The sequence below is a fragment of the Haliotis cracherodii genome, unplaced genomic scaffold, assembly GCF_022045235.1.
Source record: "Haliotis cracherodii isolate W230 unplaced genomic scaffold, xgHalCrac1.p SCAF_2, whole genome shotgun sequence".
Taxonomy (NCBI): domain Eukaryota; kingdom Metazoa; phylum Mollusca; class Gastropoda; order Lepetellida; family Haliotidae; genus Haliotis; species Haliotis cracherodii.
Window position 1 is genome coordinate 62,844,343 of NW_027266275.1, and position 144,179 is coordinate 62,988,521.

General features: G+C 39.6%; 2 protein-coding genes across 2 annotated transcripts; both read left to right on the forward strand.

Moving 5' to 3' along the window:
• The first annotated feature begins 15,558 nt into the window (after nt 1-15,558).
• LOC139469391 (prolactin-releasing peptide receptor-like) lies at nt 15,559-68,528 on the forward strand. Its single transcript, XM_071251553.1, has 3 exons — nt 15,559-16,557; nt 65,029-65,250; nt 66,835-68,528. The coding sequence occupies exons 1-3, from the start codon at nt 15,760-15,762 to the stop codon at nt 67,096-67,098; spliced, it is 1,284 nt and encodes a 427-aa protein (XP_071107654.1). The 5' UTR covers nt 15,559-15,759; the 3' UTR covers nt 67,099-68,528.
• A 42,080-nt stretch (nt 68,529-110,608) lies between these two features.
• On the forward strand, nt 110,609-111,910 carry LOC139467723 (mucin-17-like). The gene has a single exon (XM_071249233.1). The coding sequence runs from the start codon at nt 110,609-110,611 to the stop codon at nt 111,908-111,910; it is 1,302 nt and encodes a 433-aa protein (XP_071105334.1).
• Nucleotides 111,911-144,179: the final 32,269 nt, after the last annotated feature.

Genomic DNA, 144,179 nt, shown 5'->3' on the forward strand with positions numbered 1-144,179 from the left:
CCATCATAATTGTGGAATATCACGTTATACCAGTTTATAGCTATAGTAAACTCAGTAATAAGTGTGGAATATCCCTTTATACTATTGTCACTTTATAGTTTACTCCGTTACGGATATGAAGTATCATGTTATGAGTTTGGAATATCACGTTTTCTTACACACCTGTGGGTGAGAAACATAATTGAGATAACTGCTATCAAACATATGTTTAAGATCGAATTCCAAGCCCGTGATTTGCTATTCTATGGTGATGACCTGAGGTCAGATTTTGAAACTACTTTCTGTCGTAAGTCATTTCTAAGTTAATCACACTGCAGTCGAATGTTCAGACGCGTCTGTGTTGAGCATTATGGTTTTAGAGTGTCATCTCCCGGATGCCACAGCGACATGTGTCCCTCCTCAACAATGCCCACTTCGAATAAAAGTCAAAACAAATTCAAATTACATCATGCACAATCATACACCTCACAGTTTTACATTCGGTAGGAAATTCCATTTTCTGTAATATCACCGACATTTTTGGCAAAGCTAAATTACTGAAAGTGACCTCTGAAAATAGGGTAAATCGTTAATTTCTCCATTTCTGATGCATTACTAAATCACCATTCACGTCGTCAATTATTTACTGTATATTTACAAACCTCAATAGCGGATATTTACTTGAAGAAAAGAATTTCAAAAATAGCATATTAGTGATCACAGTTAGCTTTCTATCTGTTTCGTGTCTTATCTAATGGAGAAAGAACATATCCGGACACTTCACTATGACACAAATAAAAGCGATAAAACCCTTTCCTATTCATCAGAAATCTCTGCCAAAAGCAAAGTCGCTTGTAAGAATCCGACTATCATGAGCATGTGTTTATGAATCACTATTAAATAGTGATGTACAAAAAAACAAGGAGTTCATGAAAAGGTGAGCGTATCCTGCAACACCGGGAAAATGAATGTTGTAACCTTGATCAAACAACTTCTAAGCAAGAGTCGTATGACGCTTTTTGATATCTTGAAAAAAGAGCACGCTTGATAGTACCTCGAAAGTTATGAAATGTAGACACCAAAGGCTGGAACTGCTAGAGTATTGCTAGACATAATTATTATAAAGGGAAAGTTGACTATGGGAAAGTTGAAGTCATCCCTCTTGTCATACAGCCTTGTAGAAAGTGTTTTGTCACTGAATCTTTACACAAAAATCTAAACATGAAACAAATGAGGCGGTCTCTCTGGTCTTCTTTATTTCTAGTTCTGGTGTGTAGATAATATAAAAGGAAGAGAAATGGTCATTTGATGGTCATTGAACGACATCAGATCATCAATGTACCTGACGCTTAAGTTCCTACACATAGAGGAAGTCCAGGATTTTACATATTGTTTTCTCAGTAAACTTCAGATGGCATTTGCTTTCATTTTTGACACATTGACCTACATCTGGGAAGATAGATATGTAACTGTATCTATGGTCACCACGTTTTGTAACAAAATCCCCACGGATCCATGAATTAAGTTTTTCCTTAAGTTTGTCATATGGGATAGTGGTGTACAAAACTGGCCAGTCAAATGTTTTGCCAGAATTGAACTAGGTTCTTATCTGAGATTGTAAAAAGTCAAGCAAATACTTTGAGTCTTAAATACTTTCTGTGAATAGTACGAAAGTCCTCCTTGATTGTTTTAAGGATTATGGTTAAGCAATATCTCCCTCTTTGTACACATTCCTTTGAGGAATGGACATGTAGCCAGGTTTAAGGTCAAGCCAAACGTTGAGAGTACTAGTCTAGTTCTGATGCATGTTTTGGGTAGAATGGGCTGTTGACATTTACTGACCTTATATATGCCATTACACCAAATCCTTTGATCAAGCAGGGGTGGTCGGGTAGCCGTATGGTTAAAGCGTTCGATTGTCACGCCGAAGACCCGGGTTCGATTCTCTACATGGGTACAATGTGTGAAACCAATTTCTGGTGCCCCCCGTTGTGATATTGCTGGCCTGGAATATTGCTGAAAGCGACGTTAACCCATACTCAATCACTTTGATCAAACAAGTAATGTAGTGATGTTCTCATTTCATGGCTGTGTTCTCTGAGGCCTTGTCAGTGGTTACAACGTTTTCATGTTGGACAGCCAGACTTTGAATGCCAGCTGCCGGGGACAGAAAGGGATTATTCCAATTCTGTTTCCTCTTTTTAAGTTTGTTCATTCTGCCAATGACAACTTCATGCACTGACTTAACCCACTCTGAAAGACATTCAACGGGTTTCCCTTCTCGTTTGGACCATTTATTGGCATATGGTTCTAAAGCATCCGTAATGATTTTAAATTCGTGATCCCAATTCGTAGGAGGCTGCTCACGATATATTGGTCCATATTCAATTAGCTGACGAAAGTTGTTAATGTTAGAGAAGTGACCCGTGATTATATGACCTTCAGGTTGGCAGAAATATGATGAGTCTTGGCATCCGCAAGTAGTAGCAAAAGTAAAGAACACACAAATTGCATCTTGAATAGGGGCATTTGAATTCAGTTTGTTCAAATTGTCTAACTCAGTGAGTTGTACACCGTTTTAGCAATATTTCTGCAATATCACAGCGGGTGACACCAGAAATGGGCGTCAAACATTGTATGCATGTGGGCACTCGAACCGCGACGAGGGAACGCTTTAACCATTTAACCTCTAGGCTTCCCCACCTTCCCTACATCTTTAGAACTCCCGAGGAGCATAATCAGGCCCACACCAGTTTACGATAAATCATTGAAGAGGAAAGAGTTATGACTACTTGCTACTGACATAAATCACATTTGAACATAGTCATTTACTTCGCTTTTGAGTATATTACATGACTTGAAAGGGTTTTGTGAAGGATTTTGTCGCTTTTGTTATTGTACAAACATTGTCACAATAGAGACAGAAATGATTTCGAAAATTGAAAGTAAAATATATATTTAGAAATATGAAATAATATCATATTACCCAAGAAGACTAATGAAAGTAAATCGTGCATGTTACAGTCCATAATCCAAGATCAAAGCATTACTGACGCACAGCGCTCCCATGCCATTTACAAGGTAAACTTTCTTGAGTCGTGTGTGCTATCCTTTGATTTAATCAGAAATATCAGAGGTGTAGTTATCACACGTTACAAAACTCACTTAATTATACACACTATCATAGAGCACACAGTCTACTCATTTGGGAAACCAATCAGCTTTTTGTAATTTTACAACCTCGTTATTTTGTATAGCCTTCTTGATCAAAGCCAATAGGCAGAGCAGTTTGTACACCATCCCCTGTTTAGCATGGGCTATAACCATTAAACATGCATAATGCTGAGACGTTTCACTCAGGGCAATCACAGAATAACATTGTGGAGGTTTAATGCTGCGCATCATTGACATTAAACTGCCTGATCACAATTTCCCACCACCCCATACATGGACGTATCATGGGTTCACACATTTATAGAGCTGGGCGCGGGCAATATCTTTTCATCTTGTGCGCCACAGACAGAAATATATTCTTCATGAGAATTTGATTTTCAACTTCTTGATATGTCGGTTGAAATTTGAATTATAAATTTCTATGGGATAGCGCGTATTACACTAATTGATGCACGGTTACCATTTGAATGCGGTATGCCTTGCGTTTCTAACCATTTCTAATACGACTGATCAATGTCTACACGTTGCACTTTAGCTCCGGTCCAGACTCACTTTTCGTGCTGTGTCAGATGTGTTATCCTGATACCCATAATGATATAATTGTAATGTTAATATCATTAGTCACACATACGTCTACAGCTGTACGTCAATGTCAGTGCACATAACAGTTCAGTGCTAGGCGAGGTTTAGTATAAGTATTGTGTAATGTGAGCAAGGTCAATTGTCAGAGAATGTGTAATGTAAGGCAAGGTTCAGTGTAAGTATTGTGTAATGTAAGGCAAGGTTCAGTGTAAGTATTGTGTAATGTGAAGCAAGGTTCAGTGTAAGTATTGTGTAATGTGAGGCAAGGTTCAGTGTGAGTATTGTGTAATGTGAGGCAAGGTTCAGTGTAAGCATTGTGTAATGTAAGGCAAGGTTCAGTGTAAGTATTGTGTAATGTAAGGCAAGGTTCAGTGAAGGTATTGTGTTATGTGAGGCAAGGTTCATTGTCAGACAATGTGTAATGTAAGGCAAGGTTCAGTGTAAGCATTGTGTTATGTGAGGCAAGGTTCAGTGTAAGTATTGTGTAATGTGAGGCAAGGTTCAGTGTAAGTATTGTGTAATGTGAGGCAAGGTTCAGTGTAAGTATTGTGTAATGTGAGCAAGGTCAATTGTCAGAGAATGTGTAATGTAAGGCAAGGTTCAGTGTAAGTATTGTGTAATCTGAGCAAGGTCAATTGTCAGAGAATGTGTAATGTGAGGCAAGGTTCAGTATAAGTATTGTGTAATGTGAGCAAGGTCAATTGTCAGAGAATGTGTAATGTAAGGCAAGGTTCAGTGTAAGTATTGTGTAATGTAAGGCAAGGTTCAGTGTAAGTATTGTGTAATGTGAGGCACGGTTCAGTGTAAGTATTGTGTAATGTGAGGCAAGGTTCAGTGTAAGTATTGTGTTATGTGAGGCAAGGTTCAGTGTAAGTATTGTGTAATGTAAAGCAAGGTTCAGTGTAAGTATTGTGTTATGTGAGGCAAGGTTCAGTGTAAGTATTGTGTAATGTGAGGCAAGGTTCAGTGTAAGTATTGTGTAATGTGAGGCAAGGTTCAGTGTAAGTATTGTGTAATGTGAGGCAAGGTTCAGTGTAAGTATTGTGTTATGTAAGGCAAGGTTCAGTGTAAGTATTGTGTAATGTAAAGCAAGGTTCAGTGTAAGTATTGTGTTATGTGAGGCAAGGTTCAGTGTAAGTATTGTGTAATGTGAGGCAAGGTTCAGTGTAAGTATTGTGTAATGTGAGGCAAGGTTCAGTGTAAGTAATGTGTAATGTGAGGCAAGGTTCATTGTCAGAGAATGTGTAATGTAAGGCAAGGTTCAGTGTAAGTATTGTGTAATGTGAGGCAAGGTTCATTGTCAGAGAATGTGTAATGTAAGGCAAGGTTCAGTGTAAGTATTGTGTTATGTGAGGCAAGGTTCAGTGTAAGCATTGTGTAATGTAAGGCAAGGTTCAGTGTAAGTATTGTGTAATGTAAGGCAAGGTTCAGTGTAAGTATTGTGTTATGTGAGGCAAGGTTCAGTGTAAGTAATGTGTAATGTAAGGCAAGGTTCAGTGTAAGTATTGTGTAATGTGAGGCAAGGTTCAGTGTAAGTATTGTGTAATGTGAGGCAAGGTTCAGTGTAAGTAATGTGTAATGTAAGGCAAGGTTCAGTGTAAGTATTGTGTAATGTGAGGCAAGGTTCAGTGTAAGTATTGTGTAATGTGAGGCAAGGTTCAGTGTAAGTATTGTGTAATGTGAGGCAAGATTCAGTGTAAGTATTGTGTAATGTAAGGCAAGGTTCAGTGTAAGTATTGTGTAATGTGAGGCAAGGTTCAGTGTAAGTATTGTGTAATGTAAGGCAAGGTTCAGTGTAAGTATTGTGTACTGTGAGGCAAGGTTCAGTGTAAGTATTGTGTAATGTAAGGCAAGGTTCATTGTCAGACAATGTGTAATGTAAGGCAAGGTTCAGTGTAAGTATTGTGTTATGTGAGGCAAGGTTCAGTGTAAGTATTGTGTTATGTGAGGCAAGGTTCAGTGTAAGCATTGTGTAATGTGAGGCAAGGTTCAGTGTAAGTATTGTGTAATGTGAGGCAAGGTTCAGTGTAAGCATTGTGTAATGTAAGGCAAGGTTCAGTGTAAGTATTGTGTTATGTGAGGCAAGGTTCATTGTAAGTATTGTGTAATGTGAGGCAAGGTTCAGTGTAAGTATTGTGTAATGTAAGGCAAGGTTCAGTGTAAGCATTGTGTTATGTGAGGCAAGGTTCAGTGTAAGTATTGTGTAATGTAAGGCAAGGTTCAGTGTAAGTATTGTGTAATGTAAGGCAAGGTTCAGTGTAAGTATTGTGTTATGTGAGGCAAGGTTCAGTGTACGTATTGTGTAATGTGAGGCAAGGTTCAGTGTAAGTATTGTGTTATGTGAGGGAAGGTTCAGTGTAAGCATTGTGTAATGTGAGGCAAGGTTCAGTGTAAGTATTGTGTAATGTAAGGCAAGGTTCAGTGTAAGCATTGTGTAATGTAAGGCAAGGTTCAGTGTAAGTATTGTGTTATGTGAGGCAAGGTTCAGTGTAAGTATTGTGTAATGTGAGGCAAGGTTCAGTGTAAGTATTGTGTAATGTGAGGCAAGGTTCAGTGTAAGCATTGTGTTATGTGAGGCAAGGTTCAGTGTAAGTATTGTGTAATGTGAGGCAAGGTTCAGTGTAAGTATTGTGTAATGTAAGGCAAGGTTCAGTGTAAGTATTGTGTTATGTGAGGCAAGGTTCAGTGTAAGTATTGTGTAATGTGAGGCAAGGTTCATTGTCAGAGAATGTGTAATGTAAGGCAAGGTTCAGTGTAAGTATTGTGTAATGTGAGGCAAGGTTCAGTGTAAGTATTGTGTAATGTGAGGCAAGATCCATTGTCAGACAATGTGTAATATAGACAAAATTCAATATTAGAACAAATTTAGTGTGAGACAAGGTTTAGTTAAAGGCAAGGTATTTAAAAAGGTGAGGTTCAATTTAAGGCAAAATTAAATGTAAAGCAAGATTTAATTATGTAAGCCGAAGTTCAGTGTAAGGCAAGATTAAATTTAAGACAAGATTTAATGTAAGGCAAATTAAAGTGTGAACCTAACTTCAATAAAAACAAGGTTTTATGTACGGCAAGGAAAAACGTAAGGCAAGGTTCAAGTAAAGGCATGGTTTAAGGTGAGGCAAGTTAGACACAATGTTATCACTCAAATTAAATTATATTTCAGTTTACATCAATGACATTATCGTCTTCAGGCTAAGGTCAGCAGGAATATATAAAGGATAAAACATTTCGTCTCTTTCATCAAACTGATGAAAAATTACACCAGGTCACTCGATGAGATGAATATTTTATGTAATCAAATAATCCAAAGATATCATAGTCGCAGTCATACATATCTTCTTCAAACATGAGTCCAGCGTCTTCCAAACAGCTTCCTATTGATCTCTTTGGCAAATAATATCTTAATATACTGTAGTACCATCTAGTTCAGGTTATGTAAAATTGCAACAATATTCCAATCATCATAAGTAAGGTAATTTGTACCTGTAATTATTGCTTCACCGTGCGAATTCCGGGTCCGAATTGGTGCCCAGCAACCTACATTCACGGAAATGATCGAGTGATCAGGCTCGATGTCAAACAAAGAAAACCTGTTTAATAGTTGATGGTCCCGTATCTAGTTTATACGCTTTATAGCAGTTTATAACTTTGTTGAAATGGGGAATAACGGTTTGGATGGGTTCGTGTCATGTCAATGGGTACTTTACAGGGAGATGTGGTCAACGCTGACGATCTATTTTTACTTTAACCATCCTTGTTGTGCATCGTCCACGTGGTAACTGTCAGTGGAACCAACATAGATATATAAATATAAATGTGATAATATAATGGATGATGTTGGTTTCACTCCATTTTGAACCATATTTCAGGTGCATTTGTGTCCGGAACGCACAACGTTAACCTGTAAACATTTTCGGTAGCAAACCCCACGAGCACAAAGTCGGTGCTGAAATACCTACAATCACAATCAAGTTATATTTTCGTGTGTCCAAAGAGGACAATAGTCAACTCAACACAGAAAACTTCTAGACTAGACAGATTCCATCCTGAAAAAGGACTGGAAAGTGCCGAAGAAGGTTAAACGTTCGCTCATGAAGACAGACTTGGGTTCTTAGTCCTCACTAACACATCAAGAGATACCTCACATGGGAGGATGAGTGGGGTAGCCTAGTTGTTGAAGCGTTCGCTCATCACGCCGAAGACCCGGGTTCGATTCCCTACATGGGTACAATATGTGAAGCCCATTTATGGTGTCCCCCGCCGTAACATTACTGGAATATTACTAAATGCGGAGTAAAACTATAATCACTCATTCACATAGGAGGTTTCAACCGCTGTGATATTGCTGTAATACTGTTTGATCCACGATAGTCTTCACTAACACATCAATAGATACCTCACATGGGAGAAGTCAACCGCAGTGATATTGCTGTAATACTGTTTGATGCGCGATAGTCCTCACTAACACATCAATAGATACCTCACATGGGAGGAGTCAACCGCCGTGATATTGCTGTAATAGTGTTTGATGCACGATAGTCTTCACTAACACATCAATAGATACCTCACATGGGAGGAGTCAACCGCCGTGATATTCCTGTAATACTGTTTGATGCGCGATAGTCTTCACTAACACATCAATAGATACCTCACATGGGAGGAGTCAACCGCCGTGATATTTCTGTAATACTGTTTGATGCGCGATAGTCTTCACTAACACATCAATAGATACCTCACATGGGAGGAGTCAACCGCCATGATATTGCTGTAATACTGTTTGATGCACGATAGTCTTCACTAACACATCAATAGATACCTCACATGGGAGGTGTCAACCGCCGTGATATTGCTGTAATACTGTTTGATGCGCGATAGTCTTCACTAACACATCAATAGATACCTCACATGGGAGGAGTCAACCGCCGTGATATTGCTGTAATACTGTTTGATGCACGATAGTCCTCACGAACACATCAATAGATACCTCACATGGGAGGAGTCAACCGCCGTGATATTGCTGTAATAGTGTTTGATGCACGATAGTCTTCACTAACACATCAATAGATACCTCACATGGGAGGAGTCAACCGCCGTGATATTTCTGTAATACTGTTTGATGCGCGATAGTCTTCACTAACACATCAATAGATACCTCACATGGGAGGTGTCAACCGCAGTGATATTGCTGTAATACTGTTTGATGCACGATAGTCTTCACTAACACATCAATAGATACCTCACATGGGAGGAGTCAACCGCCATGATATTGCTGTAATACTGTTTGATGCACGATAGTCCTCACTAACACATCAATAGATACCTAACATGGGAGGAGTCAACCGCAGTGATATTGCTGTAATACTGTTTGATGCACGATAGTCCTCACTAACACATCAATAGATACCTCATATGGGAGGTGTCAACCGCCGTGATATTGCTGTAATAGTGTTTGATGCACGATAGTCCTCACTAACACATCAATAGATACCACATATGGGAGGTGTCAATAGAATGCATCATCGTGTAGTCCATGTCGGTATTTACTTGTGTCATGTCTACTTGTGCGATGTATCGTTTGATTAACGTACATGTAAGTATAAACAGCTTAGCTGATAGTGATCACTTGAATTGGATACAGATAAGCTGTCAATCTTCTTGAAAACAAGACAGTGGGATGGTTATTTTCGTCGGCACGTCGAGCTAGAACACAAGAAGTAATTATGGAGACACGTAAAGGTTTATTCTGTTCATCAACCAATTAATGCTGCTCGCGACGTTGTATATATTCTTACCCACATGTGTTATAAGCACAGATAAAATCACAAACATTCACACAGTGTGTGGCTACCTTTTTATCGACATACAGACACATGTTTATTATAATCCATATATCTATATTTTGAATTCTGACGGTTGAACTCGCGTAATAGACTAAACAGTCAGTGAAGATGCACTTGTGCCTGGAATGGTCTGTGTAAGCGTAACAAAATACAAGGTGAGGTAAGGCTTACGTCTCATGCATGCCTCTGTGTGTGGCTGCCTGTACTAGATGGTTGCCATACTATAACACTCCAAACATTATTATGGAATGTTAACTAAATTGACAGTCCTTAATTACACACTTTGTGCTGGACCAATAACACCATGGCATAACCTCAGCTGTCTCTTAGCATAATCGACCGCCTCCGTGATCTAGTGGTAGAGCGTCCGCCCGGAGAGCGGAAGGTCCGGGGTTCGATCCCGGCCGCGTCATACCAAAAGACGTTAGAAGATGATACTTGTTGTTACCCTGTCTGGCGCTCGGGGCTAAAACAAGGACTGGTCGGCTCTGAGTCAGTATACTGTGTCTGAGTTGGGTATTCATGTTAAACTGCGGCATATGGCATCTCAGTGGGCTAGCACTATAAATTCAACATTACTCCGGACTAGTTAAGACAACGTTTGTAATTTTGGGGGCAAATCCAAGTTTCAAATGATAACTTTCTTTTGCCCGACAGTTTAGGCAGAGTTTTGCTGGTTTTACAGTGCTAGGGGTCATGGTTCACTTTAACATGTATACCCCCACAGTATACTGACTACGCCAACAATCCTTATTTTATGTCTTTATGCCAAGCGCCAGGTAGGGTAACAAAACGTACCATCTGTTAACCTCTTTTTGTACAACGCAACCAGGGGATCGAAGCACCGACATTCCACTCTATCCGCTAGATCACGGGGGCGGTTAAATTCTTAAACGAACAAAAAATGTCAGGAAAATGACTCAGCTGGAGGGAAATGGCCACGCCTCAATTTAAAGTAGTTTACTTAAAAAGTAACGATTCAAAAGTGAATATCGAAACCTGTATCAGCCATGTTTTACTTAATACATATTTGTTTTGCGACTGAGGGACCTGATAAATACAATGAGACAACAAATTGAAACCAACCCTGTCGCTTATGACCAGTAACGGAATGTTTCATAGTATGAAATTAAACCGTTCTTGTCGAAAAGAGAAGCACCAGCGCCCAATCGGTTGTAGAATGAGTGAGTGAGTTGGGTTTTAACGCCGCTTTTAACATTATTCCAGTTGTATCACAGCGTGTCAGCTCAATGTGGGAGGAAAGCAGGTCTCGGACGTTTACCACTTCGGTGAAACCCACGAGCACGGGTACGGTGCTGACAAACCTAGAAACATAATCGGGGCTAACCGGGATTCGAACCCACAATCATAGGTGTCTGGCGTGACCAAGGGACGCAACTCTGCAAAGCGAATCGCGGCGCCTTAGACGACTGGGCCACGTAGAAGTCACGAACTCTAGTAGTCAAACACTTACTTTAACATACATGCCAATGGAGATTGTTTAAGTGGCCGGTTGATCAAGACCCGTACTCTTTTTCGCGCTCACTGCTTTTCAGTGATCCATTTATATAATTACCATCGCTATTTTGCCTCTTACGCCCTATGGAGCTAGTTTCGGCAAAATCGAAACTTGACGTTTGGAATATGATGCTGAATAGGTGTTGATTTTTCTCACAATTTTTAACACATATGAATAGTTTAAGAATTGCTACATTTTATTGCGTGAAATCTCGGATGACAATAATACAAATTATGTATAATATTATACAATAGTTAATCATAACTACAGATACTGGGGCCGAGAATGATTTGTCTCTATCGTTCCCACGCATTGACACTCAAGGTTAGAAATACTTCCAAGTTCCTTGTTGCGGTGAAGTACGACTAATAAGTTTATTGAAGTCGACCTGCTGGATTACTCTGAGTGGATAAGTACATGTATATGGAATGAGATGGGTAATAGTTAGACCGACTTTCCGCGAAGGTGACCTGGCTGATTTAGTGTGTTGTGGTACTCAACTCTTCAGACAAGTGCTTAAACAGTATCGACCTCCGCGCTGTGTCTGATAACACAAGCATCTGTGATACAGACGAGGCGTTATCACTGAAGAAAAGGTTAAAATTGGTTTAATCATTTACGTTGTATATACAGGAAAGTTCATCGATCAGTTCACGTTAACAGTGTATCAGTTCATGTTTACAGTGTATCAGTCCAGGTTTACAGTGTATCAGTTCATGTTGACAGTTTATCAGTTCACGTTTACAGTGTATCAGTCCATGTTTACAGTGTATCAGTCCATGTTTACAGTGTATCAGTCCATGTTAATAGTGTTTCAAATCAATGTTTATAGTGTATCAGTCCATGTTAACAGTGTATCAGTCCATATGTACAGTGTACCAGTCCATGTTTACAGTGTACCAGTCCACGTTTACAGTGTATCAGTCCATGTTTACATTGTTTAAAATCAATGTTTGCAATGTATCAGCCCATGTTAACGGTGTTTCAAGTGTTTTCAATGTTTACAGTGTTTTCAATTACCACTGTGTAACAACGTGTGTCCTCACTAATCAGAGAGTTTAGTTTCGCTTTAATCTCCAGGAACATTCCACGACATCTGCAAAACGGAGAACAAAACTTTTTAAATACATAAAAGTTTCATACCTTAAAACTTTAATCTGTCATTCAGCGTTGTATACACATTACTTATCGACTCTGTATGATGTTATCTTGTTGAGTAATAAAACAACATAACTACATTTACAATGCTTCTAGAGACATGCATCTCATACTTTCATAAGAAAACAACTGAATTCTAGGAACCTCCTACTGATTACTTAATCTATGCCTACAAGATAATATTTCCAAGTGGCTATAAAAATAAGATAAGTAAGACATAAATATTTGAATCTCTAAGCAATAACTGTTTCTTTCTTTAACAAAACGATACATCGTATTTAATGGCTACAGATCCTTATATAATGTGTATAGAATTCCACAGAGCTGTTTCACAGCTCTGCATCACAGGATAGCAAAAAAGGGCACTGTTGTACACATTATTCGCTATTTTGAAGTAACAATCATTTACTTCGCAATATTGTCTGGGTGCATATGTTATCCCAGCTATATATGACTGGCCTGTAACTGATCGAGTCTGGATCAGCCACACCACTGGTTGATATTGTGAGCACCTTCCCACGCCGTCGGGTACGCTGTCACGCAGTTCTTCAATTCACTGCGTCGCCCTATTCTGATCCCTCTTACGACAAACAATTGGGGGTAGCGATTCTACCCCGAACTCTCCTTGTGGTATGTGCATACATCAACGCTATCATCACGATTATCGGATTCAAATGCAAAATATTGATGGATCCATATAACTGGATATCTGAAAATCAATGACACCAGGTGTACGTGAATTAGCCAAAATGTGTATATACTATTATTAAAGAGCTACACTCTTTGACGTCTTAAATGTATGCTTTTTATAAATCTTTATTTTCTATTATACCAGACGTGTGATTATTGAGACATTTAGAATGTTGAATGTTGTATATAATGCAATAACACGTATCGATGCAGCATACCGACAATGTATCATAGATTATGAAATCAAAAGATGACTGAAGCAATTAATACATCTGTAACGTTATGGAAACCCGGACACGGAAAAGGGGCCATAACTCCCTTATAACATACTCGCCGTTTTACCGGTCGAGTCCTGTCCGGTAGGGATGCTTATTACCTCATTCAGTTATACACTACATGTACACCGTCAAGATGTCAGTATCAAGGCGCGGTGTCACATGACTGGATGATGGACGTCTTAATGTGCATGTTGACTCAGTGCTCGGCTTGATTATCTCTCGTATCTGCATCCCCATCTCCAAGTTTAATGTGTGTAATACAATACCAAGGTCGGTGGTAGTCGTAGATAACAGAGAAATAAAACACCCAAGTGTTGATTAATTTATGAGAGGAGTTAAAGTATGATGTTTCGCTTGATCCTTGATGCTGTGGATGAGCGTCATTGCGGCTGTTTATTATTTGTTTTTCATATTACATATCAACACCATCAATAACATTTGTACTTAACGATTCTGTTTGAGCTTTTTTTCTGCGGATGTATTTTTATGATTTTAATTGAAACATGTGTGATAATAAGAACATCATATTTGGGATTTAATATTGCCTCTTCAAATGTGTCCTTCAATTTGCTAGATTAAGTTGTAGAAAGGATCAGAGTTTTATCGATGCTTCAGTAAGAAACTTCCGACATGCAGTTGATCTCAGATAGGAGTGTATTACATGTAAACCTGTTGTGTGAAATACAAGAGGCAATAGAAGATAAATAAAAGTTCGAGTGGTAAAAGAGGAGGTACAACAGACACACATGTATATGTTTGAGAGAGGTATACAACAGGAACACGTGTACATGTTTGAGAGAGGTGTACAACAGGAACACGTGTACATGTTTGAGAGAGGTGTACAACAGGAACACGTGTAGATGTTTGAGGGAGGTGTACAACAGGAACACGTGTAGATGTTTGAGAGAGGTGTACAACAGGAACACGTGTACATGTTTGAGAGAGGTGTACAACAGGAACACGTGTAGATGTTTGAGGGAGGTGTACAACAGGAACACGTGTAGATGTTTGAGAGAGGTGTACAACAGGAACACGTGTACATGTTTGAGAGAGGTGTACAACAGGAACACGTGTAGATGTTTGAGGGAGGTGTACAACAGGAACACGTGTAGATGTTTGAGAGAGGCGTACAACAGGAACACGTTTACATGTTTGAGACAGGTGTACAACAGACACACATATAAATGTGTGAGAGTGGTGTACAACAGACACACGTGTAGATGTGTGAGAGTGGTGTACAACAGACACACGTGTAGATGATGGAGAGGTGTACAACAGACACATGCGTATATGATGGAGAGGTGTACAACAGACACGTGTAGATGTGTGAGAGAGGTGTACAACAGACACATGCAGATGTGTGAGAGAGGTGTACAAGAGACACACGTGAGAGAGAGAGAGAGAGAGAGAGAGAGAGAGAGAGAGAGAAGGGATGATGTAGGTGTAACATGAATGTATGTTTAAGGAACGATAAATTGAGGATAAATGTTGTCGATTCCGTACACATTAAACTCGATCTGCAACTGCTCCTGTAACTTCACGCTACTTTTATAACAATCAAACCTCTGTACACTGACTCCAGACTCACCTTTCTCGTCGACCAACAAGTAAGACAAGTCGACCGTAAAGATACAAACGAATAATTGCGTGCCACATAAGTTACGCCAATTGATCTTTTCTCCGATGCTACGGAAAAGTTATACACTCACTACCGTTCACTGACCCATCTCAGTCGCCAGGTCGTCGACAATGGGACGATTCGTGCTCCGAGGAACACATTCAGTGTCGATCGTACGCTCTGGGAGTCGCCATTTCAAGGTGTGTGGACTTGACCAATGGGATAACCTGTTCGCGACCTCCGTGATGTGATTTGTGGTGAAGGGAAATGTTATGTTTGTCTCCTCTCTTTACTGTGCAACAGATGATGTGCAATATAGACGTGGCAGGGACATTGCTTTAAATAGGATCATTTGACGTCAAAATCCCAACTTTATGTGTGAGAAGTGAATTGTTCCGAGAACTGATTCAACATTTCTTTACAGAAGTTTCAATCAAGGAAACGTGTGAGTGTTTGTTCAAGGGTGACTATTCCCGACACATGGACCAGTCTGAGAAAAAAACTGCCGTTCTCCTATTCGCATGTAAACAGGTGTAGGTGATTGATATCGATTTTAAATGAGGAATGACGCACATATGAAACATGAACAATGGCTGTCTTCACGGGAGATTGTGAATACTCTTGATTGCGCGTATCGCTGATTTCTGTTGCACGTGCGCACGAGAGCGGCACGGGCCGTTAGAATCGATAGCCTCACGTTGCCAATACTTAGCAGACGACAGGAGAGGAGAGCGCACTTCATTTGGTTATCTCCCGCCGTTCAGGTTGGGGCCTTGAGAACGATCGCTTCGCAGGATTCTTTCCGACTTAGGATATTACTGTGGATTAAAGGGGGCAGCGACAGTCTCATGGGACTCCAGGAAAAGGTGTCGAGAAGGGTATGATAACTTCCTGCGCGCTTCCTTCCATCTTCACTTCGAGGACATGGGAAGTTGGGAGGGAAATTGCTCAAAGGTCCCATGTAAACCTCCGATGGCGGATACGACTTTGTCACAGTTGGACAACCACACAAACTCGTCATCAGGGAATACCTCCGCCTCCGACATTCCGTTTTTGGTTCTGTCCGAGGATTCGAAAATAGGATTAATATTTTTATACTCTTTAACAACCATTCTTGCCATCTTGGGGAATCTACTCGTTGTTCTTGTGTTTTGTAAAGGTAGACGATGTCGCACTGATATAAGGCCGTTCCTCATCAACCTTGCAGTGGCCGATCTCATCATGGCCCTTTTTTGTATGCCATTTACTTTTACATCCGTCATGCTAAAGACGTGGCTGTTCTCCAAACCCATGTGTCCAGTTGTCTTATTCATGCAACACCTGTCAGTGTCAGCAAGCGTGTTCACAAACATGGCAATAGGTATAGACAGGTTCCTCGTTGTCATGTTTCCACTCAAGTCCCGCTTGACCACTGCACGGGCAAAATATGTATTGGTGACGATATGGGTATCGTCAATAGGGCTTTCATCTGTTCAGCTGGTTGTTGGGAGGGCATATGATGTGAGAGTGGGTGATTATCATTTAATTGTTTGTGATGAAACATGGACGAGTCCCTTATCTAGAAGGATTTTCACATTGTTTGTGCTCTTTATCACATACATAATGCCTCTCTTCATCCTCTCTGTGACCTATTCAATTGTGGGGATTCTATTATGGACTCGAACTTCCCCGGGAAATGCTGATCAGGCTAGAGATCTCCAACAGTTAAGAACCAAAAGAAAGGTGAGTGTTGATTTATGTGTAATCCATATCGTGTACTTTATGTGTTTTGTAATATCATTTGATGACAGTATACTTTTTAGCATGGCAGATTGTTAATGTTTATAGCCATACAATGTCGAACCTGTTATTTTCAAAAAAAATATTTAATGCAAATAACTGCATAATGATGTCCCTAAATCATTATATCTGATATAATCATAAAATCAGTATTTTAAAAATATGCAAGTTAACTAAAATGTTTTTGAAACTACAGTATTGAAACTGTAGTATCTATCCTGCGCGTAAATACACCCATACACAGTTATCAATATACGTATGAAATATTACCTAATAATGATTAACATGAAAGAATTAAGTGACCATTTAGATTCTATCAGGTATAAAAGCCAATCATCTGAATAATTTATCAGGCCATTCATCAAACATTATTGTCTTCTGTGGTATAATGTTGGCGTTGAATTATATCAAATTATGCTCAACCGCACTTGACTTGGGTAAAACAGCAGTTTTGATAAAAAGTCACTTCTACTGCGAACATAAAATGTATCACCCATGTTGTAAGATATATATCTAGAAACCACGTTCTTGGGGAAGGGCTAATATCACGTCAACGATACCCTGGTTGGCAAGCCGGAAAACGTATAAATAAGAAGCTATATTAAACGTCATGTTTCTTTTCTCTCTCTCTGCTGTATGTAACGCTGGGGATCTTGTCTACTGCACAATATCCTCTACACGTGCTAACTTGAGTTTCTGTAGTTCGTTTCGCATAGCCGGGGTGATTATGGCTCGTATGGATGAAACTACACTTTCATGTTTCAGGAACATAGATAAAATTTACTTTCTAGGGAACATAAAAAGATATGTTTTCACGGGATAATGGAGCGAAATATGATTTCACAGGAATATGATGAAATATACTTTCACTGGGGCAATAATACACATGCTACTATGGGAACGTAAATACATCATGTTTTCAAAGAAGCATGAAAAAAATATAAAAAACATGACTTAATAGGGTCTAGGAAAAAGGCTATTTTGTCAGGAAGAACGGTAAAACCTGCATAGACAAGAACGAAAACAGATTATTTTCAAACAAATATGGTTACGGATATGTTTCCACTTGAATATGGATAAGCATGCTTTATCTGAGCAATGGAGAAACTATTCGTTATTCACAGGCAAATGCTTGGAATGCAACTTTGATAAAACATTACAAGTTGACTCAAGAGAAAGAGCAATGCATTCGACAGAGTATTACTACATGGATAGTATTACTGATATTACTGATTCGGACAGTCATTAACATGCAAAGTAACATATTCATGTGGATTACTCAGAATGATGTTTCACTTGACTATGGATAGACCACGCTTTGATTTCAACATTCGCGAGCATGATTTCACTTGAGATTATGTGTGTCCATGTAACTGTGCATGGATGCACTGACACAGTGATCTCTGACAGGGCTGTCTCGTTATGCAGCTATCTTACACATGACGTTTGACATACAGGCTGTGCTGACGTTTAGGGTATGCCGACCTACGGTTCGCCGTTGTAGGGAAACAGACACGTCCGCCTAAACAATCTCTTGATGGACAGCGTGTACTCCACTGCATGCAGTTAGTCACGGATACATGGTTATACACATGGACATGCATGTCTGGGGATGTTGGCAACTATTTGGGGGCACCTGTTGATGGCCGTCATCGGAAATAGCTCGCACACTACCATCACAAAGATACACATTGGTCGGAACAATACTGCTTGAATTCGCTTTAAAGCATGTTTATACATATTATGCACAATGCTGTATATTGGAACATTCCTGTACTATATCTCAAGATTGAGTAAGCATAAATACAAATCCAACATAACCTGCATGCAAAATTAGCTTTAAATCTCAATTTCTTCATATTTATCTCGTGCTGCAGTTGTCGGAACAATACTGCTTGAATTCGCTTTAAAGCATGTTTATACATATAATGCACAATGCTGTATATTGGAACATTCCTGTACTATATCTCAAGATTGAGTAAGCATAAATACAAATCCAACATAACCTACATGCAATATTAGCTTTCAATCTCAATTTCTTCAGGTTCAGTCTTTTTTTTAAAGGTTTCTGAATCTATAATATATCAGCTGTGTCAGCATACATCAGTTACTAGTTATCTTGATAATACTTGATACATTCTCAACCAGTTGATCAGTTGATTTGTCTCTACCTGGTAGTAAATCAGAGGTTTCTCTATGAACACACAATGCCATTTAGAAAGTGGTCAAATATAACAAATGTTATATAACAAAGAATGTGATCTAGACTACAAGTTGTCGGACTTTCATTTTTGTGGAAGCCTCGCTGGCTAAGTGGGTTAGATCGCTGACTTTGTGTGTTGGCGATTAGGTGTCACACTCTGGCAGTGAGGGTTCGAATCCCGGATTAGACTCAACCTCCCCCCCCCCCCCCACCAAAAGATAAAAAAAATTGAAAAGACAAAAAAAAAAGACCGAGAATCTCTACTTTACAAAGAAAGGGTTATCCCAAACATTTGTTTCAGAGGTTCCTCGTTTACAACGTCATACCCGTCTCAGTTTCCTATCCTTTCAGTTCTCATGTCGAGACGTTAGTGAAATACAGTCATGGTGTTGTTGAACCAAACTGACAGGTCACTTACTCAGAGGTATTACTTTAATACTGTAACTATTGCATTTTACATGTAAACTCTTTGTGCAATCGCCCATAGCTGTTATGCTGTCACGTTATGCATTTAATGTAACTGTACGTAAATTGAGCTTTCACAACAGAATCGCCTGAGGGCGATTGGTGGTTTTGTGATAATTCACCGGTCGTCAGACACCCCTTGATTGAATCATGGATCACCCACCAGTATGACACATACACGAGTCTCTAAGTCATGTACCAGACCCTCATGATGATCAATAACTACCTCCCTTTGAAGTCGACATCTGAAGCATCTACGTAATGAAACTGACCAGTAGTGATGTTTATCTACCTCATAATAAAGTAATGTTCAGAGGGGTTCAGCATTACTAATTGCCAAATTGTCTTCCCCCATTGCAAAGTACTGACAAACTAGTCCCCGACGAATAACTTGCAGACACATCCGCTGTCTTCGTGGTACCACTACTTCTAACATTCCCCTCCTTAGTGTCTGAGGCCAATACTATGTCGCATGTAACCCGCTAATCATGAGTCTACGAGTGGCGATTACGTGTCTGCATTGTGGCATTGTTGAGGGCTGTTACTTTGCTTTATACTATCATGAATATTTAATGCCTTGAGAATCTAAGTTTGGTGTCTAAAGAAAAAAATTCAGATGGTTTGCTTTTAGAATGTGTGCTAATATACATGCACGTAGAGAGATTTGAGATCTTTGGCATTCTTGATCATCTGGTCGTGGTTCGAATCCCAGATTCGCTACTTGCTACTTGCAATGCTCGGTCGTTCAACACTGTACTCTTCTCGTGAGTTAAATTGTAGTGGTAAAGACCTGCACACTTTGGATTGTTCTCTAACAAGCGGTGATATAACTGAAATAGTTTCCAAGGGCACAAGACCCACTCACTCACTCACTCACTCACTCACTCACTCACTCACTCACTCACTCACTCATAATAATAGTTCTAGAATGTCGAATGTCATATACATGTTGTTTGTTTGTTATTTGGCGGTCTGGAAATAATTGAGTCTAGACCAGACAATCCAGTGATTGACATCACAAGCATCGATCCACGCAACTGGGATACGATAACATGCATCAACCAAGTCAGCGAGCCTGACCACACGATCCCATATTTGGCATCTTACGACAAGCATGGATTGCTGAAGATCTATTCTACCCCCGATCTTCACGGGTCTCATACACACGTAAAAATGTATCTGGTTCAATTTGTGTTACATACGGATGAATGAATATATGGCCATACAAGGTCAAACAGGCAGTTTTCATAACTCATGTTAATGATGGTAGATAAAGCATGGAACAATCACTACCAAATTATTTGTATTAACTCAAATCTATCAAAGACTGTAATACTTTTCGTTTTGGTGGAATATATGTAATATATATTGATGTATATTTGGGTCCACTAGAGTCATGACCTATGATCTGTCTGACCTGTTGATATAATACATATCGCCACGATAGCCTCGGGTCCGCGACTGCCTAGGGTTGTGTGGGCGACATCTTCAGTAATCAAATTACCGCTACTAAATCGCTAATGTGTTTTTCGTATTCCAAGACCTCAATATACGCAGTAAAGGTAAAAAGGTCATATTCATGGTGGTCCATTTATTTCGTCTGATAATGACTAATGTCTTTTCCTATGAAATACCAATTTACTTTTGCTAGCAACTCGATTACGCCTTTTTCGGAATTAGGTTTACGGTTTATTAACTTTCGATTACATGAGTGAGTGAGTTGTGTTGAAGGCCGTTTTCAACATTATACCCGTGTCTTTGGAAACTTGGTGCGGGAGGAAAGCCCGAAATGATGCAGGTCTCAGACATTTATCAGTTTGGTGAAACCCTCGAGCACGGTATGGTGCTGACAATCCTAGAAACATAATCGGGGCGAACCGGGATTCGAACCAATGGATTACTTTATGTTTTAAGGATTGATAAATATTCTAAGAAAGGTAACAATATGAAAACACGAATATATCGGGTACATGTAAGCGGGCGTTTGATGGCTATTTCTGTGAAAGCTGACATTTATGAATTAATAATTTGCATAAGTGAAATTCATTTCATGGAATCTCAAAGGACATAATGGCTTTGATCCACTTTGTCTTTGGTTTTTCAAATGTCAGGACCGATGAATATTTAATTTACATACCATCTCAACATCAAATGGTTCGAGCGATATCAGAGCGGAATACAAATCAGCAAATGATATTTTGTAGTCTTTGTATTCATTTAACAATGGAGAACACTTTATTTCAAAACGGAAAGATTTATTGTTGTCCATAGGTCGATACTCGGCATGTAGTTGTCACACTTTCAGGCAGAATGAGGAGGTTGTAATTGACATAATTAATATATGCATCCTCAGATTGATTTAGCTCCCTGGATATTATGTAACCTGAGCTCTATACACATTTGGCATTCACTTTCATGCACAAATGAATCAGAATCGCAATTACTTATTCTCCGTCCCTTGTAAAGATGAATGAACAGCTGATTGCCAGTTAACTATCTACTTGTCGGTGCCAGTTGCATCTTAACTGCTCTCTATATATAGCTGCTATGAATATTTAACAGCTATTGAACTGGGGTCACGGTTTAAATGTTGCGAGGATTTAGGTCGTAATTTTGTTGGGAATCAATGAGAACTGAAATTAAACATTTAGAACGCAATAGTGTGGCTTATTTGTGTACATGCGGGTCAACGCTTTACTTTCAAAATACCCTTTCCGATTATTTTAAAAATATTTTGACAAACAGTTTTGGTTGAAATCAGGCTAATATTTTCAATGTTTCACTTTAATTTTTATAATATATAATGTTGATAAAATCGATCCATATGCACATATGCTTTAGATCTCTTATATCTTAACGGTTCATATGACAGAACAGCAGGTTTCTACATTGTCAAACATGATAACTGAAGGGGCCTGCGTTAGGATCCGGGGTAGAATAGATCTTCAGCAACCCATGCTTGCCGTAAGAGGCGACTAACGGGATCGGGTGGTCCGGCTCGCTGACTTGGTTGATGCAAGTCATCGTATCCAAGTTGTGTGAATCGATGCTCATGATGTCAATGGATTGTCTGGTCCAGACTCGATTATTTACAGGCCGCCGTCATATAGCTGGAATATTGCTGAGTGCGGCGTTAAAGAACAAACAAACGATAACTGAAGGTGAAAACAGAATTCTGATGGGGTGCATGAATTGTGATGGTATAAGGAATCGATACACGTTACATGTATATCAATTAACATCATAATTTGTGACAGCGCAAGGTACCAAATAAATTTACGACTATATGACAAGGGGCACAGTTTTGTGGCCATGATGGTCGATCTGGCAATAATGTATTCTACATGTAATTGGACAACTAGAGCATACACAAGGGAGTACCTAACTTCCTGAAAGATATTTATCGTGATGAAGGAGGTAGCAAAATACGAAACATTAACGATATCATAAATCATGGTTGTTGCACGTGTGAATAGCTACTTCTTTATCCCGTCCTTAGATATGATCATTTGGCTCTATGAATACCCCGACTCTATGATGCCTCCCGTCATCTGTGTCCGTTTTCAACCGAGCTTGAGAGTAGACGAGCAAATATTTTCTTTTCGTTTGCATTCTTTAGTAAATAGACAAAACCGTCCACTTCAATATTTTCGGTGAAGTGCAAACCGTTTTCCTACAACCAGACACATCGCTTCACGCCAAGCTTGTTCGACCGGTACATTGAAATTAGGAGCCTTAGTGGAACTGACCAATCCCATAACCCATCGATGTATTGGGCTGAAGGTTTGGTGATTCTTACAGCATAAGCAGATTAAACCCGTAATAGCAAGCTCTGTCGAACGGCTCTGTTGATGTAATTGGTCCTTGTTCTGTCGGAGTCCGTGAGAGCCGAGAGCATCAGTAGGCGCCAATCGTGTTGTCTTGTATACAAGTAACCTTATTACTTGGATGGGATAAAGTCTGTGCAGATAACCCCAGGCTGTTAGCAGTACCGCGAGGGTAAGAATCTCTTGAGCTTGTTGAAGAATATTAATTGAAAACAGAGAGAGATATGTTCAGCAAGACACGGGAGAGAGCTATAAATCTCTGATCAGATTGATATATGAAGGAAACATAGAATTAAGGGATTATATTCATATCTTGGAATCACTTTAAGCTTCCGTGCGTGACATACACGTGTGAATGTTGCATAACTTGTCCTACCCATTGCATAACGTCGTGACACATTATATGAATCATCCCCGAAATATTCCTGATCAGAACACACATTTGATTTCATCTACGAGTTCGTGGTTGACCGATGCATTCTTTCTACCATGGTATCGATGGAGAATATACATAGGAGAACAGAATAGTATGATGAATATATAACACACTAATAACACACAACAGGATGTGGTTTGAAGTAAATGTGAGAAGCGGGTACTGAATTAACAATTCTAATATAGCTGTCGATATTCTTTCGAATATATGTGGTATTCGCATTTATCAAAACTTCAAAACATTAGCGGGCACATGTGGCCCAGTCGTCTATTGCACCGCAATTCGCTGTGCAGTTTGGCACGCCGGAACCTATGATTGTGGGTTTGACTCCCAAGTTCGATTGTGTTTCTTGGTTTGTTAGCACTATACCCGTCCCCCTGAGTTTGAACAAAGTGGTAACGTCTGAGACCTGCATCACTTCGGGCTCCCCACCCCCACCCCTCCACACACACACACATTTAACTGACACATCGTGGCTAAAATACTGTTTAAAGTGTTAACCCCAACCCACTCACTCAAAACATTTTTGGTGTTCATGCTCTGAAGAAAACGAATTCAATCTGAAACCAAACAGTCAAAGAATCCCCCACTCCCGAATCGTTGTATACTATCATTGGCGAGTCAATGTGTTCTCGAAGATGTCCCCTTCTTGCTGGTAACACTTATTGAAGGTCGATGGCACTACAGTGTCGTCTTTGGCAGTCTAATGTTTTGACTTATCCCTTCTCTCAAGTAATTGAACATCATCAAAGTGTGTCTCAGGTTGACCAGTCGTCTGAGGATTCGCAATTCCTGTGCTGAGTTACGTCCCTGAGAATCTAGGATTCGAAACCACGGTGATGTGACCAGGGTTTTTTAAGTGCCCTTGTCACATCACCGTGGTTTCGAATCCCAGATTCGTTATAGTTATGATCAGTTGTTCGTAAATACCATTGTCGTTTTTCTCCAAGGTGCATGGTAGTTGTCTTGGCTTCCTCTCCCATTCATCTTCCCGAGGCAAGGGAGTAAACTGACTGTGAAAGTCCAGTTTTCCCCTTTGCCGAACAAGGCAGGAATTATGGAGTTACATTTTGGCTGGACTAACGAGTCTATGCATAGTCAAATCAAAATCGCGTACCGAAATCGAAATCCGGTTAGTAAAGTGTCGTGCAAATTTCGATCGATTGCAGGATTTGCAAAGCATGTGCACCGCTAACTCATTGTCAACAGATAATTTCCAAGTCTTTTCATGTTTCTAATCAAGGTGCTCACTTGATTTGATGCACTTCGCGATGTAAGACCCATTTTATCACAATATAGATCTTGATTATCGATCAGGAGGTCTTGACTGGGCACCGCCGTTTTGTTTGAAACAAATGCAAGTGATACGAGAGACGGAATCTGATTGGTCCATAGGAGAGGCTTAAAAGGGACATAACTCGTAATAAGCATTGGTGGCGCTACGATCGAGCCAAGGAATTCCAGCCTAGTTCGGCAAGGGTGGAAACTGGACTTTCAAAGTCAGTTAACTCCTTGCCTAGGGAAGATGTCTCCCATTAAGCTAACATACCGTGACATCAGTAACATCCTGTCCCACATAGCGCCCCCACTGACTTTACAACTGTCCTGTTTATTCAGAGACCGCTTAAGACAGAAAACTGGATCACTGAAAATCAGTGATGATACCAGGTGTTCACGAAAAGGGAACGCAATTGCTGATCACTTCAAATGCTTTCAAGATTTGCTGTTCACTCCGCCTACAGATCGCGGTAAGGAACTTTCCCAAGTATTATATCAAGACAATGCTGAGGAACAGCTAGAGTTGTATCTCTAAGACAATCTGATCATTCTGTGGTGGCGTACGCTATCACTATTTATTTACAAATTATGTCAACCACTAGTTTGCTGTTGTCCATCAAACGTCCCAGTAGACAGGCATCTTGGTAATTGATTACTCTTCGGCAACGGGGAAGTGTAGACATAGAAACTCGTGGAATTTGGCAAAACTCCACTGATTGTTTTCCTCATAAATAACGTGTGCTTGTCAATCATTTCCGGATCTACGTTTTCAACGAGGGGGATCAGCGCCACCTAGCAGAGACAAACATCTATGCGCATCCCGTTATGTTCATATGGCTTGATAGGCCAATACCGTTATCCGTTGATCATTCCAAATATAGATTTAATTCATTTGAGCTTTTAATAATCAATATTACCACTTCTAATGCGACACATGTGTCCCAGTGTTCATCAAGCTATGAACAGGGCGTGTTCACACCAGCAGGAATCAAACCCATGGCGTATTTGGATGTCCAAATTATTATAGTGAGTGAGTGAGTTTTGGTTAACGCTTTGAACAGTGTTCCAGTTATATCACGGCGTGTCAGCTTAAAGTTGGCGGAAAGCCCGAAGTGATGCGGGTCTTAAACGTTTACCACCGAGCACAAGTATGGTGCTGACAAACCTAGAAACATAATATGGGCTAACCAGGATTCAAACCCATGATCATAGGTTTCTGGCTTACCAAAGGGACGCAACTGTGTACAGCGATTTGCGACGTATCACAGCCTAATTATATAAACAAGAATGTGAATATTACAATAATATGCCTGTAACATTTCCAGTGTTAAAGTTGAGTCTGTATACATGAATGCACTGGCGCTCGTACGTATGTCGCCACTAGATACCCTGATGATGATGGATCTACTATTTACAATATGCAGTCCATTAATTAATCAGCTAATGTGTAGTAGCCACATAAGTGACAATAACTCTCCTTGGGAGGGTGGTGGTGTTGCCTAATGGTTCAAGCGTTGGTTCAATTCAGCCCATTTCTCAGGTACGTTAACGATATATTGCTTGAATAAATGAGACAATAAGTTCCACTCCTCACACCACATCTACGCTTGTCATATGGAAATACCTATTCCGCCTGTCTCTGGAGATATCGGCTTTCTGGGTGCACATATCGGAAGCCATAATATCGAGAGACTGCCATAAATGTTAATGGTCAATCTTACGCAAATTGTTTCATTAATTACTTGTTATCGATTACTCTCCCCAAGCGACCTATTTTACCGGCCAGTGTTGCGCATGTATTTAATACACATCGGGATTCGGCACTTCCGTTCGTCCAAATTTCAACTGAAACGTTGATGCTTGCAATGGACATTCGCCACGTCACAACACCCATCTATTGCCACTGTTTCATCAATATTTACAAACGTGTAATTGCCTTCTTGCTCAAATAAACCAAAGACGTCTTGCAATATTTAGAACAGATTAACCCCATTAATGAGATATAAACAAAACAGCGATATCAGGGTTCACAATGGCGTCTCAATCAATCAAGTTCAGTTCGCAGATCAGTTCAGTGTCACTACAAAACATTGCCCTGCAACATCATGCTGAATATATGTATTATATGAAGCCCAAACAATCTGGAATATAAAGGCAGGTCTAGCCAGCTCTGACAACATCAGGAAACGTGGTATTTAGAGGAAAGGAATGCGCTATATAATTCAAGATTCCATAAACTACTATATGTTAGTCTTTATGAAATCAGGGGGAACATTTCGTAATGAAACATCTATTTCTATGGCATAATTATAATTAAATACAGATTAAGAAGATGCATCACAAACCACACGAATTGTCATTTTTGAAACAAACAACAACAGTTGTTTGTATAACACTGGTCTACAAGAACAGGATGCGATATTGTTGTGCCTTTTCACATGGGTCCTGGGACCCGTTCCTCAAAGCGATCTTAGCGCTAAGGTGATCGTAAGTCCCATATTTTAACATAGGCTTACGATCATCGTAGCGCTAAGATCGCTTTGAGGAACGGGGCCCTGGTTTCCTTTGGTCAATACCGAAAAACATGCCTTTGGTATGATGGGTTTGCCCATGTTTCCAATTTCAAGCAGACTCTTTTGTTGTAAACAGTTCCAGCTGCTATCCTGCCTAGCTGGATGGGGTTTTCTAATGTGGACATTATATCATGTTGTTTTTATTGTCAACGATCTAATAGCATGGCAACTGCAATATCAATACTTCATTGACTCAACGTCAAAGGGACCAGAGATACATAAGTGACATCATCAGATCGAGACAAACTGAGAGTCGATATTATACACTCCGAGGAGCCATAAAGTTATATCGTCTTCCCAAAACGGTAAATTGAGTTAATTAAGCTGAGTGAACTATATTCCACTGTACATATATTCATCACATATCATCACATAAAACACGAGCGCCGAGTGAACGCATTACCGGTTGCGGTGAACAATCTTGTATGCCAGCAACTGTTTAATGCTGATGTGACGCCCAAAATGGCGCAGGTCTCAGGCGATTATCACGAGCACTGATATGGTGCTAACAGACCATGGCAAGGATGTTAATTGTTGTCAAGTAGATGATAGGCGCGGTTCTGTACAGCGATTTGCGACCACCCGTGTCTCGATGTTACCTTCAAATTTGAAATAATTTGTCCAACATGTATGTTCTGACCCAGGGAAGCATTAATTCCCAGTACCCAGTGTTTGTAAACAGAGTCTTTTACCATGTGTGACCTTGCTAGTCTGTCATCGTGGAACGTTGCTGATGATTTTCAGCGAAACAGAATAAGCACCCCTTCTAAAATAACTGACATACAGCATCATCCTAGAGCATGTGGATGTCCACTCCATAAACGTTCATTTTTTTTATCCCATCACTACTGTTGTCTGCACGACGAACAGTTATTGAGTGCACAACATGATGTTTTGCACGCTCGTACATGAATAAGTTGTTCTTTGTGAGTATGTTTTTGACGGATGCTAGTTTGTGGTTGCCAGTTTGCACGTACACAGTGATGTTTGTCACATGCCATCAATAGTTGTAAAAGAACAAACATCTCCAGTATTCCACGTTTCTTCTTGCAGTAAGAAACCACGCAGGGCTGACGCCATGCTGACGTCACTCATACAGTATGAGCATAGTACCACAATTGTTATGTTGGACATGGTAGAGCAGGTGAATACCTCTTTATCTACATGCTTAATTTCTTCATGACAACACGATAATAAGATGCCTTCACAGGGATTCACGGGTTGTTATCCCTTGATCTGGTAACTCAGCAGCCCAAGCTGATCCTGATTCAAATCATGATGAACTGTGATGCGGTTGTAAGAATACTGACTACACCGAAACCCTGCATCATGTCATGTGTATGGACACTTACAAGTGATGCTCACGCTGTCACCAGTCACTGACATAGCATTGTTACTGGAGGTGACTATGAAGGACATTTTGATATTGCAATAACACTTCGATAGTCAAACACACAATAGCGATAAAGGTACAGCTATTTCATTAGTATTGCTTTAAAAGCATGATAGTTACGTGTACCGTCCAACAGCGATACCTTTGCAATAGTCGATGTAATCACAAAGACTAACACATACAAAACATCCTTGGTTCATCAGTTTGCATTGAAAGCTTTTACCCTCTATTGTCTGATATACAATTGTGAATGTTTACTGAATGGATACCTGCGTCTTTTCAAGCATGGTGTATTTTGGATTGAAAGGAATTGGAAGGTACAGTAAACTACGGTTATAACGAACTCAAATGGACCACTAATTTAAGTTCATTATAACCGTAGTTCGTTATAAGCATACATACAACATCTATACAGCAGGGGGCACGGGTGGCCCAGTCGTCTAAGGCGCCGCGATTCGCTGTGCAGAGTTGCGTCCCCTGGACACGCCAGAAACCTATGATTGTGGGTTCGAATCCCATGTTTCTAGGTTTGTCAGCACCATACCCGTGCTCGTGGGTTTCACCGAAGTGGTAAACGTCTGAGACCTGCATAACTTCGGACTTTCCTCCCACATTAAGCTGACACGCCGTGATGTAACTGGAATAATGTTAAAAGCGGCGTTAAACCCAACTCACTCACTCACTCACTCTATACAGCGAATGGTAGGGACCAAAACGTAAGTTCGTAATATCCGTTAGTTCTTTATAAGCATGTTCGTTATACACGTTTTTCACTGTATATAAAAGTAAACGTAAACCGTATTTACATTTTCTGTTCATTTTGTTACGTCAATGATACCAGCGATATTCTTGCGCGGCATCGATGTTAACTATTTTCATTGTGATTGGTGTTTTGCTATCAGGCCATTGACATTTGCGATGCTGTATAACATTGATGAATCGTTGCGCCCATTTGTTGTACTGTTTCCGTGAAGAATTCAGGACTTTTCAATGTTGTGTATTTTTTATGTTACTTTGATAGATGCGCGTATGAATACACTTCGGCATAAACTGATCCAGTGTAAATGTTTCTGACCTTTTAGAGTTACCCTCGGTTAGGATTCAAGAGCTATCAATGTTCGCGGCAGTATGTTATTGTCCCATTCAAGTCTCTCAATTCGGTAATTACAGGTGCTTTAATAATACATTCTGAACATAAAGTAAGACGTGAAGTACTATACAAAACCTGTTTCCATATTTTGGTACATAACTGAAGTACCAACCGTCTATGAAAACCGTCTTGTCGTGACAGTAGACAAACATTCAGGATACATCAGCGAATAATGGATGCCAAACCAATTCAATCTTGTCCACAGTCAGAGACCCAGAGACCGATAGATGGTCAATTGGAATCACTTATCTGTGTAATGTGAGTAGTTCATCATAGCTATTAAAGCCCTATCTCGGCATCAAACTTGATAATAAACAGTCCCTAGCAGGGTTGGACCAATGTTTGATTAATAATAGAAAGAAAGTATTGATAGAGGAAATATTATTTTCAGTATTCTAAATGGATTGGGCAAAGTTAAGTGTTGTTGGTAGCCGCAAGCCTAGGTTTGATATCGTCTTATATGTCCCTAGTATCTGCATCAAAGACAACATTATGTTTTGCGCCGACGCTTAAGATAAGAATCATTCCATAACCAATTTTCTAAATGTCAAACTATTACAAAAATAATAAAATATATATTAACGAAAACTATTTCATTTTATGCATGATCAAAGCTGTTCTTTTTAAACATTTTTTTTTTCATAAAGAACTCATTTTCGGAGCAATTTTTGTGTGTACATGTTCTTTGCAATCTCTGACAATCCTTGGTGTATACCTTTAAAGTTGTTATTGTAAATGAACCCATGAGTTTAGGGGAGAACTGTATTCGTATGTTTGTGTGTGCCATGATATTGTCAGACATTTCCAACCTGAACATTAAATGAGATTTTTTATGATCATGGAAAGGGTTTTGCCGCTTTTATATACACGAATAGGACAAACATAATCCCCGTGGCGTGTTATTTTTATGACAAGTTTATGTGTTATGCTATTTTGGAATGCTTTGATCATGGTTCATGAGTGTTCACGCGTCACGACTCCTGACCTGTTACGATGTTGTTATTTTCTACCGGAATTGTTAAATACGTATACCTTTATCAGCTCGTTTTCACAATGGATGAAATGTTACCGATACATAGAAATTGCGAATTTGACTTTGCTCTTTGAAATCCAGATGTCAACATATTAGTTATTATCTTGGAGGTTATCTTAATGTTTATGATTGTAAAATTAATAAAACTTTCGACGTTTTCCTTGACGGTGTACAATTATTGTTTCTCATAAGGGATCAAGAATCAAAATGAGTGAGTGACTTTGATTTTACGCCGCTTTTAGCAATAATCCAGCAATATCACGGCTGGGGACACCAGAAATGGGCTTCACACATTGTACCCATGTCGGGATTCGAACCCGGATCTTCGTCGTGACGATCCAACGCTTTAACCACTAGGCTACCCGACCGCCTCCAATAATCAGAACGTATATGAACTGTATAATTGCCCACACCCATAATATAACTGAAATGTTGTTTACAGTGGCGATAAACTCATCTACTCTCGTTGTCTTATTTATTACCATTACAGTAAACTACGTTTATAATGAACACGCTTATAACGAACTGACGGATATAACGAATTCATTTTTTAGTCCAGGCCATTTGCTGTATATATGCTGAGCGTTTATTTATAACGAACTATGGTTATAACGAATTTAAATTAGTTCGTTGTAACAGCTGTTTACTGTATTTTATTTGTGCACAGCGTATCTTCCTTTTGTATGTCATATTATTGTCGCATTACGCAAAAACACACAGTTTTAAAAGTGGAAAGTGGAAAAGTGTCAAGTCCGATTTTCTGAAAAAGAGCATGTTATTTTAGCTACTCGTTCAAGAGCTTCTCTTTAGAATGACATATGCACGAGTCTCCTCGGTACAACATTGCTTTGTAATAAAGGGATAATATAGTATATGGCGTCTGCAACACAAAAGACAAAAGACAATAACATAACCATCGACTAATCACACGGGACATGGAAACGGGATGCCATTAACATGAAAGAAAAGACCTGAAGTGTCGAAAGCATTTTTGTAAAATGATATTGCGAATATCCAAAGTAATGATGGACTCTCCCTGTTTTGCGTGTCCCATTAAAACGATGATATCATGTAGTTATGTTTTTTAGTAATACTTTTATATAATTTGGTTAGAGTGAATGAGGATGGGTTTATGCCGCTTTTAGCAATATTCCAGCAATATCACGGCGGGGTCACCATGTAGGAAATCGAACCCGTGTCTTCGGCGTGACGGGATTTGGTAAGAACATTTTTACTTTGGTTTCTGCTTTGATTTAACACATCACCACCATACAAATGACTAGGCCGTTCTAACAAATACATGTATGAACACAGGTACGTATCTATTAGTACGTTTTTTTGTTCCCATACAGATACAGATTTCAGTCTTATTTATACATTCCCCACCAGTTACATGTTACATAAATAACAATATTTGCCATGGGGCGAGTAGCTAACGTAAGAATTGACGCAGAATAGAAGATATTGGCACTACTTGTTGTCGTTATCTATTTTATTACGTCAAGTACATTCCCAAGAAAATGCGAAACGCTCTTAAGGTCATTAAACGACATCAACTCATTTTAGAACTGGTGCTGTTTGAAGTTCATTTCAAATACGGCCCCTTAATTGCAGTCCTTGTCAAGGGAAGGACTATCATTGTTACAAACTGAACTAGAACGGCGACATCGCCCTTGAAATTAGCAAGATCTTGGATGGATGCCCTAACAGTAAGCAGTGTCCCGATGCGAGTAGTGATTGAATAATGTTCTACCTTTATTGAATATTCAATGGCACAAATGGAGCCGCAATGGCTAGATTAAGTTTCCTTAATTGTTCTGAATAGTGAAGTGGTGTGAAGATCAATAGGGATGGCATTGGTTTCTTGTAACTATACATGGAGACCTAGTGTCCACCATCACTGATATTGCTTCCAACAAGAACCGTTCCACTCGTGCGGCAGAGCTGACAGGGAGCACTGTAAAAAAAGGAAACCCGCAATCATGTTGTCCAACTTGATGCCAAGTCGCGTTGTTTTCCGTGCGTTAAGTGCTAAGAAAATTGATACAGAGGACAAAATTGGATTCAAAAGTCAAGCAGTTATCGTCGTCTAAAATATTTATCTTAACCGTCTGCTTCTCCTCTACAAGGGATGGCATCATCGACACTATCGTTTTGTGAAAGCAAAGTTTGATTACTGTTCGTATGTTCTTTTCGAAATGTTCTTTTAACATCTTCTTTTATCCTTTTTGTCTCATTGATGCTTAAATGACATCGTGTTTGATCCTACAGGATCTGACTTGATTTTCCCAGAAGGAAGACGCGGTGAATTAATCTCAATCAGTTTTGATTTCGCATTAACTGGTAATTGATCTTCAAATTGTACCAATCAGAGCCCTCGTGGGGATAATGTTTCGAAATGATGAATCAGTCAGGGGGGCCAAAGAGTACGGTTTTTAACCCCATGCAATACATCTGCGGAGCAACATTAAGTAGTTAATGTACTGGGGTAAAAAGGTAAGACGGAGAGGCTGCTTTCAACTATTCATTTAACTGATTCATCCTCTTGTCTGCGTCTGACGCGGGAGCTGGGTAATCCTAATGGTCCGTCACACTGAAGATTCCGTTTCGATTTCAAAAGGGAAAAAAACATTCCTGGTGTTGTCGATCCTTTAATTCTATTCCTTAAATGTTGCTGAAAGCGGCGTAATTATATATGATTACTACTTAGAGCCATGTGATGACTAGGAAGTTTCTCCAAACAGTAGTTTTGAACTTGCAGTGGGGTAACCACATATGTGAAATTTGCAACTCTTATGTCGACCTCATTGTCACCTTGTTTGGAGACGATTAAATTGTTATCCTTGATGTTTTGTAAGCTGATTGGTAAACTTGTGTGTTAGTATTGTAAAGGATGAAACGTGTTGAGTGTTATCAATGTCATTAATGTTACGCTCTGCCATACATAAACAAACATTAACAACAGGCACACTGCGGAAATAATTTAATTCATTTGACCAGGTGTGAACCAAACCTCAATAACTGCCGATCAGGGAGAGGACAACTATGTAGGGCCTATCGGTTAAAGCGTTCGCTAATTACGCTCATCGTGACCTGTGGGAAGACCCTCCCTGAGGTCCCTAGACGTGATTTGCCTGTTACATTGCATCGAGTTACTATTCACTCAGTAATCCGGTTTCCGAATTTGCTTCACAGTAGCCAATAGTTCGCTATATTCGAAATCGTTATAATCGATGGTGGCTGTACTTGTTGACTTCAACTATTTATCACATGTTCCCTGGAAAAGGCTACCACACTAACAGGGTGGTCAACAATAAAAAAAAAACATTCGAAAAAGATAATGTCTTACTAATGCTAACGAATAAAAGAAACACATTGTCAACCTTTTCCATAATCATAAGAAGTCTCTGCTGAAAGCAAAGTCGATTTACGATGCCGATTAAATCACGATTCATAAGAAATCATAAGAACCCTATGCTAAAAGAATAGAGTGTACGATCCCGACTTTATCACTCTGTTCATGTCATTGTCGATTCTTGGGATATGATTACAGGTACGTCTACAAGTAATTGATTGAATCAAGTCTCTCGGCACTTTCACTGTCTTCGTCTCTGACAGGTTCATACATGAATTTTTATGGTTTTTTTTGTTCGTGAGCTTCCCTCAGGACATTCCCCCGATGTTACTGCAGAGAATGAAGGCCCACAAATGCATCATCGTATGGTCGACAAATTACCCTATTTTGTTTTCCATTATGCTTGTGCTATAATGCTGACTTATCCTGACACAGGTAACATATATTTTTAATGTTCTGTATCAAGCAGCAAATCTCTTCTTATATTCCACGTGAAGATATGATCTATTTCAATGTATCGTCAAAATATGCAAATTTTGTCAACTTGTGTTTATTGCATAGCCCTAGTGTCTGGGATGGTCTGTATTTTAGACACAGTGTTACTGTCACATGTCATTGTGTATTCAGGTCGAAGACATATTAATAATAACTTATTACATAAGTTGTTATCCATAAATTGTGTCGACTTTGTAAATGATTGTCGTAAATATACGGGAGTCGGGCTAACCCTCTGTGAGTTCTCATGCATGTGGGGCGCACTATATACATTAAGTGAAAGACGAAATATGAAGCCCCAGCCTGGGTTCAGTTAAAAGAAGAATTATAGTGGCTCCTACAGCCAAGAGGCGCTATTATGGAGGTCAAAGATGGTCAGCTACTCGAACGTATATAAAAAGAGCAGCCAAAGAATTCTATCAATTTCTAAAAACCAAAACTCAAAATTAATCATATCAATTCTGCTTTTAACTAAGTGTAGTAATTTTGGCATGTAGTGATTATTGCATGTAGTTGCTATGGGAGACAAACCAATATACTATCGCCAACATCTTCAAATTACAACGGTTATATGCCCCTGCTATTGTCGTAATGAATAATTTGGTAGCCACATAGGACATGTCATGTCCAAAGCATGGAAAGTGTTCAGGTGTGACGCACATGGGACATTAAAGAGTCCGTGAACTTTCTTTGCTCCCCGAAGTGTACTAAAGTACCAGCTGACGCATCTAAATTTACTCGCCATCGCGTCACTAACAGTTGTTCATGGCACATATTGGCGAACGGCAGAATTTAGTGACGGTTACCAATATGGAAACAGAATCCATCTCGCCGGTTCAAGATGTTTAAGTGTCGCCTAATTCCAACTGAAACAAACCAGCCACATGCCGCAGTTATCGTACGGTTCTGCGAAACGATGATAAAATGTACATGCACCGTTGGCATTAATGAGTGCCGAAAGCTTTAATGTTTTTTCCTCGTACACATTCCATCACTTTGCAGCGTTCTGGACACTTGTCTTTCCGGTTCCTAATTGTAAACAAATGGAACAGAGAGTGATTTCTATTTAACCAAACAAGAACAGTAGTGTGTCCTTGCTATCATGTTTCACATATCCCCCCGACTAGTATTGCATTGCCCAATGAAAACAACGGAGTTCAACCTTTGTACATCCAACATCGGAATAAAGAGGTTACAAATGTAATAAAAGATACGGAGAGTTGATTCAATTATCCTTGCGGTGTATGCTTTGTTCTCTCGACCAGACAATTGTTTGAACAGGAAAGTAGGTATTTTGATATTTTTCATTGTCGTATATTAATTAACCTGTAACCACTGCGAGAGGTAAAACACAGATTTTACAACCTTGGTATTAGTAGTCGATGATTCAGAAATTTAAGTTCATAAAACTATAAAAGATTTTAGTTTGAAAGGTATATATTTTTCTTCTAATATTCCATTCGATTTATTTGCTTCTTAAATAATCATATCTCATCACCCAAATTAATTGATAAAAGATCAACGTAAGACGTAACGACCTTCAGTACAAGGTTATTAATAAATCAACAATTACTGAGTCGCTATATGGATACGCGCATCAGTGAACTGAGGTATGTACTTCATCGTTTCATTAGGCTTCTGATCCCGTACTCATAAAGCTATTATCTTCCATAGTTCAAGAGTTCATGAGTAGACAATGAGTACAGTATCCGTTGAAGCCCAGCTTGTGTCATAACTGGCACCAAAATCATTCTAGTGTATTTTAATCCCTTTCTGAATCACATCCGTCTTTTACTCTGCTGCATATCAAAGAAAACACGGGACTGACATTCATCCTGAATCAGAACTGAAACAAAAAAAAACACTTTATCAAAGACTTTTTACATATTATGGAAAGTTTCTTGACTATCAGAAAGTTTCTATTTGAAAATATTACAGTCTAGCAGGATCATGTTTCAGTGTTTTTATACCACCATATTTCACACGTCATCTGTAACATTTCACACACCGAAGTATTATGTTTGTTATATATTCCGATGCATCTGGGTCCAGTCCTGATAATCGATTGTTTTGCAAAATATCATACATTCTCTACCGGTGAAATGCCATACATTCACTGACGGTGAAATAGCAGATTTTTTCACTCAAATCAATTATCACATAATTCCAAGCCTCCGCAGATGGGGCAACAGATCTTCTTGTGACGTAAAATGCCACCTTAATGTATTTGCACGCAGGAGCAGTTATGCCTGTTGATTGTGTTGTGTGAAGTAGCACAAAAAAGCTGTTCAATTTGGTTATTACCCGCCCTGCAAGCTGAAGTTATCAATCAGGACATGATGAAGCACATAACAAAGTGTCGAAGGAGCAAAAAGACAAAAAGAATATCCTCGTAAATCGCTCTACTGTGGAGAGGGCACGATGACAACCAGGGATAAGAGTTTCCTCGCTCGGGACACTCCTATCCTTGTGTCTTACAAGAATGGTCCACGTCATTGTCAGGAACACTCAAAATTCAATTCCTCATGCTTTCGAATACATAAAACCCGTCCTGCTTCCTCGTGGAGATGTTTATCACGAGCGTCTGAGTAAATCCCAAGTTTCATCAATGCCTGTCTGTGTGCATTGCAAATCAGAATACACTAATTCTCAACGTTTGCTTGCGTTTTCAGACCGCTCGCACCGTTGCTTTATTCTTCAGATAAACACGCCTACTCAAACTACTTCTCGGCGTATGTTATATTGTTTCCCCACAGCTCATTGAACTACCATGTTAACCTTGCCAACTTAAAGGATACATCATGTATAACGTTTGTCGCCAGAACACGGAATCTTCATTGTTAAAACACTGTAAGCTTGCGTCAAATCAGATGTACAAATAGCTGATCCCAAAGAGAAGGGTGAGATCGACCTTTCTCTGTTGGAATCAAAAGTTTATTTTGGAATTGTTACGATACGTCACTTGATGACATTAACTACTCTTGTAAAACCATCATGACACACGTGTGATAAGTGTGCCGCAAATGCATTAACTATTGTTGTGTAATGTTATTCAGCTCTCACACTAACCATATATATTGAACTATGCAGCCATTTTTCCCTGTACGAAATGAGATACGCTGTGTCACTGTGTAAAATCGAGACTGCTACATATAATATGGAGGTACGAAGAAACGTATGACGAAAAGCAAGAGACCTGCACGATTATAGTTGTGTTCGTCAGTTAAATGGCGATAATACACGGCTACTCAATATCCTCACTGTTCATGAAAGCAGGTGAAGTAGCTCTCATATTCATTTATTAAAACTAATTGTTTGTTTTATAGTTTACCCGTGATTGGTACAGTGTCATCACCAGGTACATCTAGGTGTCTTTGAGAACCATGCAATCCTTGATGTCGGCCTGAGTGTTTAATGTGACAAAATCTGAAGAACCGTGGTGTCACGGTGGGCAAGTGACTTAGTTCAAATGTGGCTCTGTTCACCCAGAAGTGAATGGGTACCCGATATGTGAGCTGTACGTTAACACCATCCACCACCCCAAGGCAGATTGGGGTGTAGATAGACTCACCTGGGAGTTCCCCGTCCTCTTGTGAAACATGTCAAGACTTATGATGAAAACAAGGCATTCCACAGTTTTCGTAAACAAGCCAAGCATGTAGGACATAATCTGGATTTTGATTTTGTTGATGGTTCTGTACTGCTGAACGGTGCAGAAATGAGTGTCAACCAAGTGAAGTGCCATGTCATATCAGCCCAGGCTCAGTTTTGCAAGGAGAGTTTTATCTGAACGACCACTGCATCGAGTTTATGTGTTGAGAAGGTAGGAAAACCTACAGTCCTTCGCTTGGATGAGGTCGTCTGGCCTAAAAAGTGAAACAGAAGGCTTTCCGTTTGCTGCTCAGGACCAGTTACTTCCCACTCGAAACCGTCATTGTGAGATTTTGCATCAAAATGTAGATATTAAATGCAGATTATGTAATGAATCTAATGAGACTGTCCAACACATTGTTAGTGGATGCCCAGCTTTGGCACAAAGACAGTATCTTAAGCGACACGGAGTGGCCACATACTTGTGGTTTTGACACAGAGGTCCATTCATGGTACGACCCAGAATATATAGACGGCGTCATAGCAAACGATAAATAGAAACTTCTTTGGAATAGGCCCGTAAATAGCCTCAGACCTATCCAGACCAACAAACCTGATCTTGTCCTTTTTCATAAATCCAATGAAATCATTTATATCATTGAATTTTCGGTCCATTTTGACACTAATGTGATTAAGAAGATTCAGGGAAAACATGGCAAATATGCGGACCTCGCTTTTTAAATGTCACGCTTGCATCTCAAGTACCAAGTTGTCCGACTCCCCATTGTTTTCGATGCCTTAGGTTTGGTACCTCCCAATCTGTTGACTGACATTGGGAGAGTACCCGGGTTTGCTGCCAGGAATACAACCCTTCTAACGTTTTGTGTAATGCAGAAGGCTGCAGTGTTGGAGAGTCTTCACATTCTCCGAAAAGTTCACAGTGGGTTTGATTAGGCAGCGCTTCCTGAGAGAAGTCCAATTCGCTGTCTGGGTTGTGTGTAGAGGGGGGCAATTGCCCTGAGCTGGTGATGAGCCTAACCAGCCTGACTGTGCCGGGATCACCCAAACCCTCTTTGCTGCATTTTTTATTATAATCTGTAAATAATAATGATATCAGCATCCGGTACAACCGAAAGCTTATCCCAGTCATTGCAGTGACTTGGCAAGACATATTTACTGTATGGACGATATAAGGGCAATCCTAAAATACCACGTTTTTGTAGATATTTTTTCTGTCTTGAACTTAGGCTTCCGTCAGTCCTACTTCTCCTGCGTCTTACCGCAGCTGTTTCCAACAAAACACAAATGAGCTATTGATTCATGCCTGCGCTATCGAGAATCTCCGCAACTCCCCGAGTAGAAAGTCCTCATGTTGACCATGTCAACACCGTCGCGGTATGCATATTATCATGTAGACATGTTATCTTTGAAATTGTTACATTTCAAATATTCATCTTCTTCAGCATCCTGTTGACAATTGTCAACATTTATCATTTTCTCATATTAATAACAATAATGATTAATTATTCCCTAATAAACTCTATTTAGGTTAACACCATGGTTGTTTTCATAAAACGTGGAAATCCTTATTCTGTATTTAATGTGCAGGATTTCCTCTTATTACATTTATACTCTTACATAAAAGCTGGCACTTACTCTACTGGATCAGATGGTCAAGTTTGGTGAATTGGTTGACAACCTGGCAGCGTTACCCGGCGACGTGGGCCATTGCACATGTTATTTATCCCTGGATTGTCTGGTCCGCGTTCGATTGTTTTACAGGTGTATTACTTGGTGGGGAGTAAGCTAGGCAACGAACAGCGGTTTAATGAATATTGTGCTACCGGTAGAGCAGGGCATGCTTACCCTTTTCACGAACACCTGGTGTCATCACAAAGTTTCAGTGATCTATTGATATAATTTTTATCACTGCTATAATTGCCTTTTAAGCCCAATGGAATCTTGTTTCGGCGGATAATCGTGATTATTCTCTGGCGTTGACGTTTTGAATTTATTGGAATACCGATCACTTATCGAAATATTTACTGTGTAACTGTGTTGTTTAACATATCCATTTCTATGGACACCTTATGGCTTTGCACGATATGGCTGAAATATTGCCGAAGTGACTTCAAATTTCAACTCATTCAACTCAACCTTATGGCTTTGAGTTATGAATCTTTGGGCTTCTTAGAATGACATGGCATTATTTATTCGTATATAGGTAAACGCCTTCCTTCGGAATTCCAGCTCGATAGCCGACGTTATTTTAATCACTTATATCAGCAGCGTCTTCCTAATAGGGGTCGCTTCTTCAATTGACATATAATGAAGAGGGCCAAAGAGCGTAACCCTGTCACATTATTCTTCCCGATTGTGTCGAGGTCGTTTTATACTGGTCACCGCGTGACCCGGGGAATGATGATAAATACAGATCACTTGCTCTCGATAGTATTGGTACAAATGAAGCGAAAAATGTAGGCTTAACGGAGACCGTATCATTGAAAAATCAATGGTATTACGAGACCATGTCAAAGTCAATATGATTAATGCTTGCACTGGGTTGGCAGTGGAATTCCTGGCAGACACTTTAACTTCAGCTTCTCCATGACCAATGACAAATCATATAAATTGCTGCTTTAAGCTCAAAGCAAATGAATTTCCACTGGTCAGTATTTTTGAAAATGAATGTATCGTTCTCAAACATTTTTTACAATAATGCAGAGCTCGAGTATAACATTACGGACAAGATGTTTGAATAAACATTGAAAAGCGTGTAATTCTGGAGGTAGCAATAGCAAAATGAACCAATCTAATCAATATTCATAATAAAGACAACATTCAGTGCCGAAATCATAAACCAATATATTCGTGGAATGCGTGGAATTTTATGAAATAGAAGTGTGATGCATTTTGTAAAATTCATAACCAGCACACACTGCTTAACTTCGACATAAGAATGGGAGCAAAAAACAATAATCAAAACCCCTCAAAGACATTCACAAATATATACTCAACAAGGTTCCTAAACCATTTATCATTTATCGATTGCTTTTAATCGTGTCGACAGCTACTCTCTCGTTGTCATTAAGAGACAAAGTTGAACTTGTTTCATTCCAACCTTCAGAACCTACATAAATTCTACATTGTTGCATTTCCCTTTTGCATAATGACGCCAGTCAAGGAAATTCATCCTCTCTCATACATGCATCTCATTTGTACACACCTGCACAGGATAAAGTCGGAATCCTATACGAATCGCGCAGAGATTTCTTATGATTATGTATATGGTTTTGTAGCTTTGATTTATTATCATCCCAAACTGGCTTCCACGGGACGAATCGCTAAGCGATTTCTCCTGGGAGATACCGCTGCAATAAAATTGCATCGCAATCCTTTGCAGCCCATTGTGAAATCATATCAAATCATAATCAAATTACGTCACTAACCTTTGCCACTGAAGCAGGTTAGCTGTTTGTGAACCAACATAAAACACGTTTATCACGGGCTTGAATGAGTGTGCAATGTGTTGTTTCCTATAACTGACGTATGTACGATAACGTTGCTTGAAAAGAAAATGATTCCGTTCAACATGTTGCCATTCCCATCGTCCTCCTGAGGACAAGAACCAGTTATCATACCAATGCCAGCATAAAGATATGTAATTATCTAAATTTGAATAATGACACAAGTCGTAACTAGTGCATTCAACTGATGATAGTGACTGTAGATGACGTCATTCGTAAAAGGTTCCCGCGAGAAGTAGTTTTGAGGATGCACGGTTAGACATTTTCCAGATTACATGCCTCATTCGAGGGGGACCCGTGAAGATCCGGGATGGAATAGTTCGTCAGCAACCCATGCTTGCCGTAAAAGGTGACTATGCTTGTCGTAAGAGGCGACTAACGGGATCGGGTGGTCAGGCTCGCTGACTTGGTTGATGCATGTCATCGTATCCCAATTGCGTGGATCGATGTTCATGATGTCAATGACTGGATTGTCTGGTCCCGACCGCCGTCAGATGGCTAGAATATTGTTGAGTGCGGCGTTAAACAACAAACAAACAAACAAACTAAATATTCGAGCGGCGATAGAATAGGATTCAATTCGAGGACCAAAGTTTAATGCCCAACAAAGGCACGCCTTCTGAAGCCTATCCTTGTCTCCTCAATACTATTGCTGACCACATCCGTAGAGTCTTCCCGGAGGGCGGAAGGTCGCCGGTACGATCCCTGACCGCGTCATACTAAAAGACATTAACAGATTGTCTTTTTTGTTATTTTGTTACCCCGCCTGGCCATCGGCATTAAAACAAAGACAGGTCGGCTCGCAGTCAGCATACTGTGCCTAAGAAGGATATCCTCTTTAAACTGCGGCATGGTATCTCATGATCAGTAGGCTAGCACTATAAAACGGGCATTAGTTCGGACTAGTACAAGCAGCCATACACACACACGCACACGCACACGCACGCACGCACACACGTACACGTGCATGCTCGTCGCTATAGAAGGGCAATAACACTGAACGCGACGTTAAACCCCATTTCACCTCACCATGATATTGCTAGATTATCCAATATCCAACAACATATTTATGCGTAACCAGTAATATCATGACTAATATCATGTTTTGTATCGAATTCGTCTATTCAGATCACTTAAACACTTTAACGTGGTATTAAGTGTCTCCAGCACAAAAACCATATGCAAATAATATAGTTTAGGTTTCGTAAATATGTTGTTATTAACGAGGAAATGCTCCTTAAATAGCGTGCGTAAAGCTAGCAAAAATCAAATAACAATGCGATATGAAGACAACGTGGAAGATGTATACATATTGTGCATGTAGTGGTACACAAATTGAATAATCTTAATATTACCATATGTATATACTGGATTAATATCAATCAAAACAAGGCGACTGAACATGACATTGTACGTGTATAAATTATATGATTCATCCCCAGATGACGTAGAAGCTCACTGCGAACCAGTTTGCAACTATATTCACAGTCGAGTTTAACGAGGGTGATTTCCTGCCCTTGGGTTTTGGTAATAAACATTCACACATGACCCGTGACGCGGGCTCCATTTGTCATATTTCATTTAAACGGATTTTTTTTTAATCATTGTGCTTAATCGGCAAAACATCCTCAAAATGTTCGGCGAGATTGATCCCAAAGTTTGTTTTGTCTAATGGGCTATTAAAAGGCTAATGTCTGGTAAACAGGTTTTAGGTGAAGAATGATTTCAGCGTTTCTGCAAAGTAAACACTGCATGCATTCTTCCGACTAATGAAGGAAGGTATGATGGGAATCCTTCACGAGTGAAAAAACATCCACGCATTTTAAACATTTACAGTGGGGAATAATGGATCTGAGTGATCATCAGAGTTGCTCTCAGAATATTAAAACGAGCAACAAGTTGAATGTGTTCATACACTTTTACTTCATACAGTTGATTTCAGAAATTCGAGTTGCATGTTCCTCACAATACAGACAACAACGAACACAACAAAAGCAGAGTTTTCTTAATGACAATAATTCCTTACTGTTAAGCGTAAATAACCGAAAATGAATCAAAAGCCTTATTTTCTATCTTTCCAAAACCCAAAGTTCAAACACTATGTGAAGCTACAGAGGCGATAAGTAGTGAATAAAAAAACCCAAGAACGTGAATTGTCTTTTGTTTGTTTAATAAACTACATAAAATAGATAAATAACTACATGTATATTCAAGTCAACGTGAATTAATAACATGAGTGATTGTCAAGAATAACGATAACAGGATCAAGCATATTGAATTGTCCTGCTTTTAGCTCACCTGACAGAAAGACTAGTGACCATTTGTTAAGGCCTTTTTGTTCATGGTTCGTCGAAAACATTTCCTTCTTCACGAGGCTGTTCCCACCAATGACGACAGCCTATTGTGTTCAAGAGGCTCCGCTTTCCATATCCTATTCTAAATGGCCGCGAAACACCATACAAGCGATAATCTTTACCTGACGTTGTGTGTGAAGCATTTGAATAATGCACTCTTCAGTTCTCCTCATATGCTATGTGTACAAATGTTTCTGTTTGAAATGCTTTTATAATACTTGTATCACAGGTTATTTGATGACTTCTTGGGTAATCCATCTTAGACGGATATAATTACAAGGATTCAGATTGAGAATCACACACAGAGCATTTTTAAAACATTGTTCAATACGGATGGAATGCATAATATATAATCAATAATGTCTGGAGCCATGTAAGAATACCAGTGATCGAAAACGTTTAAAACACCTGTCAGTGTTGTGTTTACCCGTTACTGACACATTGTTGTTTTCTCAGGTAACAGAAAACTCTTACACTAATTCCTGCCTATCGTGTTAATTTTCCTGAAGCTCCTCATATTCTACCATGGCGGTATTTATCAGTCTTAACTAAACATTTCCCCTCAGCGTATAAAGCAGCTGTAGTAGGCTAAACGCTGATTGATACCTTGTCGAAACTACTTAAAAGATAAACTCGACAATATAGAGACACCGAGGGATGCTCAAACAGGACCAGAGGAACTTTACTGGTATCGAAAAGTGGGCTGAGATTTCCACGTTCATTTAGGATTACCATCAGCTGTCAGGACCAGGAGATGACAGCGGGAAGAGGTTGAGATGAAAATAACCCTGACAAAGTAAGCTGGGCTTGTGCCGAGGTAGTGATATGCAATGTTTCAGTAAGCAGAGTGGGTACTGGTTTCGTCACTGAGTCTGACAGCCCAATTACCTTATTGGCGGTCCATTCTCTCAACGGATAGCTTGGGGCGTTCTATTTAAGAAGACATGGAGTAAATTTGTTCCTTTCTGAACATACAGTGGATTACTATTTGCACTGAGGTAGAGGCAATGCCATGAAGCTTGACCTGGAATCTATTCATACAATCTATGACTTCACGGGGTCCTCTCGCGTTCAAGTCTTTAATATTATGAAGACATTTACCATAAGCCACAACAAATTACATTTGTTTTTTATGAACATATTTTGTTTTAATTATGAACAAAAAAATTATATCTAGGTTCCTAAGAATGGTTTATCTTGCCACACACAAAGTGACAACAAACTTTCTTTTTCGTCTTGCAAGAAGAAACTGGTCAGAACTATTTACTGCAATTATCCTTACATTGAGACAGACAACCACACTTGTGTGTTACTGTCGCCGTCGTAAACAATCTAAATCAAGGTATGTTATCCGTTTGTCAATCTCGACCAATCTATTATTGATAAAACAGAAAAATAGCCAGTATACATACGTCAACAGTATGAATAATATATTAAACACCACATCTAGTTCTAATGATGTGTTGATGTTAATCGGCCATCGCAACGTGAGATCACTCTTGTGGTAACATCGAAAGGTCAACTAGGGCCATAATTAAATCATGAAAGACCACCATCGTTGACTTAAAGTGATAGTATATCGGAAAGTGTTTGCCTCGTCCTGTTTATTAAGGGGTAGGTCACTCTGATAAGGCAGACACTTTAAAACCGCTGTTTACTAAATGTTTATTGAAGTAAGTACCAAACAAATCTATAAATCGTGAAAAAGATGCTGATAACATAGTGCCTTATTTCTATAAGGACGGGGTGTAACTCTTATGTAAGTTGTAGTGAGTGTAACTTTCTATTTCGGAGAGATCGTCTAAACGAAGCAGTCTAGATAAGAGGATGTTCCAGACAGAAGAAAGTGATCAGGATTCTCCCCTGGTATTGTACTCGGTCGATCTTTCAGACTGATGCGGTTATATATTACGAACATCAATGCCTTAGACTGGGGTTGTGTATAACTAAAGCCGATGTGAAAACAATCTCAATTAATTCATGTCGAGTCAGCATAATGTGAAAGGAATGTGGAGCTGGTCGAAGGTGTCCCGCCTATCATCAAGAACCGGTATTCACCTGCCGTATCCAAATATTAAATACAGGGGACACCCATACACTCATATTATAACATAGGCCCTTGTATGATGAACTTGGAGAATGGTTTGAGACCACTTGTACAACTCAACATTTTACTACCCGTGAAGATCCGGGGTAGAATAGGTCTTCCGCAACCCATGCTTGTCGTAAAAGGAGACTATGCTTGTCGTAAAAGGCGACTAACGGGATCGGGTCAGGCTCGCTGACTTGGTTGATGCATGTCATCGATCCCAATTGCGTGGATAGATGCTAATGATATCAATCACTGGATTGTCTGGTCCAGACTCGATTATTTACAGACCGCCGTCATATAGCTGGAATATTGCTGAGTGCGGCGTTAAACAACAAACCAACCAACCAAATCAACATTTTACAGTGGAAACAAATCAATATTCATGCGGAAGGTCAAAGCAACTCATTCACCTTTGAGGCCTGGTTCTACTTGATGCATGGTTGTGAACGGATATGATCTACAACAATGTAATTGTATACATGTAAAAAGGCGTAAACACTGTCCGATTAAAACACAATAAAACATTCCGGAGGGATCTTTGTAATATTACAACAGCAGACGTTTAAAGAAGATAGAAGACAAGTTATGGAACTTTACTGGGATATATTATAAGGTACTGTTGTGGGAGGAAAGGGCATGGTGTGGATGTCGCAGAACAGAGACCAGTTTCGACTTTCGAACAGCATCCGCGTATCTAGTGAACAGTTTGCACAAACGACATTTTACATTTCCATGGCGCAAGTACATTCGTAAATTTCTAGGTACATTTTACGCCAGCGGCACTGTTATATAAACCGACCTGGATGGAGAAGATTATCGGGATACAACTGTACAACACGCGATCAAATGACGAACACCCATTGGATCAGAACCTTAAACCGTTGTATAAGGAGTTTGAAAACATGCTTCGCCGGTAGTAGTGTCATGAGTGTATTTTGCCAAACTATCGTTTTTTCACTCCTACCCTCCAATACGGTAGTCATACGAAACGGCTTGTATGAAACGACCACAATAGCCAAAACGAAATATACAGCTATCTACTTTGATCGTTTGGAGGTTGTGTCCCTGGTAATTGTCCACAGGGCTTGAACGGACATTGACATTTAGAGGGATCATAGTACGGGTTTAAAGCAATGACTGAGGAGATGTTGTTACGTAGGGTCTCCATAACATGGCCGTTCACAAAGGTCGCGTGATGTAACGTTTCAGTTATACTGGACTCTAATATCCACAACAGCAACATGCTAGCATTCGCAATTTGTGATTTCAGAGAAGTCATAGTGATTTTTTTTAAAAAACGACGAATCCCTGTTCACAGGAAACCTCTGCTAAAAGTAGAGTTCGTTGCACAACTCCGACTATTTCATGAGCATGTGGCTGTGAATCTCTATCAAATAGTGACTGTTATGATACCAGGTATAGCGCAAGGTGAGCGTAGCCTGTCCTGTGGGAGGCACCCGTCGCAAACACATGCCAGGCAAGTAAACCGATCATCTAAAAAAACGGAACACACGGCACAAGCCAAATCAGGTGCATGCATCAGACACAACCCCTGACACCGTAGCGCCATTCCGGCAGTGTCCTTCACATATTCACATAAGACCCCGAAAGCTCCACCAGTGCCCCGAATGCTGCAGTCTGGATAAAAACAAACCCCGAGCAAGAGTTGCACGACACCCCTGCGACATTCCTCGCAGAAACAGCAATCCCGACTACAGCCCAAAAGTTGTGATATGTAAACATTAAAGACCGGAGCCATGGGAACATTGCTCGACATGAAGGGAAAGTTAACTATTGGAAAGCTGAAGTCATCCCTCTTGTCAAACAGTCCTGTGGACAGCCTCCTGTCACTCATCTCTGAGTACCCACAGATCCAAAGAGGAATCAGACAGAGTTGATCTAGCTCAGTAGGGTAAATCAGCGTGAACTGGCTATCTGACCACTACCGAACGACACAAGATCTAGACAAACCTGATGCATGCAGTGTCAAACTCCACGGCCAAACTCCCCTCTTTAGACCTTGGCAATCCGAGGAGGAAAATTTTCGACTCGTGTGCAGAAAGAGGCACACAATTTGGGTACAATTGGAGTCCATGGGGATACCAACTTCATTCCTAAATGTCCTATCCCAAATTTCGCATAGACGTTATCCACAAATTGTTCTCTAGGACCACGACGGGTCGTATGTTGGCGTCAATGGATATACGTAGGCAAACTCTTTTCACTCGACACCAGGTCACGGTGCATGACGTATGTGAACGCAGCGTTATCACGTGTTAGGATAACGTCGTGTATGTAGTAAATATTTAAATTACCGTAAAAAGGACCATCAAACCACCAAGTGTTTCATATCAAATGGAGCATAACAGTGCTTGAAGTGCCTGACACATTGAGTGATAGAAATTCTGATGTTAGACATATGGCTTCTACAGGTGATGGTGGTCCACAACATGTGCTATCAGTGGTGTTTTGCATGCCCAGCTTAATCGTTATAAAGGCCATGAGAGTCCAATCAATATGAACATAAAAAAGTATATATACATATTTTACTATCAGTTTCTATCTGGACGAAGGGTGTATGGTATTATTTAGATCACCCTATTATCAGTGAAGCTCTCTTCATAATTGCTTTACAGAGAGCGCCATCTACTGATGCATTTATTCAGTAAAGGCAGTGCAATGATGTGTGTGTGTGTGTGTGTGTGTGTGTCCCAGAGGTGAACGTGTTCCTGATTCTGTGTAAATCTTAGCAACTTAATATTCAACAGATGTTATAATTAGGATAACACTTCCTCAATAAAGTACAGATTCTCATACTTTTGGGGTTGATTCCCGTCCGGGATTCGAACCCACACTGGCAGAGTAAGGCACCTAATCGCCAGCACACAAAGTCAGCAATCTAACCCACTCAGCCACCGAGGCTTCCACAAAATGAAAGTCACGTACTTTGTGTACCCCACTGACAAGTCTTAAGTGGCACGGCTTCCATGGCCGAAAGTTATGAACACACGATGCCATTTTAGAAAGGGGTCAAATGTAACAGATGTCATATTTGGGATCACACTTGTGATCGGGTTACAACGCTGACTTTGTGCTCTGCCAGTGTGGGTTCGAATCCCGGACGGGACTCAACCCCCAAAGTACGAAAATATGTACATTACTGAGAAAGTGTTACATTTGACTACTTTCTAAAATGGCATTGTGTGTTCATAACTTAATATTTGCTCTTCGGAAACCTCGAACTTTTGAATATCATCGTTGATATATCTTCCGATAATGAGGTATAAACATTTGACATATAAAAATAAATTTTAAATAAACATTAACTATTACAAGAAGTCATATAATAATAAACATTTAGTTGCATCATTTTTATCGTCAGTTTGAGAATCGAAGATCTGAAATAATAATGTGTGTGGCCTTTTGATAAATTACACCTGTAAGAAATACATTAAGAAATGTATTTGTAGAGCAGTTGCCAGTCTAATGTTTACATATACCATAACGTACCGACATTTGCTTATTGATCATATCAAACGTCCACTTCCCCAATTAGTATTATGTAGATTCCTGTAGTTTGTGTTATCTTGGCATCATCACAAAACGGGGAAGAAAGGCTCGTGTTCAGCTTTGTTTTGACAAAATCAATTACTGTCAGTCTATTAATGTGATTAAGCAGGGTTGATCAGTTCATGGCCGCGAATAAATAGACTACATTTGTTCTTGTAACAATAACAAAATATTAAAGTAATTATAACTTCCCTTACACATCGAAAACAATTGATGGGGCACATATGTTGAGAATAATACTCACATAGACAAGAAAGCATCAACTATTTATTACTTGAAATAGCGAAACATGCAATGTTTAATCTCATTGTGAAAACCTTTTCGATATTCATGTGATCGATTCAAATGGTGCAAACTTCCCGTGTGGAAAGATGGATCACACTGCATTGTGTCTCGGACTTCCAGGAAAGGTTATGTCGGACTGATTATAATTGTTCTCGGTTGATACTGTTTCCTTAGCTTTGTTCCATCAAGAATACCAGTGGATTTACAGACAATAGAGACGCGTGAGGTAGTAACGGTATTGATACGATGCTTTATTATGTGTTTTTGATAGACAACATGGATGCTAAAGAAGCCTTTCCAGTTGATTCAGTGTCTAATATAAAAACGCTTTTCAACTTATGAACATAGGTTGTCGGACAATGAAAATGTACAGTGTTCTGTAAATGGTTGTACACTCAAGTGGGCGTGTGGTACTGTTAATGATTATACACGTAGGTGAGCGCGTTGCACTGTTAATGGTTGTACACTCATGCTCAGGGACAAGAGCACAATTCAATACAAAGTTTTCTAAAAATAATTACACGAACCTTGATAAAACGTCACTTATAGTTAATAACAACCCCTACCTGTGCATGTGTGGCTACTTGTTTAATAGGTGAAAATTGTAAATGCAAAGGAATAATTTGATCTCTTATTGCTACGATGGGAAACTGCAAAGGTTTTGGAAGGCTTTGTTTCTTGTAAGCGTCCAGCACATACCCGTGCTCGTGGGGCTCTCAAACGTAGTAAATGCACTTTGAAGTCTGGCCTGCGTCTCTGAGGGTCTTCCTGCCGCTTAATTAGTTCAGACGCTTTGGTTTGGGAACCACACATTCTCGGACATCTCATGAATATCATATCAATAATATCTCTGTAGCCCAGGGAATTCCTTCAAGGTCAACATTCATGCCAAGGTTCAAGGTCACCTCCAATGTCATGTCCTAAATCAAAGCGACAAAACCCTTTCCATATTCATAAGACATATCTACTAAAAGCAGCGTCGATTGTACGACTGCTACTAATTAATTATGAGCATGTATTTATGAAGCACTATCAAAAAGTCAGTTGATAGTCACAAACACATGCAAATGCAGGGCAGTAGTTCATCTGAAACGTGTGTTAAAACGATAACTCGTGAAGACCTTAAGCCAATGCAACATGGTACGTGTCATCTTTAGGCCAGGACCGTGATGTGGAAATGTCGGAGTGACCAAACTACACATAACTATAACAAGTGAAGATGGCAGTGAAGGTACATGTATGCTAATTGAACGACAACACATTTTTCAGCAGGCATTTAAAGTTTTATGCACGTAGTGGTTTACAGTGGTATGTCATGATCAATGTGACCCACCCATGTGACGGGTGTTCCTGGTGGGGCAGGAAAAGGTCACCTTTTCGCGAACACCTGATGTCATCAACTATTTGATAGTGATTCATAAACATGCTTATGATACAGTCGGAATCGTACAACGGACTCGGCTTCAAGCAGATATTTCTTATCAATATGGAAGTGGTTTTAAGTATTACAAACACCCACAGACTTATTGCTGTATATTTCAGCATTGTATGTTTTGCTACAAGATATCCCTGCTAATAATACAAGATCTTTATCAAAAACAAATACAAAAACATCTAAATTCTTCTGATGATCTATGTTAAATCTCTTCATAGTCTATGTTCGCTTTAATCGTTGAATCCTACCACTAACACTCGGTAACCATGCATTCATTCCATTCTTTGTGCTAACTGCCTGACTACTCCGGTCACCTCTGCTAAATGGGAAGTTATTATTACTTCGATGTTAAGTGCGACGGGCTTATTTAAAAATATCCAAGCAATAACACGACTGAGGACTTCGCATATTGTACCCACATGGAGACTTGAATCAGCGTCGTCGGCGAACGACGAACGAATTCTGAAAGCGCTAGGCCTCCCCGCCGCGCCGGATACCTTGTTGTTCAAGGAGACTGTTAATGATTTTGCTGACGGTGTCAGCGAAGTTATATCTCCCGTGAAGCGTATTTGATCCAGATTAACGCCTCTACAGCCTCACCTATAATCAAATCCTGAAGCTTAAGTCTGAATCGATGGGGGACATTGTTCCTAACTGCTCATTATGATTGCCAATCCAAGCTCTATGACACCTGTGTGTGTCTCAGTGTTTACCAGAAGCGTTAACCCACGACACGATCAAGTAACATGTTTAGGAGACCTGATCCGACATAAAAGCAAAAAACTCTGTTCATAAATATGTCCTTTGGCATATCTTAAATACGTACAAGGCAGGGTTTGTCGTGATTACCATATGGCGATAAGGCATTTCCTTTCGTTTACTTTACCAAATTTAACATTCCTAATCGGATGAATGTTTGTTTTGGTTTCTGGTTGGCTGATCCTTAACATGCGTCGACTAAACTACAGGTAAGTCGGAAGAACTGGAACGAAAATTTCTTAAATAAGGAAAACAACTCAGCTATCCCTTTGAAAACAATTTTATATTTACATGCTGAAAACAAAACCACACAGTTAAGTGTATAATTCTTAACTGATCATTGAAATAAGCTTGACAGGCTGCAAAGTATTGACTGTACAAACCCTGTACACGGACAGTCTATCAACATACTCCCCAGCTAGAAATACTAGAAACACGGATTACAGTAGTAATGTATGGTCACTGTATGTAGTTGCACTTTGAGTCCTTTGAGTAGTATTCGTGTTGCATTTGCTTTGTTAGTGATAAATCAATGTGTTATAAGTATGGGGTTTTTATTGTAAAAAAACAGGTATGTTTTGTTCAATGAATTCAAAGCTACTCTAACAAATGGAATGAAAAATCATTAGTTTAATTACAAACATGGTAAAAGAGATTCGTTTCAAATATCGAGTGGCTTTCATCGCTTGCTGGCCTGCATGATGCAAGGACGCAGCGTGGAAACGCTTATTGACATCCAAGGTATCTCCATAGTGGTTGACTAGAACCTGGGATAGTGAACTAGTGAACGAATCGTAGATTAGCGTTAGTTTGTTTTCTTGTATTTCACAAAAGTAGTCTAGGAACTGCATACCTTTAGGCTTTTCTCCCACATCAAGTTGAGATACCGCTGTAAGCGGTGTTTACCCCAGCACACTCAGTCATTCACTAATTTGTCCGGTTGTGGTCAGCTTAGAATAATTGCATTGTTTTACCCAATATTGCACTTAAGACAGTATCTTTTGATCAAGGTTTCTTGGGTCTATGGAGACATGTCATCCTTTAAAAGAAACCATCCTGGTATATGTAGCATGTAAACTCCATGTGAATCCTCGTCCGTATTGGTATAAGAGCACATACAACGAGCCCGAATGCATGTCAGATGTACATAGGAGTAAGTGTACTTTTGAATAAACCGTTAACGAAAACATATTTTAAATAATGGTAATACAACGAATAAAAGACGCTCTCAAATTTTGCGGAGGGCACGGGTGGCCCAGTCATCTGAGGTGCCGCGATTCGTTGTGCAGAGTTGCGTCCCTTGGGCACGCCAGACACCTTTGATTGTGGGTTCGAATCCCGGCTCACCCCGATTATGTTTCTAGGTTTGTCAGCACCATACCCGTGTCTGTGGGTTTCACCGAAGTGGTAAACGTCTGAGACCTGCATTACTTCGAGCTTTCCTCCCACATTAACTGACACGCCGCGATATAACTGTAATACTGTTAAAAGCGGCGTTAAACCCACTCACTCACTCACTCAAATGTTGCATAAATCACGATATATCAACAGCAGCTAATAAGTAGTAGTCCTCACCTCACACTCGTCATTCATAAGTATGTAAAGCAGCGTGGCAGGAAAGTGGCATATGTTTAAAGACGAAGAACGTACGTGTTTGTATGGAGTTTACAATAACATATAGGCAATGTAGTACCTCCTACGATTAACCCGCGTCTTAAAGTGTTTCCAGATTTTAGCAAGATATTGCAATTACCCCAACTTTAACAGATCGCTATCACTGTTATCCCTTTCGCCATGTACATTTAAGCTTCGGTTTTGAAAGCTAAAGGCCTCCTACACATCCTGTAATCATGGGCACTTGCGGGTAAGTGGAATTTCCGGCCTCACAGAGAGCGTGGACACAAAGCCTCCCCATTTGATAGTTCAATGGTGTCTGCATCAATTGATTTAAAAGAGCACCTTCTTCAAATCCAGACATGTACAAATAAGTCATTATCTTAAAATAATATTTGTCAGTAAAATGTAAATAATGGTTGTGGTTAGTCTAAAGTTTGTCTTCGTTTTTTGTGTTGGTATCTGATAGTATCACTTAAGACTCGTTAAGCCCAACAACAGTTGTAATGACTCTTAACCTTCAAGCACGTTTCATTACCTCTTGACATATTACATCGTACATCATTACATATGTGTCTCCCTTCTAAATTGAATCTTCATGTATTGATTTATTACAACATTGCTGACTACTTCACACTACGACGTCAAACCACTCATCCACACCCATGGCCATATTCATTATCAAACACCGTGCTGGCGCGGGGTCAATCAAAGTGTAACTACAACTGAAACGTATAACTAATAGCTTGAAAGCCAACCCTGAAGGTATTTATTTAACCTTTAGTTTACTTCGAATCACAGGGCAAATCAATGCCAACAAAATATACTACTTAAACCTGGACACAATTACTACACAGACAGAACCACGGAAGCATGGACCATTCTTCTACTTATTCTTGTCGGGTCCACGCTCTGGTAACCATGTCATCAGTAATATTTTCGAGTTTCAATTAAAACATTTTTTTTATAGATCGTACCACATTGATAGGATATGTTTTGGTTGCACTACCGGTATTACGCATGTTTAGATGGACTACATGGGTAATACTTGTTTAGATGCCCCACACGGATAATATATTTTAGATGTACAGCATTGGTAGTTATACATAGCTACATCGGTAGCTACATGGGTTATATACGTTTAAATGCATACATGTTTAGATGCACTACATTAGAAATACATGTTTAGATGCACTATATTGTTAATACATGTTTAAAGGCAATCCATTAGTAATATATGTTTAGATGCATTTCGTTGGTAACACATGCTTAGGTCCCTTACACGAGTAATATATGTTTAGATGCACTACACGGGTAATACATGTTTAGATGCCCTGCATGAGTAATATATGTTTAGATGCATGACATTGGTAATGCATGTTTAGATGCACTACATGGAAAAAAACTTATTTAGTTGCACTACATGGGTAATGCATGTTTAGGGGTACAACCTTTGTTATACATGTGTAGTTCTACTTCACGTCCACTTCAGTATGGATAACTACATGGACAAGTGAGGATTGGATGCACGTCATGGGTAGTACATGTTTTATGCACTACATTGGTAATACATGTTTAGTTCTACTTCACGTCCACTTCAGTATGGATAACTACATGGACAAGTGAGGACTGAATGCACGTCATGGGTAGTACATGTTTTATGCACTACATTGTTAATACATGAGTAGTTCTACTTCACGTCCACTTCAGTATGGATAACAACATGGATAAGTGAGGATTGAATGCACGTCATGGGTAGTACATGTTTTATGCACGGGTAGTACATGTTTTATGCACTACATTGGTAATACATGTTTAGTTCTACTTCACGTCCACTTCAGTCTGGATAACTACATGGACAAGTGAGGATTAAATGCACGTCATGGGTAGTACATGTTTTATGCACTACATTGTTAATACATGAGTAGTTCTACTTCACGTCCACTTAAGTATGGATAACTACACGGACAAGTGAGGATTGGATGCACGTCATGGGTAGTACATGTTTTATGCACTACATTGGTAATACATGTGTAGTTCTACTGCATTTGTAATGCAGGTTCAGTTGCACTGCATTCAGGACACGTACATTTCTACTGTATTGAGAATACATGTGTAGCTGTACAGCATGTGAAAGGCATGATTGTGTAGCTTTCTCGAAAATGTGAGCGTATCGTGCCTCACGGAAGGCACCCGTCCCAAACACCTGAAAAAAAAGACGGGAATTGTATCAGACATCAGACATCCGTGGGAGAACTTGCTTTAGTCTTGCCGCAAGTACGTAAATCACTACGTATGTCTTCATTTGTCACTAAACAGCAAGGGTATGGTGTCAGGAAACCAAACCAGCGAATGATATCATTTCAAGACGTTGTATTGCAATACGCCAGTGGAAGGATATGTCAGATCTTTTCTAATATGTTGAGGTTATGTCGTCTGACGATTATGTACATTTTTCAGAATGCATGCAAAAAATGAGAAACCACTAAGTGTTGTACATGCATGTCGTATGTCAAACTAACTCATTTCTAACGTTATCCTTCTTATAACAAATGTCAGAGAATTGTAGCTTTTTTAACGCTTTATACGTGTCAGTAAATAAATGGAAATATAGTCATTTGTAACGTTGCCCCTATTCCGTGTACATCTAAGATTGTGGGGCCAAAGATGTGACTTTGTACACAAAACTGTTTTCCTCGGCCAAGACGTGCCCGTCAACAGGATCGTCATAGTGAGTTATGCGTTTGGAATCCAGGAGGTCTTGTGCTAGAATAGGAAGGGCGCCGTTGGGGGAGAGTAATTTATCATTATTGCAAATGATGAATTTATCATTATCACATTAGACAATGTCATGCTTTTACATCCCTTTCTCAGTAATTAATTGAGACGATATTCCTGTCGGATAATGTATATTCTGAGATACGAGGTTTCAACGCAATATCAAACTATTAGTCAGAATGATGATTCATTCCGATACAGGAAAAGTTCAACTTCATGCGTTTGGTGCATGTGCTGATAACATTGATAAATGCTCCAGCAGTAGGTGGGGTTTGTAACCGACCGGTCAATCATTCTCTTGTCACAGTGAAAACCCTAAGTTCAGGTCTCCAAATGGGTTAGGCTAACATTTAGTCTCTGAAATCTTATATTACACAATATCCTTCTTGACTCTAAAAATAAATAAAAAATTATATGCTGATTAGAGCTAGCTTGAGCTGGCTAGACTTGATTTTGTATGCATTTCTAGATTATTATTTTTTCATAAAATCAATATACTCCACGGTCATGGTGCAGGACTACACGTGGGTGTGTATAGGATATCTGAATCCCACCATCGTTGTCACTTTCTCGTTTACTATCATCTATAGTTCAAGTGCCATTTACAAGCACCAACCAACAACCTAACAAACGCCACGCACAGGGATCGACGCATCAGTACTGACGATATCAGGTACTTTCGTAATGTGTGAGGATGTTCTCCCAATCCAAATGCACGTACAGCATTCAGTTGCCAAATGTTTGGATAGCTTTTAAGTGAAACCAAGACTAGCATCTCAACCCGCGTACGTGTGATATGAAAGTCAACATACATGTAGATTTGCTGTTAAGAGATATCTTCTTCGGATTATTTTCGTCGCTGCATGTACTTCAACCAACACATGTGCCCCTTGGCAATATGCTGTACAAATTGGTTAAGTGCAATGAAAAGAGAATAAATAAGGCACTTGAAGTCCCAAAAGCATTATGAAACCTAACAGGTAATTGACATTATTGGTCCATATATACGTAATGTCATCCTCTTACTTCTCTTATATATGGACCCATGAAGATCCGAGGAAGAATAGGTCTTCAGCAACCCATGCTTACCGTAAAAGGCGACTATGCTTGTCGTAAGAGGCGACTAACGGGATCGGGTGGTCAGGCTCGCTGACTTGGTTGATGCATGTTATCGTATCCCAATTGCGTGAATCGATGCTCATGATGTCAATCACTGGATTGTCTGGTCCAGATTCGATTATTTACAGACCGCCGTAATATAGCTGGAATATTGCTGCGTGCGGCGTTGAACAACAAACCCAACCCAATCTGTTATATATGTAGTTGCTGGTTTTAATTATGCAAATGTGCACACATATTAATGGATGTTACGAGAAGAAATAAATATAAAATCATCAAAGTGAAAACCCCATCAACTGTTCTGTATCATGATATAGGTTCGAGGTGAATATGCTAATGCATAATGCTACATGCAACGGTGTTGCCAGTATAGAGCTTAAACGTTAAGCTTAATGCAAAGATATGAAGACATGAACAGTTATATGTAATTAAATCAAATCCTTGTTTTAGCCCCTTAATGCCGAGCGCCAGACAGGGTAACAACAAGTACCACCCTTTACCGTCTTTCGATATGACGCGGCCGGGGATCGGACCCCGGACCTTCCGCTCTCCGGATGGACGCTCTACCACTAGACCACGGAGGCGGGCGAATCCTGTTTCGAAATAAGTGTGTGACAAATTTTGGCACAAATAATCTTACTTAGCCTTCATTTGAATCGTAAAGACGGTAGTCGTCTTTCAAATAGCTTTTTGCGAGAACCAATATTTAGTAATGGATGGTCTTAATATCTATCATCTATGCCTCAAACATAATTTGCACCCCCGCGGGTTCTAGTCAATCATTCAAATAATAAATAATGTGTGACGCTGGTGTCTCGAAAGAACAATGGCTTTAAATTCAATCGTTTTCCACGGAACGATGTCAGTAATAGCGGAGGAGGGGTCATTATTGCTGCATTAAGTAACGCACTTGGGTTAATCATTCACTGAGACATCCTCTACTTTGAAGCAATGTTCAAGAACTTCCACATTGATCATAGAGTCTGGGGTTAGATAGTGGGTCATCTGTAGGGGAGGTCGGCAAACCGTTTTAGTGTTCTTTGGGACGGTTTGTTATACAGTAAACTACGGTTATAACGAACACGCTTATATCGAACTGACGGATATAATGAACTTACTTTTTTGGTCCCAACTATTTGCTGTAGTTATGCTGTATATATGCTTATAACGAACTACGGTTTTAACGAACTAATATTAGTAGTCCCTTTGAGTTCGTTATAACCGTACTTTACCGTACTTATGGTCCAGGCTTCGGCTGTCCTCTCCGTACACAAGTGTTTTATACTTTCACATGGTCCAATGTGTGAGGCCCATCCCTGTTGTCAGGCGCCGTGACTACAGTATTAAATACCATGCATATAACAGAAATATATAAAAATAAATTGCATTCTCTTTGATATATTTCTTTTCATTTTGCGAACATATTTTGTTGCTGTAATGTAAATAATGCAATTGTTGTTTTACATCCTGTTAATGTTTCACTACATGACGTAAAAACACATTAGGAAACACAAATATATTTCTTGAAGGCTGATTTAGATAAACTGAATGAATATTATATGATCTATTAAGTCACGAGAACGAGCAAAACGAGTACCCTGAAGAAAAATCGATGGAAGCTTTCTCTGAAGTTATGATTCAAGAAACAAATCGCTGCCACGTCACATTGGCAGACATGGATTGATTATCATTATTTGGCTGTAATTGCGTCTGTGTGATTGACTCTTTTGTCCACTGCGTTGCAGGTGAAGATGTATGCGAAGTGATAATACATGTATGACATAAAACATGATAATGGCAGGTCACGTGTTGAGGAGCTGACGCCGCGACGGATCATCCCACATGGACTGGGACTGTGAAACCTTATTACTAAGGTTACTATGGGGGCATATTCACTTTTAAAACGTGTTTAACGGTGTTTGTTTGTTTCTTGATTGTTTAACACAGCACTCAGCAATATTCCAGCTATATGACGGCGGTCTGTAAATAATCGAGTCTTGACCAGACATCCAATAATTGACATCATGAGCATCGATCCACGCAATTGGGATCGATGACATGTATCAAACAAGTCAGCGAGCCTGACCACCCGATCTCGTTAGTTGCCTCTAATTACGACAAGGATAGTCGCCTTTTACGGCAAGTATGGGTTGCTGAAGATCTATTCTACCCCGGTCTTTGCGGATCAATTTAACAGTGATAACACTATTGTCACACGCAATTAATAGGAGGCCTATATTACCTAGTCGTCTCAGGCAGAGGTGCTTCTCTTATGTGCTCCATGAACCTATGATCACGGGTTCGAATCCCTGCCTTGTCCTGATTATGTTCTAGGTTGGTCAGGAGCATACTCATGGGTTTCATCGAAGGGATAATGTCCGTCAGCATCGCTTCGGGAGCCTGAAGCTAGCAGCGTGTTGGGTGTTTAGTTTTACCCGATATCTAATATTTGTTATACAGAGTCTAAAGAACGAATTGAGTCCTGGTTTCGTTTTGGTTATTCAATAGTACTAGATAACTAAACAGGAAAACGGGAAGATAGACTGCATGTGAAAGAGTAAGAGTGACGTGAGGTGAAATGAAGTTTAGCGTCGCGTCCAAGATTAATGCACTTATATACCGCTATGCGTGCGTGCGTACGTGCATGCGTGCGTGCGTGCGTGCGTGTGTGTGCTTGTACTAGTCCGGACTAATGCCGATTTTATAGTGCTAACCTACTGAGTATACCATGCCGCAGTTTAACATGGACACCCCACTCAGACACAGTATACTGACTTCGAGCCGGCCAGTCCTTGTTTTAGTCCCTTAATGCCGAGCACCAGGTAGAGATTTCCTTCTTTGTTGGTTAGACTGGGTAACGAAACCGCGGCAGGTTAATGGGTAGTTATTTAAAATGAATACGTAAACAGCTCCACTGAGATATATAAATTAATTTATAGGCTGACTTGATGTGTTTCTTTAATATACATGTATCACTTTTGAATAACGAACCCGCTGTAACTTCGGGCTTCCTCCCACACCAAGCTAAACTTAGTGACGTGGTATGACTGTCACTTTGTTTAAAACGCTCACATAGTACGTGAGTTGGTCTGAAACTCTAGTTGTTAATCCGTTCGCTGATCACGTCTAAGACCGTGTTCGGTCCCTTACTTAGATACAATTTGGAAACCAGATTCTTGTTGTCCCAACGATGGAGTGGGTGAGTAATTATTGCATAACACCTCTTCAGCAATTTTGCAGCTATTGGAGGCGATTCCTCGATGGAATGTTTCTACAAGAGTCATTAAAAACTCACTCACTCACTCACTCATGAAGTAAATTTCGACAACATCATCAAAGGCTTATAATATTCACTAGGGACATATGACAGTAATTCATCGCTATTCCTGGCATAGCTCCTCACTTAATCTCCCACTGCTGCTGAAAACTCTGCGTGGGGTCTTACTGATTTGTAAGCCTCTCAGGATGAAGACGCGTTCTGTCAGAATACACAGTAGTTTTCCAGCAAGGATACCTTTCACATGTTTTTTAAAATCAGTAGAACCGTCTTGTTTTAGGTGAATATGTTATAAAGCAGGTGAAATGCGTCAATAATCTCTTTCTCACTCTCGGTCTGACTGTGTGTCCCCCCTCTCTCTCCCTCTCTCTCCCCCCCCCCCCCTCTCTCTCTCTCTCTCTCTCTCTATCTCTCTCTCTCTCCCCCTCCCCTCCATAGTACGTTCCGTTGGCACCGTTTGAATGTAGGGTGTGTAGGATATGTGTTTCGTTAACTAAAGTGAACCTGTACTTGTGTCTGATTCAGCCGTAAACTTGCTAATATCTCACTTTGCAAAATTTAATTTACAAATTTCCTATGAACAAGAAGCAATTCAATGAAATGCCTTCCTGCTGTGATTTGAATGACGACTAACTGCGATAAGTTGTTAACCTCAATTAGCAGTCACTTCAAGGATGTTGTTCCCTATGCTTGGATGCAGCTGCCGATTAGACGTGTGTGTACATGTATATTCATTACCGCTTAGGAAATGCTGCCTACGACAACCGTAGGGTCCTGATCACCATGCTTCTGAGAATATTGACTAAAGGCACTCGATTTGGTGAACAGACTTTTTTCATTTATGAATTGACATCTCCAATAAACTGGGTTTTGTTTAAATCAAGTCTGGGTCGTTACGGAATTAACGACATGGGTGTTATCGTAATATCTGTGAAATTGGACCAGTCCTTTTATTTCAATTTGTGTCATACGTTCCTATTGATTGCTGGAGTACCCTAAAATTAAACTGACAAATGTTTCCGTGTGAATTCGACAAGTTAGTCGGAAGAATGCGAAAAAATAATACTTCAAAACACATCAAGACATTTAGCATTTTTCTGAAACACTGCAAAGTATAAACTTTGTAAGCCCGCGGAACGTTTACTTTTTCCAGTTTAATATAGAAACTTCTGAAAGTTGAAAGAGCTATAGCTACTTTAAATTGTTCAAAGAACTTTTATCATTATGAGTGAGCGAGTGATTGTCATTGATTTTACGCCGTTTTGAATACTATTAGTGTTTCAGTAACATCAAGGTCTGTCAAGCATATGTTTGGACTAAACGACCAAAGGACACTTTGATAATTCACGAGTAAAGAATATTTCAAACAAATCAAGGATGACAATCGGGCCAAATTTCAGATTCGAACCCACGATGAGCGGACCACACGTTTCGCAAAAGATCACTTATCAAGTCGTGGCCCCTTTGAAGGCAATCGTGACTATCACACGAACATGGAGTCGATACATATGTGATACACAGTTTCAGACGTTGAAGAATTGCTGTAGTTAGCTTCATGATCTCTGTTAGAAATCGAAAACAGCAATCTTTTCCATTTCTGTCAAATGTGATTGGTTGCAGCTTCGGGATGTACGAGCTCTGTGTAGCCAAGAAGAGCGATCTTCTACAAAATGTCAGATTTAGCATTTGCTAAAATCTCAGACACAAATATCCGTTATCTGAAGGTAATCATGGCCACATCTAATCACGCTCGAATCCAGGTATCCTTCTCCGATTACTTCTTTATGTCCGAAGCAATTTAAAACTGAGTTCCTAATCCCCCTTGTCTGGACAGAGTAATCAGATACACACTGTTTTGTAATGAATGATTCTTTATGGACAATTCCGCTACGGCAACGTTATTGACATAAATCTTCCATGTGATGAAATGACTTTCTCCTGGTGCGATTGCCGGCCTGGTGGAAATTCAAATTCACTGATACATATGACATGCTTTAGTTTAGTCCTATTCTGTGGCTGTTCCAGGTTACGCATGTGATGGCTTAATAACGCTGCATTAAAAGGGTATCATAATTTGATGTAAATATCTGTTTAAATAACGACTCATCTTCTCATAGTAGCAACAGGTACATTTACTGTAATCTATTTGCCAACACTTGGTATCATCAATTATTCATAGTGATTCATAAACACGGGGGCACGGTTGGCCCAGTCGTCTGAGGTGCCGCGATTCGCTGTGCAGAGTTGCGTCCCTTGGGTACGACAGAAACCTAGGATTGTGGGTTCGAATCCTGGTTCGCCCCGATTATGTTTCTAGGTTTGTCAGCACCATACCCATGCTCGTGGGTTTCACCGAAATGGTAAACGTCTGAGACCTGCATCACTTCGGGCTTTCCTCCCACATTAAGCTGACACGCCGTGATATAACTGGAAAACTGTTAACAGCGGCGTAAACCCAACTCACTCACTCATAAACATATGCATATGGAATCTGCTTTTAGCAGATATTTCTTATGATTATGGACCGGGTTTTGTCGCTTTTAAACCATGGTAATATAGGCATAGAGAGAGGCAACAGACATATAAAAATAATATTCATATCACTTGATAGTTCGTAACCATAATAATAATGAATAAAGCGACAAAACCATTTCAATATCCAAACACAGTTTAATCGTCCATATGTACATGTAAATGGCTCTACAAGCCAGTTTTTTGCATGATAGATTTAAATCGGGATTCGGATTTGTAATCTGCAATGCCATTTTAAACCAATTTCACTTTTCCTTCACAAAGCAGTGTACTTAATGAATCTAGCAACTTTTAAGGTGCATGGGGCATGCGCTTTCTACAAAGGTTTTAAAGAGCATTACTCGACTCTGGCTCAGAAGGTTCTTGATCAGGGTTAGAACATTCAAGGCCTCAATGATGCTTTCAAAAGCATTTATGGCAGACATGGCAGACTTTCCCAATTTGACGCATCAGTGACCAAATGTATGTCGGATGCAATTCCCTATTTTTACTTGTGCAGTTTTTCCCGTGTTTCTTCAGGTTAACAATTTGATAGTGATTTATAGGCACATGCTCATGGTATTGTCGGATTTCTTTTGGAGTAAAAGTGTGCGTTAGTCAACAAAGAAACACTTACTTTTTTATTAAAATTTGGCGAGTGACGGCTGCTACCGGTAAAGCAGGACATGCTCACCCTTTTCGCGAACACCGAGTGTAATCAATGATTTTCAAAGATTCTTTTAAATAGATTTCACCACTATTATGTTTGTTCACACAATGGCACCCGCTTCGGCAGATAACCAAGACTGGTCATTCTCTAGTTTTCAGTTTCTATTTTTTTCATTATCGTGGAATCGCCTCCGTGGTCTACAGGTAGAGCGTCCGCACGGAGAGCAGAAGGTCCAGGATTCGATCCCCGGCCCGTCATACCAAAAGGCGTTAAAAGATGGTACTTGTTGTTACCCTGTTTGGCGCTCGGCATTAAAGGGCTAAAACATGGACTGGTCGGCTCGGAGTCCGTATACTGTGTCTGAGTGGGGTATTCATGTTAAACTGCGGCATGGTATCTCAGTGTGCCAGCACTATAAATTAGCATCAGTCCGGACTAGTACAAGCAGCCACACACACACACACACACACACACACACACACACACACACACACACACACACACACACACACACACACGTGCAATAATCATGGACGCGGCGTTAAACCCAATTTCACCTAACCTCATTGTCATGAATGAGTTTTTGTGGCTTTTGTTTGTTTGAATGTCTTTCTTGTGTTTCAGGTGGTGAAAATGCTGGTGATAGTTGTGTGTATATTCGGATTGTGTTGGCTCCCCCTCCATACATTCATAATTGTGATAGACTTCAATCCCCATCTACTGGAGTATAAATCTGAGCAACAGGAGATTCTATTCACTGCCGTCTACTACTTCGCTCATTGGCTGGCAATGTCTAACAGCTTCGCCAATCCCATTATATACGGATTTACAAATGATAGCTTCAGGGTAAGTGTAGACACCGTTTTATTCCATGTGTTTGAGTGTCTCATTATGCTCGTTTTTAGCTTAATCCGTTACCCAGGAAAAAAGTTAACTATGTATTTAATATTATTGGAATATAATGGATATCCTAAATACATGATTTTGTTTGTTTATGTGTTTGTTGTTTAACGCAGCACTCAGCAATGTTTAATGATTCTGGGATGTATATTTACATTGGATCGGATCCAACATATTTCTGTTTGGTTCTTTTATATTATTTTTCTCCATCACTATCGAGTCATTATTCACAAGTATAAATACATAATGCTTCAAGGTATAAAAGAGCTGGCGTGAGTGTCTGAGTTTGAGGTAACGCCTGTTATGATTTGTATCAGAATACATCAGGCAGACATTGTCCTTGAACAGAAAATATATCAAAACTGTTAAACATACTTTATATCTCTCTTTTATGTAATCATGTAGCGAATGTCCTTCATGGTGATGGTATTTAGATTTTTATAAATTTTGAAATATTTAGATAATTGAACATATTAATTTGTAATGTATATGTAAAGCATCAATTCCTGAGGTATCAATATTGCAAGAGATAAGTAACGTGTACCCTCTGTGCCTTGCCAACTGCCTAAATACCATGTCTATTGAGATATTCGAAATACGATTTAGTCAGTCCTCTTGCATTATATTCCCACTAGATCAGCACAAAGGGATCGGGTAATTATATATTCAACGTTCACTGTATATGGAAACGTGTAAATACTCTCTACTCCCCGGACTTAATATGCCACTAAATATCTGTTTTTCGCGAGTATAATTGTATTTGATGCTTGTTTGGCATATTTATTTATGTCCTGACCAGGAGTCTGGTGGATTCTATATTATCTCTGGTACATAAGCATCATGGGTTCCGTTGCCTATTGAATGAACACTTGCTTACATTTATATGACGGCGTGACTTCTATAACAATACTTTAATACTGTATACCATCTGTACACAGTACATGTCGTTATAGCTACGTTTCCATGCGATAATGATTCTACCTTTATTTAAAGAGCCGGAAACAAAGAATAAGGAAGAAACATGGTCAAATTTATATTTATCAACAAAGCATCATATCATCTTCAAACCGTTACTCTATATTTCAGTGTAGCGAAAAGGAACTGCTGTCACACGTTAAAAGTACAGTTATGGCAAACTTTTAACCATATTTGCGTACACCTCACGTAATCACTGTAACTTAACAGTAGTTTGTGTGAGTAGGTTTTTGATCTGTTTTTGCTTTGTCATTGATTGAACTTTTCATGTGACAGAGGGACTCTATATGCGAAGTCAATTAGAAGTGGGCAGAGAAATATCTAATGTTTTGTTCACGGTTGTTGAAAATTTCCAATCAATATGATAAACATTGACAGCCTTCACGTCAACTCATGGCCAGATGAAATTGTAAATTCCCCTTGAATTGTTATCCTGTTTATTTAATCATATCAATTTATTTTGACTATACAATCATCCCTATCCCAAAATAGTTAAAGATATGCACATACCGATATTCCCAATATGAATAATGTGTCTGTCATTTCCTGTTTCAGTCCGACCTAGCAGGCCTGTTTTATTTGTGGTTCCCTTTCTGTTCATGCCTGAAGAAGATGGTTGTCCGTAAACTTAGCATGTCAACATACGAGACAGCCCTTCCTCGACGTCAAAGCACGATGAGAAAACCGCCACAACACGCTGCAATGAAGCAATCTGTCAGAAATGGACATAAAGTGTATTTTGAGCTCAGACGATCCTTGTCAAAGGATGATGACGAAAATTGCAGACTCTCATGTCTGAATTCATCCAATGCTGTTTGATGCCCTATTCATCAATATCTGTACCACACAGTGACAGATATCTTCATTAAGCATCTTCATCTTCAAGTCCACAATAGTGAACCATGTATACTAAGAGATTTCTGTCTAGGCATATCTCACACATACATACATTTTGTCATTTTCCCTCATGTATTAATTACTCTTTGACTGTAATTGGAACATTGATGTGAATTAAAAGTACACAAACTTTTAAAAATATTTAAAATAGCTATATATATTTTATCATAATACTAGTATATATTTCAAAGTATTTTGGGTTGGTGGACAGGGTTTGGTACCGTGTTAGTTTCATAGCTGATTGGATTAGAGCATGTGATCGATGAAACCTAACTCCGAGAACTGATCCAGATCAAAGAGGCAAAATTAGAATACTAATTTATCCAGATACTATTTGAAAAGACTTCTATATACCTACTTGTTTGACCTCAGGCATAACAGTTCTCGAGGGCTCGTATTAGGAGGCAACTTATTATTTACAAATTAACACCAAGCACAATCAAAACAATTTTAGATGAAACGTGTATACATGCATGGTGTATATGCATGATCAAGAAAGTAGTTGAAATGCGAACATTGACAGGACCTGAAATTCATTAATCAATTACATCGTTTTCTTACACTAATAATGTGACACTCATTTAATTAAAAACATATTTACACCAACAATTACATATTGAACCTGACAAACAGCAAGTAATAACTATACATCCACCGTTCACATGTCTTAACATCGTTCTTACGTTCAGCTACTTTAAATTAAATAATACTGAACAGAGCTGGCTTTGAACATAATTGTACATGGTATACATATATGATTGACATTTTGTACTTGTATAACGTTTCGATTTTGTTTTGTGATTGATTATGCTGCTCAACTTTTGTTAAGGAAGTCATTACCTTACAGTATGGTTTGGTTACTGTGGACAAAGCGTTTTGTGTGTACTGTATATGTTGTTATAGAGATTGGTAAGCTTTATTGTTGTTGCAAGGGGTTTGTTCATATAAAGTTTATTTTTTACATACAAATGATACATGAACCACAGCGTTTTCAAGACTGCGAGAAATATGACAAACTTTACCCACGATACATATATTGCTGACGTGTCATTATTTCATATTTCTTTATATACTTCTGTCCTCAGCAAATTTTGAGTAGCATAACGAATTAATGACTAGCGTCATAAGGTTATATGTCATAGTTTTTTAAACCGGTGGAGAAATAAAAACAGTGCTTTTTCACTCTGTTGATGAACAGTGATAAAATGTTGTTTCAGTATTAATGCTGAGTGTGTAACCGTTCATGTACCGTGTGTGACAGAGTATAGTCATGAAACTGACCATTAGAGCTGTATAATATTCATTTTTTGAAATATTTATCATTGATATTATCACTTGAAAAATGAAATGTAAATAAACAAGAACATAAATTGTAGATTGTGTTCATGATTTCTATTTACGGTATACCAGCCTAAAGGATGTCGTTTCTTCAACAATGCATCAAATCAGTTTGTTCCACTTCCTGAGCGCTTGGGTTCTGTTTATGTTGACTTTACACAGAAAATGTAGGTGCAAACAGTTGCACCGATTACGATATAGGCTCTTTGTTCAAGCAGGAATATACAGGATATATTATAAAACATTTCGACCTTTAGTAAATTGCTAGTCTGATTGTTAAGCTTCTACAATCTGTATTTGTGGTGTGACTTACCAGAGGCTTTCATAACCAGCTAGTCAATATCGAAAACAGATGGTATTATTGATAACAGATGAATTATAGATGAATTAACAGTCAAATTTATCCCCATGGATAACAGTGTCACTGCAAGGCAATAGAAGCAGGTATCGATGACCTTACTAGGAGATGAATAAGAGAACGTGACTGTTGTTAATCGCTGATCGACAAACTGATACTCCTATCTTTCGGAAACAACCCGAATGACTTTGAGTAAATAAGAGTAATTCCATTCTATTTCAACTACAAGTTCCAGTTTCCATGAACCATACTGATACATACACATGTCCACTTCAACAGTTGTGAAATGTAGTCAACAAAGGCTGGAGTTGCTGGAACATTGATTGAGATAAGCGAAAGTTGACTCTTGGGATGTTGAAGTCATCCTTCTTGTCACACTGTCTCCTTTATTTCTAGTACAGGTGGGAAAATTTTAGAAGGGAATTGGCTATTTGATGGTTATTGACACCGATATCATATAATCGAAATACCTTAAGCTTATTATGATAAGTTTAACATCAGGTCAAAATCCTTCCGTTTTGACTTTGTCAATCCCTGGTGAAATTCCGATTCATATGCATAGGTAAGTAGTTCATAATATGTCTATTGTCACAACGTTTAGTAACAAATGTCCCATCGATCAAGGAAAGAAGGGTTTTTTCCAAACGTTTGTTATAATTTATGAGTGATAGTGAAGTACAAAGTTGAAAAATCAAATGTTTATAGTTGGTTCTTTTCTGCGATTGGAAAATTTCAAGCAATTACTTGGATTTTTTTAGAATCCACTTGGTATTAATTCCACTTTCAAATACTTTTTAGAGAATATACGGAAAGTTCTTCTCCGATAGTATTAAGGATGATGGTTATCTTTGAGAGAAGCATTTGGTGGTACATTTGCTGGACCCAGCAATATATCTCTCTTTCAATTGTTCTGGAGCCTTGGAACCCCAGTACAAAAGAGGAATGGACATCAAAACATGAGATCATTATTCAAAATATCATTCTCAACCAATTGTTGATCGTGCAATTATTCGCCGAATATTGTCATATTATTTGCAATTGTACTGCTGAACAAAACAGACCGTTTCCTTGCAGTGTAGACGCAGGTTTCACTGCGCATTCAGTCTATGGATTTATGGATGTAGACACAATCCCACCACACATTCTGTCGCCGGACAGAAGTAGAGAAATTTGAATGCTAAATTGGTATCAATCTGTTGTCTACAGCACAGGCTTCCTGAACCGTTACATATAATTTGCGTGAAACCATATCTGCGCATATTACATAACATCGTTGATTTATAGTATTATCTACTATTTGTTTCGTTATCCGAATTAGGCGACAGGTGATATGATCGGTATTACATCATTTTCCACATATACCTCAGTCCATTACCTAAAACATTGTTCCTTCACATAAACATCACATATACGATTTTGTTAATATACTGAAGTTGTACTACTGTCAACTTCGCATATTGTATTGGTCTGTATTATGGTCTATATTATCCCATGCGAAGTAATGTTCGTTGTAATGTTGTTTAATGTCAGTGTGAATTTCGGGTGTGATGAACTGACTTTGAAATTCCTGTGAAGTTTGTTTTATTCTGAGTCGACTATGTCAGACTAAACGGCCCACCTCTTGTACTCAGTAACACCATAATTAAAGAAGTCCGAGTTAACTGGGTGAGTGGGCCTCGGAGTCTGGAAAGCCAATTAAGCCTCAGTAAAATTCATCCTTCGTATTCATGGCAATCCCATCGTTACACTAGGCCGACATTTAACGAGATGCCAATTCATCATCAGTAAGAAAGGAGCGGCGGTCACAGATGTTGGAAGATATTTACGCACGTGTATATACTTGAGGATTTCTTGATGAATAATCCGTATTTGACTTAGGGACATGGTAACAAAAATGCAGAAATGGATGTGAACTGGGTGTGACCTACACTGATATTGCCATAACACACCCTCTCATAATGGTACAATAAACATGATAATAGAGGTACTTGCTATATATAATTTGAAAAAGTAACTTTAAGTATCGAGGAAAAAGGAGAGTGGTCTGTTTCTTACTCATTATTGCCTGCTTGTTTATAATCAGTATTGCAATTATTAGGTAGTATCCCTTTCAGTTTCATTTGACCTCAACTGTAAGCATCACGGTGTAATCGTAATTATGTCTGAATCAACCTGTGCGTATTCTGAAGAGCTGTCTTCTCATCTGATTGCTTTACCACATGTGACTAAAATATACGTTTAAAGTACATGTATTAGTTTACAGAGGGCATTTTCGAAACGATCAAACCTAGAGCTTCACAAACACATATTAGTATAACGTGTCGATTCCCAATTTGAGACAATATGTTGAACCAGAAATCGATGGTATACGTTCACCAAATGTATTACAACATTCACTAGGTGTACAAATCAATACAAATTACTACATAGCAATTGCAATGGCAGCACATAATAAAGTGGTAGTACAATATTCAACGGCACCATATTATATGATGGCAGTGATCAATAATACAGTGGTGAATACAAACATACAATCGTGATAATACTATATTCACCCTGCGGCGACAGTGGTCAAGCATCCGAGGCAGGGAATTCGGGGTGCTGAGTGATCTTCACACGAAAGCTGGTCTTGATGTAATGAAATCTGTGAGAGATACGAGAGGCACGTCCTTGGCCCCTTGTGTACAATCTAACAAGCTACTTGAAATTACCACACAGTGCCATCACAACATAGACGATTCTACGTGTTTCTGTAAAACTCTATCACAGTGCACGGTATTCCGGAAGTTTGCTCATTACACGAGCATCTAAGTATAGTAACTTCCTCTAAACTGCTTAAACAGTACTACATTCCTGACAACTAATCGTTGTCCAGATAAAATGCAATGGGCTTCTACCGCTACAATCGCTGTTTCACAACGCAATACACTGCCATATTACACCAGTAGACAATGAAACAAGGGACCGTCTATAAATGACCGAGTAACAAGGTACACTATCAATACACAGCACACATAGTAATATCTATCGAAACTATCACATAAGACAGGAAGTTGGTGCACACATACAAACACAATGTGAAACCACACGAAGGTTGCAATACGTATTATTTAATATTCATTACCATATTGTTTTTAAGGATTCGTGTGTATGAATAGTATACTCGTATGTGGCGTAATCGGATTGGATGAAAACGGAAACATTCCTGAAACAACTTATTTTATGTCCACATATTTTAAAAAGACTTTCGACATGCTTATGATATTAATACATAGATTGAGTTCGGTTATATTAATCGGAATTGCTTTCTACATACTTATACCCATGCACATGCAGTACTTTTGGTGTGGAGACATATGACGTCATCCAATGACCAACAACAACAGTAAACCTGAAACATAAGGTAACTTCAAATTGGCATGCTTATCGTGATTATAAAAGAAAAAAATAATTATCAAACATCATTAGCGTGTATCGTAACACATGGTTGTGTAACGAGCCGTGGTGACGTACTGGTACATGTATATGATATGCGTACATATTTACCTGACAGTATCCACACACCAAGGCCATTACGTACAATGTATTGGTAATGTGTGTATGTTCCGTCATGGTTTCCTGGCAATCATCGCAATACGATGTTACTCTCTGATGATAATGGGTAAAGGTCCATTGAGTGCTCAACGCTGTGAATTTGAAGACAACGTGCCTACAAATACATTTGCTACATGGATTTTGTGTTGGTGCAGCTTTACGAAAAATTAAATCCATCAATATCCTATTCATTTGATTAGTATGTCTAATCATATTGGTGTAACAGTTGAGGGATCATGTTATATATTATTAAATATTATTTAAATTGTGAACTCAGCAAACGTATTACTCTCAAATATCAGTCAACAGAATACTACTTTGCGAAACTGTGGTACACTTTTCGCGCCAAGTATTGCAGACATCGAAAACAACGTATGTAGTGATGCTTAAATACAATAGATGGGATTTTTTAGGCTTTTCATGTGGGGCTTCCAGACAGCTGCCTGGAACAGAATATGTTTATTTCAATTCTGTTTCCACTTTTTCAGCTTATGCATTCAAGCATTTACTGAAGAGATGGAAACACCAACATGAAACTGTTGACACCGACACTGATTATACACTGATTCTTTAGATGCTAGCAATGAACATATATCCATCAGATGCATTATTTGTCATGTGTAATTTCATCTTCAGAGACAAACCATGTTCTTCGTTTTAATCTTTCAAATGCTCTTTTTATAAAGCGTATGTACAATCAATGTGAATGAGCAAATTGAAACCTTAGAACATGCATGGAAACTGTGGGATTAATATATGACGCACATATAATGAACACAAATTATACAGTGTGATCATCAGTTGAAAAAGAGTTTTAAAAGGTATACTAATTAGCTAGCAAAAATAATTACTTCAATCATAGAGGCTGTTTTCTAAGGAAATGCTGAGATCTTTCAAGCGTATTTTCGCAAAGTTTTTTAACATCCTTGCTTGAGAACTAACAATGTCATCACCCAAGTCCCAAGGAATCTGTAGATAATGTCTGTTTTCAGACGATGCACATGAACACAACATTCATCCTTCAACCTAGGTAAAACATCTTGCTCAAAGGCTGTGTGATTAACGACTTTTTGTGTAACGACATTGAGCTCTTTTAAGTTTATTTCTGTAGAGTATCACGGCAAATCTCAGCATCTGTAGCGAAACATCTGCAATATATCATCATCTCCACTGCACAGGCCCAGCTGATTATTTTTCCAGGAGAGTCAGATTAATAGCAGCATCATTGCATGTCAATCAATATTTGGACGTTTTAACGTCAACAGTTCATAAATTAACATCTATGTCCTCACATGTGTACACTTTTAAGATATACGTGATGAAGATCTATATCACCTTCCTTACCTCCTAATGCACCCCCTGTCATATCCGGTGTTGACAGGTGTACTAAGCACACGCACACCTGTAACCTGTGCATGTGTTGAAACCACACTGAACCCAGACAACACAGTCTTTTTTTTATTGATTGTTAATATAGTTTCCGTCGCAACGAACGGAATGAAGTACAGTGCTTTGAAGATAGATGAACTTGAATGACCTGTGACATCATGGTGAGAAGAGGTGCTGCACTTCAAAAGATTCTCAGTCCCGTTGCAACGGATTGCAGATGGGGCGATACAGATTTTTAAGGATGATAAAACAGATTTGGGTTTGTTGTTGTATGTGTATGCCCTGAGTGGAAACCAGAATTACGCCATGGACATTGATAACCTGTCGTTTTCAGTTTGAGTGAGTAAGTGAGTAAGTTGGGTTTAATGCCGCTTTTAACAGTATTACAGTTTCCTCAGCTTAATGTGGGAGGAAAGCCCGAAGTGATGCAGGTATTAGACGCTTACCACTTCGGTGAAACCCACAAGCACGGGTATGGTGCTGACAAACCTAGAAACATAATCGGGGCGAACCGGGATTCGAACCGACAATCATAGGTTTCTGGCGTGCCCAAGGGACGCAACTCTGCACAGCGAATCGCGGCACCTTAGACGACTGGGCCACCCGTGCCCCCTTATCAGTTTGAAACATGATTATTACAATAATAGATTGTTTCGTATGTACTTGAAGGATTAAGGTATACATGCTCTTTAAAGGTGAGATCAACACCGGGAGCGATTTCTTTGAAATATGTTAATGAAATGCTTATGAAAGATTTGACCTTTTTAATTACATAAAAGTAGGTATCACAACATATAATACTGAAGACAGTATTACCAAATGTTCACCCATGCATGTCGTAAATGTCATACATATTTGCACATATATTGAGCAGATTACATCCAAAAACTTTCCTCTTCCTTTTTCCAAAACAGTTACCAGGAAAAAGTCCATTTCTTAAACAACTCAGGACACTAACTAGATTTCTAGTACAGAACTGATCTGATTACCTTCCAGAAAAAAAATATCAATGTCCCAAAGGCATGTCCTTTCGGGCATAATCTGGGTCTCGTTATGATGTTCTAAATTGTATTGTATTCTCGAAATGTGATCGACTGTGATCCCTGTGGAACTCTGGCTATTTGTAAACCGAGGCCGAAAGCTCTAAAACCACAAACACGAGATGGCACATCTTATCCCAAGAGGCCACTCTTTAACAAACCGCTCAATAAAGAATGATCCAATGGTAATAGTGAGTTAAGATCTTGATTGACTGTAATGGAGAAAGCTTCTAATTTTTAGAAGAGAAAAATGAAAGTTTGAACTATTTGCGATGGTCGATTGTGTGTAAAGGAAAACATTGATTTCCTATTACAGTTATTGATTAACACTCGGGTGATTTCAAATAGACAGTAATTCACAAATGCAACCTTACCACTTTATCATTGACATGTATTTTCATTATTTATATGTAACTGACTATTTTACGTATTTCAGTCTGTTATCCATCTTAATACCTGAAATACCAGAATTTTCGATATTTATTTGATACCCAATAAGTAAATTCTCCTAAAGTTACTAAATCCGAATATTACATGGTTACATGGTTAGATATATAACCTAGTCCCTAATAAGCATCTATGTAAGATCATGTTGATTGTGCAATTAATATTTACGTCTTTATTTTATGTACCTAAATCATTCAATGGATTAATCAACGCGATCGACAACTGGTATCATCACTATCTAATAGTGATTCATGGACATTTGCTCTTGATATAGTCGGAATCGTGCTCTCGACTGTTCTTTTTAGCAGATATTTTTTTGAATACGGAAGGTTTTTGTGGATTGTATTATTTGGTATCCAAGCGAAGGACTCTGCAGGGTTGCTGATCTTCCCCACACACTGCACATAAACTCGATGCAGTGGTCGTTCAGTTGGCCTTTCCTTAAAAAACTGAGTCTGGGCCGATTTGATATGGCACTTCACTTTGTTGACACTCATTTCTGTACCGCCCAGCAGTACAGAACCATCAACAAAATCAACACTGACATTGAGATTACGTCCCACATCTTTGCCTCGTTTACGAAACTGTGGAATGCCTTGTTTTCATAATGAGTCTTGACATGATCATCAGACAAATAAATGTGTGTAAAAGTTCACAAAACAATTCTATCATGAAGAGCCCCAACGTTAATCAAACTACGCCCTCACATTATGATTGGTAAATATAAGCGATTGAGGGAAGAGGGAAGGTGGTGGGATCTATTGTCTGACATGATTCTACGTGTGAGGGTGTCAGAATACGAAAGGACGGGTACAGCATACGTATTTGTGGCTTTGACTTTAATGCGAGCGTTCAGCTCTGAACTCCATTATTATTATTGTTATTATTATTGTTGTTATTATTATGTACAGATTAAATATAAAATGGTAGCAGAGAGGGTTTGGGTGATCCTGGCACAGTCAGGCTGGTTAGGCTCATCATCAGCTCAGGGCCCTTGACCCCTCTACACGCAGCCCAGACAGCGAATGGGACTTCTCCCAGGAAGCGCTGCCAAGTCAAACCCAGCAAGAACTTTTCGGAGAATGCAGCCAGATTACAATTTTTAAAAATGCAGCAAAGAGGGTTTGGGTGATCCTGGCACAGTCAGGCTGGTTAGATAGCGAATGGGACTTCTCCCAGGAAGCGCTGCCTAGTCAAACCCACTGTGAACTTTTCGGAGAATATGAAGACTCCCCAACACTGCAGCCTTCTGCATTACCCGGATTATCAGAAGGGCTGTATTCCTGGTACCAAACCCGGGTACGCTCTCGATGTCAGTCAACAGATTGGGAGGTACCAAACCTAAGGCATCGAGAACAATGTGGAGTCGGACAACTTGGTACTTGGGATGCAAGCGTGACATTTCGCAAGGGAGGTCTGCATATTTGCCATGTTTTTCCTCAATCTTGTCAATCACATCACTGTCAAAAGGGACAGAAAATTCAATGATTTAAATGATTTCATTGGATTTATCAAAGAGGACAAGATCAGGTTTGTTGGCCTGGATATCCCAGAGGCTGTATACGGGCCTATTCCTAGGTATTTTATATTTATCATTTTCCATAACGCCCTCTACATATTCCGGGTCGTACCATGGATGGACGGACCTCTGTGTCAAAACCACAAGCATGTCGAAGACGGTAATAAAATGATCGAGCTACACCATCATGTCGTTTAAGATACTGTGTTTGTGCTGGGCTACCACTGACAATGTGTCTGACAGTCTCATTAAATCCATTACATAATCTACATTTCATATTCACATTTTGATGCAAATTCGCATATTATTATTATTATTATTATTATTATTATTATTATTATATAACATTATACAATTATCATTATCATAGAAAGGGTTTTGTCGTTTTTAGTTACCTAATATAAAGAGTTAAATCTCTCAATCAGGACAGTAAGGTTCTAAGTGAAATATCCCAAATGAATTGATCCCGGAGAGCAGGTCTGGAAAAACTAGGTTTCACAATTGACTCACCTTTGCATGTGCTTGTGACGGGCCCAACGGTAGGGGAGGTTACACTCACCAGTGAGTAAACATTTGATATCATCACTCTTCGTGAACATATGCTTGGGATACAGTAGGAATTGTACAATATACTCTTTTAGTCGATAGTTCTTATCATAATGGAAATGATTAGTGTCGCTTCTTTCACATGTAAACAACCAAGCGTTTGTTCGTGTCGTCAACATTGTCCTGCGTAATCTGCTGTGAGAGATAATACCGCCCCTTTGGATTCTCCTGGTATTAATTGACTGAGTCCATGTCATTTGTGATCTCATCTTGGAGACAGAAATAGTACATCTTGTATTGCATATATGTCATATGATCACATATGTTATCGCACACTAGTCGTTGACGATTTATGTTAAATTCATTGTCTCCATTTTTCATATACGAAATAATGCACGGTAAACGTTTGGAACGTTATTCAGTACTGTGAAGAACGCATGTCTCACCGTCAAACAGTGGATCGGTGCTCATGATGTCCATCACTTAATTGTCTGGTCAAGAATCGATTATTTATGGACCGCCGTCAGAAAGATGGAATACTGCTGAGTGCAGCGTAAAACACCAACAAAGAAACAAACCATCGAGTAACATCATCACAATGTGCATGTTGAATAACGTCAGCTTCGATCTAACGGGCATTAGTTCGTTTGCTTCATGCCTCACTAAATGGAAATAGAAGAATCTGGACCAGACAACCAAGCAACTGACATCATAGTCCTCTAGCTACGTGCATCAACAACAAAGTCAGCACGCCTGACCACTCGATCCCGTTAGTCGCCTCCAAAGTCAGCCATGGGTTGCTGAAGGCCAATTCAAACCTGGATGTCCACGGTGAAGGGGCATTAGAGTATGAATACAACTTATATGCTGTATGGATTCTTCCTATTTGAAATCGCCTTTGATTAGGCGACTAACGGGATCGGGTGGTCAGACTTGCTGAGGTGGTTCATGCATGTCATCGTTTCCCAATTGTGTAGATCGATGCTTATGATGTCAATCACTGGATTGTCTAGTAATGACTCGATTGTTTACAGACTGTGGTGATTTTACTTGAATATTGCTTAGTGGAGCGTTAAACAACAAATACACAAACAACGAACAGGTCACCTGCGATGTGATACATTTGACATTAACATTGACATTGTAGTATTGACGCTTATGATTTAGTGTTAAGATTGTGAGCAATGGCTTAATGATAAAACAGAAATAACAATCCATGGGAATAACACCACGCTTCTAGGTCAATGATAGTTAACGACTTGGCATGTCATAAACAACCTACTAACAATATGCTGTCGATATCCTCCAAGGATAGTTTGAAATCAAAAGAGCGGATTGCCTCGCTTCCCTTCCACATGACTAGTCAAAGTAGAGTTTAAAACGGTGTTGTGAACCTTTTCATCAAAGCCTAATTCTTGTAACGACGGGAATAATTGCCTCTTTGAAAGCAGTTGTGATTATAATAGACAATTTAATCTACTAACCTTAAATAACAACCCTCTATCACTTGTTAAAGATAAATCGGTGAATTTTATAATGAACTAATCAAATCAATTATGGTCCTCTTTTGCTAGTGCAGAATCCTCCAACATTCTTAAGATGGCCATCGCAGGGAGGAAGCGCTCGCATTTTCGGGCATCTCCTTTGAAGCAAATTCCCAGAAACTACAAAACTACATTGTATCTAACTCATGAATCTAACGCTACTACATCGATGCTTGTAAATGAATATTGTTATGGTTCATATTTGTTTTGCATTTACCTTATCGTTTTAAACTGTTGCTCACTTTGGGATTCCTGTTCCTTGTTTTTAGTTCGAATCCGAGAACTTTAATGGATGTATTTTGTTCAGCACAATGCGAGTATTAATAGCTTTCAGCAAAATGGAAAACGCCTCTGACGTCACTTTAAATTAAGCCTTCCTCTCACACGTATAATTACCTCCGCGATGGCCTGAAGTACTGACAGTTATATTGAGTAAGTAGGCACACTATTCCGACCATATCACTAAGGGATACACTTGAAATGGGCTTCACACGTTGTACCATGTGGGTAATCGAACGCGAGTCTTGGGCGTGACGGCTGATGGTATTAAAATCGGTGTTAGATCACACAATACTCATTAATATTTCATCTTTTTCTCTTGCGAGAAATCATATGTAAACAAAGTTCACACTTTTTCTCCATATAATGAAAAAAACATTTTCTACATTTACGGACGTCATGTACAAGTTCTCCACACAAGAACTTTTTTTCTGATTCGAGACAAAAACAACGTTCCGTCTTTTCTATAATTTAACAATGCTTCCCGCTGTTTCCTGGCGGAACCCTCCGGGATGGTTATTTGGCAGCAACACTGTTCTCACCTCAAAAGCAAGGTGTCATGGCATAATCCGAAACACAGGTACGCTAATAATGACCTTCTCAACAGTATCATTAGTCGAGCCAATGTAATTAAGACCTCTCAGCAAGGAAATGCTTCACCACATATGCCCTAGTAATAGATAGAAGTGCTCATTCAGAGAAGGCCCCAGACTAATTTGTGCTATCTCACACAGATAAATCACCATGGTATATCTGGCACACGCTGCACAACATTTATCAAGTGTGTACATGCTAATGTTCCCTATCGCGATGCTTACAAACAAACAGTACACACCAGGTGGCGACAACAGGGAGACAAGAACACGTTCTTGTTTGCCGCTCTCACCCTCATAAAGTTTCAAGAAGAAACACTACGGGCATATTAATACGGTCTCGCCCAGCAGCAGTACAAACCACATGCCACACTTGTATCCCCCATAGCTTTCCTGTACTAAATCAACTTTCTTCTTTACATGTTTGTAAAAAACTAAATGCAGAGCAACAGGTCATTAGCGCTTCAAATGGCTGGTCAGAGTGCAGAAGACATAATATCGTCATACACATTATCAGACACATGCTTCCAAAACATATGCTCATGATAAAGTCGGAATCCTACAGTGGACTCGGATTTTAGGAGACATTTCTTATGACTAAAGACATTTTTTACGCATTTATTTTACATTTACTGAAGTAATGGTTTCTTCACTAACACGTAAAGTTATCCTAAGTGTGTGGAATCACAGCGGAACTGATTTACAACGTGGTAATAGTCAGTAACCTCTCACTGTCTCGCAAATCATCAAGCTATTTCCTCATTACGTTATAGAGATATTAGGATTACATCGGCATGGATGGGCACTGATGGGAGGCTGATAGAGACTGTTAATGCCCTAGAAAAGTGAAACAGTACATACTACTAAGTCATAAACATTTGTTATGCATTCCTAACGATATGACGGAACCGGAACATGGTACGTCGAGTGTTCATAAATTTAATCAAGATAATGGCCTTCACTACGACATGGCACTACTCATTAGTTTCTTCCCAACGTGATCCCCTACAAAGTAGAGTTTAACATTCGTGTACCTGTTGTCAGAGTTGAACAGCCAAAGTTTAGTCCAACTTCATTAATTACATTTATGCTGATGATACTTTACGATCCAATTAACATTTCATTATAATGATCTCATCTTGACACTCCGTTTGTCTAAAAATAAAAATAAATCTCTTTATAATTACTGTCCCCAGGACTTAATGAAGTATTATCATCTAGATCTTCTGTTTGCATCCGGGTGTGGACATGCGTTTGTATCAGCCTCGGGATTCCAGGGAAGAAGATCCTTGCTGGAGCTTCCGATAAGATTCCTCTGAGAACGAGGTGTGTGATTCGTCATGTAGCGAAAGCAAATTGAGTGAATATCTATATGGGTGTAGAATAGTTGGTATAGAGATACTGTCGACCGCTATCTCAATGACGTTGTGAAAGAATCAGCATATGCTGTGTAAATGTAACCAAATCTCTCTGTCGGTATTTTCGTAGCGAAAGCAAAACCTATATATTATTGATTGAATCTAATGGTGACATACACCTACATTTATCAAGGACGCCATCAGTCTCTTGAGATATTAAGGGGAGCTGGAGCAGAAAAGTCAACTAACAACCATATCCATATCTTGATCTTGTGTTACCATGAGCATGAATCGTGCACGTAGTCCTTGCTTATCGGGAGTCATTTAAGTGCTTGCAAACACTTCTAGTGTTGCAATATTTTGTATTCTTGTCTTTTTCCTGTCCATACTATGATGGACGAGATAAGGCTGCGAAAGCCATGCATTGAGTGAATAGAACATCACCTGAGCATCCATACTGATGTCCAGGAAAATAAATACCAGTACACATAAAGTTTCATTCTTGTCTTAACTGTTCATGTTCCATAATGTTTCTTTCATTCCCATAAACGTTTCTTTTCTTCTGTAAACATTAGCCATGTTGGTGCAATGGATGTAACACACATCAAGATCTGAACAAGATCCAAAATGTACAAAATTCCATATTAAATATAGGAACGCAAACACATATAATATGTAAACAGCGACATTAAGCTTATGCCTTGGCATACCAAGACACATGGACATGAACATGGCTGACATGCACTTATTGGCAGGGTGTGCTGGTGTCCATAGCAATGAAACATGTTGCATTTTATTGTGGTAAAAGTATATCAGAGCGTTAGGGATCATGGTCATGGTCGAAAGTTGCATCACATCAAAAAAGATAACGACACAGTTCAGGTATCAGAGGTTATGGCATATGGCCCTAGGAGGGGCCACGGGTGCCTATTCGTCTGAGGCACCGTAATTCGCTGTTCGCAGAAAGGGCACGCCAGAAACCTATGATCCTGGGTTCAAATCTCGATTCACCCCAATTTTGTTCCACGGTTTGGCAGCGCCAAACCAGTGCTCCCGGGTTAACCAAAGTGGCGAACGTGTGAGACCTGCATCACTTCGGGTTTTCATCTCACATTAAGCTCGCACGCGATGATATAACTGGAATACTGTTAAAAGCGGTGTTAAACCCAACTCACTCACTCACTCACTCACTCAAGGGATATACTTCTTTATAAAACCCATGAAGGCTAATGTATATTAAGTTTAGGTCACATATTGTATTCCACTGTGAGAATCAACCCATGTAATTGTTTCTATGATGTTATTCCAGAACAAAACAACACAGCACAATTACCTTTGAAACCTCTTTTTCTGTTTGAAATATATGTAAGCATAAGGTTTGAATAAGTATTGAGAATGACTTGTTTCATGCCTTAAGAAAATTGGGAACTTCCATGAATCTGAGTTTTACCTAAGTTTCCTTTTCCAAGATCACTTCTGACATTAATATGTGCCAGATGCAAATAGTGTACAAGCTGCAAAGTGTTCCCCTTCAATAAGACGTTTTTATAATGGTATTCTCTTACAAGCTGTAATAGATACCTTTGTGACATGACATGATAGATTGTTTATTTATGCCCGTTGTTGAAATCATCAAATAGGTAATAGGTGTGCCATATCTATCAGTTCCACACAATAAGGGAAGCAGAGGCACGGGTGGCCCAGTCGTCTAATGCGCCGCGATTCGCTGTGCAGAGTTGCGTCCCTTGGACACACCAGAAACCTATGATTGTGGGTTCGAATCCTGGTTCGCCCCGATTATGTTTCTAGGTTTGTCAGCACCATACCCGTGCTCGTGGGTTTCACCGAAGTGGTAAACGTCTGTGACCTGCATCACTTCGGGCTTTCCTCCCACATTAAGCTGACACGCCGTGATATAACTGGAATAATGTTAAAAGCGGCGTTAAACCCAACTCACTCACTCACTCAATCAATAAGGGAAGCAGAGGATGCACACTTCACGTTCACAGTGTGGGTGCATGATGGGCACATTCATATCAAGGCGAAAACATGGTGGACTGGCTACACAGTATACACTGTAATATTGCTGATGTCTTGCAATGATATCAATAACAAATTGAAACTTACAATCGTGGCACCATGTATCGTGCTATACGGTTGCTTTCGCAAGCTTCCACATTAGCATAAGTTAAAGAATGACGGTCATTTTATCAATCAATTAGATGTTTTTATTTGAAGAATTAGGATCTGCAAACGTGAACTTGACATGGGCCAAACAGCTTCCAAATACAGCATTTTAGACAGACACATGTGGGCGCCGCTCTTAGCAATATTGCAGCAGTATCGCGGCGGGGGACACCGGAAATGGGCTTTACGCTTTAATCTATGTGATGAATCAAACCCGGGCTTTCGGGGTGGCGAGCAAACGCTTTCACCACTAGGCTACCCATTGCACCGTAAAGACATAAAGCATTAACGGGGCGGCAAGTAGACTGACGTAATCCCTTTTTACACATATGATCTGACTTTATGCTAAGCGTGTTCAGAGGAAGTATGCCACACGCATCATTAATTCCCTAGCTGACCAGCGACAAAGTTAAACAATATTGGCATATACAAATAACATCAATACAATTACAATTTTATTGATAGCTGCATTCCTTCTCCTTTCTTTTACATCAACATGTTTTATAGATGATAATTGATTGAAAAATGTCATCGAGTGTGTTGCAAGCACTGCGATACCTCTCATATATTCTGGATACTGATAAGGTTAATTCAACTTCACAAACAATCTCATAGACAGACTATACATCATCACAAAGAAAATATTACTTCATATTGGAGGTCATCTAATAAGTTCACTGCAATGCTAAATATCCCATCAGAAGCACCGTCTATCTTGATTTATTGCTTGGATGTGCGGCCATCGGCTTAGGTTATGGAAAGAATGCAAATAAACCGTTAAGTTTTCCAAGGGAATTAAAACAGCTATTTGCTTAACTATAACTTCGTTAATTGAAATATATCACATGTCCATGATTCGGTTTTATGTTTATATACTTAGATCAAATCATATAACTGTTGATTATGAATACATGTGTCACGATTCTTATTATGAATATGTAGAAAAAACAAAACAAATTAACCCCATAGAAACCCTTAACGGCAATATATGCATGATCTTTTCAAACCACCTCCCATTTAAGATCTAATAATATCCATGACATGATTTAGGGGCACTACTTACAAGACCGAGGTGTAGAGAGGGAATTATTATCAAATTATCATCTATTTAAGGCACAGTGCAACGTTGACATTTCACCAGTATTCTAAAAGTGTAAATTACCTTGTTTTCCTTTTGCACAAATACAGATAATTCACGATAATATGTTTTTAACCAATGCAAGAACATATCATCAAAGGCTCTTTGAATAACAAATTGTCTTTAAAGTAATTCACAGTCCATTTCATTGCATCAAGGGCCAGTTATATAATATCATAAACATTTTGCTTTACGAGATTAAAACCACATTACTACACATATAGGGTGATTCTACGTCTAACCATGTTTCCCACACCAGTGATCCAGTGAGTTTAGGCAATATTCTTTAAAGGCAAATAATGAGGCGAGATGGAAAGGGCACTCCGAATTGCTTCAATGTTGATTGCAACGTAATATGTCCATAACCTACATTCCAGGTATGCACATCCAAACCATGGACCGGTCTAATCTTTGGGAACTATTCAGTATGAGATGGTATGTGGTATATCAGTTGTTATTGGTATATCCCTTGACATAAAGCATGGTACAAAACTACATATAACATCATGTCGATGACTATATATATCATTTTTTTAAATTGTTAAATAAAACTTCTCCTTTGTGTGAGGAGACAGATTTAGTATGTTTTGCTATTGTATCTAGTTGATGAAGACAAGATTGACTTTCAACCACTGTTCTCTCTCACTGTTATAAATCCTTAATTCAGAAACTGCAATACATAAGTCAGTCCTGTGATCACTGAAACTACAGCTTCTGAGCAATTTGAATATCCTGTCATCACTGATAGTACAGCTTCTGAACAATTTGAATATCCTGTCATCACTGATAAAACAGCTTCTAAACGTATTGAATATCCTGTCATCACTGATAGTACAGCTTCTGAACAATTTGAATATCCTGTCATCACTGACACTACAGCTTCTGAACAATTTGAATATCCTGTCATCACTGATAGTACAGCTTCTGGACAATTTGAAGATCCTGTCATCACTGATAGTACAGCTTCTGAACAATTTGAATATCCTGTCATCACTGATAGTACAGCTTCTGAACAATTTGAATATGCTGCCATCACTGATAATACAGCTTCTGGACAATTTGAATATCCTGTCATCACTTATCGTACAGCTTTCTTAACAATTTGAATATCCCGTCATCACTGTCACTACAGCTTCTGAACGTATTAAATATCCTGTCATCACTGATAGTACAGCTTCTGAACAATTTGAGTATCCTGTCATCACTGAAACTACAGCTTCTTGAACATATTGAATATCCTGTCATCATTGATCCCACAGCTTCTGGATATATCGAATATCCTGTCATCACTGAAACTACAGCTTCCGAACATTTTAAATATCCTGTCATCACTGATAGTACAGCTTCTGAACATTTTAAATATCCTTTCATCACTGATAGTACAGCTTCTGAACAATTTGAATATCCTGTCATCACTGACACTACAGCTTCTGGATATATTGAATATCCTGTCATCACTGAACCTACTGCGTCTGAAAATATCCAATACAAACAATGTACTGTAATATTGGCGTCGGAAAGCAAGAGAATGTCTTAGGTTTACGAACTAAAACATACAATTAGTCGAATTTGATGAAATGTTGTAAATAGCTAAAACTTTTGGAATGTTCTGATTTTATTGTGTTAGATTCCCAGCACTGGGAAACATTTCCAGAATTGTCCATGAACTACTAAAACGGCTGAGGTATGTTAGTTTCACAGATAATATCGTGTACACATTCCTGCGACGAGTCTGTAATACTTCTGTTTTATAATATCATCCGTCGATCTCCTGTATCCATCCTCCTTCTCCTCTCTCCGTTCTGTACAGGCAATTGTTGACGACAGGGCGATCTGACAAACCCGTCCATCATAATTTATTTGCATTCTTGTATTAACATTTACGCAGTACACGGTCGAGGCAGTAGATTCAGATGAAACGCTATACAAGTATCATAAACTTTTGACTAAAATGGCACAATAGTTAGATGTGTGTTCTTCTGATTACGTCCTTTTTGAATGATTCTACGTTTTATTAACTCATAACAGATGAAGCCAAATTTAACATACTCACAAAACTCAACGGAATGCAATCATTTCTAAATTAGTCCTCCATGCACAACCTTTATATATTTGTAACTTTATCTTGAATAAATACAACTAATACTAAATATGTTCTGAGGTCCATGACATTTTACGACGATTATCATTAATTGCTAAAGAATATATTTATCATCCAATCAATACGTGGGTTGAAATTAGAAATGACTACACCCTTGAAGCATATTGTAGATTATGTAGGTTGACATTTGTAAACGAACTCCTGAAAACTTAAAACAAATCAAAGCCGTTTCTTTTCAGGAAGATACAAACGAATAAAAGGGACGTATTTCGCTTTCGGAATTTCAATAGTGCTTATCGTTGTTCTGACGTAAACGTTAACCAGAGATAATTTTGCTGGAATTTCTAGAAGTCCCGTTTACGAATAAGACTCTCTGGAATCAGTTCTCTTTGACTTTGCCCCGCTGGGGTTGATGAATAAAATAAATTCTCTTCATTCATAGATAATGCGATTAGGAATGTTTTGCTTCCGAACAACGTTCAAAGGGAACCTTTAGCGTTTTCGGAAAACGTCCACAGTGTGCAGCCATTTCTGCCACGTCTTTGTCTTTGAATATATTATAATTCATTCAGCCGTTCAATCTGTATGCACAGAACATTCGCCAAATTATATATTTATTCGCATGACTTCCAAATATATACAATGTTGGTACCTTGTCTAGAACACTTGGTCAGACGCTAGCATATTTGAAGTCTAAATGTATGTATGAATAATGTATAACCTCTCGTCATGATATGACGAGAAATTGTAACTCACTCACTAATTATCAACATAGGAAACAGCACGTTTCTCATCTTATTACGACTCTATTATAGTTGAAAAATAAAAAATATAGTGAAGGCAACGCAGGTGGTCGCTTACGAATGCTGATGTGTGATCGACTCTCCTTTCAACACGTCGGTTATCTCCCTTAGAGATGAAGTGTCATAACAGTTGCAGAATGGGTGATCTTCATTGTCTATTTTTTTTTTTAAATTTCACTTAACACAAGCGTCTTGTTATCTCACACTGGTAGGTTGGTATATGAAGGCGTTCGGTGTTAATCAGTTATCACTACGACCTCCCATTTACCTGGGGAATGTTTGAACGCCCAGCCCTCACTCTGTATCTATCACATTTGACACTCTGCGGAAAATTAAGGGATGCAAGTACTGTGCTATCTCGGGGTTTTAGAGATAACCGGAAGTAATAAATTTAAGGGGACAACAGCAAGCGCACGATACGTTTCGTATAAACAAACAGGAGAAGATAAGAGTGTTAAGATGTACTCAGTGATTATTGTACACTGAGAAGGCTGATTAGTTTCACAAAGACCACACCATGCACGGATTCCCCAAACTTCCATGGAGGCATTGACATGTTGTATATGTAGTTTTAAGAGTATTACGTTACGTTTTGTACAGCTAAATTGTACCTCACACAAGATGAATTACAGTAACAGGATACACTGCCCAAATACACATAGGGATAATGAGAATATTATTCTATTGACACACACCACACACACACACACACACACACACACACACACACAAGAATAGGTAAATAATATAAGGACAGGTGTGTTTGGAAGATTACAAAGTGAAACAGTTCAGCAAACGTTTGACGTTTTTGTATGTGCGCGTTACGTCATTTTTACAAGCACGGCATTTGCAAGGCCATCCATATATTTTATGTCTTTCTTATCTCCAACATCAACTGGGCGGTCGGGTAGCCTAGTGGTTAAAGCGTTCGCTCGTCACGCCGAAGACCCGGGTTCGATTTCATGTGTGAAGCCCATTTCTGGTGTCCCCCGCCGTGATATTCCTGGAATATTGCTAGAAGCGGCGTGCAACCTCACTCACTCACTCACTCACTCACTCACTCACTCACTGAACAAGAGCGCGGGCAAGCGAAAACGACATTACAAGAACAAATGTTTTCCACTATTTGTGTAACAGATTGTATGACTTTTTAAAGTTTAAAACACCTTGGCCTAAATTGGTACGATACTTCCTGCCTATGGAACCAAGGAGTCCTCGGATAACACCTTGTGTTATGGTAGCCCATCCTTCCTGAAGAGCGTGGCGTACTTGCTGCAGGTTTTGTAGCCCTGGTTGACGTCGACGTAAACGTCTGTCTGGCTCATCCAACAGATCTTCAACTGATTTGAGATCCAGTGATCGCGACGGCCACTGCTGTACTTTTATGTTATGAGCTTTCAAGAAATCGGTACAATTTCCGTGTGGGGGCAAGCATTGCGTCAATGTGCACCAGGAATTGGTATTACTAATATTCCTACTTTCAAAAGTTGAATAGTAAATTTTCACATCATTTTAGACCCATGAAGAACAGGGTAGAGAATAAGTCTACAGCAACCCATGCTTGTTGGAAGAGGCGACGGGCGGGATCGGGCGTTCAGACTTGCTGACGTGGTTGATGCATGTCATCGTATCCAAATTGCGTGGATCGATGCTTATGATGTCAATGACTGGATTGTCTGGTCCAGACTCGATTATTTACACACCGCCGTCATGTAGCTGGAATATCCCTCATTGCGGCGTTAAACAAACAAAACATAATTTTGCAATGCCAACTACATAATATTTCAATCAATGACAAATACAAAAACATGTCCATTTGCCACCGTCCACAGTTTGAGTCGGTGTATAAGCACTCTTGGTCCCAAATTTGACACTGGTTTCTAGTTATTCATTATTATTATATATTGAACCAAAACGCTAAGGATCATGATTATTCTGGGGGTATTGTCCTGTAATTGTGTGCTCATTCTTGACCTAAAAAATACATCATCCGAAATCTTCAAAATCCCTAACCTTTTTAGGTTAGATTGCATATAGGCGCCCTGGTAAATGTCATCTTATTTATAACGGATGGACCTAGGTTCTAGGTTCGGATTCCGAAGCTTTAGGAATAGCAGCTACTATTTCTAACATGAGTGGAGAACATTAAGTTTATAGAACAGTTGCATCTAGAGCATTGGGACTCGCAAAGTAACCGGAATAGTTAGATCTAGTGCTGATAACAACTTAAGCTTGAAAATAGCAAACATATTATTTTGTTTGTTGTATTGGGTTTGTGTTCAACAAAACAAAATGATAACGGGTGATATATTAAGTGACATGATAACGTGTACAGTAATTATATTTTCCCCTGTAGCCCATGCTGGTAACAGCCGATTAGAGAGGATCGGATGGTCACGCTCGTTGACGTGACGTGTGATTACGTGTCAGCGTGCCCTGACAGCGTGGGTCATTGCTCATCCCTAAGGCACTGGTTGGGATATGTCTGATCCAGATTCAAGTATTTACAGACAGCTGTGATCAACCCAGAATATTGTTAAAAGTGGCTCTAAACAACAATCAACCACCCCACTCAAAAGAGTAAGCATGTAGACGCTAGAGGATGCAAAAAACAGATTCTGGTCTATTTGAGTACGGTTTATGAAATAACCACAGACAAATGAAATCTAAACTGTCGGGAAACTGTATAAACGTAGAAAGGTTATGAAACGATGTGTTCCCGGAAGATGAGCAAATGCTCTGCATATACATGTATGTAATTTCCACTGGCTAGACACTGAGCTGCACATATGACTGCAGATTTCTTGATAAACACTGCCCCGGCATCAAGCAGGACATTAAATCAGATCTATCTGATGCAGCAGTTTCCATATTTGTTCTCACTGTTGTTTTGAGAGCTTGGTGAATGCTTGACATCCACACTGTTTGACGTTGCGGCTATATGTAACATAAGTTTTCCATTTATTTACAAAATCACTCCATCCTGAAAGGGAGTGAGAGAGATGAGTGAGTGAGTGAGTGAGTATGGTTTTACGCCGCTTTTAGCAATATTCCAGCAATATCACGGCGGGGGACACCTGAAATGGGCTTCACACACTGTACCCATGTCGGGAATCGAGCCCGGGTCTTCGGCTTGACGAGCAAACGCTTTAACCACTAAGCTACGGTGAGAGAGATGGAGTGAGAAAGTGAGAAAGTTGGAGTGAGAGAATTGAAGTGCGAGAGAGGGAGTGAGAAAGAGAGTGAGTGAGAGAGAAGGAGTGAGACAGTGAGAGAGATGGAGTAAGAGAGAGGATGAGAAAGAAAGGGAATAAGAGAGATGGAGTGAGAGAAAGAGTTACAGCGATGGAGTGAGAGAGTGAGAGCGATGGAGTGAGAGAGATGGATTTAGAGAGAGACAGAGAGTGAATGAGAAAGAGAGGGAGGGAGTGAGTGACAAAGAGAGAAATGTGAGAGAGAGAGGAAGTGAGAAAGAGATGGAGTGAGAGGTTGAGAGAGAGGGAGTGAGAGAGAGGGAGTAAGAGAGAGGTTGAGAGAGAGATAGTGAGAAAGAGGGTGATAAAAAGAGGGAGTGAGAGAGATAGAGTGAGAGAGAGAGGGAGTGAGTGATAAAGAGAGAATTTGTGAGAGAGAGTGACTGGAAAAGAGAGAGAGAGTGAGAGAGAGATGGAGTAAGAGAGAGGTGAGAAAGAAAGGGAATGAGAGAGATGGAGTGAGGGAAAGGGTGCGAGCGATGGAGTGAGAGCGATGGAGTAAGAGAGAGGGAGCGATGGAGTGAGAGAGCGGGAGCGGTGGAGTGAGAGAGAGGGAGTGAGAAAGAGGGAGTGAGAAAGAGATGGAGTAGGAGAGAGTGAGAGAGATGGAGAGAGAAAGAGAGGGAGTGAGTGATAAAGAGAGAATTTGTGAGAGAGAGAGGGGGAGTGAGAAAGAGGGTGAGAAAGGGAGGAAGTGAGAGAGATGGAGTGAGTGATAAAGAAAGAATTTGTGAGAGAGAGAGTGAAGGAGATGGAGTGAGAGAGATGGAGTGAGAAAGGGAGGGAGTGAGTGATAAAAGAGAATTTGTGAGAGATGGAGAGAGAGAGTGAGAGAGATGGAGGAAGAGAGAAAGGGAATGAGAGAGATGGAGTGAGGGAAAGGGTGATAGTGATGGAGTGAGAGAGTGAGAGCGATGGAGTGAGAGAGAGGGAGTGAGAAAGAGATGGAGTAGGAGAGAGTGAGAGAGATGGAGTGAAAAAGAGAGGGAATGAGTGATAAAGAGAGAATTTGTGAGAGAGAGGGGAGTGAGAAAAAAATGGAGTAAGAGAGAGGTTGAGAGAGAGGGTGTGAGAAAGAGAGGGAGTGAGAGAGAAGAAGTGAGAGAGATGGAGTGAGAGAAAGAGAGGGAGTGAGTGATAAAAGAGAATTGTTAGAGTGAGAGAGAGGGAGTGAGAGAGGGTGTGAGAGAGTGAAAGAGATGGATTGAGAGAGGGAGTGATTGAGAGATGGAGTGAGAGAGAGTGAGAGAGATGGAGCGAGAAAGAGAGGGAGGGAGTGATAATGAGAGAATTTGTGTGAGAGAGAGATGGAGTGAGAGAGATGGAGAGAGAGGGTGTGAGAGAGTGGGAGAGATGGATTGGGAGAGAGAGTGAGTGAGAGTGAGAAATTGAGTGGAAGAGAGGGAGAGAGAAAGAGATAGTTGAATGAGAGAGAGAGGGAGTGAGAAAAAGATGAGTGAGAAAGGGAGGAATGAGAGTGTTGAATGAGAGAGAGATGGGGTGAGAAAGAGAGGGAGTGAGAGAGACGGAGAGAGAGAGATTGAGTAAGAAAGAGGGTGATAGGGAGAGGAAGTGAGGAAGAGAGAGAGTGAGAGAGACGTTTTTAAAACTACACGTAAGTTTCAGAACTCTTTGCTTGAATCGTTTCCACGGGAACATCATTCTGAGTGTTTGCATTCACCCTAAATGTATGATTTTTCATAATATAACATTCTCAACATCAAAGACACCACCCACATACAAATAAGGACCTTCGACTGTTAACCTTGAGAGTAGCGAGACTACACAGCTACCGCCCAGCCCCACAGTCATTATTTAGTGCGCAATAAACCTCCGCTGTCGTAACTGTAGTATGTGCGTCTGGCTGAAGTAACATCAAAAGTTTCAACCATTCAGGCTAACAACGTTAACTGATCATCTTGACTGCAACCATTTCTCTTGTGTTGGCTCACTCTGGTACCTCCTCGCTCCTCATCCCCGTAGCTGGCATTCACAGATCTCCGACACTGGTTGCGCGGGGTTTGGCGTGATTTTGAAGATGTGTTGAAATAAACACTAAAAAACACGATCAAGTATTTTGACAACATCAAATTAAAGTAAAAATGGTCTTACAGTATTACACATCAAGACATTCTTCGTATATTTGAAGCTGACTCTGACTTTTGGTACTAATCGAGTTACTGAGTGTTGCTAAGTCACACAAATACTAAATTACACGATTAAGTATTTTGAAAATGTCAAGTTAAAGTAGACATGGTCTCACAGTATAGACATTCTTCTATTCTATATACACATAAAGACATTCTTCGTATATTTGAAGCTGTCTCTGACTTCTGGTACTTATCGTGTTACTAAGAACGGTGTGGGGCATATAGATAATAATAAGATTAGAAATAAGATTTTTGGATTTTATTATAAATGAGTATTATATAATCCCTTCATCTTTATAACTATCCATTAAGTCATATCGATGCTGATTGCAATGAATATCATCACATTCAGCCTTAAAGTGATACATGACTATGTATGCTGCATAACGTAATAAATCCTTGAAAACGAAATCTTAAAACACGATTCAAGGGTATGAATAGTGTCAGGAATGTGAACGAGGGTCGGATTTAAAAGAGATTGTACTTGGATGACAAGTAGAGGGGTAATTGTGTTGACTCTCGAAGAAGGAAGAGGTCGTTATATTCTGGCGATTGGATTCAAAGACGACAAAGATGTACGGCCCAAAAGGCAACGGCGACCTCGTTGTTTGAACGAACCAGACGCCCCGGAACTGACGGAATATGATTGTGAGTAAGGCTATGCAAAAGTTAAAAATCCTGTATTCCTCAAACATAACTCATTCCGAAAATAATTACATGGTCTTATTATAGTCGGTTGTGTTGTGACTGATCATCTGTGGAGATGCGAGATGGGGATGATGAATGGTATGTCTATTCATCCCCCAAACCAGTGATGAAATATTACCTTCGGTATGAGGGTTTTATATATAACGACTTACACGCGTAGAATGTTACACTATAATTGCTGGCGCCAAAGTAATTTTCAGTTATTTGTAAAGTTCCTTGGTTTATAAAACATTTCGAATTCGACCGGTGTGCCATGGAGCATTGTCCACGTTTAAAGCTGATGGTAGTAGAATTAACTACACGGCCTTTGTTAAGAGTACGTCATTGAGACAACCATCAATTTGCAAACAAACGTTGTCATATTTGGGAAATAATTAATCTTAAACTTCATTAGTTTGATGTTTTAGGGAGAGGAGGCCTAGTGCGTTGGCCCGGTAATCCACTTTCGTATATATTTTTTTATATTTATCATATAATGGGCAGGTTTCTCGAAAGGATAAAGTCAACGGATTGGGGTCATATGCGGATAGAGAATTAACCATCGGGAATCTGGATAAACTACAGGGATAATTACTATCATTATTAAAAGAACGGTCTAATATACTGAAAGTCAGTGTCTAACTGTGACGTTGCTAAGGCATTTTATAAGTTTTGGCAACATTGGAGATATAAATTTCAAAACAATTTAGCGAGGTAACTAGGCCTAGTCAAGCGGGATCAGTAGCCACATCTGCGCTTGTAGACCTCTGCGGCTTGAAACCTTTTCCACAAATTAAAATAGTTGGATTTGGCCGAAATATGTTTGAATTGTGACCTTGTTTCGTTTTGTCTCTGTGTTTACAACTGAATGTACTTCTTAACGTTTTGACAGGACAGGCCGACTGTCAACAACGTCTGAACGTGGCCATGACGTCTCAAAGACTAGGGTTAGAGTAGCTTCCCTTTGACAAAGGGCAGTTACTCTAGCGGACAGACCGATGGATTGCCGCGAAAAAACACTAGTAAAAACAATAGTTGTTTTGCGTATATGTTGCTTCGCCACTGTATTAGAAACAGATTTCAGTTGGAACTAAATGGCTACTGTCACTGTCCGACTGACACATCACTTACCTCGTTACGTAATACATATCAATGCGCGCATTCCAGGAAAACTCGCAATGTTTCGGTAATGTTTGTGAGAGAGGGAAAGCGACTTTCAAGCACAGAATTTAAGAATGACATTATATGATAAAGAGGTTATCACGCTTGTGTGTTTGGGGATGGTAAATATCCTGCACTAGGAATAAACACTATGTATTTAGCTCGCCATGGCTTGCTAAATACAATGTATATTCCTAATGCAGGATATTAACCACCCCCAAACACACTCGCGTGATCACCTCTATATATATGTATGTCTATATGCTGATTGTGGGTTCGAATCCCAGTTTCGTTCCGATTGGGATCCCTGGTTTGTCACTATCATACTCGCCCATAGTCTTGCCTCAGAATGGTCAAACTCTACCAAATGTTTTACATATCAAATATCTAGCACTGACGTATAGAATTCAACAAACAAATTTGGAACAAACATAGCAAATAACAGGACTGAAGGGAACTTTCTTATCGATTATCAGATCCTGTTTATGAATTAAATCGGGTCACTTTGTATAAAGATATGTGTGCAGATTGCAACTTCCTAATGCTATTTCGTTATGTTTGAGAAATTGACACCTGTCCACTTAATTAGAAAGCTATGCACACATATGCCCCGATATAATTCATAACTAGTTTTTACGGGATTTGATTGTCGATAAGAAAGTTCTGTTCATTCCTATTATTCGCTATGTAGAGGGCGACTGTGTTTGCGAGTGTTTCATTATACACATGCTCCTCATGAACATGACCTGGTTCGCTTTCCGAACTCATCCCAGTGACACACGTGTTCATGTCGAAAATGACAACATTTCAAAATATAATTATAATTTGCCCCGAAGCTGATCAGTTGATGGGTCAAACAGTACAAACCATCACTCCGTGCACAGACGATCTGTCATCAACGTGCGTAGCTATAACAAGACGTCAATCAACTGAAACAAGTACTCAACTTGCAGGTGTTCGTCCTACTAACCCTAGTCCAGCCTAGACTATTTAATTTTACTGACTTGGATGTTTTCGGGTTCAGCTTCCAGACATACTCTGAAAGGAGGAACCGATGATAAATTTATATTTTTTTTAAACACATTTTTCATGATATCAAGCAACGTAATTTTTTTTAAATATTAGAACAATGTGGTTTTCGAGTATTTTATTACATAATGGATAAATTGTTCGGCCCGATAAATATGTAAATGAGTTCATAAGGCAGCAACAACTCTGAGTAATGTCCATATACATCAATGTGAGCCATACATGCTCCAACATCTTCGCATAATGTTACCAAAAGGTTCACATTTCCTGTATTGTGAGTACAAAATACGACTCTTGCTCAAAAGTTGTTAACCGACTCCGTGGTCTAATGGTAGAGCGTCCGCCCGGAGAGCGGAAGGTCCGGGGTTCGATCCCCAGCCGCGTCATACATGAAGGGGCTAAACAAGGACTGGTCGGCTCGGAGTCAGTATACTGTGTCTGAGTGGGTATTCATGTTAAACTGCGGCATGGTATCTCAATGAGCTAGCAATATAAATCGGCATCAGTCCGGACAAGTACAAGCAGCCACACACACATACGTACATGCACGTCGCCATATAAGTGCAATAATCTTGGACGCGACTTTAAACCCCATTTCACCTCACCTCAAAAGTTGTTTGATCAGGGTTACAACGTTCAAGGCCTCAGAAAAACTTTCAAAGAGTTTTATCGTAGACATGTGGAGGACATTCCAAATTTTAAGGATGGATGACCAAAATGATATCCAATGCAAATCCTTAGCTTGACTTGTACCATACGTACGGTTTTTTTTCAGATTTGAAAATTATTATGTTAACAAACATAATTTTGTAATTCTTTTGACACTATATAATACACGATGGGGTTCATTCAGGCATGTTATTCGGTCTCCATGTCTAAAGTTTTCTTACTGAAAAACATATGATAGAGAGAATATTATCTTTTTCTTGAACAATTTTGTCTCTAAAAGTCAATGTTCCATCCCCACTAATATCCAATGGTCTGTCACAATAATAGATAGAAGCGAAAAATCCCTTTAACCATTCATAAGAAACATCTGCTGAAAACAGAGCCGATTGTACGATTCCGATTTTGTCATGCGTTTAATGAATCACTATCAAATAGTGATGATACGAGCTTTACGCGAAAATGTGAGCGTATCTTGCCCCAGCGGTGGTGCAGGTCACAAACACATGCAAATGCAAGACAAATGTTCACCTGAAAAAAAACAATGGTACAAATCAAATTAGGGAATTGACATCAATTTTTGTCACTGACGTGTCAGTTTTTGTACCATAAACCTTTTTGAAATTTAAAAGCTTTTCCGGGGCCTTGAATGTTACAACCTGGATCAAAGAACTTTTGAGCAAGAGTCGTGCGAAATCTTCGGGGAAAGAGCATGCTCGATTGAACCTCAAATGGTGTGAAAAGTGGGCATAAAAGGCTGAAACTGCTGGAATACTGCTCGACATAAAAGGGAAAGTTGACTATGGGATAATTGAGGTCATCGCTCTTGTCAAACAGGCTTGTGAAGTCTTTCTGAATTTTATTCATATTTGACCGTTATTGAAAGATATCAGATCATCGATATATCTGAAGCTTAAGTTAAAGTTCTCGACAGAAACTCCGATTGATAAGAATATAGGTGAGGTGAGATGAGGTGAAATTGGGTTTAACGTCGCGTCCAAGATTATTGCACTTATATAGCGACGTGCATGCACGTGTTTGCGTGGCTGCTTGTACTAGTCCGGACTGATGCCGATTTATAGTGTTAGCTCACTGAGATACCATGCCGCAGTTTAACATGAATACCCCACTCAGTCACAGTATACTGACTCCGAGCCGACCAGTCCTTGTTTTAGCCCCTTCATGCCGAGCGCCAGACAGGGTACCATCTTTTAACGTCTTTTGGTATGACGCGGCTGGGGATGGAGCCCCGGACCTTCCGCTCTCCGGGCGGACGCTTTACCACAAGACCACGGAGGCGGCCGATAAGAATAAAGAAACAGATAAGCAAGGATACCACAATTGGTGTCAATATCTTACCGTAATCCCCTTCTAGTCATTGCTGGAGTCATTGCTGTGACACACAAATGAGATTACTTGGAAGGTCTATTCAAGCAATAATTCCCTAAAATATGTTCAACCGTACATACTATATACATGTACGTACGGCTTGCTTAGGGTAACAAATGATGAGACATGTATGGGTTTCGTTAACGCGGGCGTGCGCAGGATTGATGATCATAAACGTGTAGTGAGTGAGTTGGGTTTAACGCCGCTTTTAACAGTATTCCAGTAATATCACGGCGTGTCAGCTTAATGTGGGAGGAAAGCCCGAAGTAATGCAGGTCTCAGACGTTTACGACTTCGGTGAAACCCACGAGCACGGGTATGGTGCTGACAAACCTAGAAACATAATCGGGGCGAACCAGGATTCGAACCCACAATCATAGGTTTCTTGCGTGCCAAAGGGACGCAACTCTGCACAGCGAATCGCGGCGCCTTAGACGACTGGGCCACCCGTGCCCCCTCATAAACGTGTAAATTGTCCAATGACGTGATGGAACGTTTACTGTTTCTTGGACAGGGCACACTATGATTCAGTGGAATATGACAGTGGATTCAAATCACTACCAAGACAACTACGACAGGAAAATATCATATTTCCTAAAATATCCTCTGATTTTTATAATCTGTGAATATACAGACAACAATGTACTGCTTGTCAGTTTAAACTCATAATCAAAATCATATCATAATCAAACGACTATATAAATCGGTCTTTGTTAGGTTTCAGTTCAAAACGTGTGCAGCCAGGCAAGTCGGAAACTGACATGATTGATTACATCTGTATGAAACTTGGACATCTTAAATCAATTATCTTTAAGAAATATAAAATTATATGCCTCAAGATTATATGTTGATTCACCTTTACTTCACGCTATTAAAGAATGTCACGTAACCATTAGGAACGCGTTTTCAAACTATTCTGAATTTGATAATCACCCATGTATTTTTATACAGCTCATTTGACATATTTTGTAATCAATACTCGTTACAAACCAAGGAATACAGGACAGACACGCGATAACAATATATGAAAAAAGGATCTTTGGGCTCTTTTTCCATGCTGAAATCGATATATTTCTTTTGATTTCAAAACGGAAATGGCTTCCGATTACATTTGCCATATTTGATCTTACAGTATGCCTTGCCGACCAGAAACGAGGGTGGACACGTTTTGAATGCATTTAGTGATAAAACAATAATTATTAAGAAATATGAAATTTATATTTCACAGGAGTGTCAAACGTGTTATTTACATTACAGTACGTAAATGCTTTCGTTCTGCCTCAGAGAGACTGTGGTTTTCAGATATATTTTTAGATGAACAATGAGTGAGTGAGTGAGTGAGTATGGTTTTACGCCACTTTTAGCAATATTCCAGCAATATCACGGCGGGGGACACCAGAAATGGACTTCACACATTGTACCCATTTCGGGAATCGAACCCGGGTCTTCGGCGTGACGAACGGACGCTTTAACCACTTGGCCACACGACCGCCCTTATGAACAATGAGGAGCAAGAACAAGAAAAGATGTGGGTCTTTATGGCCAGCTATTGTGATTGTTTGTATGACTGAGTACGCCTTTAAATTACAATTTGGACTAATCATACATGAAGGTAGTGATATGTATCAACATGAATGTAAAACAATACCTTTGTATGTATGGTGGATTTTGCACCATATTTTCGTAAGGGTTTCTTAACATATTTAAGAAGCTATTTCTTAAACGCCTAAAATCGGTCTCACCTCTACATTGGTCTTGTTTTAAGTCCAGAGCAGGCAAGTATTTAAAGGAACAAAGACAAATTATCATCCATATGAATGCAATTGTCTAATGGTTTTCTTTATATCCTGAATTGTAAAGATAACGATGGTTAAAGATTGTCCTTATCATACCGAATCCTTTACTGACTGCATTAACCTGGTGTTTCAAATCGAAATCATCCTGTTGTCCCCTCTATGTTTAACTATGATTTGACCGTTATTACGGGTCAAGAAGACATCGACGAATAACACAAGAGAACCAACCGTGTCGCGAGACATCAACACGGCGCCAAACCACTCTAGCCCTGTGGAATGTGCGAAATCGGTGCACAATTTGGTCATTTAGCCTTGCACACAGTTGGCGGGGTGCACTTGATTGAATTGATTCGTCGGCTTACACAGTGGAGGAATCTGGTAATACGTGCACCAGTTGTAACGCCGTTCCACGAGTGAAGTCGAGACATTTATAATGTCCCCCTTTCATTTGTGTAGCGAAATATCTCATGTAAACGCTGGACTTATATAATTATTTTAGTTAGTTGTTATTCACCGTGTGTAACACATTTCACGTTAAATCCAAGCATAAAAAAGACACTTTGAGTATGTTCCATGTGTTTGGGAGATATACACAGTGTCACTGTATTTCCAATGTAGAGGTAGCTTACTTGTAGATGTAACAGCGCTAAATTGCATTTGGAACCGAACGCGCAGCGTGAAGTTTCAAATGATATATTTACTGCTTACTAAAATATATGTAATAAGGGTGCAACGGTTTCAATGCATGACCATCTTAGGCACATTTAATTTTGGATTATCCCGCTGCACAAACTTCAAGACAAGACTGACCTTGTGTACTGACTTCTCCCGTTTTAGTATCCCAAGCATCGAGCAAAATTTCAACTCTGAAAATTTCTTCACGATATCCAAACGTGTTATACTTTATTGTGAATCTCTCTTGTGTCAAAGAAACATTAACTTCTCAATGCTTACTGCTGTACCTGAAGCGAGTACAATGATATACTTTTATTAATTACCATTTCAAGATGGGTGAGTGAGTGAGTTTATATGAAACGTCACATCGGCGATATTTCAGCCATATCGTGACGAGAAGTTAAACATTAGTAATACATATATTTAGACTAAATAAAAACCTGTCATCCATTTAATACTAGTTGAGAACATTTAAAAGCAGAAAGTGTTAGTTTACAACATAATATGAAAATGGGCCAGAGATCGCCAGTAACTAAAGGGAGATCATCATACTAGGGACCATGGGGACTTACAGTGCCTTTGCTTCCTGCATGGACCCCGGCAGGATTTATATCATCCCTTCAGTCACTGGCGACAGTTTACCAATTAAGACAAAGATTAAAATGGAGAAATATACTACGTTTAAAAGTCTGGCATGCATAAAAATTCTTCGAATGATGTGGAACTTACACTGTACATGTGCACTTACGGGGACAATAATTTTACGCTTCTTCAACCATTTCCAGATGAAGATGACATGCGGTCATTCTTGCTAGGCGTTAATACGACATTTAGTCAAACAACGGATGCTTAATAATAAGACATTCAACAACAAAACTAAAATTTTGCTCAAGTTGACCGATGATCTATATTAGATTGTTATCTCTCGCCCCATGTACTGTACGGAAACCTGATGGCAATGTACCTCTCCTCTGACCCTCTTTTGTAATTGTAAGATTGTAATATTGTAAACCAGGTGAAATGCGTTTGTTATCTTCGGTCTGAAATGTGGAAGAAATCATCTCTCTCTCTTCTCTAATGTACACTGGCCACAGTTAGTAAGTGGGTAACGCCGCCACTTCATCTGAGTGAGTTCAACATCTCATGTCGGAATGAATCCATTGGTCTCATACAATGGCACCAACTCGCCGGGGCTCAGTTGCAGTTTATCGTACGCCGGCTTGAAAGAATCCCGTTATCAGGTGAATATCAGTTTGGTCAACGTATGTTCCCAATAAGAACTATACTTAACGCATCACCAATGATCATCCCTAACCTCTTGGAGTATAGGACGTGATGACTATGCCAGATTATATACGCTGCCGTGTGTCTCACTCGACGGTCATTGTGGACTTCATGTACATGTTTCAATGTCATTACAGTTTCCCGTTACGTTCCATATAAATCCATCTCTGCATTGCGAAACCGCAGCCGTTTACTGGCTCTGCATTTATAGGCAATCAGATTGCATTTGCATATACTACAAGAAAAACGGCAATAGCTCTTCTGTATTGATGTAACGAATGGCTATCGATCGATGTCAGAGATATTCAATAAAAAGATGCATATTCATAACTAAAAATGAAAATACGCAATGAGGGTTAGATTCCTCGTTCCGATACAAGGAGAGTTCTGTAGAGCCTCGCACGTAGCCTAGTATAGCACCACTAGAAGGCGTTTCCTTGTGTTTGTACTCACACACCTATAAATGTGTCCTATTTGTTTAGAATGTTAAAAACAATTTAAACTTCAAGAATAAAACAACTTCACATACAAATGTTTGTAAAAGTAATGGGACCCGTTAAGATCAGAGTTAGACTGGGTTTTCACCAACCATGCTTGTAAGAGGCGACTAACGGGATCCGATGGTCAGGTTCATTGACTTGGATGATGCATGTAATCGTATCACAGTTACGTAGATCTATGCTCATAATGTCAATCACTGAATTGTCTGGTCCTGATTCGATTTTACAGACCGCCGACATAGAACTGGAATCTTGCTGACAACAAACAAACAAACAAACAAATAATCGCCTAGGCTACGTTTCTATTTATATCGAGGTTAAAACACAGAAATATATCTTAAAATAATATACAGCTCCAAATAACTTGTTTTGTGAACAGTGAGTGAGTAAATTTAGTTGTTCGCCGCTTTTAACAATACCCTAGACACATAATTGCAGCCACATAACAGGGTCCATAACCCATAACCCATTGTACCAAAGTTGTGCATTTAAGTCTTCGGCCAGATCTTTGACCACAAGGCTACACAACAGCTCCTGTACATTGCCTTGTGAACATCTTTGATAACTTAAGAACACAATTGTTCAAGCATATTTTTATTCCACTGATATATCAACACTCTTACATCTGAGTTTGTGACACCACGTTTATGCGTACATGTTATTACAGCTTTAAAACCTTCTCCTGGAAACGTTATTTTTAAAACCTTCTCCTGGTAACGTTATTTTATGGCGAGAGAAACCCAGAACACTGTGCAAGCTGGCTCCGTGACTTAGTGTAAAGGTCTGATGCACTGATTACATCGACGTTCGCAGAGAATGCGTGCAAGTTAGATTAAGCAACGGAGATCTAGTATACAGAAGCGCAAACCGAACACGTCGTAAATTCTTCTTCAGTCCAACACAAATGTAATGAAGGAAAAGGTCGGGTGGTGTTAGCGTGGCATGAAGTATGTCATTGTTGAGGTTATGTTCTATTGTTTTTGATGGAACGTTCAGATGTCTCTCATTAAACTGAAAAAAAGCAAACATCTTCTACCTCGAATGACAAAAGCCTTCAGACCCTTTGTTATCATGATGTAGGAACGTTTCCGATCTGTCATCAAATGTGGACCAGGTACTACGTTGACAGCGGTACTAACGGTCCACAAACGTCGGGGTCCGATGGCATACAGTCAGCCCGGCTTGTAGACAAGGTTGAGAGATAGATCACTTTTGGTCCGGGATTCCGTCTTTGGCATTCGAGACAAAATGATATTTCAGATCAGGTCATATCTTGAATATCAACAAATTTTAAAAGACCGTGGTAACTCTAGGTTGGAATACATCCCCAGCAACATATGCTTGTCTCTGAGTTGGTTGAATGCACGTCATCGTACCCGACGGCGCAAGACGGGATAATAATATTAACCACTACATTGTCCAGATGGAATAGGGGCGGTCGGGTAGCCTTGTGGTTAAAGCGTTCGTTCGTCGCGCCGAAGACCCGGGTTCGATTCCCGACATGGGTACAATGTGTGAAGCCCATTTCTGGTGTTCCCCGCCGTGATATTGCTGGAATATTGCTTAAAGTGGCGTAAAACCATATTCACTCACTCATTCCAGATGGAATTATTGGCCGACCGCGTTCAAAACAGCTTGAATATCGATAAGTGTGGAATTAAACAATAAACGAAATAAACAAGCAAATCAATCTGAATCTTTTAACCGAATATAATGGACTTAATTTAGCAAAGCAGAATGTCAACTTGATTCGCATGGCCCTGTCATCATCCCCTGCCTGGTTTCTCCTGTGAAGATTTAAATCTTTCCGTTAACCGTGATGCTGAACTATCAACACCACATTTGAAAAAAAACAAAAACTGTCACTCGAAACAATTAGAAGCATAAAATGTACTTTCAGCATAGCACTTGCAGTGAATTAATAGCCCATCATTATATCAATAGGAGTTATTTGATCAGCTGAATTACCACTGCATATCCCCATACGAGGTTTAGGAAGAATGTTAGTGGAACATGTCCATTCCTATTTTATGCAGAGGCAGTGCGACGTCTCAAAACCTACTCAACATATTGTCATGACTGGAATTTGTATGATCTTTGCAACGATAAGGATAGTGTAAATTGAGGAACTATTGCACGATAGATTAAATACTTGCTTTCTATTTTCTTCAATTCCCCATACAATATTCCTGTCTCACTGACCAGTTTCTGAAACACTGCGGTTAACGGCCGTCTAGTCAATAAACACAAACGACTCAGCAAATTGGGATACCAAATCGGTCGCGTCTCGCTCAATTTGTCGTATCAGACGTCCACGATAGTAAATAACCCTTTATCTTCTAACCAGGCGCCTGCCAACAGGATTGGATGATTCCCCACTTAGTGATAACCTGTCCTCAGACCGTCTTCTTGAACTTCACCGTGCCTCCAAACTCTGACGGGATAGTCTTAAGATGTACAACACATACAGACACGGCATTAATACTCAGGATGGATGATCTACATCAGATGAACCAACCGTGAGTGGTCACTTATACAAACTGAGAACCATCGCTGTTTTCAACATGTCAACGATGTGATTTAAACAGAGCCAATTGAACCAGATTGTTGGTATGTAATTTAGCAACCTAGAATGTTCGACAGGTCACAGGAGCTATGAGTTAAATGAATGAGGACAGCACGGGCATTTGGAAATAAGCTTTGGATCGAAAGTATTTCTGCTTGTTAAAGAAGCAAATAAGAGTTGTTGCTAAGTGGGCACTTAAACAAATTCAACGATGATAAAGAGGGTGAACATAGTCTTGTTGACACTTATAGTGTTTCAAACAGAAGAACGTCGACTTACTTGGTGGAACTGATTTATGATTTATCTCACGAGGGAGGCTAACCACAGCGTCTTACACTTAATAGTAATCTTGACTGTCGAAATAAATTACTTGTACAGTGTTATATATTTCTACTAACGATCATCTGATATCCCTCTCCATTACAGCACAGCCAGACTCCAGCAATGACCCTTTGGGTACAAAGTAGAAACACGCTGCCATATAACACCATCAGATTTAATTTTGATTGACATATGCCTCAAAATAAAAGTCACTGATAGGCAAGACTTCTGATCAAGACCTGTCTTGCGTTAATAATAGATCGCAAGGTGATCTCCTGTATGTAGTATGTAGTATTGGAAATCTATATGTATGGTATTGGTAAGTTAGCTGGGTGAAGAATTAACTTCCAACGCCATGCATAATTAAGTATCTAACTACTTACCGTATATATAAAAGGTGTGGGTACTGTCTGGGGACATGATTAACTCTAACAGGCAATCAGCTTCCATTAATATCAAGACTCTGATAATATACATGTGTCACCCTTTAGAGATTTTCATTGCCTCAAAGATTGATATATGAAACTGCGTTGGCGAAACATGATTTGTGGCACAAAGCTTAAAACGACACATTTTATATGATTTTAGTTTCCCCGTTATTCATTGGCAAACTGCATCGTCACCTTAACCTTGGCCATGACCTTGACCTTGGCCGGTACTGACAATTGGTGCCAAGGTTTGTGCATAAACCTGTTTGGTGTCATCATAACTTTCATTTAAACCTGATGTCATTACAATTATCATAGATGTTTCGCGAACACCAGGTGTCACTATAGCTTATAGTTAAACATGGTGTCGCACGCCAGAAACCTATGATTGTGGGTTCGAATCCCGGTTCACCCCGATTATGTTTCTTGGTTTGTCAGCACCATACCCTTGCTCGTGGGTTTCACCGAAGTGGCAAACGTCAGAGACCTACATCACTTCGAGCTTTCCTCCCACACTATGCTGACACGCCGTGATATGACTGGAATACTGTTAAAAGCGGCGTTAAACCCAACTCACTCACTCAGTCAGTTGTTAAATATACGCGGGGTGGCTAAAAAGTTCATCTAGGATGGACTGTGTTAATGGATATAGTTTCTAATGTGTTTAAAAGCGGCGTTAAACCCAAATTATTCACTCACTCCTGCTGTCATCAGAATTGTGCGATGATGCTGGAAGGTAAGTTTCCTGAATTTTCTTCAGTAATATTGATTTGTAAGACCACTTGAAATGTGTTTTTAAATTCATGCCGTGTTTTAGTCAGTTTATGTTCCCTGAACGTTGTGTGTTGGCGGGTTAAATTTGATTAGTATTTTCAATGTTTGCATAAGTTATTGTTTTCCTACTTGGTACGCCATGTACATCTTGCATGTTTTGCGTAATTTTGCGAATGCTACAGCTGTAATACTCAAAAGAGGTCATAAACCTACAGACTTTTCCATTGTTATAGCTGAAAAAACACTGAGATAGATCTTGATGTTAGGAGCAGTATTTTTAATTGTATTCACACACATAGGTTTTCTGCTCGTTAATTTTCAGATGATTTATTTAGCTTGACAGATTTAAAATTTCCAAATGAGCAAAGAATATCTGGAATAATAAAGAAAATATATTCATATATTTCAAACACCTTTGTACTGGTAACTCGATCAGGGGTAATTCACCGTGTATAGCTTTTTGGGGCTATTTGGGTGACATTGGAAAGTGTTAAGTACATTCTTTGATGTTTCTGTGATTGTATTTTCTCAACGTGTTATTTTCAGATTTGGAGGATAAGGAGCAAAATCTCTTTTATAAAAATACGCCACAAACTATAATCGCTTTTCACAGTGCAATTATTTTTAATAAAAGTTCCCTTTGTTGGCATGAAATATACGCCTTATATTCGTAGTGCAATCTATTATTGTATTTCACAAATGCAAAAGAAATATACATTCACAGGTGCCCCTTCGCAGGAGACCGTGACTTATCATTCCCTGGCGAGCAAACTCCGTTAAATACACATCCATCCCAGATGCAATAATATTCTTACTCTGTCTTTTTGGTGCATGATTATTGTGGGATCCGGATATAAAACGCCACATTCTCAACACTAGTTCCGATTTACCTCCTACTCCGAGGGAAACCTAACATTTGCTAATACATCATTGATGGTACACCGTTAAACATGTCTGCCACCTCTTTATGTCTTGGCGTGGTGTCGACAATGCGATTGCATCAGAGAAGGGTTTATCATATAATGGGTAGGTTTCTCGACAGGATAAAGCCAACGGATAAAAATGATATCCGTTGGGGTCATGTGCGGATAGAGATGCAAATATCAAAGGTCAAGTAGGACTACTTTCACTGTTTATAAACAAACATGGCGTCCCCTCGTCATTCGGCGATAGAGTCAGAATTAACCATCGGGAATCTGGATAAACTACAGGGATAATTGCTATCATTATAAAAAAAACAGTCTAACATACTGAAAATCAGTGTCTAACTGTGACGTAGCTAAGGCATTTTATAAGTTTTGGCAACTTTGGAGATATAAATTTCGAAATAATTTTGCGAGGGCACGAGGCCGAGCCAAGCGGGATCAGTAGCCATATCTGTGCTTGGAGACCTCTGCGGCTTGAAACCTTCTCCCCAAATTAAAATAGTTGTATTTGGCCGAAATATGTTTGAATTGTTACCTTGTTTCGTTTTGTCGCCCTGTGTACATCTGACTACACTTCTTAACGTTATGACAGAACAGACCGACTGTCAACAACATCTGACTGTGGCCGTGACGTCTCATAGACTAGGTTTAGGGTAGTTTCCCTTTGACAAAGGGCAGTTACTCTAGCGAATAGACCGATGGATTGCCGCGAAAGGCAATTTAAAACAACTGTTGTTTTGCGTATATGTTGCTTCGCCACTGTATAAGAAACAGATTTTAGTTGGAACTATACTGGCTACTGTCACTGTCCGACTGACACATCACTTACCCTGTGACGTAATAAATATTAATGCGCGCATTCCAGGAAAACTCGCAATGTTTCGGTAATGTTTGTGAGAGAGGGAAAGCGATTTTGAAACACAGAATTAAAGAATGACATTATATGATAAAGAGGTTATCACGCTTGTGTGTTTGGGGATGGTAAATATCCTGCATTAGGAATAAACACTATGTATTTAGCTCGCCAAGGCTCGCTAAATACAATGTTTATTCCTACGTATACTGCAGGATATTTACCATCCCCAAACACACTCGCGTGATAACCTCTATATACATGCATCACCGCCACATGTTGCATCGTAAACGTAACATGTAATTATGGAGTGTTTACGAATTTCGTTTTTGACTCTTTTCCAATTAAATCATATGGTGTGTTTTTTCTATTTTATAAAGAAATGAGGTTACGCCCTTGAGTTTCGATCGAATATCATCTAGGTATTAGTATTGATAGTATAGATTCTTTTTAGAGATTTATCACCATTGTCGCAGCAGAAAAGTACATCCAGGAACGATAGGAACAATAATAATTCTCTTGGCAAAAGGTTCACAGTTTGTAATAGTGTTGTGTCACTTCACATATCTAGACTGTCTACAAAAGATAAGACGATGTATACATGCACTCTCAAAAGTTGCCGGCGGAGAATAGTATTATACATAATATATAATGAGTCCGTTAAATCAGAGTTTTATAGGAATTGTATATGGAAAAGTACCTTCAATTATTACACTGCAACACTACACGAATGCAAACATGTATAACTTACATGAACCAATGCGCGGAATAAATACATAACAGTCGATTGGTTGGTTGGTTTGTTGATCAACGCCGCACTCAGCAATATTCAAGCTATATGATGGCGGTCTGTAAATAATCGAGTCTGGACCAGACAATCCAGTGATTAATATCATGAGCATCAATCCACGTAATTGGGATTGATGACATGCATCAACCAAGTCAGCGAGTCTGACCACCCGATCCCGTTAGTCGCCTTTTACGACAAGCATAATCACCCTTTACGGCAAACATGGGTTGCTGAAGACCTATTCTACCTCGGAATCTTCACGGGTCATACAAAACAGTCTATGTCAGTTTGCATGTGATCGTTTGAACAGTGGAATATTTTGGTATTCGGACATAGAATCTCAAAGAATCTTGTGCATTAAATGCAGCGTTAATTGCTCTTTTTCTTTTCTTTTCTAAATGTTCTCGAGTTAACATTGATTTCACATCGAAACCAAAAGGTTCCGTCAAAGCAGCGTTCGTAATGTCGCCTTTCTGACAGTACGAAGCTCTAGTTTCTCTAATTAGCACCGGTGTTCCACAAGAGCCTCCATAAGCCCGGGGATCAATGAGGAACATAACCCGCTGCCAGATGTAACAAGCAGTGGACCTCCTTCAATGGACTCTTGATTAAATCCAAGGACTCTCACTCCCAATTTCCTCCCAGTTGCTGCCACTGTGTGGCCAGTCCCATAGACAGCACCTTCTTGCGTGATCGGCAGGTCAACTGGTGTATGGTTCCTGCTGTGCTCTTCACTTCCGTGTAAATCTATGTCTTAGAACTTGTGAGCCATCTTAACATGAAAACAAAAGCAGTGTCAAATATAGTTCTGTTATGTTGGTTTCACAGTGACAGGACGTTAGCAGTTATAGGCCGACAAAGGGGACTGCACACCAACACACTATCCCAACTTTGTTAGGACGTTTATCATAACGAAATGGTTCTGAATTGAAGAGTATTCGTTATCTGGCTGTGCTCCACTGATTATCATGGTTACATGTGCGTGGTTGCGTGCGTGGTTGCGTGCATGCGTGCGTGCGTGCATGCGTGCGTGTTGAAGTAGCAAGGTATAAAAATATGTGGTTTGCTGAAAGTATATGGGCATGTAGACCGGCGGAAAATAGGTTAAAGTAAGTTTTGACTATTATATCAGTTATATCACGGCATGAGCTTGATGTTGGAGATATGCCCGAAGTGATGAAAGTCTTAGACGTTTAGCCCTTTGGTGAAACCCACAAGCGATAGGGATGGTATTGAAAATCCTTTACAAATAATTAGAGCAAACCTAAAATAGGTGAGTGAGTGAGGGATTGGGCTGGGAAAAACTACCACTATGCAATCAATCAATAAATCTTTATTCATGGTACTAATGAGGCCAAAGGCCTATAGTACATTGACTGGGGCGTGTTACAAATTCATACATTTTCTTAGTTTCATAGCATGATAAATGAACATTTATAAATTTACACTTAATAGATTAGGTTCTAGTATAATTTTAGTATTAAATGTAGTGTAGTAATTTGGTTTTCCAGAACATGACAAGGAACCACTATGTATGGATATCACATGCATATTACGACCCTTTTGCTTGATATGAGAGGAGAGTCAAAAGGGGTAGGCCTTTGTCAATTACATGACGCCCCGGACAGAGGTGTAGAGCTGAAGATAAAAAATCTCATTCATTTCGTTAACCCCACGGACACGGGTGCTGAAGAGAAGGGTCATGATTTGTTTGTTTTGTTTGTTGGTTGTTTAACGCCGCACTTAGCAATATTCAAGCTATATGACGGCAGCGTGAAACCAACGAGCACGGGTATAATGCTGGAGACAAAAGGGTACATGAAACCCACGAGCACAGGTACGGTTCTGATGACAAAGGGTACATGAAAAACACGAGCACGGGTACAGTCAGGAGATAAAGGGTACATGATACCCAATAGCACAGGTACATTGCTGAAGAAAAAGGTTGCATGAAATCCGAGAACACGGGTGCTGTGCTGGAGACAGAGGGTCATACACCTTACATGTACATGAAACCCACGAGCACGGTTACAGTGCTGGAGACAGAGGGTCATACACCTTACATGTACATGAAACCCACGAGCACGGGTGCAGTGCTGGGGACAGAGGGTCATACAGCTTACATGTACATGAAACCCACGAGCACGGGTGCAGTGCTGGAGACAGAGGGTCATACACCTTACATGTACATGAAACCCACGAGCACGGGTGCAGTGCTGGAGACAGAGGGTCATACAGCTTACATGTACATGAAACCCACGAGCACGGGTGCAGTGCTGGAGACAGAGGGTCATACAGCTTACATGTACATGAAACCCACGAGCACGGGTGCAGTGCTGGAGACAGAGGGTCATACACCTTACATGTACATGAAACCCACGAGCACCGGTGCAGTGCTGGAGACAGAGGGTCATACAGCTTACATGTACATGAAACCCACGAGCACGGGTGCAGTGCTGGAGACAGAGGGTCATACACCTTACATGTACATGAAACCCACGAGCACGGGTGCTGTGCTGGAGACAGAGGGTCATACAGCTTACATGTACATGAAACCCACGAGCACGGGTGCAGTGCTGGGGACAGAGGGTCATACACCTTACATGTACATGAAACCCACGAGCACGGGTGCTGTGCTGGAGACAGAGGGTCATACAACTTACATGTACATGAAACCCACGAGCATCGGTGCAGTGCTGGAGACAGAGGGTCATCCACCTTACATGTACATGAAACCCACGAGCACGGGTGCAGTGCTGGAGACAGAGGGTCATACACCTTACATGTACATGAAACCCACGAGCATGGGTGCAGTGCTGGAGACAGAGGGTCATACACCTTACATGTACATGAAACCCACGAGCACGGGTGCAGTGCTGGAGACAGAGGGTCATACACCTTACATGTACATGAAACCCACGAGCATGGGTGCAGTGCATGAGACAGAGGGTCATACAGCTTACATGTACATGAAACCCACGAGCACGGGTGCAGTGCTGGAGACAGAGGGTCATACACCTTACATGTACATGAAACCCACGAGCACGGGTGCAGTGCTGGAGACAGAGGGTCATGCAGCTTACATGTACATGAAACCCACGAGCACCGTTACTGTGCTGGAGACAGAGAGTCATACAACTTACATGTACATGAAACCCACGAGCATGGGTGCAGTGCTGGAGACAGAGGGTCATAGATTCACCGACATCAACAAAACAACATTCCCACGTCGTTTTGACTCTTGTATCTAGGGAGCTCTTGTGTATGATATAAATCATCGGGGTTTTATATTTTGTTTATACGAAGTTTGTTAACGATTTCCCACTGATCGTCAGGTCTCTCCATCGTAGCTACACCAAAGTTCACTCTCCTAATGACTAGTTCCTCGAATGTCACGCTGACAAACCACAGAAAAATGCTTATTTCATTTAAAAGTAATTTGCATGCCCATATCCTTTAAAAACCAGTTTAGCTTGACGTAAAATCAAATTAAAATTGCATATAATGTGTTCTGTTTCGCAACAATCTATTGCAGACCGGTGTAAAAGCTCATCAATGGGTCCATATTGCTGAAATGAGATTTTCTCAGGTCGTACAATTCTCTTTGGAACCCACACATGTCGAATTTCCTGCTGTACCATTGCCTAGGTTTGTAGCTGAACGTCCCCTTCATAGTTTTTTGCATGAAAGGGGTTGCCTGTATATTATCATATGGGCAATGTAGCTGGAGAAAAAGTACAAGACTTGCAGTTACTGTGTTCGGAATAAGAACATTATGAATAGTGGCGTAGTGCTATTTGTGGTCGCCTTTTTCATGTGGAATATTGTTGAGTGCAGTATAAACAAAGTCACAAACAACACAAATATGTAGAAAATAAATTGTGTATGACTGTAAACTATATACAGTAAGTATTACGTAGATACACAGAAATAAAGTTAGATTTTAGATAATAATTATTTTATTTACATATTGAAATATTTTTCCAAAGGTGTTATGAGATATCGCTCCCTCACTTCATATTAAGAAGAAAAATACAAAATGAGATTCCAACTTCCATTCCTGCTCCACAGATCAGACGTAGTCCTCATTATATTATGCTTAAGTAATAAAACTATTATATTATTATAAAGTCGTGATGGTGACACTGTCAGTTCCGGTGGTCGTTCATAGTAAGTGTATCGAGTCTCATGTATTGATTACTGTTCATGCGTAGTTGCTCCAGAAACTGTAACACATCGTATTTGACGTGAATGAGTAGTTCGTGGTTATCCCGTGGGAGACAGAATCAGTTCCCTGTTCCACTTGGTTGTGGTACATGTTTGGTTAGATTAGACTGGAGATCGTTTAGTTGGAGTGTGTCCCCTGAATGTGTGGATAGATAGAGAGAGCTTTGAGACTACTTCATTTATACCACAACCTTAAAAAGCTTCATGGCTGAAGATAATATCAAAAATAGTAATGTTCATAAGTCCTGTGTGTTATTGATGATGCTAATATTATTTTGGCTGATAATGGAAAGACCATCTCCGGTCTAGTGGTAGAGCGTCTGCCTGGAAAGCGGAAGGTCTGGGGTTCGATCCCCGGCCGTGTCATACCAAAGGACGTTAAAAGATTTTACTTGTTGTTGTAAAAGGGCTTAGAATATCCAAATTATATTATGAAACCATAAACTAGAGGACTTTAACACATCATACCTTGCACTCCTATACAAAGTATGATCATATGAAGGATCGAGTGACGAGAATGTCACTGGTTATTGAGATGTCGATGAATTGATGAAAGATCGGACGGAAGGACCAGTGGAAAGACTGACATCAAATATTGATATTAGCATGTGTACCACTGCTTTTGTCGCAATAATCAATAACGTTGTTAAAGGAGAGGTGGCTGAGAAAGTTAGGTTACACTGTATGGCGCTCGGCATTAAAGGGCTAACACAAGGAATGGTTGGCTCGGAGTCAGGATACTGTATACTGTGGTAATTTCTTTGAGGTGAAAATTAATAACTTGGGGTCCAGCGGTTAAAGACATATTTTTGGATCTTATGTAATTTGCATTGTCGCCATCTTCTTGGTAATCCACAAATATGGCGGAAACCTTTTAGTGTAGGGTCACTTTATTAAGTATTAAGCAGTGCGTTGTGACTGTTGTGTTATATGTATTTATACGCTGTGTTATGTATTGAATATAGACACAATACTTCGGCTCGGAGCGATTTTAAGGTGTGTAAGAAACAGATTACTGCACTCGTGCCTGTCAGATACCATTTATCCTACAACTCATGATATTAATGCTATCTGGTAGACAACTCGTATATTAATCTCTATATCAGCTAGTGGTCTTATCGTTTGTATACGTAGTGGTATAAGTATCGGTCGAATTGGTAGTGCTGGTAGTCGTATTCAAAATAGCAGTTGTTATATTAGTCGTAGAAGCAGTAGTTGTAGTAACAGTAGTAGTAGTAGCAGTAGTAGTAGTAACAGTAGTAGTAGTAGTAGTAGTAGTAGTAGTAGTAGTAGTAGTAGTGGTAGTAGTAGTAGCGCTGTGTCATGTTTGAACAGTTCACATGTTTGAACACTAGCGTCCGCACTGGGAGTATGATTGAAAAGTCAGTAAATACCGTTACTATCAACGATCTAGAGATAACTTCCTAAAGACTCGCTTTATTGAAGGTTTGATTGTCATATCAGTAAGAAAAGAGGAACGAATCCTATCTGCTATAGCGTCGTATAAATCAAATAAGGTTTCCCTGTACAAATGCCAATACTTGTGGCTCTGTGAAAAACGTTTGATGGCTCTCCTGCCAGGCATCGTATAACATATTGATAGTAGGGTTAGACTGCAGGGGAACAAATCATCCCATAGTTCTCAATGTTTTCGTGAGTCGATCAAAGGTGACACTAACTGTCAGAATGTTCCAAAAAGGCCAGAAAAGGTCCCAGCTTCTCAGTTAGACGTCAAAAGGCACACATACTTACAACAGAAATTATCGACGTATTCGCCAATACATTGAACTATTTAACAGTGGACTGCTAGATGGGATTGATATATAGAGGTTACCTTATACAGCTGTGTAATTGGTGATTGAAGTTGTCATGGGAGGCTTCAAGAGGACGACTGGCATGGCCTTCACACGGGGTACAATACATTAAGCACTTTACAAACGCTTGGTCACAGTTAAGGGAAGAACATGTGATCTTAGGAAAAGAAATATGAATCGAAGATTAAATATCTGGTGATATTTTCGGAACGTAATTTGGTTTAGTCTGTGCTAAAGTAACAGCATCCTTTACATACGAAGCGTGGGTCACTTATAGTCCAGCTGTTTGAGTTTTCCATAGGTCGATGTTATTTACACAGAGGGTTTTAGTCCAATATTCTTGTTCATTTTCTGAAAGCGTATACGGATCATTTTTATTGAAATAACATCCAAGTTTGTATTCGTAAGGATGTAATACATGATTATGATGACGACGATATAGGCAAGACAAAAAGGGCTTAGAATATCCAAATTTCATCATGAAACCATAAACTAGAGGACTTTTACACATCACACTTTGCACTCCTATACAAAGTGTGATCATATGAAGGATCGCGTGACGAGAATATCACTAGTTATTGAGAAGTCGATGAATTGATGAAAGATCGGATGGAAGGACCAGTGGAAAGACTGACATCAAATATTGATATTAGCATGTGTACCACTGCATTTGTCGCAATAATCAAGATCGTTGTTAAAGGAGAGGTGGCTGAGAAAGTTAGGTTTAACATCATTTCATGGCCTCATGTGACATGGAGTCTTCCGTGATGTAGATCTTGGATGTTCGGAACCTATTCCACGAGTACGCCAGCGCGCTTGCAGGCCAATGATCACACTTAGGGCAAATATGTGATAGAAACTCACCTCGAAGTGTATAGATGTACCGCATAGCACATTAAAGCACATTAAATGCATCGGCCCGTGCTATGTTTCAAAGCAAGCAACATGGCTACATCTTTGTTTAAACAGCTTCAGTGTTCAATCGTTTCCAAAAGAAACACATTTCAGCGAATGGTTTTCTATTTTCTCACAAAACACCAACACAGAAGAAACGGGTTGTGTTGTATTGCCCTAATGCATGGTTGGATGTATATCCGTGTTATAAATATAAATGAGAGTCAATGCCGAAGATAAAGTCTGGTCACCGTTCGGCTATTTCCGACTTAATATACAGAAGAAACTCAAATGTCCAAATGAGGTTCAAGTCTCTTGGTATGTCATTATATGGACATCATGTAAATCTAATGTGTTTTTAAAACAGTTTTGATGAGCTTTTAAATACATGAGTCGCAACGTGATGCCGTTTAATTTTTATTTCTCTACGAATAAGCATAGGATAATTACGGGAACTATTTTAAGTAGAATTGTTTCGTTGCGTTGCACAAGCTACTCTCAAGAGAAATTAAAATGTAACTAGAATATTAGAAATGAGAAAAATAGAAATAAAACGCAAATTATTTTAATCTGTTGAATCATGTTAGCTACTAAATAGGCAGAGTGAGTGAGTGAAAAAAGTTTTTTGCCGCTTTCAGTATCTTTCCAGAAAGACGCGTCGGGGACACTAAAAATGCCCTCTCGTCGTGACGTGGGAACGATTTAACCATGAGAACATCCTGTAGCCCGATTAACTAGACAGATACGTTGCACAAAAATAATGAAAATAGCTTTTTGAAACTGTATAGACAAAGGATTATTATGTACCGATATCAGTATATATGTAATGAGTATTGTCGGTCTTACAATTACATTCAGGGGCGCTTTTTATTGTCTGTCGAGGTAGGTGTTTAGAGAGGTGCGATTAAGGTTACCGTAAAAACGCCACAGCTTGTCCAGAAACTATCGTTCTGTGATATAGCAATGTCAACTCTAACGCATATGTCGCCTTAAAAACATTTTCTGCGCGCGATTCTCAGTTGTGTAGGGGGCGCTGGTGGCCGTCTATGTCGTCTACGGTGACGCGATTTGCTGTGCAGTGTTGCGTCCCTTAGGCACGCCAGAAACCTATGATTGTGGCATCGAATCCCGGTTCAACACGATTATGTTTCTTGGTTTGTCAGCACCATATCCGTGCTCGTGGGTTTCACCGAAATGGTAAATGTCAGAGACCTACATCACTTGGGGCTTTCCTCCCACACTATGCTGACACGCCGTGATATGACTGGAATACTGTTAAAAGCGGCGTTAGACCCACCTCACTCACTCACACAGTCAGTTGTTAAATATACGCGGGGTGGCTGAAAAGTTCATCTAGGATGGACTGTGTTAATGGAGATAGTTTTTAATATGTTTAAAAGCGGCGTTAAACCCAAATTATTCACTCACTCCTGCTGTCATCAGAATTGTGCGATGATGCTGGAAGGTAAGTTTCCTGAATTTTCTTCAGTCATATTGATTTGTAAGACCACTTGAAATGTGTTTTTTAATATGTTTTCACAATCCCAACCGAGGTCCACACACTTTCATCCCACTGGAGTAGAAGGCTTCCTCCTGATGGTGTTCAAAGTCCTCTACAGCAGAATTGACAACATTGTCAATTGCATAATTCTTTCCAGACGCTTCAATTTTTAGTTTGAGAAGAGATGGAAATCGATCGTACCAAATAGAAGCAACAGTCATGCATTGCAACCATGGCGATTTCAGACTTGTGCACACTGTTCTGGCGGTATAACATGTCTAAAGCGAGTTTTTCACGACGTTCAGCCTTCATATTCTCAGCCTTTGCAGATCAGCATAACATTGGCCCTTAATAGTCTGACCTTTCGAGAGGTAGTCCACCAATCGGATTCCCTTTGAATCCCAGAAAACCGAAGCCATCACCTTTCCAGCTGGTGGAAGAGACATTGCCTTCTTTGGGGTAAAAGATGTTAGATTGTCTACTGTTTTGACTGTAGTTTAGTTCCAAGCTGATGGTGGTGAGCCTAAGCTCATCCATGATTGCCAATTGCTCATCAGCATCAGCTGGGTCAGCTTCAAAACGACGTATTTGAACCTATTTGAAAACGAGATGATGAACCTGGAGATGCAGAACCCCTGAATGGATATGTGGCGTGTGGTGAGTGGTTGATCATCCACGAACATATCATTTGTACATGTATCGAGTATGTTATCAACCTTTTTTCTAAGTGATAGCAGTTGATTTTGAATCATCCTTGAGGCTCACTCTTCCCCTCTTGAACTCTACTGAATCATCACCTAAAGTTAACACCATGTCCGCATGGTTGGCTTTGGAGCTACATGATGACAGCGCGGTAGCAACTGCGTCCAATTTAATCAACAATATGTTGCCTGAGTGTGTATTTGGTTCAAATGCAGACTGTATCCATGCCATGTGTATTGTACTTAATACATGCAAGTTGGCAAGAGTGTGCTATACATTCGTCAGTGTTTGTCTCATAACTTTTCAGTTACACCTCGTCCCCCAACTTCCGACCAAACAGGAAACGCATAGGTGGAACCAATATTTTCAAAAAGTAAATTTCGTGGATGGAAAAACTTCCATGTTGCACTGCTACATGACATTAAGTCAACTTGTTCTTTTTAATTGATATCGGATTACAAAACGAGTTGACTGTCTTTGACAGCTAATTCCGATTACCTATGTATTAGAGCAATAATCTACATTTCAATTGAGGTACAATCGAGAAAGAATTTTTCTTTTAATATTTCAAATAACTTTGTACGTCTCGTGCTCTAACGGTATCAAGGTTAGAACACTCAATGCCCCCATAAAGCTTTCAAAAGGTTTTATGGTAGACATATGGAGGACATTCCCACATTTGACGCATCAGTGACAAAATGTATGTCTGATGCAATTCCCTGTTTTGACGTGTATCATGTGTTCCCGTGTTCTTTTTCAGATGAAAGTTGACTTGTCTTTGAATGAGTTTGTCACGGTTGCCACCGGAGAGCCAGGATACGCTCACCTTTTCGCAAACACCTGCTACCATCGCTATTTGATATTTATTCATAAACACATGTTCCATATATATTCGGAATTGTAAAATGGAGTAAGATATTTCTTATTATTATGGGAAGGGTTTTGTTGCGTGTATTTGCACGTTCCCTGAGAGTGATTAGGGTCACGACAGCACAAAGGCATGCATCTACCTTATGCAGAGAGTATGAGTCCAAGGCCTGGCTTGTGACAGTTGTGTTGAAGTGACATTAATAAGCATTCGAGAATCTGCTATCATTCGTGACACGAGTACCAGACACGATTTCAAACATACGAAATTGTGTATCTTTGAATGAAACTATCCTGCGGTATAAAATGTTCAAAAACCTGAATATTTTACCCACCCGTTGTACAACGCGATTGTTTGACTGATACACGTTAGCATTGTGTTCTCAGCTGAATATGCCCTGGAAAATATTGAAACTGCTTGATGTTCTGGTGCGTTTTTTTTTGTTGCTATTTTAGTCTTAAGTCAGCAATGTTCACCCCGTCCCTCGTGCAGGGTCTATTTGTATATATATAAAAGAAATCATTATATGCGAGTGTTTTTTGTCACGAACGAGAGAAATCGGAAATATCAGGAATATGGAAGCGATTCTACGTCTATATGATATTTGTGCAATTCTTTACCAGTTGTATTACCCGTCATGGACAAATGGAAGTTCAATGTCTGAATAGCCTTCGTTCGAAGTTATACAGTGTTTATTTCAAATGCCATTCCGCTCGACAAGACCCTTCTTAACTAGGTTAAGTAGCCTCGAGTCCAAACAATACAAGACAATTTCACACTTCCACTGTGGGGTTTAGAGTATCTATAGAGTGCAAGAAGTCTCTGGTATGTAATCCTTACATTATTATTGCCCTGATACTTATTGATATTTCATAGTTAATCAATTATTGCCCTTTGTGTTTGTACATTTTCTTCGACTGCCACCCCCGGATGACTATTTGAGAAACAACGGTCAATACCAAACCAGAAGAGCTGTTCCGATGACTTCTGTCCAGAGTGTAAACCACTCGTTCGGCTTCGGTAGGCTGGTATTGTGTAGCAAAATTGGTGTCATGCAAGCCACAGAGTTTACAGAGAGCAAATGTATAGATCCATCAAAGGGTGCGGGCACTGGACTATTTGTGGATACATATAGCGATCAAACGTTAAATTGTTACTGTCAAGACTATTACATTGTTTGTTTGTTTGTTGTTTAACGCCGTACTCAGCAATATTCCAGCTATATGGCGGCGGTCTGTAAACAATCAAGTATGGACAGGACAACCCAGTGATTGATATTATGAGCATCCATTCACGCAATTGGGATACGATGACATGCATCAACCAAGTTAGCGAGTCTGACCATCCGATCCCGTTAGTCGCCTCTTACGACAAGCATGGTCGCATTTTACGGCAAGCATGGGTTGCTGAATATCTATTCTAACCCATATATTAGCGGGTCCATGACCATGATAAGCTAAGTGTTCATATAGAATGTATAAAGTATACACTCTCCACTTCACAACTAATATAACATACACACAAAATGTTCTCTCACGCTTTCACGTTATCGACGCTATATTTATACCCACAAATCATTAGTATTGCCATTGTTATTAGAAAGGTTTTTCTTTTCGTTCAGAACATTACACAAACGTATGTATACCTTTCCCTCTAAACCTTTTATTGTCAGACACAAATTTTGCAAAACAGTTCCAGCTTACTGAGCCCCAAAGCATCAACACATATTTTTAATACTAGACTGAAGCAATCAGTACTGCTGTTCTTGTTTAATGGTAACCTTGGTTTCTCATCTAGGGATGGCTGTCGGCCTGAAGTAAGAGAAATGTATGGCTATGTTTCTATAACTATAGCTGCAGTTGTTACTAGTGGATAATTATCAATTGGGTTGGTTTTCCAACTTAATGGTATGATGGTTGTATAATATCTTAAAATAATTTATCGTCCAATGTTTACAAATATATTGATTAGCTTATCCTGAAGATGCTGCCAAATAATTTCGTCTGGGCTTCAGAATATGTCGGGAGGCGCGCTTTTTATTACGTGATTAGTCTGCCTCCCTGCTTTATCGTGACTTGAGGAGATAAAATTTCTAATACTAAGTAATTTGTACCAGATTTAAGTTATTGAGACAGATATACTGCTAATGTCAGATACCCTACTAGTTTATTGTTAAGGTATACTTTCCCTTATCAATCACGTGTGGACAAAGGTCTATTTTTGTACAGATTTGTGTACCCTGGCCTTGCCATTTCGTAACCTCTAGCTTGTACTCTGCATGTCGCTACCCTAACTATTATAAGTTGAAATACAACTGTAAAAGTTGCAATAAAGGCTCCATGCAACATTTCTAATGTCTTTGCAGTATGTCTTGAATCTCGAAGTATTTCAGAAAAGAAGTTTCAGAGGAAACAACAAATACCTCACTTCGACCGTTTTGAGCACAAGAAACCGAGGTTTATAGGTCACAAGTGTCCTCGGGTCACGTACAGGTATCTTTTTAAGTTGTCCATCATGAGAGAGAGAGGGAGAGAGTCCTCTCTTTTGGCGGGATTTAGCACCTTTGTTCCTATGTTCCCGGGTCAGGGTTAAATGATTCTTACGTCAAAATTGTCAACATGTCCACCCGTCAACCCCCCTACGGGTGTATACAACTAAAACTTGTCATTTTCTCCTAAACCGTTCCGTGTACAAGCGAACGAAAGAAATCTTAGAAAGAGAGATTAGAGGTCGAATCCTGTAAGGCTGACTGAAAGAGATATTTTCAAACATGTTAAACGATATCTTTGATGTAGAATTTAGAAAGAAGTAGGAGGTATTTTAACTTGGATTTTTACAGGAGGAGAATTTGGAAGACATGTACCATAAAATAGCTCACAATAAACGTTGAACGCCAGGAGTCCCGGCCCGCCCGCCGCCGCCCGCCCCTTAAATCCAATATTGTTGCCATAGTGCATGACCTACGGCAAATAAATAAATTGACTAGCTACTATAACGTTTGGCAATTTTGAAAGTTATCGTATGAGCTCCTGGGGGCACAATAGGGTATTACTTTTTAATTACTTTTTAATTATCTTACCCCTAGTCCCTTAGTGAGTCTACTGCTGGTTAACTTTTTGGACAGAATCGGTCGACTGGTTCTTCAGTTTTAGTTCTTACACAAAACGGAGGAATAATAATAATAAGAAGTAGAAGAAGAAGAAGAAGAAGAAGAAATGTAGAATATGCAATGAATTTATTGAGACTGTCCAACACATTGTCAGGGGATGCCCAGCTTTGGCACAAACACGGTATCTTGAGCGACGGAATGGTTCGATCCTTTTATTACCGTCTTCGCCATGCTTGTGGTTTTGACACAGAGGTCCATCGATGGTACTACCCAGAATATGTTTAGGGCGTCATGGGAAAGGGTAAATACATACTTCTTTGGAAATGGTCCGCATACAGCCTCAGACCTATCCAGGCCAACAAGCCTGATCTTGCCTTTTTCGATGGATCCAAAAAATGAACTTACTGATAACATTGAATTCTCTCTCCCTCTTAACACTAATGTGATTGACAACATTCATGAAAACATGGCACATATGCTGGCCTCGCTTGCATCCCAAGTACCAAGTTGTCCGACACCCCATGGTTCTTGATGGCTTAGGTTTGGTACCTCCCAAGCTGTTGATTGGCATTGGGAGAGTACCCGGGTTTGCTACTAGGAATACAGCCCTTCTGACAATCTGGGTAAGGCAGAAGGCAGGAGTTGTCTTCACATTCTCCGAAAAAGTTCTCAATGTGTTCGACTAGCTGTTCGCTGTCTGGGCCGCGTGTAGTGTGGGCAAGGGCCTTGAGCTGACGATGAGCCTAAACAGCCTGACTGTGCCAGGATCACCCAAACACTTTTTGCTGCATTTATGTATTTATATTACTGTACGATAATAATTCTTTGCATATGAGAGTTGATACCAAGTTATCCCAAAAGCATTAAACATAAATACCAGTCTCTATTATCCGTAGGACATTTCTATTGGGTGTAAAAGCCAAAATAACGGTGAAAATTATATGAGTGGGTGACCGAAAATCAGTGATGACACACGGTGTGCACGTAAAGGGTAAGCATGTGCTAACAGTTGCACACGCCCCCGACACAATTTGCATAAAAAAGCATGTCTTTGTTACCTGACACCTTACATCAGTACTCCTGTCTGGTTTGTTAAATCATATGATCACAGATGCGAAACAAAGAGAAATATTACTTCCAGTGTACAGGATGCTTTAGTGCCGTCCCCTGGAGACATACAGAACATAGCATTTCCACTCATCACACACTGATACATAGGCATGAAATGAACTCGTTGATGCTACAAATGTTTCCAACTTTTATATTTAATCAACTGTTCTAGAGAAAACATTATGTATTTACCTTTGTGAGACTATGAAATTAGTTCATCATGTTCCACATAAAGATTCAACTGCTTTCTCCCTTTGAAAAATGTGAGATTAAATTCCCCCACCACCACCCCTTATCGTACTGCTCTTGTCGTCTCAACAAATCATCTCGCAGTCTTTGGGCCCAGTTGTGACAGTCAGTGAAATAACGAAGTGTTGTCATGAAAGCTGAATTAATTAGTCTGCAACCAGTTCTAACATTATCCCGAAGTTCAATCCTCACCCCACAAAAAATCAAAGTTATGCTCCCTTGTAGCATATTGATCAATCTGTACAACCACAAAATTCGCTTTTATTCAATTACTATTTTTGCACGCGAAGCAAAAAATCGACATGTTCTACTACATCCTGCATACTTGTCTCCTCTAATCTTCCGCGCTGGCGGCTGTGGTATTCGGAAAGGTGAATAACTTAAATAACAAGGCGATTGTCTGAAATAGCTGCCCTCTTTTATACACCGTCACATTGAAGTCGCGCTAAGATATGTAAAATTGTCTTTTGGAAAATTACATATCTCTCTCTTTTATCATAAAGGGTGAAAGTTTGGTACTTTGCCTCACACAGAACTTCTGATGGTGCTGGATAACAAAGCTATGTATGCAACATGGCGTTTACAGAAACGTAATTTTACATGTATTTTAATCAACGATAACACATTGCAGAAAGAAAACCCATTTCGTTACATTGTGATTAATTGTCATTCCATCGCATTTATTTACTTTTTTTCCGCGACTACCAACAGAAAACACTTATTTGAATCAAGTATTGTTTAAGCCATGACTTATTCATTATCCATATTATTAAGTTTAAGTGGTGGGTGATCGCCTTAATGGCATTTGCATTGGAAGAAGCAATACCATCATTGATGTGCCTGAAGAACATTCAACAGTGTTATTCAATCATAGACCATTTTTGTATCAGACTACTGAATTTCATGAGGCACTTGGGTAATAATTGCTAAGCGAACCAAATAAAAACGAAAGGAAACATTTCTGTAATCAAAAGAAATCTCCATCATAAGAGTCCACATTAGAGTCCAACGATATCATCAACATGTTTTTAAAGGCAAATGCCCTGTTGACCTAAACAACCATATGGTACGAGTATGTTTTTATCCCCCGCCACGAAGTGGAAGGGACATACAGGAATGGGTGCCGTCCGTCTGTCACAGTTGTTTCCAGAGCAGAACTAAAAAGTGATGAGAGATATCGTAACCAAACCTGGCAGAACTGGTGGCTTTTGATAGTTTGGGATTTAAAAAAAATATATTATTCGAATTTACCTGGCAACGACTTTGGCTTAGACTGAAAACAGTGAACAGTGGCACCCGAGCCAGCCTACTTCCTCGCAGTGCATGCCGGTAACATGAATTGTGGCACCCAAACCAGCCTAGCTACTTCCTCGCAGTGGATGCTGGTAACTTGAACAGGGGCACCCGAACCAGTGTACCTCATCGCAGTGGATGCTGGTAACTTGAACAGGGGCATTGATAGTGTCACCAGAACCAGCCTACCTCCTCACAGTGCATGCCGGTAACATGAATAGTGGCACCTGCACCTGGGTGCCGATAACATGGATAGTGTCACCCGAACCAGGGTACTTCCTCGCAGTGGATGCCGTTAACGTGATCAGTGGTACCCGAACCAGCCTATTTCCTCGCAGTGCTGTCCAACTGGACACACACTGTTAGAGAACAGTAAAGTAAAGTGAGAACTCCCTTTCTTCTCTGATTATTGTTTAAGTATTAACACAACTCATTATAAATACAGTTATGTATTCTGTCATAAACTGCAGATGACAAAATAACACCAGTAATAACTTTTTTATTGCTTGCAATAAGGCCATTAGAATAAGGTCGAGTGAACATAGTTCACAGGAGCTAATGCCTTGCACACAGCCGGACATGTCATATTGGTGGGGAATATGAGTATTTCATGCTTGTTCACTTTATTTTTGGTGTTGTATTATGGTCTAGTACAGAGCTGTTTACATTATTTTTTCATAAAATCATCCTAAGCGACATCGTCAAACAATTACCGCTCCTGTTCTATCAATATATATATATATATATATATATATATATATATATATATATATATATATATATATATATATATATATATATATACATATATATTAAATCAAGGTGTTTGTGTTTTATAGAGTGAAGGTGCTTTGACCAAATTGTACTCGGATTGAAGTGATATCTCAATCATATTTCTACCCACCATAAAGAAGAGCTAAGAGCAAATTGTTCATATCATTTAAACACCTTTGAACTTTACGCAACCAGTTACGTGGTAGAAATGCATTCTTTGGAAGCAGAAACTAATCTCTTTTGACGCTTTTGTCTATTCTTGGAAATATTTGGTTAACAGTTGATTGTTGCCAACTGTAATACCGAAATTTTATGGTATTAGATATATATCTATCCACGAGTCCAAACTTTAAAAGCTAATCACTCAGTTTGGTTTGCGCTTCTTTTCAGCGAAGATGCAAATGGGTTTTTCTTGTTATAGCTATAAACATCTTAAACATTAATGCAATAATCGAAAGGTTCCTTGCACTGCCCTGTTAAGAAATATTAAATTATTGTTATCACATAAATACCTCCTCAGACGTTTCATAATCAGCTTGCACTTCCACACAGTTGTCACCATGGTACCTCATTGCATGTAAAGAAATAAGGTTATTATTTTATCTTACATCATATTGGAAGAGGATTTACACAGGGGGCAGCAGAACGATAACCAAAATAGCTGTGTCCTTCTCACTATCTTTACTATTCGATAACAAACTTTGATCAATCTCACGCAAGTATACTACTCAACAGACGTTAAAGAAAAAGCTGATTATTTTCATATAACTATAGTTCTGTCATGGCATATGAAAATAATCTACTGTTCTGTATGTAACTCAAAATAAGGTAAAAAACACCCGGTTATAATGTGACTATAAGTAATCTGTAAATGGTGTACTTTAACAAATATCTTGAAAATCACGATCCAAAGTGACCTGAAACATCTTCTCAATCCGACAGTTAAAAGTGTCCTATATATATGATACCGTTTCTTAAGGTGTATTGTATGCAATAAAGCTTCTATTGGACAATGATGCTGGATGTCCAATAAATACCTTTACCTTTGTCTACCCCACGTGGAGAAGACTTGATGAGGCAAGATATGTCGATATCGGACCCAACGAGAAGGATATTATTTAAATAAAGACCATAATCATGGGCAATTTCTGCTGAAAACCCATCAATCCGCCAACTGAACACTGTAAAATGGATGTTATCGTGCTCTCTTCTGGTGTAGTTCATTACGAAGACAGTATAAATAGATGTCTACACTGAGCTGCTGAACCTCAGGACCGTGACAATGTATGCCCTATGAATAAGGTATTTGTCACACAGCCAACCAACACAACCACTCTTCTCAAAGCCGAGTGCATATGATGAGTGGGTTTGCATCTATCGGACTTAACGGCGAGAGTAATGCTAAAGCCCATCAACCCTCAAACTGCATACCGTAAATTGTCCCGTATGACTCTCTTCTGGTGTCGTACCTTTCGAAGACAGTCACAATTAGACGTCAAGATAATATCTGAATATCTGGCCAGTTTTTGGACACTTGCGGGACCCTCGAGACCACATGTCAATGTTGTCTGCAGTGGACAGTCTCCTAGCAGTTTTCCGGAATATTGGGCAGAGGCTATCCTAGAAGTAATCTGCAACACTAAGACTCCGACAGCAACCTAATTGCTTTAGTGGCACATTTGCTGTCACGAATAATCTTTTGCTCCATACTGTAAACAAATTTCATTTAAGCTTATTTCGCGATCCCTTGTGTTTTCGGTGATGTTTGTTTTATCTGAAAACTAGTATATAATTATACAGATATCAGTTTATATAATGGAACTGTTAAATATACCACAGTCACTACTGCAATACTTATAGTATGGTTCTATTGTGTCCATTCAACAATTGAGTATCAGCATGTGTTTAGGAATCACTTTCAAATCTGATTATTGTTGTGTACGCGATAAAGGGAGCGTATAGGAAAGTGAGTTGTCCATCTGACATAAACACGGCTCAAATAAACATATGGTACAAGTGAAACTAACGAATGATTTGTCACTGATGTGTCAAATTTGGAAATGTCCCTCAAACGTACTTTTTTATCAAATGTCATATGGTTGACTTTGAACCAAAGACCTAAACAGGAGGTGGAATGTTTTGTTGTTTTTCAGTTTTAGAAAAAAGGTTAACCTTTTTAGAAAATCAACATGACGTCTTTGTGGCGTGACCACACAACTACCCTTCTACACAAAACTAAGCATCAGTCCATGTCATTTCTTTTCCAAAATGTTTTATAACATATTATCCACCTGTGCAGAGTTGCGTCGCTTAGGCTTGTCAGGAACCTGTCGAATCCCGGTTGGCCCTGATTATTTTTACAGCACCATTTCCGTGATCTAGGGTTTCACCAAAATGGTAAACCTCCTGACACCTGTATCACTTTCCTCCCAAATCAGACAAATATTTTTTATCACATTATAATAGTTAATTGCAATGTTTGTATGGGTTGTGTTTTCATAATGATGACACTACTAATGTTGATACTGATTATCATTTAACAGGGATTGATACATATATCTCATTTTTACATTGTGTGAAAAAGGATAAATGAGCTACACCAAAACGTCACACTGAAAGAATAGAAGTCGATGTGTGTTCGCCGGGACAGGAGGTTCTGGTAGGAAGTAGGCATCCCCATAGGCACCAATTGTGCTTCCATCCTTGTTTATCAGTTGCTTTATGCATATATCTATGAATCGGAGTTTCAGCTCAGACTGGCTAAGGTAAAACAAGGGAGTTGGGCCAAAACGTTTACCTTTGGTTTCAGGTGTATCGATATCATTCAACATTGGTCAAATACTCAATTCCCTTCCAATGATCTACCCACCCTAACTAGAAATATAAGAGATTCAGCGTGACCAATACCTCTCCCGAAGATTGTATGACAAGAGGAATGACTTCACTTTCCAACAGTGAATTTGCCCTTAATATCGAGCAATATTTCAGACAGCTCACTCTGAACTCGAGCGAGCTCTTTCTACACAGAGGTTCAAGAACGTCGCACGCCTCTTGCTGAAAAGTTGTTTGATCAGGGTTATAAAATTCAGGGCCTTAGGACGGCTTCCAAAATATCCAAATTGGTGTCCGATGCCATTACCTATTTTGGTTTGTACCATATGCTCCCTTGTATGCTTACCTTTTCGTAAACAGAAATAACTATGGTGTTAAATTATAAATCAATTATCAAAATTATCCACCCTTGACGGTTGTATCTCATTATGGGGGCACGGGTGGCCCAGTCGTCTAAGGTGCCGCGATTCGCTGTGCAGAGTTGCGTCCCTTGGGCACGCCAGAAACCTATGATTGTGGGTTCGAATCCCGATTCGCCCCGATTATGTTTCTAGGTTTGTCAGCACCATACCCATGCTCGTGGGTTTCACCGAAGCGGTAAACGTCTGAGACCTGCATCAATTCGGTCTTTCCTCCCACATTAAGCTGACACGCCGCGATATAACTGGAATACTGTTAAAAGCGGCGTTAAACCCAGCTCACTCACTCACTCTATCTCGTTATTGACATATATCATTTCGTTTGATTCACGTTTGATTATCCCAAAATAAATTTACGTAAAGTGGTGGAAAACGACCATGATGACATTTGCATTGACTGAAGTGACCCGCTCACCTTTTCGCGCACACCTGATATTACTGCTATTAAAAAATGATTAACAAAATGTTAAACATCAACGCCAGAGAATAACAAGTATCACATTATCCAGTCAGATCACCCATCGAAACAGATTCAATCGAGCATGAAAGGCAAACTAGCGGTGAAAAATACCTGAATGGATCATTAGAAATAGGTGATGACAACGGGTGTTCGCGAAAAGGGTAGGCACGTCCTGCCCTTCAAGTACATGATCCTACATGCTTAAGATATTGGTAGAATCGTACAATGGACAATGATCTCTGCAGATATTTCTTATGATCATGGGAAATGTCTAGTCGCCTTTATTTTCAATACGCTATGCATTATAATATTATTCGTATGACATTCATGCTCGTATAATAATCGCTATGTGTGTTTTGCTGGGAAGGTAGTTTCGGTGAACTCCATCATTATGTCGGTACAGTTGCATATTTGTTTGTTTCTTGCATGAAGCCACACTCAACAATTTTCACGCAGTTTGACATGACGGCGACCTCTATGTAATCGGGTCTGGACCAGACAAATCCAGTGATTAACATCATGAAAATCGATCGATGTAATTTGGTACGATGGTTTGAAATCAACCAAATTACCAAGTCTGTCCATCCTATCTATTTCGTCTCCTCTTATGACAAACATGGGTTACTGGAGACCTATACCAGTCCCCACAGGTCCAGGCACAAGAGACAGGCCTAGCAAGGTTTCTTTAGGCGCTGTGTTTCTTTAGTTCATTATCTGGTTTGATGACGTTATCTGATATGTCTTTCAATTCATCTCAACAGCTTTAATAGTGGAGTCAGTTGCGACTCCCTATTTTGATTTGGACTGCATGTTCCCGTGTTTAATTATTTAACTCTCCTTTGTGCGTGTTAGTGGCAGGTGTCAGCGATGGGGAAGGATACGTGTACCGTTTCGCGACCACCTGGTGTCATTACTATTTTATAGTGATTCACAAACATTACTTTCAATATACATTGGACTCTCTTTTTTAAGATGGAATGGGTTTTGACGCTTTTATTTGATTACCTGATCACGCTTATCTTGAACAAATATGTTTACATTTATATTTACAATGAAAAAACGTCAAAGAGTTTCTTTCGCTCGGTCGTGATATAAGAATATCCCCGCTTTTCCCGAACCAAGTGAACAGAAGAAAAACAATAATTCACGAACACTTTATGCACTCTGCAAGTTAACTATACATTTACCTTAGTACCTTTTTCAGGCATACTTATAATCGCTTTTAAATGGCCGAACAATTTAGCAATGATGACAAACACCTAATCGCCACACGTTCAGTTACAACACGTTCTGCGATTGCGTTGCATGTTAAATGGGTAGATGAGTTTGGTTTTACGCCGCTTTTAGCAATATCACGCTTTACCACGGCGGGGGACACCAGAAATTGGCTAGGCACATTGTGCCCATGTTGGGAATCGAACCCTGGTCTTCGGCGTGACGAGCGAACGCTTTAACCACTAGGTTACCGATCGCCCCTATTCCATGTACTTAAAGTCCATGTATTAGGACACACTATCACTGTGACTGAGGGACTTGAGTTTGTTTTTGACAAAGGATATCTTTCTAATCATGATACTATTTGTTCGTTGTGACCAAGTTCAAATAATGTAGCCTTTCTTGTAAAATGGTTTGAGCAAGCGTGCATACATCCATATTGTTTTACGTTTTGCGAATCTGTTTTTGTCTGCGATTTGGGTGGTAGTTATTCGAGTGTGTACACAATCACTACATCACACCTATCGAGGAAACTTCCCACGAGGTACCAGCTTGTGGTGGAAAACTCAGGGTGACTTTCTCCTTGCACGCTCTGACGTTCATGCAGTTTGGCCCTCACTCCATGAAGTTCAGTTGTTAATTATATTTCTCGGTTTCTATCTGTGAAATGGCAACAGCATTACATAAACCTTTTCATAACTTTTCTTCACTATGTAATGTATTAATGCGGTTATCGTTTTCTGAAATCGAACAGGCCTAAAGCGTTTCAATCCTACTGAAAGCGTTTCAATCCTACTGATTCTAATGGAAAGCTGGTAGTCCCGGCGAACAAACTCTACTGTTTACATTCATATGAGAGCTGACACCAAAATACTCAAGAAAGGCCACGTTCGTGCAATCGTGTGTGGGAATTGATTTGTAACAAGGAGATATATTACTTCCAGTGAACACTACTCTTTGCTGCCGTCTTCTAGACCCACGTAGAACATAAAGTCCCTCGCTTGATGAGTGATGGCTCACTCACTCATGGTTCCCCTCACACCCTGATACAATGGTATGAAAGGAACTCATTATTGCTACAAATGGTTCCAACAAAACACATTTTCGAGACAAAAGGGTGACGAATCACTTTTGACTCAGTGCTGTAATCAGTTGAAGGGAGCTCACCTTACTTCGTCATGTGATCAACTGTTGTAGATATATGTGTGTTTCATGATCATATATTTGTTAGACTTTGAAGTTGATTGATCTTTTTCTTCATTAAGATTCCATTGTGTTCTTTCTGTGAAAGATATGGCATTACACTCTTCAAAATAAGAAACGCACAGGTAGACCTTTAGTAAATTTAGTGTACCTAATAAAGTCAATATATTTAATTTGATATCATAGATACAAATATGAAATTTTGGAGCTCTATAGTCACATATTGTCGTTGTACGAAGGCATTGAAAACTGTTCATTATCATGTCACATAAGGCCACAAGGTTGCGCTGAACTTAGTATCACGTGTGACCGCCCCGGGCAGCAATCACACCTCTGCATCTCCTCGGCACTGACTGGATAAGTGTACGAATTCTGTCCTGCGGAAATCTGCGCCATTCTGCTTGTAACGCGCTGGGCAGTTGTGGGAGTGTCTGTGGCGTGTTCTGACGTTGACGTACAGGTCGATCGAGTTCATCCCAGAGATGTTCGTTTGGGTTGAGATCTGAAGATTGGCATTATGGTAGTCTACCGTGACACGAGCTGTGTGCGGTGGAGCGTTGTCCTGTTGAAACAGCTCCCTCTGGCGGTCAATGATTGGAAGAATGTGAGGTTGAAGAATTTGATTCAAGTAGCGATTTGCTGTCAAATTTCTCTAAACCACAATCAAGTCCAATCGCGTTGTGAAGGATATGGCCCCCCACACCATGACACTACCGCCACCGAAATTGTCGAATTGACGTACACAATGTGGGGCAAAACAAAACGCTCATTTCGACGACGATAAACACGTTGTCTTCCATCTCGCCGGTTAAGGAGAAATCGTGATTCACCGCTAAACAAAAAACTCGTCTCCAGTTTCTCAAATGCGAAGTCTGTAAGGTATGGCACAAACGCAAGCGTCGCTGTCGATGGAGCTGTTGCAAAACAGTGACGATAACTGGTCTTCTGGGTCTTATTCCAGCCTCGCGAAGATGGTTCCTGACAGTCTGGTCCGATATCCTCCGCAGCCTCCTCTCCGTAGCTGTGGCATTGCGATGACCTGTGGAACAGTCGAATGTAGCGATCTTGTGCAGGAGTGGTAACTCTTGGTCGGCCGGTCCTCGGACGGTCTGCAGTTGAATTGAACTGTGTGTATCGGTCCCAAAGGTGGCAAATGGTGCTGTGATGGACGTTGAAGCGTGCAACAGAAGACCGCGATTCCCCTCTTTGGATACGTCCAATGGCGATGTTCCGATCGGCAGCGCTCTCGGCATTTTCGAACTTGAAAAATGTTGACAATTGAATGACAAATTATTGGCTTATGCTTGCCTTTTCATAGCCACTACCACGAGTTACGAATGCCATAACTTGCACGTGCGTGGTGCTTTACTGTTATCCTCCACGACATTTTTGGACAAGTGTGAAAACAATGCCGTTTGAGACATTGCAAATCGACAATGGCTGCGTTTTGACGAATATCAGGCCATCAAAATTTTCCAATAACATATATCCAATTTATATACCGGATTTTTCGTGTAGTCAGGTTCAATGAACTACATACTACACGTGAGTCTCTTTTTTATTGAAGAGTGTATGTACCTTCAATCTTACCTCTTTCATCGGCCTTTGAAATAGGTTTAGATAACTTCTCCCACGGCACAATGCCATTGCGGGGAAATGGCACATACTTTGTGTAGATCTGAAAACTGAATTCATTGGTCCACATTAATTGGTCTCCAGAATGTCACCCAATAAGAACAGAAGAGCTTTAGACTCCGGAAAGATATTGATCAGCCTGTACAACCTCAAGACCTCTGTTGCAAAAATAGACATTTTCTGCTGCATCCTTCACATTTGTGTCATCTAATCTGTGCTGGCGATCGTGGGAATCGGAGTGGTCTTCATGGACGACAGTCATCACAGTCAAATCGCGAAGCTAAAATATGTAAAATTGTCAATTTGAAAATTTGATTTGTTGCTACCCTCTCTCGGGGCTTACGTTGTATGCCATCAGATCTCGCCCCTTTATCATAAAAGATTAACGTTGTTTCCTTTGCCCTAAACAGAAACATTTAGATGCTATTGGATGATAAGCCAGTTTGCTAGCATACAAACTGCAAATGAGTTCTTGTGCTGTATCTTTGTCTATATTTGTGACATTACAAATTTGAACAACAACACTGTTTCGTTCCACTGCAAAGTATTTTTGTGTTTAAATTGTTCCATCTCATTGGCGTTGTTTATCCAGCTGTCGACAGAAACACTTGACGCAAGTTTTGTGTTGAGCTATAGGTTATTTATTGTCCATCATATACTTATGTTAAAATGGTGGATGATGGCCCATGATAACATCTATATTGACTAAAGTGATATCAACCATCAACCTTCAGATACATGCACATAATTGTCACTGTTACCATACTGTGGGTATCGAATGTACATGTAAGTAAAATGTTCATTTCTGTTGCAAACAAATCTCTGTTTACATTTATTTTATAACCCATTAATGAGTTCTTATCGCAACTCCTTCTTTGAAATACCTCTAGATATCCTGGAAATCTAGACGTACGCATCAGGCTGCATGTTACTAAACTACCTCCTTGGCCATTGGGTTCTTGTCATATAATATTCACCACTATTTTGTATTTCACGCCCAATGGAATATATCTCCAGCATTATCGTTATATATCATGACGATTTCACAGTCTTAAATTAACCATCAGGACCAATAATGTGTCATCATGGCACTAACAAGGCTTGCGGCATATGACGAATAGTGACAAGAGAAATATTGATATGAAGTACATTATCATACAAAACCGTTTCCTCTTCATTCCCCAAATTATGGATGTTGAGGCAATTTGTGTATTTTGGCTCTTCATTCGTACATATTACACATATAATACTTTTACCCCGTTTGGACCTGGCTTAGAATAGGTTCCCATAACCCTACTGATTGTCATAAAGATGAGTAATTTGGTTTTGACTTGAGTAATCGCGTGGATAATTTCTCGTGTTTTCTCTCAATGGCTTACCTTGTCCAAATTTGATAATGTTTGGTCGCCGTGAAAATAGCAACATATTTCTGATTGCGGTGATCAACAACATTCACATATTCAACCGTGTACGTTTCTGTTAAACAATATAACCACATATCATTTGACTAGCTGTAGTTCAGTCTGTTAGCATTATGCCGTAAACATTGTTTTGTAGCAGAAGCTATTAAACGTTGTGTCTGATGATTGTTAGTGGAGGCAATGAAACACTCATAACATGTGGCTAGTTTTTTTTTCCTTTTAGAGGCATTCCAACGACAGTTGAGAGTTACCTTCCTTCAGTTTGCTATCTCTAGCAGTTTCAAAAGGTGACCGTTTCTAGAAGGCAGTCTGTGCATATATATAAGAGCGAGGGGCTTTTACCACCCGACTTGCCAAGTGCTGACGGGATACCGAACTGACAACACCCACTCACCGCCAGCTTCCGGATTAATGTACCTATTTCAATACATGCAACAGTGATTTTATTCTGAACATTCGTGAGTGCACTGAGATTTGTTATAGGATCTGTTATTTATTGCTGCTGACACATGTACAGTATGTGACCCATTGCATCTTGTGTGAACCTAAACCTTTGTGTTTTAATATTGGTTGTCATTTATTCATTGATCTTGTGTGGATTTCTGGGTTGACCTTCACGTTTTAAATACACAATTCAGAACATTCAGAAAGTGGTCAAATGTAACATGTTATATTTGGGATAACACTTTCTGAGTAAAGTTCAGATTCTCGTACTTTTTTTGTTTCGGGGTTGAGTCACGTCCGGTATTCGAACCCACACTGCCAGAGTGAGTCACCTAATCGCCAGCACACAAAGTCAGCGGTCTGACACCGGACGGGACTCAACCTTATAAAGTATCTATACTTTACTCAGAAAGTGTTATCCCAAATAGAACATTTGTTACATTTGACCACTTTCTAAATGGCAGTGCGTGTTCATAGCTTTCGGCCATGGGAGCCGTGCCAATTTACACTTGTCAGGGGGGTATACAAAGTACGTGATCTAGACTACCAGTCGTTGGACTTTCATTTTTGTGGAAGCCTCGGTGGCTGAGTGGGTTAGATCGCTGACTTTTTGTGCTGGCGATTAGGTGCCTCATTCTGGCAGTGTGGGTTCGAATACCAGACAGGACTCAACCCAAAAAGGTACGCGTATCTGTACTTCACTCAGAAAGTGTTATCCCAAATATAATATTCGTTACACTTCACGTTTTAGTTTGGAAATCACCTCGTAACAACAGTTTCACTTACAATTATGTCGACAGTGATGCTGACATGTGGACACAACAGGAATGCAGGATAATGAAAACTCCCCGTTTCGCTGGTCTAGTGTGTTAGAGCGACTGCCCGCGGGAGAGGGAAAGGTTGGCGGTTTGATCCCCATCCGCGTCATACCAACAGTTGTTAACATTTGTTGTTACCCTGCCTAGAGATCGGCATTAACAGGATAAATCAAGTCGTTTCGGAGTGCTGCATGAAGTGGGCTAGCCTTATAAAAATGGACTTTAGTCAGGACTAGAACAAGCAGCCACGTCGCTATATACTTGCAATGATTTTGCAATCAACGGTAAACAGTTTTCAACAGCATTGAAATGGAATGTGAAAAGTAGTTGTTATTTCCGGAAATGGTAGGAAATAGAAATTGGCGATTATATCATAATTGTATGGACTTATTCACCTACAGCAGAAAATAAAAGCACTGACGGTGATCAACGTCTGAATCTACAAAGTTCGCAGTGAAGTAGATGTTTGTTTCAAATGCCATTCAGCCTGATTGCACCCTGAATAAAATAGAGTAGGATCAAGCTCAAATAATACAAGACAATTTTACACTTCCCCGGTGTGATACAGCGTATCGCAGTCTAAGTGGACAAAGTGTCCAGGAAGTAATCCTTAGATTGTCCTGATACCTACTGATGTTTTATCGGAAATCAATTACGACCCTTCGTGTTTGTACTGTTACTTCAACAGCCATCCCTGGATGACTATTTGAGAAACAACGGTCAATTCGAAACAAGAAAAAACTGCTCCGATCACTTCCATCTTTCGTTTAAAAAACGTGTTTGTGCTTGGGCTTCAGGTTGCTGATGTTGTGCAGCACGGCACGCGCCACATGATTTTAAAACCACAGCGAATGAATTGACCCGCCAAGGGATACGGACAAGTCTGTAGTCAAGTGGAGATCTAACGATCAAAAATGGTTTTAACATATTGTTATGTTGAAACCGTAGGTACATTCAAACCTGTCGCTTTTGACACGAGGGGGTGTATGTTTCACACGAAGTAATTAGTGTCAGGCATACGTTATTGAGACCAAATTAATGCCTTGTGATGTCATCACTTTCTACCTACAAGATACCATTCCTATTTGGACATCAGTGTACAAATCTCTCTCTCTCTCTCTCTCTCTCTCTCTCTCTCTCTCTCTCTCTCTCTCTCTCCCTCTCTCTCTCCGATAACCTTGGTATCATACCCCTATTAATATGCACATTGATTAACGTTCCCAATATGCTTATATGTTTTTTTCTGTAATTTTGCCGCCGAAACATGCCAACAAACCCGGCTACAAGTCATCTGGTGCTCAAAAATTTTATTCATAGAATATTCTGTAGCCTCCTCATTGAGTAAAATTACGTCTTAAACATCCATTATTTTAAGAATGACATTCTATGAGATTATTACCGCCGTGTGTTTCCGTATCGTAAATATCATATATCAGAAAGAAAAATTATATTATATAATTTGTATTAGTTATATATGATATTTACGATAGGGGAACACACACGACTGATAATGCTCATTTTATTGCTATGTCAAATGGTGGCCAAGGGGGCCTCAATTTGTTGAGCAGAACTTTGACTGTGAACTTTGGCTCGACTCTCAGACATCAGATGGCACTATCTTTCTTTTTCTCTAACTAACTCTCTCAATGTCTCAACTAACTGAAAAGCCCATTTCTGGTGTCCCCTGCCGTGATATGGCTGGAATATTGCTAAAAGCGGCGTAAAACCCAACTCACTCACTCACTCAATGTCCCTGTGTGGGGCGGTCGGGTAGCCTAGTGGTTAAAGCGTTCGCTCGTCACGCCGAAGACGCGGGTTCGATTCACGATATGGGTACTTTGGAATATTACTAAAAGCGGCGTACAACCAAACTCACTCACTCAGTGTCCCTGTGCATGTGTATGTGTGTATATTTGTTTATTTCTGTTAGATCATCTCTTCTTTCCTTAGGTCTCTTTCCCGTTCTTTCCATCCCATCTTTATCCTCTTTTCTCTGAACGTGCCTCTGTCCATATGCGTTTCTCCTTCACTATCTAACATTCCTTGTGGAATTAATACTATTTATTTTTTTCACATGTCTCTCACATGGCCTACTCCCTGAAATGTATCTCAGATATCTCCCTGTTTATGTCTGTATAATGTCATAAGTATACACAAACTCTGTTAATCAGGACATCACTTTCCAAATTAAAACATAAGGAAAAAAGAATTTCTTTAAAATATTTCTTTCAGAAACCTTCCCGAATGTTCAACCTGTAGAGACCCCACTGCGGATAATGAGAGCAGATACAACGTTACACAAATAATGTTCAGTTCATAAAATAATATGAGGTCAATGGTATGTAACAAGACGAAATTACTTCCATTTTTGAAATGTACATTGCTCTTTACTTCCGCCTTCTAGTGTCGCAAACGTATTTTCAGTATGATGATTCAATTGTTATTCTCTCCCTGAAGGATGTGAGATCTTACGGCTTTTATCACCTTTTCAAACGCTTTTGACAAATACACTAATGGCACAATATTTCCTTTTTGCCTTGAGATGAAAAGGCAAAATAATATACTTTGTGTGGTTCTGAAAACGAAAAAAAGAGCCTACAGCAATTTCTAACAGTCTCCAAAATTTCAATCCTCGCCAAAAAGAAAATCAAAGTTGTGGACTGCGAGAACATATTGATCAATCTGTGCAACCACAAAACTAGCTTTTATTCAATTACGCTTTTTGCAAAAAATCGACATTTGCTGCTGCATGCTGCACACTTGTCTCATCTAATCTGGTATGATGGCGGCTGTGGTATTAGGAGAGGTGAATAACTCAAGTAGCGGGGCAACTGTTTGAAATAGCCGCCTTTCACACAATGTCACAGTCAATTTGTGAAGCTAAAATATGCAAAATTGTCTGTCCTCTCTTTTTAGGACATACGTTATTCTACTTTTATCAGAAAGGATAAGCGGTGTCACGTCTGCCCCAAACAGAAACATTTGGGTGGTACAGTAAACTACGGTTATAACGAACTCAAAGGGACTACTAATTTTAGTTCGTTATAACCGTAGTTCGTTATAAGCGTGTTCTTTATAACCGTAGTTTACTGTATTGGATCACAACGCCAGTTTCTCAGTATGTCACAACGCTGAACTGAGTTTTGTTTGTTTACATGTATTTTCGTCATTAACTGACACAAAATATTTATGTAAAAAGACAACAGTTTCGTTAGGTTTAGACTAATAGACTCATTTATTGTTACCCCGGGTAGAAAACCCTTTTTTCATTCATTTTCTGTTTTGTTTTACCAATGACATATTCAGCGTCCATAAAATCATGTCAAAATATGACGGAACATTGCCATGGTGACTTTTGTATCGATTGAATTGATATCACCACACGTTTCTCTCTCCGGGCGGATTCAGGATTAGAATGGGTCACCCAATCCAATGGATCATGTGGTTTAGTGACTTGGCTGCTTGCATGATATCATAGCCCGACTGCGTAGATATCGTATGCGTAAAAATTCATTCCTTAATAATAAATAAAGTGAATCTGTTTATGAATCGCCATCTAACAATGATGACACTAATTGTTCGCGAAACGATGAGCGTGCCATGTCCCATCGAGGGCACCCGTCACAAACACTTTTAAAGGCAAGTCAATTGTTTACCTGAAAAAAAACACGGGAACATATCGTAAAAAGTAAAAAATAGATAATCATTTTTGTCACTGAAAATATCAATATCTGGATTGTTATACAGTGTTATTCAACCATTTTCTGAAAGACCACTCGTCTGCATTTTATGAGGCTTTTTGGATCACTACTGGTTAAAAAATGAACGTATGATCCATGTTGAGTAAATATTGTTTGTGGTGTAGCTCAGATAGTGTTTCCTTTCCCCAAAATGGGTACAGTGTGTGAAAACTGTTCTTTCTGTCAACATCACCGTTATTTTGCTTAAAATCTCATTCATAACTAGATGTTGTTGGCTCTGTTTATTGTTTGTTGTCAACGCACGGACCTTCCCTAATCTGATCCAGATATTGTTTAAGACTAAACTATTAAGGTGAATGTGTTTTTTAGGAATGTACTAAGTCTTCAGATCAGTATTTCCCTTGTCTGTAGCTCTCGAATGCACTACATTGCAGAAAGGTGTTGTCTCGTCCCGACATACAAGGTCTTGCAATAAAAAGCGACTGTGCTTGTCGTAAGATCGGGTGTTCAGGCTCGCTGACTTGCTTGATGCATGTCATCGTATCTCAATTGGATGGATCGATGCTCATAATGTCAATCACTGGATTGTCTCGTCCAGACTCGATTATTTACCGACCGCCGTCAAATAGCTTGAATGTTGCTGAGTGTGGAGTTAAATAACAAACAAACAAACAAACAAACATAAACACGATCGCCGTCGTTTCCAGTTTTCCATATTTTAATATTGACCAAGAAACGATGAATTTCTTTAGACTTTCATACTTGTATATTATTAACACCTGTACAACTAATGGCATAGGTCGTGGAATGTACTATTTAATAGGTTAACTGAATTGTTAAAATATTCTTTCAATTAATACCTCATAAATACTGGCTGAGACCGTTCTTATTAACCATCTTGTATTCCCCAATAGCTGTCGCCAAGGAGTCTCATATAGTGTAAAGGTTATAACGTTTTTCCTAATACCTCCTTGATCATGCTTTATGGTACGTTTTATAGAGCCACGAATAATGAAAGCCAAAATAGCTATGCCCTTCTCATAGTTAATATCTTTATCCTGGTCCAAGACCAAATTAAGATGAATCACGTGCTTGTCTTTTCTTGACTTGCACGATGCTAAGTGACTTGGAGTAGATATTGTCTTCTCAGCTCTAATTCCAACAGTAGTTATGCTATAAATGTGATAACGTCTCCTTAGATTGTATTGTCGGGAAAGAAGCTCATCCATGGGTTTTTGTTCTTTTACAAAGGACAGTGGTGCTAGATGCTCCATAATAACGTATTTGTCGCACACCCAACCACCACAACTACTCATCTCAAACGCAGAGGGCACATGATGAGGTAGGTTACATCCAAATCGGACTTAACGAGGAGAATAATACTTAACCTCATCAACCCTTAAACTGCACACCGTGAAATGTCCTGTCTGGCTCTCTTCTGGTGTCGTACCTTCCGAAGACAGTCACAATTAGACGTCTACGCTCAGTTGCTGAATGTCTGGCCAGGTTCTGGACACTTGTGGGCCTCTCGAGACCATGAATCAAACTTGTCTGTTGTGGTCATTCTCCTAGCAGACTTTCTGAATATGAGGCCGGTAGAAGCCTACCTTTGTGCCGTCTCTAAACCCGAGATTATAACCTCCTCCGGGAGCTACCTACTTCATTACTTATTAGCGCAGCGTTGCTATCACAAAGGTTATAACCTCCTACGAGAGATACCAAATAGTTTGGTGTCTAATTTGACATAACGCCCTTTTGATCCATAATGTTATGATAGCGAATTCAAATTAAGTTTATTTCAGATTCGCGTTTATTCCGACATCGCTCATATACAGTGGCAGTGTTTTGTCTAAATATAAGTTTAATAATCATATTATAGAATAAACCCTTTGTCAATGTACGTTAATGTAACTACATAGTATTATAAGAACGACAGCTACTATACTTGTATTTGTACTGTTATGTGCATATCTAACAATAGATGGTGCATGGTACATGCATGTGTATAGGTTGAAGTCTTAACTTGAATCCGTGTACCTATCGAATAGTCGTCACGATATGGCTGAAATATTGCCGATGTGACGTTAAATTTTAACTCACTCAGTCATGTGTCGAATAGCATGCAGTCGGATTCATACTCTCTGTTCATCAGGAAGCTGAATGCATCATTCTTTTCAGAATTAGGCGAGAAGTTAAACCTGTTAGGCCATGTACTTGGTAATGATGCCTTGTAACACAAAACTCTAACACAACATGGAGTTATTTGGTCAGTTAATCCTTTTATCAGAGATACGTTTCATCTGGGCCGATGGAATGAATATTTGTGAGTGAGTGAGTTTGATTTTACGCTGCTCTTAGCAATAGTCCAGCATTATCACGGCGGGGGACACCGGAAATGGGCTTCACACATTGTACCCATGTCGGGAATCGAACCCGGGTGTGCGAGCGAACGCATTAACCATTAGGCTACCCGACCCCCCTTGTACTGTTAAAATATGATAGATTACACTGTGGCATAGAAACGCTATACATATTAGCCAAATTTATAACATATCTAAAACATACATCGATTTACATTCGGGAACGTTGAATACAAGGCCACACAAGCGATATTTGATCATTCCAATGTATCATAGTGAGGGTTTGGAGGGGTTTAGGTTTTATCAGAGAATGTATATGTTTTATTCATCCCCTGTGTTAAGTAAGTTAAATATATCCATCTTAATATTCACAGTGTCGTCAATACAAATCAGGTAACAACAGCTTGACTATTAGTACCATGGCAAACATGTCATGTATTGGTCAGCTGCCAATATTTAAAATTATACAAAGGCTGGTTGATCACAGGAACGTGACATTGTGGATGAGGTGCGGGATATTGTAGGCTGACCATACATGTGTCGCTTATGTGGCACCTGGCAGTCTGACCGTGATTTGCCCCCTCGGGATCAATGGACAATGCTTTGTATTGGCCGGGAGCTGCCCTCGAACAGCATCGAGAGAGGTTGGCCGACCACGGCCTGGGAGTTGCTAACTGGAGACCATATATTTATGATAATTTTGTTTAGTTGCATCATATCATAGAATAGATGTTGTGGACCCATAGACTTGTATTGTAAAATACAGAAGTATATATGCAATAGAGCACCATTATCTACCTGGAATAAATGATGTGTTTGATATAGCATATACACACAATGAAACATGCCCTAACAGCATGTACACGGCAGTGTAATTTAGCGATACAAGTTACACTGACAAATACAGTAATCCTCAAACACACCATCAGCCAAACTCATTGTGCTTCTCGATGGATATATGATAAACCGGTAGGATATTAAACTATTCTTTTCAGCCGGACATTATGTTATCAACTTTTGTACTGGTAGTTTTTTATTTGTGTTGTCTTTGGTGTAGCAAAGACTATATAACGACTGATACTTAGTCAGCAATATTATCCTAATGTAATATTGGTTGATACAAGTAATCATTTTTTAGGGCGCCTGAACGTGGTTCAAGTGGCTGTACCAGAACGTCGTATAGAAGAATATAAGGTATCTAAATCCTTAAGCTACTCAGGTGTTACTTGATTAAGTTGCTAAACAATACAAGTTAATTTCACACTTCCGCGGTGTAAAGTAATCCTCATCTTTCCCTGAAGCCTACAAACATTTCATCAAAATCATTTTGTTTCCTTTGCGTTTGTTCTTTGTCGTTGACTGTCGTCCGGGGTGTCCATTTGAGAAATAAAGCTCAATCTTGCGTTAAATAAAATTGTTTTTCCTTCATTCAGCGGTATTGTACAGTAAAATACTTTCTCAAAGGAGTCACTCTCCACTGTACACAAGGCAAATGCACAAACACGTCACTAGACAATATGTGCATTCAAGTAGAAATCTGAATTGGAATCATCATGCTCAAGGCTACGTCAAAGTCTTTTTGGAACAGAGGGCACTGGTGGCCCAGTCGTCTAAGGCGCCGCGATTCGCTGTGCATAGTTGCGTCCCTTGGGCACGCCAGAAACCTATGATTGTGGTTTCGAATCCCGGTTCGCCCCGATTATGTTTCTAGGTTTGTCAGCACCACACCCGTGCTCGTGGGTTTCACCGAAGTGGTAAATGTCTGAGATCTGCATCACGTCGGTCTTTCCTCCCACATTAAGCTGACACGCCGTGATATAACTGGAATACTGTTAACAGCGGCGTTAACCCCAAACCACTCACACACACTCAATTGATAAGGTCATGGGAAACAAATGCTAATAATGTTTTGAGGTCGACATGACACGCTATGGTAAGGAAAAGCTCATCGTGGATAACCATCACACCACCTCCAAACAGTGTGACCTTGTCCATGCAGCAACGTGCCGTACTTTCACTCCTGAAGGAACACATCCGCTGTCTGTCATCTGATATGTGCATTCAGAATCGCCCTTTATGGGAACAGAGAACCTGTCGGCTCACCCAGTGACCCACTATTATTGCAGCCAACATGAAGTCACGGTCATTTGGCCAGTTCACTTTCAGTTTGGTAGCTTTCTTCAGCTGTCCATAGTATTTATAGTATTTGTCAGTTCTCCCCAACAGCGCCTCTCTCTACAACTGTGTCTCGTTATCCGATTCTCCTTAACTTTGCCTGTTTGTTTGGCTCTGTCTCTCTTTAGCTCAGGATCATTTCATCTCACTTTTACTCTCTCTCTCTCTCTCTCTCTCTCTCTCTCTCTCTCTCTCTCTCTCTCCAGCTGCATCTCTCTCCAACGCTTTAAATCTCTCTCTCCATCTGTCTCTCATATGTCCTTTTCCCTGAAATATGCCAGCTTCTGTGATTATGT

Bases quoted from the DNA above. Each gene is read 5' to 3' on its own strand.
- LOC139469391 (XM_071251553.1), top strand. From the start codon at position 15,760: ATGGGAAGTTGGGAGGGAAATTGCTCAAAGGTCCCATGTAAACCTCCG. The intron at 16,558-65,028 runs GTGAGTGTTGAT...CTTGTGTTTCAG, and splicing joins AGTTAAGAACCAAAAGAAAG to GTGGTGAAAATGCTGGTGAT. The intron at 65,251-66,834 runs GTAAGTGTAGAC...TTCCTGTTTCAG, and splicing joins TTACAAATGATAGCTTCAGG to TCCGACCTAGCAGGCCTGTT.
- LOC139467723 (XM_071249233.1), top strand. From the start codon at position 110,609: ATGAAATCCGAGAACACGGGTGCTGTGCTGGAGACAGAGGGTCATACA.